At 40.5% G+C, this 115,179-nt stretch overlaps 5 protein-coding genes and 1 pseudogene across 9 annotated transcripts; 5 read left to right on the top strand and 1 right to left on the bottom strand.

The window, feature by feature from the left end:
• Positions 1-4,744: 4,744 nt before the first annotated feature.
• On the top strand, positions 4,745-16,606 carry LOC306859440 (serine/threonine-protein kinase Sgk2-like). 2 transcript variants are annotated; one of them, XM_079400460.1, is made up of 13 exons: positions 4,745-4,951; positions 5,606-5,736; positions 5,827-5,879; positions 6,050-6,107; positions 6,328-6,411; positions 6,831-6,962; positions 12,428-12,540; positions 12,617-12,653; positions 12,746-12,832; positions 14,081-14,176; positions 14,272-14,427; positions 14,518-14,607; positions 15,989-16,606. In XM_079400460.1, exons 2-13 carry the CDS (start codon positions 5,719-5,721, stop codon positions 16,148-16,150), a joined length of 1,086 nt encoding a protein of 361 aa, XP_079256586.1. In that variant the 5' UTR covers positions 4,745-4,951; positions 5,606-5,718; the 3' UTR covers positions 16,151-16,606. The 2 variants fall into 2 exon arrangements, with proteins under 2 accessions (XP_079256586.1, XP_079256585.1); XM_079400459.1 differs by lacking the exon at positions 4,745-4,951 and having other exon boundaries at positions 5,685-5,879.
• A 7,151-nt stretch (positions 16,607-23,757) lies between these two features.
• Positions 23,758-25,350, top strand: LOC306860045 (annotated as a pseudogene). Its single transcript has one exon. The product of its transcript is annotated as an uncharacterized misc_RNA (transcript).
• A 1,754-nt stretch (positions 25,351-27,104) lies between these two features.
• Positions 27,105-31,378, top strand: LOC306859359 (androgen-dependent TFPI-regulating protein-like). Of its 2 annotated transcripts, XM_079400374.1 has the most exons (6): positions 27,105-27,294; positions 27,379-27,504; positions 28,090-28,191; positions 28,266-28,381; positions 28,478-28,638; positions 29,940-31,378. In XM_079400374.1, the coding sequence occupies exons 1-6, from the start codon at positions 27,124-27,126 to the stop codon at positions 29,963-29,965; spliced, it is 702 nt and encodes a 233-aa protein (XP_079256500.1). In that variant the 5' UTR covers positions 27,105-27,123; the 3' UTR covers positions 29,966-31,378. The 2 variants fall into 2 exon arrangements, with proteins under 2 accessions (XP_079256500.1, XP_079256501.1); XM_079400375.1 differs by lacking the exon at positions 28,266-28,381 and having other exon boundaries at positions 29,940-30,127.
• A 2,548-nt stretch (positions 31,379-33,926) lies between these two features.
• On the top strand, positions 33,927-48,336 carry LOC306859437 (protein tyrosine phosphatase domain-containing protein 1-like). The gene is made up of 10 exons (XM_079400455.1): positions 33,927-34,173; positions 34,774-34,808; positions 35,999-36,173; positions 36,917-36,997; positions 37,083-37,201; positions 37,367-37,504; positions 40,246-41,297; positions 47,362-47,544; positions 47,691-47,801; positions 47,875-48,336. Exons 2-10 carry the CDS (start codon positions 34,799-34,801, stop codon positions 47,980-47,982), a joined length of 1,977 nt encoding a protein of 658 aa, XP_079256581.1. The 5' UTR covers positions 33,927-34,173; positions 34,774-34,798; the 3' UTR covers positions 47,983-48,336.
• Positions 45,556-55,498, bottom strand: LOC306859438 (F-box/WD repeat-containing protein 12-like). Of its 2 annotated transcripts, XM_079400457.1 has the most exons (11): positions 55,333-55,498; positions 53,138-53,175; positions 52,840-53,009; positions 52,149-52,270; positions 51,820-52,026; positions 50,777-50,941; positions 49,633-49,843; positions 48,970-49,148; positions 48,758-48,888; positions 48,553-48,668; positions 47,636-48,163 (listed from the first exon to the last, which is right to left on the bottom strand). In XM_079400457.1, exons 1-10 carry the CDS (start codon positions 55,426-55,428, stop codon positions 48,569-48,571), a joined length of 1,419 nt encoding a protein of 472 aa, XP_079256583.1. In that variant the 5' UTR covers positions 55,429-55,498; the 3' UTR covers positions 47,636-48,163; positions 48,553-48,568. The 2 variants fall into 2 exon arrangements, with proteins under 2 accessions (XP_079256582.1, XP_079256583.1); XM_079400456.1 differs by having other exon boundaries at positions 45,556-48,668; positions 55,333-55,484.
• A 2,482-nt stretch (positions 55,499-57,980) lies between these two features.
• Positions 57,981-69,517, top strand: LOC306859441 (protein Wnt-7a-like). The gene is made up of 4 exons (XM_079400461.1): positions 57,981-58,231; positions 59,341-59,567; positions 62,297-62,568; positions 68,199-69,517. The coding sequence occupies exons 1-4, from the start codon at positions 58,161-58,163 to the stop codon at positions 68,679-68,681; spliced, it is 1,053 nt and encodes a 350-aa protein (XP_079256587.1). The 5' UTR covers positions 57,981-58,160; the 3' UTR covers positions 68,682-69,517.
• The last annotated feature ends 45,662 nt before the right edge of the window (positions 69,518-115,179 follow it).

Raw genomic sequence — 115,179 nt, 5'->3', positions numbered from 1 at the left:
ACCCCCTTATGATGGACAACATTCAGAGGACCGTGACGTCGCCCGGTATGGCGCAGCCGGGGCCCCACCCTGGAGCCAGGCCCGGGGTTGGGGCTCGTATGCGAGCGCCTGGTGGCCGGACCTCCCCCCATGGGGTCCGGCCGGGCTCAGCCCGAAGGAGCGACGTGGGGCCGCCTTCCCGTGGGCTCACCACCTACAGGAGGGACCGTAAGGGGCCGGTGCAAAGAGGATCGGGCAGCAGTCGAAGGCGGGGGCCTCGACGACCTGATCCCTGGACACAGAAGCTAGCTCTAGGGACGTGGAATGTCACCTCGCTGGCGGGGAAGGAGCCTGAGATTGTGCGTGAGGTTGAGAGGTTCCGACTAGAGATAGTCGGGATCACCTCTACGCACGGCTTGGGCTCTGGAACCACACTCCTCGAGAGAGGATGGACTCTTCACCACTCTGGAGTTGCCCATGGTGAGAGGCGGCGGGCTGGTGTGGGTTTGCTTATAGCCCCCCAGCTCAGCCGCCATGTGTTGGAGTTCACCCCAGTGAACGAGAGGGTCGTTTCCCTGCGCCTACGGGTAGGGGATAGGTCTCTCACTGTCGTGTGTGCCTACGGGCCGAACGGCAGTGCAGAGTACCCGGCCTTCTTGGGGTCTCTGGGAGGGGTGCTGGAAAGTGCTCCAACCAGGGACTCCGTCGTTCTACTGGGGGACTTCAATGCCCACGTGGGTAGCGACAGTGACACCTGGAGGGGCGTGATTGGGAGGAACGGCCCCCCTGATCTGAACCCGAGTGGTGTTCAGTTATTGGACTTCTGTGCTAGTTACAGTTTGTCCATAACGAACACCATGTTCAAGCATAAGGGTGTCCACCAGTGCACGTGGCACCAGGACACCCTAGGCCGTAGGTCGATGATCGACTTTGTGGTCGTTTCATCTGACCTGCGGCCGTATGTCTTGGACACTCGGGTAAAGAGAGGGGCGGAGCTGTCAACTGATCACCACCTGGTGGTGAGTTGGATCCGATGGCGGGGGAGGAAGCTGGACAGACTTGGCAGACCCAAGCGTACTGTGAGGGTCTGCTGGGAACGTTTGGCCGAGTCTCCTGTCAGAGAGATCTTCAACTCCCACCTCCGGCAGAGCTTCGACCGGATCCCGAGGGAGGCTGGAGATATTGAGTCCGAGTGGACCATGTTCTCCACCTCCATTGTCGAAGCGGCCGCTCGGAGCTGTGGTCGTAAGGTCTCCGGTGCCTGTCGAGGTGGCAATCCCCGAACCAGGTGGTGGACACCGGAAGTAAGGGATGCCATCAAGCTGAAGAAGGAGTCCTATCGGGCCTGGCTGGCTTGTGGGACTCCTGAGGCAGCTGACGGGTACCGACAGGCCAAGCGAACTGCAGCCCGGGTGGTTGTGGGGGCAAAAACTCGGGCCTGGGAGGAGTTCGGTGAGGCCATGGAGAAGGACTATCGGCTGGCCTCGAAGAGATTCTGGCAAACCGTCCGGCGCCTCAGGAGAGGGAAGCAGTGCCCTACCAACGCTGTTTACAGTAGAGGTGGGGAGCTGCTGACCTCGACTGGGGATATCGTTGGACGGTGGAAGGAATACTTTGAGGATCTCCTCAATCCCGCCGTCACGTCTTCCATTGAGGAAGCAGAGGCTGAGGGCTCAGAGGTGGACTCGTCCATCACCCAAGCTGAAGTCACCGAGGTAGTCAAGAAACTCCTCGGTGGCAGGGCACCGGGGGTGGATGAGATCCGCCCTGAGTACCTCAAGTCTCTGGATGTTGTGGGGCTGTCTTGGCTGACACGCCTCTGCAGCATCTCGTGGCGGTCGGGGACAGTGCCTCTGGGATGGCAGACCGGGGTGGTGGTCCCTCTTTTTAAGAAGGGGGACCGGAGGGTGTGTTCCAACTACAGGGGGATCACACTTCTCAGCCTCCCTGGGAAAGTCTATGCCAGGGTACTGGAGAGGAGAATACGGCCGATAGTAGAACCTCGGATTCAGGAGGAACAGTGTGGTTTTCGTCCGGGCCGTGGAACACTGGACCAGCTCTATACCCTCTACAGGGTGCTGGAGGGTTCATGGGAGTTTGCCCAACCAGTCCACATGTGTTTTGTGGATTTGGAGAAGGCATTCGACTGTGTCCCTCGCGGCGGCCTGTGGAGGGTGCTCCGAGAGTATGGGGTCCGGGTCCTTTACTAAGGGCTGTCCGGTCCCTGTATGACCGAAGCAGGAGCTTGGTTCGCATTGCCGGCAGTAAGTCAGACTTGTTCCCGGTGCATGTTGGACTCCGGCAGGGCTGCCCTTTGTCGCCGGTTCTGTTCATAAGTTTTATGGACAGAATTTCTAGGCGCAGCCAGGGGCCGGAGGGTGTCAGGTTTGGTGACCACACGATTTCGTCTCTGCTTTTTGCAGATGACGTTGTCGTGTTGGCTTCATCAAGCCAGGACCTTCAGCAGGCACTGGGACGGTTTGCAGCCGAGTGTGAAGCGGCTGGGATGAGAATCAGCACCTCCAAATCCGAGGCCATGGTCCTCAGTCGGAAAAGGGTGGTTTGCCCACTTCAGGTTGGTGGAGAGTTCCTGCCTCAAGTGGAGGAGTTTAAGTATCTTGGGGTTTTGTTCACGAGTGAGGGAAGGATGGAACGGGAGATTGACAGACGGATCGGTGCATCTTCTGCAGTAATGCGGTCGATGTACCGGTCTGTCGTGGTGAAGAAAGAGCTGAGCCGCAAGGCGAAGCTCTCGATTTACCGGTCAATCTACGTTCCTACTCTCACCTATGGTCATGAGATTTGGGTCATGACCGAAAGGACAAGATCCCGGATACAGGCGGCTGAAATGAGCTTTCTCCGCAGGGTGGCTGGGCGATCCCTTAGAGATAGGGTGAGAAGCTCGGTCACTCGGGAGGAGCTCAGAGTAGAGCCGCTGCTCCTTCACATTGAGAGGGGTCAGCTGAGGTGGCTCGGGCATCTGTTCCGGATGCCTCCTGGACGCCTTCCCGGGAAGGTGTTCCGGGCGCGTCCCACTGGGAGGAGACCCCGGGGAAGACCTAGGACACGCTGGAGAGACTATGTCTCCCGGCTGGCCTGGGAACGCCTCGGTGTCCCCCCGGAAGAGCTGGAGGAAGTGTCTAGGGAGAGAGAAGTCTGGGCATCCCTGCTTAGACTGCTGCCCCCGCGACCCGGCCCCGGATAAGCGGAAGAAGATGGATGGATGGATGGATGTTTACTAAATGTATAGTTTTACATTTACATTTACATTTAGTCATTTGGCAGACGCTTTTATCCAAAGCGACTTACAATTGGGGAATACAAAAAGCGATTCATCTTGAAGAGGCAATCAGACAGAGGAAGTGCTCGTAACATCAAGTCTCAGTCATTGTTCAAATAAGTACAAGCTAGTAGGTGGAGAGAAAGATAGAGGGAAAGGTTTTTTTTTTGTTTTTTTTTTGAGTTTAGGATGAGGTCAAGTACTGCCGAAAGAGATGAGTTTTCAGTTGTTGCTTGAAGATTGCCAGGGATCCGGCGTTCCGGATAGGGGTGGGAAGATTATTCCACCAGCCAGGAATGGTGAACGAGAATGTTCTGGAGAGTGATTTTGAGCCTCTCTGTGATGGTACCACAAGGCGTCTCTCACTAGCAGATCTCAGACTTCTGGAGGGGATGTAGGTTCGTAATAGTGAGTGGAAGTAGGAGGGTGCTGAGCCTGTAGTAGTTCTGTACGCAAGCATCAGTGACTTGAACTGGATGCGAGCTGCCACTGGTAGCCAGTGCAAGGAGATGAAGAGAGGTGTAACATGCGCTCTTTTGGGCTCGTTGAAGATCAGTCGTGCCGCTGCATTCTGAATCATTTGTAGAGGTTTGATTGTGTTTGATGGCAGACCAGCCAGAAGAGCATTGCAGTAGTCCAGTCTAGAAACAACAAGGGCCTGGACAAGAAGTTGTGCAGCATGCTCTGTCAAGTTTTATAAAATTGCTGTAGGCTACAGTAAAATCTGTCAAATACTAACTGCAAGATTTAATTAATTGAATTACCTTTTTCTAACTGGCAGCCTTAAGTAATATAGCTAACACTTGTTGCAGTCCTACTATATTAAATCTGGCGTAAATATAATTATACTAATTATTATTATACTGATTACTAATGTTGCCCAACCCACAAAAACATGAAAACGTGTGTGATGATCATATCCAAAATTAAAAAGGTACAATAGTAAAGATAATTGAATATAGCCTAAGTATTAATCCAGGCATTTATCCACACGCACAATATCACACGTCATCGGTCACGGCAAGGTACGCGACGATCGACACGTTGATTGCTTAGTTTGCAAAGTAAATGCACAAATCACACCCCATACTCTGGCTCTCGCTCTCTCTCTCACACACACACACACTACACAGCGTCTCTCTGGTTCTCACTCACACACACACACACACACACACACACACTACACAGCGTCTCTCTGGTTCTCACTCTCTCACACACACACACACACACACTACACAGCGTCTCTCTGGTTCTCACTCTCACACACACACACACACACACACACACACTACACAGCGTCTCTCTGGTTCTCACTCTCTCACACACACACACACACACACACACACTACACAGCGTCTCTCTGGTTCTCACACACTCTCTCACACACACACACACACACTCTACAGAGTGTCTCTGTCTCTCTCTCTCTCTCTCTCTCACACACACACACACACTACACAGCGTCTCTCTGGTTCTCACACACTCACACTCACACACACACACACACACACACAGACGGAGGCTCTCATATCTCTGGTGCACACATGGGTTGATCATTCACCCGGGCCTGCAGCCAAAGCAGCTGCATAACCAGACGTTTCTGAGACACGCGCAGAAAATGATGCACTTCAACAACACTTTATCAGCAAAACTTCTTCAACTATATATTTAACCCTGACTCCAAACAGACGGGTGAGTTGTTTTTCAGAGAACCCTTTCATTTTCAAATGATTTCAAGTGCGTGTCTTTGCCTGCATCTGTTATAACATCATATTTATGCTTTTTTGTTTGTTTTATTTTTATAAGATCAGAAACTATAATATACAAACTGCTTGACAGTGTACACACTAATCTACTTCCAACTGATATATTATACAAGCTTTTATTAATTATTTGGTAACACTTTATTTTAAGGTGTCCTTGTTACACATGTTGCATGTACTTACTATTATAATAACAATAAATTACACATAATTATGCAAGTAACCCTAAACCAAACCCTAAACCAAACCCTAACCATATAGTAAGTACATGTAGTTAATTAATATTACTCAGTACTTAAATGTAGAATTACACTGTAACAAGGACACCTTAAAATAAACGTGTAACCATTTATTTATTTAGATTCATAATTAACTCGTCCGATGGTGTTTATTAAGATGAATAAAAACATAAGGATTATAATAGTCATCACGATACTGTGAAGCTCACACCAGCAGACACAACCTTTAGGAACAAAGTGTTTATTTGTAGTCCTGATTTGCAGGAGAATTGCAAAGCTGTATTTACCGTGTAAACGTGTTCATGTTGAATTACCAAACGTCCTTCATGGGTCTGTTGTGTCAGGAAAACCTGAAGATCCAGTTTGAGAGCAGCACATCTACAGTCAGACCAGCATAAGAGCTCAGTGCTGCTGGACACTTCAGATCTTCACAGATCTGACCGCTGAGAAACACAAGATGGCTCATTACAATCCAGTAAGAACTTCCACTCTTCTCTGTTACTCTATACATTAGCCAGGCTTTGCTGGGATGCATATGTTTAATGTATTTCACTGTCCTCTTCAGTCCTTATCGTCTCCATCAGACGAGGTCAATCTGGGTGTGTCGGTCAATCCTCAGTAAGATCACACTTTTATTAGTCATTTATCAGAAGAATCCTGTAAACCTTTCATATGGAACACGATGGATTTATGTTCATAGATAGTGACTGTGGTGCAGTGGCTGTTATAGACAGAATATTATAAAGACTGTGCTAGACTGTTCATTTGTGTTGTCTTGTGTGCTTCAGTGCCAAACCCACTGACTTTGACTTTCTGGCTGTGATTGGTAAAGGAACATTTGGGAAGGTGAGGCGCGTCTGATGCCACTATCTGATTAACTGTGTCCCGTATGACTTCAGCAATCATTAACGCTTCAGACGGAAGTCTGCTAAGGTTACCTTGATGAAAGAAATGTTTGTTTTTTTCCTTTGGGATTGTTTTAAAGGCATAAGTAACCAGCACAAAAAAATAATACTGTAATGCTGTTTTATCCAAAACAATATGTGAGATATCATGTCGACTGCAGGTGCTCTTAGCAAAACTGAAAGCTGATGGGAAATTCTATGCCGTCAAAGTTTTGCAAAAGAAAGTTATATTGAAGAAAAAAGAGGTTGGTGTTTATTTATTTATTTTTTTTGCATGCATGCAACCAGCTTGTTTTTCCATATATGAAAGATGAAAACACCTCATTGCTCTGATAATGAATCTAATCTAATCTGACTTTCACTCTGTCCTTTGTACCATGCCAAGCTTGCTGGCCAAAAGACAGGCTTTTGATTTACTACAGTAGTTGTAGCAGTAACTATTATTCACCGCATGTTTTGGCGTTGGAATATAATTGCTGAAAACAATCCCAGTGTGTAATACACAAGCGGTGTGCAAAGAGATGAATTGTTTTATCACTGAAAAGCTCCTCTTGAAGCTGTAGCATTGTCACTTGTCTTATTCTTATGGCCTGTCCTAGTTGGTGTCAGCTCATATCTGTATTCTGTTGTTCACCTCCGTCAATGCTGTGTTTGTGTGCAACAGCAAAAGAATATAATGGCAGAGAGGAACGTGCTGCTCAAGAGTCTGAAGCACCCTTTTCTGGTCGGACTGCACTACTCCTTTCAGACCTCGGAGAAGCTGTATTTTGTCCTGGATTACGTCAACGGTGGAGAGGTATGGCAAGAAAGCATCACTTATGAATACAACAGGCATTTTCAGGAAAAAGTCCAATTGTTTCAAAAACCATTGCACCCAAAAAAATTGAGTGCAGCTGCATACAAATGTGACAGAGTATCAGAAAACAAAGAACACAAATGCACAATACAGTACTTCTGTCTGTCTGTTGCTGATTGGATGTTGAGATGTGGGCGTGGCCAATCAAAACGCAGGCAGATGATAAAGACATGGTTTAAGTGGACTAATGACTGGAGACACCAGAGAGAAGTCACAGTAAGAAAAAAAACATGCGGGTGACTTCGATTTCATGAAGACTTGAAACATTACACTCACCTAAAGGATTATTAGGAACACCTGTTCAATTTCTCATTAATGCAATTATCTAATCAACCAATCACATGGCAGTTGCTTCAATGCATTTAGGGGTGTGGTCCTGGTCAAGACAATCTCCTGAACTCCAAACTGAATGTCAGAATGGGAAAGAAAGGTGATTTAAGCAATTTTGAGCATGGCATGGTTGTTGGTGCCAGACGGGCCGGTCTGAGTATTTCATAATCTGCTCAGTTACTGGGATTTTCACGCACAACCATTTCTAGGGTTTACAAAGAATGGTGTGAAAAGGGAGAAACATCCAGTATGCGGCAGTCCTGTGGGCAAAAATGCCTTCTTGATGCTAGAGGTCAGAGGAGAATGGGCCGACTGATTCAAGCTGATAGAAGAGCAACTTTGACTGAAATAACCACTCGTTACAACCGAGGTATGCAGCAAAGCATTTGTGAAGCCACAACACGCACAACCTTGAGGCGGATGGGCTACAACAGCAGAAGACCCCACCGGGTACCACTCATCTCCACTACAAATAGGAAAAAGAGGCTACAATTTGCACGAGCTCACCAAAATTGGACGGTTGAAGACTGGAAAAATGTTGCCTGGTCTGATGAGTCTCGATTTCTGTTGAGACATTCAGATGGTAGAGTCAGAATTTGGCGTAAACAGAATGAGAACATGGATCCATCATGCCTTGTTACCACTGTGCAGGCTGGTGGTGGTGGTGTAATGGTGTGGGGGATGTTTTCTTGGCACACTTTAGGCCCCTTAGTGCCAATTTGGCATCGTTTAAATGCCACGGCCTACCTGAGCATTGTTTCTGACCATGTACATCCCTTTATGACCACCATGTACCCATCCTCTGATGGCTACTTCCAGCAGGATAATGCACCATGTCACAAAGCTCGAATCATTTCAAATTGGTTTCTTGAACATGACAATGAGTTCACTGTACTAAAATGGCCCCCACAGTCACCAGATCTCAACCCAATAGAGCATCTTTGGGATGTGGTGGAACGGGAGCTTCGTGCCCTGGATGTGCATCCCACAAATCTCCATCAACTGCAAGATGCTATCCTATCAATATGGGCCAACATTTCTAAAGAATGCTTTCAGCACCTTGTTGAATCAATGCCACGTAGAATTAAGGCAGTTCTGAAGGCGAAAGGGGGTCAAACACAGTATTAGTATGGTGTTCCTAATAATCCTTTAGGTGAGTGTGTATATGTATTTATTTATTATACATTTATATATTTCTGCAAGGATGCATTACATTGATGACAAGTGACAGTAAATACATTTGTAATGTTATAAAAGATTTGCATTTCAAATAAATGTTTTTCTTTTGCACTTTTGATTTATTAAAGAGTCCTTTAATCCATAATCCTTGAAGCAAATCAGCATATTAGAATTATTTCTGAAGGATCATGTGACACTGAGTAATGATGTTGAAAATTCAGCTTTACATTACATAAATTATATTTAAAAAATGTAAAAAAACAACAAAAAAAAAACATTTATTTTAAAGTGTTAATAGTATTTCACAACATTGCCGATTTACTGTATTTTTGATCAAATAAATGCAGCCTTGGTGAGCAGAGGAGGCTACTTTAAAGCCAATACACGTACATAAGACTTCATATAATATACAACTCAGACTGAAGCACTGTTCAACATTGGCATTGACTACATCAGATTAATACCAAAGTGCTTTTGGTTAGGAAGTACAAACAGCCACCATTCAGGGTCAAAGAGAGGCAGGATTTGCCACAGCACTATTAATAAACATACTTCTGATTAAAAAATTGTTCCAAAAAGTTGTTTTCAGCTTAAAATAATTTGTTACCCCACTGACTTAAAATGTTTAGTTTAGTCAACTTGAAATGTTAAATTACTCAATGTTAATTTAAGGGCAACTGGAATATTTTAGTTGAATAAACAAAAAATTTTAAGTCAGCGGGGTAACAAATTATTTTAAGTTGAAACAACTTTTTTTTTTTCTTTTTTTTTTTACAGTGCATTTATGTTGGAATATCCTTATATTATTGTATAGTTTGCGGCCCTGAACATTTTCAGAAATGGAGCCATCGCAAGAACACCTCGTGGTGTTTCAAGAATACAATGATTTATTTCAGAGATATAAACAAATATAATCTCAAGTAAGTGTATTTTTCCTTACCTCTCAGGCAGAGTAAGGTAAGGTAGTGTGTTTCCAATACATTCTTGTTCTCTCTCAACAATGCTCTAACATCACATGCAGATGGCAACGCAAACTGTGTCCTATCTGCACCTTTTCAACTGCACCTCTGTCATTTTCTCTGGGTCTCTGGAATTGTCAGTTAGCTGTCAACAAACTTCATTCTGGCCATTGCTTCTCAGTCTACTCTTAGTTTCTTGGGCTTGACTGTGACCTGGATTTGTGATCTGGAGACCCCTTGCACTGCAGACTTCCACTTCCACTCATCGCTTCATTCGACCTCAAATGGCTTGCCACCACAAGCACTAACAAATCAGGCAACCAGCTTGACTTAATTTACACATGCAGTTGTATCGAAGACAACATTTGGTAAAACCTCTAGACATCTCTGCTCATTTCTTTATTATATTTAACCTACATATTACTACCTGTGTGCCACCGATTCATCTACCAGTTACTTTTAGGCAAAGCCTTCGCTTCCTTTCACCCTTTCATCTTTCCTCTGTAGTGTCATCCTCTCTTCCCTCACCCAACTATTTCTCATCTCTGGATGTAAATACAGCAAGTGACACTTTATGATCCACTTTAACTTCATTGAGCAGGTGAGGCAAAGCAAACGCACACCTATAGAGGTGCAAGTTGAAGGAAAACTTGCACCTCTATAGGTGCAAGTTTTATAGGTGCACCTCTATAGGTGCACCTGGATTTGTGCACCTCTATAGGTGCACAAATCCAGGTCACAGTCAACTGCACTCTCACTTAAGCATAGGCTATTTATTATGCTTAAGTGAGTGTGCAGTTGTTCTCTTTCAATTAGTCCACTTTAACTTAATGTCAAGACTATATCTGTCTAGACAGGCCAGTGCATACTACCCCTTCTAACCTACAAAGTTGTTCCATGTATCATCATCTTTACTGAGCAGTCTTTTGGGTGGCTCTCCAATGTAATCGAGTTCTCTAATATAAAAAATTAAGTAGGCTTGACCAAAATATTTTTGGGGAGAAGAATTTATTGAAGATGGTAGTGTAGCAGTTCTTCAATAGCGATGTTAGCATGTCTTCAAACAGTCTTAACCCTTGATTCATCCTAGCTTCTCACAAAGTTCTGACTGTGGGAAAAGGGCTAGAAACGATACTGTTAGGACCTTCCCGCTGGAGATCCTGCAATCTACAAGACATTCCTGAGGAATTCTGTTCCTTTGTTATTCTAATGGAATGGACCATTTGGTTCACAGCTTTATAGACACAGTTACATTATTTCTTTCACAGAATGACCAGCTGAACGTTAACTAATCAGGTTTCAACAGCGGCCGTTCAACTGAGACTGCTCTGAGGTCGGTCACTGTAGCCCTGCGGTTAGAGAAAGCTGATTCCAAGTCATCAGTTCTTATTCTGCTGGATCTATCATCATCAGATTCTCCTATCTACCATCACCGGATCTGCACTCCACTGGCTTGAATATTATCTCACAGGTAGGTCTTTCAGGGTTTCTGGCCACAGGGTTTCCTCGGGGATCAGTTCTTCACCATATACACTACATCACTGGGACCCATTATACAAGCACATGGTTTCTCCTACCAAATTCTACCATTGGTTGAAATGAATGATAGAGCTGTGTGTCATCAGACAATCCAACAGTAGCTGCATGGATTTCGTTCACCTTTCCTGGCTGGTGAAATGATCACCCAACACTTGCAGTAATTAACAGAACACCCGACACGTTATCTGACAGCAACACTAATTTAATCCTATACCCGACCCATTTGACATAAAAACTGGACCCGAACCGCACTTGCATTAAAGCTCCTGCATGAGGTATAAAAAACTCATTTATTAAAACTTTTATTCAAATTGTGAATAGATTAAATACAGAAAGCAAGCAAAGAGTTCTCCCTTTAATATAATCACTAGAGCTGTCAATCAGTGGCAGGGCGATTGGCTACATTGCTCAGTGTGTACTGGGCCGAGTCGAAATAGACTTGGTTATTGCTTGTCACCGTCCAGCCTGCACCCACACCACACCCTACACATAAATATTATTCCACCTGTTACATCAAATATTAGCGATTCACCCGTGTACCCGCCCGCATGTAGGACTCTGGCTTCCCCCTTGTGGACAACATAATAGACAACTCTGGCCCTAGATTAAATTAAATTGACATGAAATATGTTTGAAATTTCATTCTGCATCTTCTGAGATTTCATTGTAATCCTTCTCATAAAGTCACTAAGTTAATCACCTGATTGCGTTGCCGTCTGCGTGTGATGTTAGAGCGTTGTTGAGAGAGAGCAAGAATGTATTGGAAATACACTTACCTGAGATGATTTTTTTTATATATATCTCTGATATATATGATAGTATTCTTGAAAAAAACTTTTAATGTATTATTGAATAAAATATTAGTTACTTATCAAAGAAAAAAAAAATGAATAGCCATAATTTGGACGTTTGTAAATGCTGTGATACTGTGATGCTCATTGCTGATTTCACCATTAACTCTTCACCTGAATAGTTTTGCTGTATATTGTATTATTGTAATCATTGACCATCAAAACATAGGGGTTAGACGTCACCTTTTCTGTGTTGTCATGTTTGGTTCAGGAGATATGACACAAAATACATAAATTGGTTATGGCGGAAAGTAAAATGGTCGCCATGGCAACCACAAGGTGTTTTTGCGATGGCTCCATTTCTGAAAATGTTTAGGGCCACAAACTATACAAGTGTACCAAATTTCATGCCTTTTTTCACATATCACCTGGACTATTATGTTTACCGACATAAACTCAGTATAAGTACTATATCAGCTCACACAACTTAAACCATAGTTTTAAACATTTTTTTTTTGTTTTTTTTTTTACATTTTACATGGTGGAAACAAGCAGCACAATCACTGGAATGTGTTCAAAACGGAGAAAATGTGTTCTTCCCCCGCAGTTATTTTTTCACCTGCAGAGAGAGCGGTGTTTCTCCGAGGCACGAGCTCGCTTCTACTCGGCGGAGGTGGCCAGTGCCATCGGATACCTTCACTCTCTCAATATAGTTTACAGGTCAGTAACTGCAGCGCTTTCCTGTCATATCACAGCTGGCCTGATCTCACTTGCATGTCTTCATGTTCCCATCTAGAGATCTCAAGCCAGAAAACATTCTGTTAGACCACCAGGTAAAACAGCTATTTAGGACTAGTGCATGCAATAGCACTAATACATGCATTGTGATGATTGTGCATATGAGTTTGTTTCTGATCTCTTTCAGGGTCATGTGGTGTTAACAGATTTTGGCTTGTGTAAAGAAGGCATAGAACCAGAAGGAACCACCACAACCTTCTGTGGCACTCCAGAGGTACGAGTCACATTTACTTTTTACAATACACAGTTTCAAAGTAGCATTTTGCAGATTCATTTTGGATGATAATATAGTTTATACAGTATTTTGCGAGAACACAAGCAATCCAGCACTTTTATGAACATTTATGCATTTGGCAGAATCTTTGATCATAAGTGACCTAGGCCTACATTGCATTCGATCAGTTTTTGCTGTCTATGGGAATTAAACCCATGACTTTGGCATTCTAGCGCTATGCTCTATTGTTTCAACTACAGGAAAATATATGTGAATGAAGTTGGACATGTTTACAGTATACATCCAGCTTTATATAAAGAGCCGGGCAATAATATAGTTACATTTTGCAACAAAAAAAAGTTTAGATTTTTAATCTAATTTAATGACTTCACGTTATTGTAATGTATGCAGATAAAGCTAAATGTAATGTTTATCAAACTTTACATAGAGAGCTGTACAATAATACAGTTATAGTCTTTATTGCCCTATGGACCTTATGCGTCAGAGAAACAAGTGCAGCCATTTTTAGAAGGTAGCTCTATAGCATCGCTGTTGAAGAGTAATTAGTAGGTCAAGTGGATTTACTTGTTTTAGAGTTAACCACTGTTATCAAGAGCATCGTCATTTTTAAAGCGGATGTCATAACATATGTCAGAAGACCTGGAAGATTTTAATACAAGTGGTTCATTCATAAATTGGTGGAAATGCAATCCGGAAGACGGAGCACAAAAAGGGGCGGAGCTACATACACTGTAAAAAGAGATATGTTGACTTAACTTAAAATTATTCTGTAAATAAGGATTTAAAAAAAATAAGTTAAGTGAATTGTTCACTTTTTATTTTTTTATTATTATTTACTTAATAATTTTAAGGCAACGAGTTTCCTCAATTATTTTAAGTCAACTTATTCTTCACTTACAGTGAATCCGACTTACTAGTGTACTACTGTGCGTATGTGGATAAAGCTGGACATACTATTATATTCAACTTTATGTAAAGAGCTGGACAATAACATAGCTACATTTTGGTGATGATATAAACTATTATGCAGCTGAGATGTACTGTATGAACGCAGGTAAAGTCGGATGTACCATATGTTCAACTGTTAATATATCACTGGGCTATAACATAGTTTACATTTTTCGATAATATAAACAAATTACAGCAGTGGAGATTTGGTATATAGTACATACTGTTTAATGTGAGTGTATTTTTATGTTTCTTTTATGTATTTTCTCTCACTCTTAGTATCTGGCCCCTGAGATCCTACGGAAAGAGCCGTATGACCGCACTGTGGACTGGTGGTGTCTTGGAGCTGTGCTCTACGAGATGCTTTACAGCTTAGTAAGTTCACCGATTCACTGTCGATATTTTAATCTTCTTGGCCCAAACTTAATGGAACATAATCACATTTAATTTGGGATGACTGTGGCAAACAGCCCCCGTTCTACAGCCGGGACGTGTCTGAGATGTACGACGCGATCCAGCATAAACCTCTGCAGCTGCCGCCGGGGAAGTCGGAGGCCTCGAGTCACCTGCTCTGCGGACTCCTGCAGAAAGACCAGCGTCGCCGGATAGGAGCCATTGCTGATTTTGTGAGTGACCCTCTGGAGGTCTTTGTCATTGTGAAACTGTATATCAGGCCAGGCATCACTGTTAATGTGTCAACTGTTCTGGTTTTGCAGTTGGAGATTAAAAATCATATGTTCTTTGCCCCCATTAACTGGGATGACCTCTACCACAAGCGAATCACTCCTCCATATAACCCAAATGTGGTAGGTTACTACAAACTCCCTACAGGCCTTTGGTGATCAGTGTTTGGGGTAATGCATTACAAGTAACGTGAGTTACACGAGATTGCTTTTTTAAGTATCTAGTAAAGTAACACATTACTTTTTAATTTAGAAGGAAAAACACCAGTTATTTTGTTTCCCATGTATTGTCTGACAGCTCTTGTGTTGCCATGTTGAGAGAAATCAGGAGTAAGTGCAGAGCTTTGTGTGTGAACATGATCTTACTGAAGTGAAGTGAAGTGAAGTGAAGTGACATACAGCCAAGTATGGAATTCCATCCAACGTGCACACACACAGCAGTGAACACACACACACACCGTGAACACACACAGCAGTGAACACACACACACACCGTGAACACACACAGCAGTGAACACACACACACACCGTGAACACACACAGCAGTGAACACACACACACACACACCGTGAACACACACAGCAGTGAACACACACACACACACACACACACACACACCGTGAACACACACCCGGAGCAGTGGGCAGCCATTTGAGAGAGCGCTGGACATTCACTCCCCCCACCTACAATCCCTGCCGGCCCCAGACTCGAACCCACAACCTTTGGATTACGAGTCCGACTCTCTAACCATTAGGCCACGACTTCCCCTGTAGTTCTAGACTAAATATGATCATGTATTTACTCATCTCACCTGCACTAAAACACATTCAGTGTTCCTCAAAATCAATAAAAACAGTCAAAAGCAAACTCAGAGTATTATACAAACCTACAATACTCAAATGTTAGATAAGACAAATATTTATGTATTTCATCCCATTTTATTAACTGTTTTTGCTGCTGACCTTCAATGATCCAATTCAACCATACTAAGCAAAAATGACACATTTGTGGTTGATTTTTGTTATTGCTGAATAGTGTTGAACTTTCTTGTCCTGCGTCATATTCTTCATGCGATTCGTTTGAGCTGCGCCCTCTACTGTACAGACGTGAATCTACATTTCCTTCAGCCTGAGCCGTATTCATTTCTTTTTTGGTGCGAAAGGGCTTTTATATTTGTAAAAGAAGAACTTTTTATGTTAAAAACAAACAATCAAGCACTGCCCAGATTTAAAAAGTAACGCAAAAGTAACGTAACACATTACTTTCCATAACAAGTAACTAAGTAACATAATTAGTACTTTTTTAGGGAGTAACGCAATATTGTAACGCATTACTTTTAAAAAATAACTTTCCCAAACACTGTTGGTGATTATTAGGAAGCAAATACAGATTATTACTGTATGCACCTCTTTACTGCATGCACACATTCATTTCTGGTCCATCTGACAGTGCTAAACCGAAAGCGATTGATTTGTGTAATAAGAGTTCTGCCGTGTTTCTCCAGAGAGGCCCAGCAGACCTTCAGCACATTGACCCAGAGTTCACCAGAGAGATGGTGCCCAACTCTGTGGGCCGCACTCCAGATCCCACCCCCAGCCTCGCCACCAGCAGCTCCAACGCCTTCAACGGCTTCTCATACATCTCTGGAGAAGACGGCTTCCTCTGAGGCGCGCTCTCTCACCTTCAGGTCACTGAGACGTTTCTGGACGCTGCAAAAACACTGGACTGTAATGAGAGTAGAAGCTGTGACACAGGAAACACAACTGTCGGATGACGAGTTTTAAGATGTTGTGCTCAGTTTGCATTCATAATAAGATATTTCATCAGTATGTACTCATGTTGGTTGTGTAAGACTAAAGGACATCGTGGCAGATGGATTTGCTGATTGCACCACTGGCAAAGCAGCTATAGTTGCAAAATCTGTAAAAGTCTAGATTTCTGATCTTGCTGGTCATTTGGGGATTGTGGCTCTGCGTGCCTTACTCTTGGCAACATCCTCATCTAATGTTCTTCATCTGATTACTGAAAAGCATGACAAATTACACCTTTGCTTTGTAACGCTTTGTGCAAAATGTTCTGTAAGAGCATTTCTTCTGTTATTAAAAATGTCACAATCAAATCTATTTTATGTATGATCTGTAAAAGTTAATCTGACTGTGCTTTATGAAATCATGTATTAAATTTCAAAATTCAAATTCAAATTTTATTTGTCACATACATATACATACGTAGTACGACATGTAGTGAAATGTATTGTACGACTGTCCAACAAATTGTCCAACATAATTAGAAAAACCTCAAGTTTACAAAAATACAAATAGAAAAAGTACAGTAACCATATATACAGAATAAACTAGCAATAAAATAAAATAACAAATAGATATAAGAATAAAAAATAGAATATGATTCTATATAGATTCTATAAAAAGTAAAGTGTATGTCAGTGATAAAGTGTCCGTGTGCTGTGCAGTGCAGTAAAGTGTATAAGTGAGTAAAAGGATACTAAAGACAAAGACAAATGGTATGTAAGTCCCACTCATTTATCCTTCCGTACCTTCTACAAATTAGTGCAGATTGTACTTGAAAAATGTGCAAAGTGGAAGTGTGGGGTGATGTGATTAGAGTGGAGAGTGGTTTAGACTCCGAATGGCCTGCGGGAAGAAGCTCCTCCTCATTCTCTCTGTGTTCGCCTTCATGGAGCGGAAGCGTCTCCCTGAACGCAGCAGAGAAAAGAGTCCATTGTTGGGATGGCTGAGGTCCTTCACTATCTTCCTGGCCCTGGTCAGGCACCGCTTGCTGTAGATGTCCTGCAGGTTAGGGAGCTCGGTGTGAATGGTACGTTCCGCTGAACGCACCACCCTCTGGAGGGCTCGTCTGTCCTGCATAGTGCAGTTCCCGAACCAGGAAGTGATGCTGCCCGTCAGGACGCTCTCGATGGTGCAGGTGTAAAAAGTCTTAAGCACCCGAGAGGGGAGTCTAAAGTCCTTTAAGCGTCTCAGATGGTACAGACGCTGCCTGGCCTTCTTCACCAGGGTGTTGGTATGACAGGACCAAGTCAAGTCCTGCGTGATGTGAACACCCAGGTATCTGAAGCTGTCCACTCTCTCCACTGGAGTCCCGCTGATCGTGATCGGCTGGTACGACCGCTCCTGCTTCGTACTGAAGTCCACTATCAGCTCCTTAGTTTTGCTGATGTTCAGGTGTAGACTATTCACCTGGCACCAACTCTCCAGGTTCTTAATCTCCTGTATGTAGGCCGTCTCGTCGTTGTCTGAGATCAGGCCCAACACAACAGTGTCATCAGCAAACTTAATGATGGTGGTGGAGTTGGAAGTGGCCACACAGTCATAAGTGTACAGTGAGTACAGCAGGGGGCTCAGAACACAACCTTGAGGGGCTCCAGTGCTTAGGGTGATGGAGGATGAGGTGTGTTTACCCATCCGTACGGCTTGCTGTCTGTCCTTCAGGAAGCTGGAGATCCATTGGCACAAGGATGTGCTGAGACCAAGGACCTCCAACTTGGAGGTGAGTGTGGAGGGAATTATGGTGTTAAACGCTGAACTGTAGTCCACAAACAGCATTTTTACATAATTCCCTTTTCTGCAGTCCAGGTGACTTGTTGTGGTGTGGAGGAGGTGTGAGATGGCATCCTCCGTGGAGCGGTTATGTCTGTATGCAAACTGTAGTGGATCCAGTGTGTCTGGTAGTGATGCAATGATGAAGTCTCTGACCAGTCTCTCAAAGCACTTCATCACCACTGATGTGAGGGCTACAGGGCGATAGTCGTTTAGGCAGGTGGGCTGCGGTTTCTTGGGGACAGGAACAATGGTGGACTGCTTAAAGCATGAGGGGACTATGGACTGTTCCAGGGAGAGGTTGAAGATCTCGGTGAACACCGGTGCTAGCTGGTCAGCGCAGGCCTTCAGAACCCGACCTGTGATGCCATCTGGTCCTGCTGCCTTCCTGATGTTCACTCTCTTGAATGCCCTCCTCACGTCATGCTCCGTGATGGTGAATACGTTGTCCTCACCGGCTTCCTCAGCGTGCATGCAGTTAGCACTGCTAGCGCCGTTAGCGTGATTAGCTGCAGCCTCGAAGCGAGCATAAAAAGTGTTCAGCTCGTCAGCCAGAGAGGCGTCCGCATTCCCCGATCTGGAGGGTGGTGTTTTATAGTCCGTGATGGTTCTAAGTCCCTGCCACAGGCTCCTAGAGTCGCCATGTTGGAATTGCGACTCTAGTTTCCTCCCGTAGCGCTGCTTCGCCTCCTTCACCGATCTGCGCACGCTGTAAGATGCAGCCTTGTAATCATCCATGTTCCCGGTGATGAGCCCTGTGTTGTAGGCAGCGGAGCGGGATCTCAGGGCGTCGCGGATGGTTTTATCCACCCACGGCTTCTGGTTGGGAAACGTCCTGATGATGGTTTTCTGCACCGTATCATCCATTAGTTTCTCTATAAATCCCACAACCGCTTCCGTAAACAAGCTGACGTCATCAGAGCTGCGCCGGAACATGTCCCAGTCTGCGTCATCTAGCGCGTCCTGCAGAGCGGCCACCGATTGGTCCGTCCAGCGTTGGACCTCCCTCTGCACCGGGGCTTCCTGTTTCAGCCTCTGTTTGTAAACAGGCATGAGGAAGATGGCGGCGTGGTCTGATTTCCCAAACGGTGGTTGTGACTGTGCCTTGTAGCTGTTCTTGTATGGGGTGTAACAGTGATCTAATGTCCTTTCGCCCCTGGTGGGGCAGCTGATGTGCTGATGGAAGTTCGGCAGTGCACGCTTGAGGTTGGCACTGTTGAAATCTCCCAAAACAATGAATGCGGCGTCCCGGTGCTGTGTCTGGTGAAGGTGTAGTGTTTCATGTAAATCCCATATCGCAGTGTCCGTGTCCGCTTGAGGTGGAATATAAACGGCACTGACGATGACCGAGCTAAATTCCCGAGGGAGATAAAAAGGGCGACATTTGATGGTCAGAAGTTCAAGATTCGGTGTGCAGGAGCGTGAGAGGGGAACAATGCTCGCGCCGTCACACCAGTGTTTGTTCACCATCAGACATACTCCACCTCCCCTAGTCTTCCCCGAGTCCAGCGTTCTGTCCATGCGGTAAACCGAGAAGAACTCGGCCGGCTGGATGGCGTGGTCTGGTACCGCTGGGTTCAGCCATGTCTCGGTGAAGCAGAGAAGGTTGCAGTCCCGAATGTCCCTCTGGAACCTGACTCTTGCCCTGAGGTCATCGAGTTTGTTATCCAGCGACTGGACATTGGCGAGCAGGACACTTGGTAAGGGAGCGCGGTGTGCGCGAGCCCTCAGCCTGTTCCTGACGCCGGCTCGTTTCCCTCGAGGACGCCGGTACGTGTCGCGTCCTTTGTTCCTCCTCAGGATCTCGCTTGGCCAGGATGGGTCCGGGTTCAAAATCGGCGAAAGGTTAGTGCATTGTGCACCAATAGAAATAAGAGTGGCCCTGTCGTATGTAAGAATGGCCATCTTACAAAAAGAAACCGGTGTTTATAGTTAACAATACGAAAAAATAACAAAAAAAGACAAAGTTTGGTCGGAGCAGTCGTGACGGCAGCCGATCTCACCGGCGCCATCTTAAGTCCATAATGCTCAGTAACATTTATAACATTAATGCTCAGAAAGTCTTCAGATATGTGAAAAACCATTGATAAATGCATGTTGTTTTTTTCTCATTGAAGCTATACAGATATACTGCTCATAATGTTACATGTTTTGTTTAGGGTGTTGTAAAATCTTTGTTAACGGTTCACTTGATCTGTGTGATATGTCAGAATTCACCTTGGAAAAAAATGTGCTGAAATTTAACTTCATTTTCCTCTGATGTGGCACTTTTTGTTTCCATATGACAAAGCAAAGTAACATTTATAACATTAATGTCAACTTCCATTAAATAAACATAAAAAACTAACCATTTCATGATTTTATAATGAGCCATTTACAAGAGTAGACTGATTTAAAGTGCTGTCCTATAACCATTGAGTTTTATCATCTAACGTTACACATCTATTATATATACACTCTCCTAAAGTATTATTAGGAACACCATACTAATACTGTGTTTGATCCCCTTTCGCCTTCAGAACTGCCTTAATTCTACGTGGCATTGATTCAACAAGGTGCTGAAAGCATTCTTTAGAAATGTTGGCCCATATTGATAGGATAGCATCTTGCAGTTGATGGAGATTTGTGGGATGCACATCCAGGGCACGAAGCTCCCGTTCCACCACATCCCAAAGATGCTCTATTGGGTTGAGATCTGGTGACTGTGGGGGCCATTTTAGTACAGTGAACTCATTGTCATGTTCAAGAAACCAATTTGAAATGATTCGAGCTTTGTGACATGGTGCATTATCCTGCTGGAAGTAGCCATCAGAGGATGGGTACATGGTGGTCATAAAGGGATGGACATGGTCAGAAACAATGCTCAGGTAGGCCGTGGCATTTAAACGATGCCCAATTGGCACTAAGGGGCCTAAAGTGTGCCAAGAAAACATCCCCCACACCATTACACCACCACCACCAGCCTGCACAGTGGTAACAAGGCATGATGGATCCATGTTCTCATTCTGTTTACGCCATATTCTGACTCTACCATCTGAATGTCTCAACAGAAATCGAGACTCATCAGACCAGGCAACATTTTTCCAGTCTTCAACCGTCCGATTTTGGTGAGCTCGTGCAAATTGTAGCCTCTTTTTCCTATTTGTAGTGGAGATGAGTGGTACCCGGTGGGGTCTTCTGCTGTTGTAGCCCATCCGCCTCAAGGTTGTGCGTGTTGTGGCTTCACAAATGCTTTGCTGCATACCTCGGTTGTAACGAGTGGTTATTTCAGTCAAAGTTGCTCTTCTATCAGCTTGAATCAGTCGGCCCATTCTCCTCTGACCTCTAGCATCAACAAGGCATTTTCGCCCACAGGACTGCCGCATACTGGATGTTTTTCCCTTTTCACACCATTCTTTGTAAACCCTAGAAATGGTTGTGCGTGAAAATCCCAGTAACTGAGCAGATTGTGAAATACTCAGACCGGCCCGTCTGGCACCAACAACCATGCCACGCTCAAAATTGCTTAAATCACCTTTCTTTCCCATTCTGACATTCAGTTTGGAGTTCAGGAGATTGTCTTGACCAGGACCACACCCCTAAATGCATTGAAGCAACTGCCATGTGATTGGTTGATTAGATAATTGCATTAATGAGAAATTGAACAGGTGTTCCTAATAATCCTTTAGGTGAGTGTATATATATATATATATATATATATATATATATATATATATATATATATATATATATGTACTCTTTATATAGCCTTCATGACTGCACAGCTCTGATTTAGGATTAGTGATTTCCATCGAAATAAATTGTATCAATTCTCTTGGATTCAGTAATATTGAAATTCTTGTAATGGCTGATCATGTCTTTTGTACAGTTTTGTAAAAACAAATGAAAGCACGCTATAAAGATGTTAAAGGCACAGTACACACTCTGTTTGTGTTTCTTTATTACTGCTGAATACTGAAGTAGATATTTTGGATCTGTGGAAGTCAATGAGGGACCATGGATTGTTTGGTTACCTACACTCTTCAAACTATCTGGTGTTCAGCAGAAGAAAGAAACTCATACAGGTCTGGAACAACTCCAGGTGGACTAAACGATTCATTTTGGGTGACCTTTCCCTTTAACACTGCGACTTTTGCTCAAAGAAGTCACAGATTTTGGTCATTCAGAAAATCATGTAGTGTATATGATGGGCACAGACTTTTTAGCTTCATGCTGTTTAAACATGTTTAAACAAGTTTTATTTTTTAACTAATGTGGGACTTTCAAAATTTTAGGTTCAGTATGCTTATCCAGCGATTTATTTGAGTCATTAAAACATTTCACGGTTTTGGAGCCACAGTTCGGTCCGGTTTGGTTCGGTTTGCTGTGGGGGTAGGGTTCATGTCATCTTACCAGCAATGCTAAGGAACAATAGATTCACTTAACTCAATAATAACAATAACTTGACTTAACTTTTTCTTTATTAACTTTGGCTTCACATTTTTAATGCAGTCAGCATATAAATAAATACCTCCAATGTAGACTAGTCAGAATAAAACATTTGTCTCTTTAGTGCAGCCATACCTGAAGTAAACTAATATGAAATAAACTCCAATGTACTCTAGTCAAAAATAAACACTGGCTTGTCTACTCTAAGAAACATTTGGAAGTTCAATTAAGTTTTAAGTTCTTTTTCAAAAACACCATCATGCAGCACATTCTGACTGAAATGCGGTCGCCTCATTCGTGTGAATCGCGCCACAGGATGTCTAATCGTGTCTTTGCATTGACTTAACATGTAAATCACTCGCGCTTAACGCTTCATTCGCGTCTGGTGTGAACGCACCATGAGACGTGTTTCCTGTCGTATAAGAGATTTTTGTGAAACAGTTACGACAGATTGTGTGCGCTTTGTCTACGACACGAATTCCATTCCTGTACTCCACTGGAAAACCAAGGTATTCCCACACAGGAGACTTAAATGTGTCCGGGATCTGCAGTTTCAGTACTATGTGAAGCAGCCATCCTGCAGATATACTAGACGCTCACTCCCAAGTCACGGGAAATGACATGCACTTGGAAAACAGTAACTTAAGAATATAATATTTAGAACAAAATTTAAAAAGCTCTTATTAGTCGTTACTAATACAATTTAATCAAATGTAAGCAAATAAAAATTTGTTTAAATTAATAGCTAGTTAGAGATAAGTGCCATTGACCTCAACAATGGGCAGCAGCAGGAGAGTACCGCGGTACGCCACGAGAGTTCCTCGATTCGTATCGTGGGTGGTGTATCGCGATCTTTCGGTTCGGTTTGTGATATCGTTACACCCCTACCTACTACTGATTACCTCAAGACTGTGGGGCTAGTTTGTCACAAAGGTTATATCACACATGAACAAAGGTATGTTTCCTCTAGCAGTGGTATAAGTTTTGTTTCAAACACCTAATTTTACACCATAATACAATTTGTACATTCTGTCCCCAAACTAAGATTTAGCATTTGTGTTAAGTTAAAGTAAAATATTGACATCGTTTGAGTCTGTTTGACTTTGAGATTTTAATGCCATTTACACATGATAGTGGAGAGCCTGAGGAGACATGCCTACTTGGGATAATTTAGAAATAAATGTGTTTGCCTACGCTTGTCTTTTTTTTTATATTTAATTTTAATGCACAGTCAAAGAGCACAGCAGAGCCATTAGCCAAGGTGAAGGAGATGAAGAGGACAACTTTAGAAAAAACGCTGGACGCAAACAGTCCTCCCCTGTACCCATGTTCCTCTTCACCCTCCAGCTCCAGAAGTCCTTCTGCTGTGCCGCCGCAGCATAAAGCTTTTGTTAATGATGTTTTGCGAATGCTTGCCGAGGACATGCTGCCCCTGAGCTTCACTGAAGGCTCTGGGTTTCGTAAGTTCATGTCCTCCGTTGGTCCTCAACATCCACAACTCTCACAGCGCACCATAGCTTTAGAGCTTTATAATGCTGTGGAGAAAACCATCAAGCCACGGCTGATCCAGCAGCTCATGAACTGTGTATCTTTGAGTGCAGGCCGTAATGTTGTTGGAACATTAACAGACCGACTGTGGCTTTTCGCCAATTACAGTGTAATCAGTTTAGAGCAAAGATTGGAGGAGAGCTCGAATTCATTCTTCTAAGCTATGGGCTTTTCCCACATAACATTGGTTACAGCATTATCCACGAGGCCAAGAACACTATTGCTACACATGATGTTTTCTGTGACTACAAGATCATGTATTCTGCACAAAAGAACGATGCAGACGAAGAGGAGTTATTGCGTTTTCTTGATGACCAGTTCGCCATAGACGAATACTCTATAGCTGAAATCTCCTGCAGCAAACATCTGGACTGTATTACAACACTACTGCATTGTGTAATGAAGGAGGCACTGAAGAAGTCCAGAGTTGTTGAGCGTATACTTCTCGAGATACAAAGCGTGGTGTCTTTTTTCCGCCGCAGTGCCTACTGGCTTGAGGTTCTTGCACGGAAATGCAAGCTCTCACTGTCTGTTTCTTGCAGCACAAGCAGCTCCGCCTGGAACTCCACCACCACCATCATCCGTGAAATAATGCAGGAGTCGGTATGGGACTTGGTGATGACCCTTCTTAATCAAGCTCGCACCGAGGCAAACAGCTGCCACGTTTGTCCACCGATGGTTCATGTTGCACGCGAACAGGTAGTGGACTTTGTTGGCTTAGTGGAGCCTTTCGAAGAAGTGGTCGACCGATAAAACTCTTGAGACCAAGGCCATGAGCTTCAGCCTTTTCTGCTCAGCCCTGCGCTCTGGTCTCCGATCTTACTTCCAACCTCTGATTTTGCGAAGAGATTTTATACTAGCCACAGTTCTGAATCCACGAATCAAGCTGCAACCCTTTGACGGCGGAAAAGAGAAGTTCAAGAGTACCACACGGTTTACACCCTCCAAACAGCGTGCCTCTTCAGTTGTGGAGTCGGCATTAAGCGAAACTTGTACCGCAGCAGAAATGAGTCGTGATAAAGCAGATATTGATACGCAGAAGCTGATGAACGTGCCTGAGCTGCAGCAGTATTTATCAGAGCCCTTGTCTGAGGGAGAGGTTTCTGTCCAGGCCTTCTGGAAAGAAGCTGCCCGCTTCCCTCGCCTACAGAGCATCTGCCGCAAACTGTTGGCCGTCCCAGCATCTTCAGGGGGGTTTAAAAGACTGTTTCCTCTAGCCTCCTGTATTGTACGGGCCCAGAGAAACAGACTGCCTCAACACACCACAGAGCGACTTCTGCTGTACAGAGAGAATCGGAAAACTAGTAAACACTGAGCTTTTTGCTTTCTTAAAGGAAGCAAGCATAACATGATGACATAAAGTATGTATTTTTGTTATTTTTATTTAATGTTTTTGTTTATTGAGTGACTTCATTAGATTGTACCCTGATAATAAACGTCTTGATAAATATAAAAGACTTGGTATCTTGACTTGATTGTCAAATTGTAGTTTTCACATCATTCTGAATAAGAGAGAACCTGCTTATATGACCTGCCTATCAGACTCGGATGTATCTAACACTTTCACCTGTGCCTCCACGTCTCTCATAGATGCAAACTCATCACCTTTCAGTGTCAACTCTCCTTTTTGAGATCAAAATAGGTCACCTATGAGATTTGCTTTGATCCTATGAGAAAGTGTTTTTATGGGGGTCTTACAAGGGTACTTGTGATCTTACAAAGGTAATTAAAAAACTAGTCGTTTCAATAAATTTTGTATAGTATTTTCTTTTTTTTTCACTTCAAAAACTGTCTGAAAAGGGTAATATTTTATGTCTGAGATGTGGGAATTCCTTCTGGAGCATCAGAGAGCGTTTGAATCTTCTGTAATAGTTGCATATGAGTCCCTCAGTTGTCCTCTGTGGAAAGATGGATCTCTAAATCATACAGTCATTGTTGGAAAGGGTTCAAATACACAAAAATGCTGGAAAACCACAGAATTTGTGGGACCTGAAGGATTTTTCTGAAGAACAGCAGGCAGTTTAACTGTTCAGGACAAACAAGGGACTCATGAACAACTATCACTAAACAAACAAACACAGCTCTGGATCATTCAGCTAACAACACAGTATTAAGAATCAAGGGGATGTAAACTTTTGAACGGGGTCATTTTTATAAATTCAGCTACTATTTTCTCTTGTGGACTATATGTATATATCGTGTGTTTGAACTACTTTAAGTGTGAACTGTTCTCTGCACATGCTTGTGTGCTTCTCCCTTCACTCTGCTCTATGGGTCATCGAGCCTGACCCTTCACATCATCTCACATGTATCTAGGTGTGAGGCTGGCTGGACAGACTGAAGTCCCGTCCTGCATTTTTTACTTGTACAGTAAGACATTTCTTTCACATATACATCACAATAGGGAAGACAATTGGGTCTTGGTTTTCTTTCCATGCCAACTTTAACCACTGAAGGGTGTGTTGTGGTCATTTCAACCAGAATTTGTACTGAGTTCAAAGACAGACAGAACCAGTCGATCTGAACTGGCTGAGCGTTTGTTCACAGTACAATTCTGCACAATCTCACCCACATATCATTCCCAGTGTTGTGTGTAACTAACTAGTTACTAAATAATTAGTTACTGTAATTTAATTACTTTCCCCTTGAAAAAGTGAAGTAAGGGATTACTCTTATTTTTCCTGTAACTTAATAACAGTTATGTAATTGAACCTAATACTGTGTATATAGAACATTTATACACAATACAATAGTGGATTTAACATAAACATTTAAAGTCTAACCTTAAAATGCATGCTTTTTAATGTACCTTTCTGACTTTCAATACTTTGGTAAGTTAATAAGAATACTGGTAACAAATCTCACTATTAACTTGTTTAATCTGTAGTGCAGATCATCTGATATCTTAATGTCATTTTTATAAATTCACACAAAAACAACAAAACTCTCAATTAGTCAATGTTTATGGACGGGACGGTTATTAATGAACTTTGGAGCGTGGTGGTTTAATAATGTTGCTGTATATCCTCCTCCCCTGCTGCAGCCTCCTGGAGAAGTTCTGTTTCCGGTGACGTCAGAGCCGATAAACATGGCTGCCTCCGCGAGACTCGGAGCAAAGATGAGCCTGCTGGTTCACCTGCTGGTGTTTAGCTGGTATGTTTTCACGGTCTGGAGTAACTGCACCCTGCAAACCTCAGACAGACACCCTGGCGTGCAATCATACGGAGGACGCTGGAAATACCTGACGTTCATTAATCTGGTAACAGTCCGTCAGTGTGAGTGCTGTGGGAGAGTTAGGACGTGCTCGTGTGTCTCATGTGTGTGTGTGTGTTTCTCTCCGCAGGTGTCGCATACGCTGTTTTTTGGCCTGTGTGTGCTGGTGGACGCGGTGTCCCTCAAACAGACCCCTCTGATCCTCACTAAAGCGCGGGACTTTTATTTCACCGCTCTGGCGTTTCCGGTCGGCACTGTGAGTGTGCGCGTGACCGCTTATATTCTTCCTGTATGTAAACAATATTTCTGACGTCACCTGTCACCTCCAGCCGAGTATATCAAAACATTATTAAAGCTGAATTTCCCATTTAATTCAGTGTTTAAGTCTTTCTATAGTAAGTGACTGACAGATAACAAGGACATAATTAAAATTCAACAGGTTATGTTCAAATGTATAAGAGAGTGTGTCTGATGCTGTAACTGGTTCAGTTTACCAAACCAACAGTCTTGAATGCATAGGTTTATAAAACAGTGTTTGTGTATCTCTTCATGCAATCTAGCAATCAATACGAGCTCTTAAAGATTGCATTCATAAAAACAATAATAGAAGATTTAGAAAGCGTTGGACTAGTTGTAGTATAATATGAATTATAGCAGGACACGGCTTCAAACCTCTTATTAGCTATTGATAGATTGATATCAGACTCTATAATTAACTCATAACTTCGCCTGTTTGACAAAAGTGGTTTGTTTAATGCCAGTGTTTTTTAAATGTATTTTTACTGGTGAATGTTGATTTAATAGTGTATTGATATTTTGTTCTTGATCTTCTTGCTTGCAGTTTGTGTTCGTTTCTTTCTGGACCCTCTACACGTACGACAGAGAGCTGGTGTTTCCAAAGATGTTAGACGAGATCATTCCCGTCTGGATGAATCATGCAATGGTGAGAGTAATGGCTGTGTGAGGATTGCAGTTGCTCAGGACTGGCTTTCAGTGGCGCTCTGTGTTTGTCTCCAGCACACATTCATCATGCCGCTGCTGCTGCTGCAGATGCTCCTCCAGAATCACAGATATCCCAGTCGCACCAAAGGGATCTTCAGTCTGGCGTTATTTGTTGCCCTGTACCTGTCATGGTAGTCTCGTCTGCTTGCGTCCTTCACATAAATCTAATCAAAGCTCTTGTTTTTCTGTGTTTAATGTCTTTTTCTAATGCGTCTGTCCCTCGTTAGGGTGTTGTGGGTGCGCCATGCGTCAGGGATTTGGGTGTATCCTATCATGGCTCACTTGAGTCCCATGGGATTGTGTATTTTCCTCGGAGGCGCGTCGCTCTCCATGGCTCCTCTTTACCTGTTAGGAGAGAAGCTCAGCCGCATGATGTGGAGCAGCACAGGTGAGGGAAACCTGACAAATGGCCAATCTTTTAAAAAGCTATGAGATTTAACTCTGTGAAGCCTACTTTATTATATTTGCCATGCATATTTCAGTAACACTTCAGTATGTACTAGTTGCTTATTAGCATGCCTATTATTAACATATTGGGTGTTTATTAGTGCTTATAAAGCACATATTAATGCATGAGCATGTTCTACATCCCTAATCCTACCCAACACCTAAACTTAACAACTACCTTACTAACTATTAATAAGCAGCAAATTAGCAGTTTGAGGCAAAAGTGATAGTTAATGGTTTGTTAACAGTGAGAATTGGACCTTAAAGACCTCCTGTTTCAGCACTGGTCTTTCACACCTTTGATCTGAAAAAGTGTACTCTCCAGCCACGGCAGCCAATCGCCTCTCCAAATTAACACATGTACGGCACTTTTCATGACGTTGGTTTGCTTTTTAAACCAGAAGAGCAAAATTGCTCCAAAAAAAAGGTCAAAAGTTTACATCCCCCTTTCAGAATCTGCAAAATGTTCATTATTTTACCAAAATAAGAGGGATAATAACAAATGCATGTTATTGTTTATTTAGTACTGACCTGAATAAGATATTTCACATAAAAGATGTTTACATGTAGTCCACAAGAGAAAATAATAGCTGAATTTATAAAAATGACCCCGTTCAAAAGTTTACATCCCCTTGATTCTTAATACTGTGTTGTTAGCTGAATGATCCAGAGCTGTGTTTGTTTGTTTAGTGATAGTTGATCATGAGTCCCTTGTTTGTCCTGAACAGTTAAACTGCCTGCTGTTCTTCAGAAAAATCCTTCAGCTCCCACAAATTCTGTGGTTTTCCAGCATTTTTGTGTATTTGAACCCTTTCCAACAATGACTGAATGGTTTAGAGATTCATCTTTTCACACTGAGGACAACTGAGGGACTCGTATGCAACTATTACAGAAGATTCAAACGCTCTCTGATGCTCCAGAAGGAAAAACCATGCATTAAAAGAGACAGGGCTTTTTGAAGATCTTATTTTGTATTCTGAGAAACATGTAGCTTCCGAAGGGCAGTACTAAAGGAAAAAATATGATATTTAGGCAAAATAAGAAAGATTTACACATCTCCATTCTGTTCAAAAGCTCAAAAAACATGCAAAATGTTTTACATTTTGTCTAAATGTTCAGTAAACTTAAATTCCGGTTTCATTAAAAAATAAAAAATTATAATAACAAATGTTAATCACGGAGTGTGGTAGGCTTATGTCTTGTTATTATGATCCATACTGACTGATGTTTTTCTTTTATAAGGGAACCAGAAGAGGAAAAAGAAGTAGATGTCTACTGGAATCCACATTAACCGTGTGGAGCTCAAACCGGCCAAGTAGCATTGCTTGTATTTTATACAAGAGGGGCTTAATTCTCCCAAACATACATACAGAAAGAAACTAAACATACCTACTGAACACATGGTATGTGCTTATACTAATCGTGCTGATATTTTACTCTGTTTTTCTTCTTTTTACATAATTTTGTGACGCTAAAGTAAAATAATGTATTTTTAAAATATATATATTTTAATTTTTTTTATTATTTTAGAGTTGTGAAATTCCAGATGCTGTAATATCCCAGAATGCTGTTGTTCAGTGATTTAAGGAACAGAGCACTCTCCTCTTCTCAGATTCATAACTGTCACTTTAAAACACGTCTGAGCTGGTGACCAATCTCCTTTTAATATAAAATGTGACCCTGGACCACAAAACCAGTCTTAAGTGTCAGTTTTACGAAATTAAAGCTGAATAGATAATCTTTCCATTGATGTATGGTTTGTTATGATAGGACAATATTTGTCTGAGATACAACTATTAGAAAATCTGGAATCTGAGGGAGCAAAAAAATCTAAATATTGAGAAAATCACCTTTAAAGTTGTTCAAATGAAGTTCTTAGCAATGCATATTACTAATCAAAAATGAAGTTTTGATATATTTATGGTAGGAAATTTACTAAATATCTTCATGGAACATGATCTTAATATCTAATGATTTTTGGCATAAAAGAGAAATGTATAATTTTGTCTCATACAATGTATTGTTGTCTATTGCTACAAATATACCTGTGTTACTCATGACTGCTTTTGTGCTGCAGGGACACATATAAGAAATCCTCTGTAGCTTGTGACCGTGTCAAGCCGTGTAAATGTGTCACACGATGAGTTTGAGGGCTTTCTCAGTGACACTCTTCACCTGCGTAACTCGGGTAATCTCAGCACTGAAGCTCTTAATGTGATTTTCCAGCTTTGCCCAGAGTTTGATGATGGACTTTATTAGAAACAAGTAAACCCTAGTAATCTGTGTCCTGTAGCACACGTTTAATTCACATCCAGAGAAATGGCTCTGCATTCATTCTTTCAGTATCATTCTCATTGAGAGCTTTCAATGGCTATTTCATGAAAACTGAATGTTTGCTAATTCTATTGTCAACTTGTTATAGAGCAGAATAGAGTGCTGCTTTGTCATTATGGTGAGTTTCCTCTTCATATGAATGTGTGTAAAACAGGTGAACTGAGCTGACCTTTGCTATGAGACCAATGTGATTCCTTCACTGATATGATTATTAAAGCACTTGTGGAGAATATGATGCACTAACATTAAAATATCATCAGTGACGCTTAAGAGGGCCAATCAGGGTTTCTGTTAATGGTTTGCACAATGTAAAGATTATTAATGTCATCTATAAACAATACAATCTCAGAACTGATCTTTTATTCATTTAAACTGTCTTTTGTGTTCTTCAGATATGTCTCGTCTGCCTGTATGTGTTATAGGGCAGCCATCATCTAAACGAGCGTCAGTGCTGATTGGTGCTGATGGAGTAATGGAGCAGCAGTGCGTCAGTAGTGCGTGTTTCTTAACTTCCTACTTAGGAGACTACTTTAATCAGATCGGCTGAAGGGGTGGGAGATATGGGAAAAATATCATATCACGTATTTTTTTTTTTGAAATATCACGATTTTATCACGATTCTTTGTCATGTTAGTTTTACTATTTTGGTTTTACAAGTTGTCTGAGCATTACAGCCAAACTAGAAACACAAAGATGCATGGCAGATATTTAGGCCAAAGTGGGCGAAGATAAAAAAATATTTGTCATCATTCTATCTTTCTTATTAAAAAATAAGAACAAAGATACACATTACAAATACACATAATATACAAATAAAACAAACAATGCTTTATTTCCAGGTACAATAGGTGTATTTAGCAGAGCATTCAATGAAATTGAATGAACAAATATTATAAAACACTAGATAGACTGATTCCTAAAGCAACTGTATTAAAGTTTTTCAGTCAGGAATAGTGAGTGATTTTTCTCTTTGCGTTTTGTTGTTTTGTTAACGTTAAATGAATGGTTCCCCCAAAAATTAATATTCTGTCATCTGTCTGTCAATTCTGTCATAATGTTGTATTTTTATACCATCATTTACTCAAAAGTTGTTTTAAACCTGAATGAGTTTCTTTCTTCTGCTGAACATAAATGTTATTTTGAAGAAGGTGGAAAACCAAACAGTTGCTGGTCCTCAGTGACTTCCATAGGATTGTTCTTTCCTGCTATCAAAGTCAATGTAGACCAGCAGCTGTTTGGTTACCCTCATTCTTCAAAATATCTTCTTTTGGGTTCAGCACAAGAAATTAATAGAGGTTTGGGACAACATGTGAGTGAGTAAATAATGACAGAAATTAAATTTTAGGGTGAACTATCCCTTTAATGACAGTCGACAGTAGGGGTGTGCTCAAAATATCGATTCTTAGATACATACCGATATAATAAAAAAAGATACAGTATCGATATTCTAGCCCTTAGTATCGATACTCCGCCCAGCCATTAGGGGGCGCAGCGGCACCCGCGAGTTTAAAAAAAACTCATGGAAAATGTTAAAGCAAGATGTAGCATTTAAGCGATTTCAAAGTGAAATATGTTATGGCAGTACATGGTGTCACAAAAAAGAATTATAAGAAGATTTAATAAGAAGTTAAGAATAAGAAGAAGAAGATTTTGTGCTTGTGTGAGCTCAGACTGTACCCTTGGAAAGTTAAATGTTGACTTGTGGTAATTTCCAGATTAATACAATTTGTGTACAATTAATCAGAGCACTTAAAGTTGCAAATATTTAAGCAAAATGCACTTTGTTATAATGCACTTTTGTCTTCATTAAATTGAAGAAAAATGCAGAGTTCTGTTTGTTGAGTAAATGTGTTCAGCATTAACTAATTGGCTCTGGCCCATGTATTTTTATTGAATCGTATCGAATCGTGTCACATTGTATCAAATCGTATCGAGACAGCTCTGTATCGAGGTACGTATCGAATCGTGACCTGTGTATCGAGGTATGTATCGTATCGCCAGGTTCTCCAAGGTATACAGCCCTAGTCGACAGCATGTTTAGTGTCCTGTCCCTTTAAGAGCTGCACGCATCTAATATACAGGCACGCATCTGTTTCTCTCTTAACTATTTACTTTCATTTTAGAGATAACCAACTGAGTCTGTATGTAAACCTTGTGTGTTTTGACAGTATTAGCGCAAAAGATAAGTTAGTTGAGTAATCAGGCGCTGTTAGACAGGCTTTTTAGTGCGCGTGCTTCAGGTGTATCCGCTCAGAATAAGCGCACGTCAGACCAGCGCGGGAATTAAACATTTAACCAGCAAGGCTTGTGTGCAAATAATGTACTTTTGCGATCGCGAATAAGTGCAGTGTCCTGTCAGAGTAACTCTACTGCTGTATGTGGTGTTGTACAGTATATAGAGACGGAGACCAGAACTGTATTTGATATAATGTGCGCTGCAGCACAATACTACCATATTTCTTCAAAAGCAGATCGCGTGGAGACATTTTTATCGTCCACGATCAGAAATCGTCATATCGCACACCCCTAAATGGCTGTAAGTCCATCAGTTTGCAAAGCTTTGAGAGCCTCACCTCATTGTCAATTTTTAGTGGCTTTTTGATGGCCTTGAATTTACAGCCATAAACCACAAAAAAAAGACAAAATGTTGGGATTGCTGAATGTTTTTAAGTAGTCCAGTTTAAAAAAAAATAAAATTCTTTTACACTTTTGCTGAAAAGTCAAAGTTTAAAAATAAATAATGAGAGTTTTTTTGTTCTGGTGTAAAACTGAAATGCATATAACCAGAATGCAGCTCTGAGTGATGGTGCTGTCCGTCTGTGAGGTCAGAAGTCAGAGAAACGGGCTATTTCAGGAGTAAGTGGATTAGGTGGTAAATCTCCAGCTGCTTTATTCACTCTTTGGCTTGATGTGAGCACAGAAAAGCAGAATTAACTCGGACGCTTGCAGGATATACAGCCAATCTGGATGGATCCGTAAGCTTTGCACTGTGAAGAAGATTGTGCATCTTAAAGGAAGACAAGATAGATGTTATAGTGTCATTTGCTTTTGATTCTTCCAACGAGCGAGTGTATGATTGAGGGGCAAGTTATCAATTCAGCTGTGGATTCGATGGAAGTAGATTTTCTCTAGCAGTTTTTGGGTGAGTAATAATTCTCATTCTCTAGTCTGAGACAATATCATTGAGCAGCAAATCCAATGTGTGCAGGTGAAATAATGCTGAATTAATTAAAAATGCAATTATGTTTTGTATGAAGACTTTAATATTATTATTATTATTATAGCCTTTATTTGAGAAGCTTTGGATGGCAGGAACATTTCACACCAAAAACAAAACCAAACTCTTGCATAAAGAAAGAAACCTGATTTTTATTTTTGCATTGTGAGAGTTAGACACTGCTATTCCATAATGTAGTTACCGTATTGCATCCAGATGTTTACTTTTTGAGGTTATTTTTAGTAGCAAATATTATTGTATTTTTTATTTAAATAAAAAAAAAAATTAAAGGTAATATTAGTTTTAATTAAACATATTATTTTTACATCAATAAGAACTTGTCATCAAATCAGCAAATTATGATTTCTGAAGGATCTTTTGACTGTGAAAAGTCAGCTTATTGTTTTTACTGTATTCCTGATCAAATAAATGCAGCTGTAATTGAGTATAAGCAACAACTGAAAATAAGTCTTACTGAATCTTTGACATCTGTAGTGCTAATTCATTTATTCTGTGCCCAAACAGATATTGCCATGGAGGAGGGAGTATCATGGACTTTGGTAAGAAATGGCCAAAACTTACAGCCACCTTATGAATAAAATGGTGTAATAGTCAACTAATAATCATCAGTACGATGTTACACTTTGTTTGACTTTGTCCTCTTGCCTTTTACATTTTAAAGACATTTAGAGTTCCTACTGTAATCAGTAAAACAACAAAGATTTCCTATGTCTACTTGTGTATTTGACATCTACAGGTCCTTCTAAAAAAATTAGCATATTGTGATAAAGTTCATTATTTTCTGTAATGTACTGATAAACATTAGACTTTCATATATTTTAGATTCATTACAACACAACTGAAGTAGTTCAAGCCTTTTATTGTTTTAATATTGATGATTTTGGCATACAGCTCATGAAAACCCAAAATTCCTATCTCAAAAAATTAGCATATTTCATCCGACCAATAAAAGAATGGCCATTATGTTCATTTATGCACTCAATACTTGGTCGGGAATCCTTTTGCAGAAATGACTGCTTCAATGCGGCGTGGCATGGAGGCAATCAGCCTGTGGCACTGCTGAGGTGTTATGGAGGCCCAGGATGCTTCGATAGCGGCCTTAAGCTCATCCAGAGTGTTGGGTCTTTCTGCCACACTTTTTCCTTCCCACAGACTTCCCACTGAGGTGCCTTGATACAGCACTCTGGGAACAGCCTATTCGTTCAGAAATGTCTTTCTGTGTCTTACCCTCTTGCTTGAGGGTGTCAATGATGGCCTTCTGGACAGCAGTCAGGTCAGCAGTCTTACCCATGATTGCGGTTTTGAGTAATGAACCAGGCTGGGAGTTTTTAAAAGCCTCAGGAATCTTTTGCAGGTGTTTAGAGTTAATTAGTTGATTCAGATGATTAGATTAATAGCTCGTTCAGAGAACCTTTTCATGATATGCTAATTTTTTGAGATAGGAATTTTGGGTTTTCATGAGCTGTATGCCAAAATCATCAATATTAAAACAATAAAAGGCTTGAACTACTTCAGTTGTGTTGTAATGAATCTAAAATATATGAAAGTCTAATGTTTATCAGTACATTACAGAAAATAATGAACTTTATCACAATATGCTAATTTTTTGAGAAGGACCTGTATATTGCAGAACTCATCAGTTGGGGAATGGTTTTGCTCACCGGAGGAGACTCTTCAGATCAGACTCTCCTTAGTTTCTAAGTAGATCATGTCTGTTTGATTCTTAAAGTGACGGGTTCCAGGGTTCCCAGAGCCAAATACACAATGGTTCGAGAGGCGCTGTGTTACGTGATCCCCTGCCATATGCAGTGCTCCATGGGGTGTGGTGGACCGGCCTGCAAGTACGAGGATCCTTCACACTGGAGTGAAGACGACCAGGCCATCAGAGGAATCTACTCGTCCTGGTACACGGCATGCACTTACACCTGTTTACTTAAACATGGCCTTTACCAAATGTGACCCTGGACCACAAAACCAGGTGTAAGAGTCAGTTTTTCCATATTTAGATGTATCCATGGAAGCTGAATAAACGATCTTTCCATTGATGTATGGTTTGTTATGATCGGACAATATTTGTCTGAGATACAACTATTAGAAAATCTGGAATCTGAGGGAGCAAAAAAATCTAAATATTGAGAAAATCTCCTTTAAAGTTGTTCAAATGAAGTTCTTAGCAATGCATATTACTAATCAAAAATGAAGTTTTGATATATTTACGGTAGGAAATTTACTAAATATCTTCATGGAACATGATCTTTACTTAATATCTAATGATTTTTGTCATAAAAGAGAAATGTATAATTTTGACCCATACAATGTATTGTTGGCTATTGCTACAAATACACCTGTGTTACTGATGACTGCTTTTGTGCTCAGGGTCACAAATAAGGTTAAGCCTCTGGCAGTCTTGTTGAGATCTCACAGCACATTTTTCTTTATGCCAAACAAGAGTTACAAAAAGAACGAGTTTCTTTCCTCCAAAAAGTTTCTTTCCTCTTCAGAAAGTCAAGCGATCATCAAAGGCTTGCTTTTACTTGATTTTACATCCCATGTCAAAATGTCAACTTTTAAGATTTTACTAGTTTTATGCAGTAACAGCATGTATGAATGGATTAGCCCAACTTATGGTTCCTCTTTTTCTTTTTAGGATCACTGAGAATCTGCTGGCCATGGCCCGCCCTTCCACTGAAATCATTAAAAAATTTGACATCATAGACCAGTTTTTGAGGTAAAACTGAAGATTGTAAAAAGAAAACTGGTTCTGTGGTATGTGTTTGGTACACGTTTATAATGACCTGTTTCGTCGTGTTCAGATGTGGTTTGAAGACAGTTATTAACCTCCAGTGCCCTGGCGAACATGCCAGCTGTGGAAACCCGCTGGATCCCGAGAGCGGCTTCACTTACCGGCCGGAGACATTGATGGAGGCTGGCAGTGAGTGACACTTTCTTTTTACACATTGTCTGATCCTGCCAGTTACTTTCAATATGTTTTTCCCCGTGTAATGTAAAGAATCTTCTTGACACATTGAGTAAAACAGTAGCTGCAGTTGTTCTTATGTTTTCAGGTTGTAAAGGTACTCTTGTTGCTCTATTTTAGTATATTTCTACAACTTTAGATGGAATGACTTTGGTGTGGCATCTCTCACATCCATCTTGGATATGGTGAAAGTCATGTCTTTTGCCATCCAAGAAGGAAAGATTGCTGTTCACTGTCATGCAGGGCTTGGCAGAACAGGTACAGTTCTGTTTTACATGTTAAAATATATCTATAATTTAATAAACATAGCTGATTTATAGGTTGCTGGTTTGATCCTAAGTTACAAGCAGCCATGATCTATTATTATTGTGTCCTCAAGCAGCACACTTAACCCGAGGTTACTCCAGAGGGATTTTCTGGATAATAATACTGCCGTAAGTCGCTTTAGTTAAAGGAGTCATGAACTGAGAAACAAAAATGCACTTGATCTTTTGACATACAAGAGGACATTGTACTATAAAATCTTCCTGTAAGATTCAGAACTCAAAGAAGATGCTGTGCGACTATATTGGATCCGACCGTAATATCGCAAGTCTTAAGTGTGAGTTTTTATTGTGGTCACTATTGCTTTCTCTGTTATTACAGATCGTTTGATATGTATTGAGCTATGCATTTTTAACAAATCACAGCAGCGTCCATCGTTGAAGGATGTAGGCTGTCAAACACACAACTAATTGCTAATCCTAGCAGTGGGCATTTAAATCCTAAATCCTAGAATTTACTTCTGAGTCTACAATCCTCCACGCATATTCAAACAGAGCTTCTGATGAGGGAGGTCAAAAACAGGACACAAAATGGCCTATTACTTCTAAATTATGACGTTTTTATAACATTATAAGTGGACCTCAGAGAACAGTACAAAATAAAAATAACAAAGGCAGTTCATGACCCCTTTAAAAGCATCTGCGTAAGCACTAACCATGCAGTGAGCACAAGCTTCTAAAAAAAGTGTTTTAAGATGTCAGGGTTGGTTTGAGCTATAGCATTATGGACAGCACTCCAGGTGACTCGAGTTCAAGCCCCAGCATGTGGTCCTTTTATTAACATACAGTGCCCTGCATAAGTATTGGAACAGTAAAGACAAAATTGCTCTGTTGGCTGTGGAGTCATTTGCAAATATGATTAAAAGATGAATATGAGACAAAACTACAGAATGTCACATTTTATTATTGGGTGATTCAACATAGATGTTTTACCAGCTAAGAAGTTCAGCACTTTTAGAGTTCATCCCTCTATCTGATGAGAGCATAAGTATTGGAGCAGTTGCCTCACAGGTCTTTCTAAGTGATCAGCTGTGTCCTGTTGCATTAATTCTTCAGATATTAAAAGCAGGGAATGTGTCGTATCAGTTATATCCATTACTTCTGTATTCTGAATCTTGCATTTGATGATGACACACAAACCAGGATGAAGATGAGGGAGATGACTTTGAGAGAAAAGCAAGCAATTTGGATGCTAAAAGAAAAGAGGAAGTCAATTAGAGCTCTAGCAAAAACAAAGGGCATGGAGAAATCAAGAGTTTGGAAACCACCAGCAACCAACAACAACCTGATCGGCTGAGAAAACAACAGTAGTTGATGACACACAAATCATAAAAGCTGTGAAAATGAATCCTAAAAGACGTGTCTGTAAAATCACCAACAACTTCCAGAAAGCTGGGTGATGCTCTGACAATCTACTGTCCTCAGGAGACTTTGACACAGAATTACAGATGCTACACAGCAAGATGCAAACCTCTGACCAGCACCAAACATAGAAAGACAAGAGTAGAGTTTGCAGAAAAGCACAAAGGTGAGCCAGAAGAGTTTTAGAACTGTGTTTATGGACCGATGAGACAAAGATGAACCTTTATCTAAGTGATGGGAAAGCACTAATGTGGAGAAAAAAAGGGAACTGCAAACGATCCCAAGCATACAGCCTCATCTGTAAAGCATGGTGGAGGTGGTGTCATGGCATGGGCATGCATGGCTGTCTCTGGAACAGGCCCTCTCATCTTTACTGATGACAGTAGCAGAATGAATTAGGAAGGGTACAAAACCATCTTTCCTACCAACATTCAAGAAAATGCCACCAGATTCATTGGGAAGTGCTTCATATTGCATCAGGACAATGACCCAAAACACCCTGCCAGTTCAGTCAAGGAATTTATAAGGGCAAAGAAATGGAAAGTCTTAGATTGCCCAAGTCAATCTCCAGATTTAAATCTGATTGAACATGAATTTCACCAGCTGGAGAGGAGAGTAAAGGCAGAAACTCACCAAAACAAGCAACAATTGGAATTGGCTTCATTAAAGGCTGGGAAAAGCATTTCAAAGGATGAGAGCAAGAGTCTGGTGATGTCTATGGGTCACAGACTCACTGCTGTGATTGTGTGCAAGGGATCTGCAACTAAATAATAGCTTTTAATCTTTTATATCTGCCTTATGTTCAAGTGTCCCAATACTTATGCTCACATCAATGAGTGGGATGAACTCTAAAAGTGCTGTTCTTTTTATTTGGTAAAACATGTATGTGTTGAAACGGCTAATAATAAAATGTGACATTCTGTTTTGTCTCATATTCATATTTTAATCATATTTGCAAATGTCTTGACTCCACAGCCAACAGAGCAATTTTGTCTTTATTGTTCCAATACTTATGCAGGGCACTGTATATGCATTTAGCAGATGATTTTATTGCATGAAAACATTTTTTTCAATTCATACTTTCTATGGGAATCAAACCCATGACCTTGGCATGCTAGTGCCATACTCTACTGTTCAAGCTACAGGAGTGCTTTCCTGATCCCTGTCTCTCCCTGACTGTCCTCTCAAATAAAGATGAAAAAAAAAACAGTTATCAGTCGTAGTAAACTACACTTAAATTTTTGCATCCAAATTGCAACATTACGATATGTACACTAGCTGGATACTGACTCTTTTTATGCGTTTTTGTCATAGGTGTGTTGCTGGCCTGTTTCTTGTTGTTCACCACACAGATGACAGCAGACCAAGCCATTCTGTTGGTTCGAAGCAAACGACCAAACTCGATCCAGACTAGAGGACAGCTCCAGTGCGTCAGGCAGTTTGCTCAGTTCCTGGTTCCGCTAAGGAACGTGTTTGCTAACGCTGAGCCTAGAGCGCCACCTGTAACCCTTTCACAATACTTAATCCGCCAGAAACATATACAGCACGGATACGAGGCTCGGAAGTTGAGATATGTGCCAAAGCTTGTCCCTCTCATCTGCAGACTATTACTGGACATCGCAGAGAATCGTCAGGTTATCGAGGAGGACGTTGTCGAGGTTCCTGACGCCACATCTATGGAAGAGAAACCTTTTAATGAGAATTCAATGTATCAGTTAAACAGAGAGATTTGGGGAAATGGGATGACTATGATTGGGCCACGTCTTCCAGGTCTACCCAGAGCCAATAGAGACAAAACACAACCTCTTTACTATGTCCGTAAGAGCCTCAGCTACAGCGAGTCTGACCTCCAGAGGTTAGCAGCGTCTTTAAACCTCTCGGATAACCCTCTTGGTGTTTTAGCCAGCATCCACTCAACTGCCTTTGGCAATCAGCTGGAAGCTTTCAGCTGTGTTTCTCAGACCTACGTCACGCCTTCTCTGGGGGCTTGTAAGGACAATCCCATCTACAGCTCAACCAGCAATATATGGGAGCTGAAAACACTTATGGACCAGATTGAAGGATCCCCACTGCTCAAAAACAGGAGGCAGTCTGTCCTGCAGCGAAGCCAATCTCTAGGCGTTTCAGATCATAAAAGCACCACGAGCATCGCTAGAATATTGTCCTTCTGGGGGAGAGACTGTAAGCAAAGTACTGACCCTGACGAGGCTCAACACAATGAAAAAGAGCATTTGGAGGTGCCCTTCATCACTGTCCAGTCCGAGTTGTCTCTGGAGTCGCGTTACCTCCTGGTGGCTCAGTCCCTTGCGGTAGACCTTGAGAAGGATGGAGAGAAGGAGCAAATCCAGAAGATGTCTACTTGGCAAGTAGGTACATGAACTGAATTTAATACTTTAAATACTTTCTTAGTAAATCAATGTTTATTCTTATATCTGTCTTTGGTTTTGGTGTGTTCCTTTTTGTTGGTGTTGCTTCATTTTTTTTTTTACTTTGTCTACTGTCATTTTTCAATTTGTCACATTCTCAATAAAATAAAAAAAACAAGTATTAAAGGATTAGTTCACTTCCAGAATATACATTTCCTGATAATTTACTCACCCCCATTGTCATCCAAGATCATCATGTCTTTCTTTTTTCAGTCAAAAATAAATTTGAGGAAAACATTCCAGGATTTTTCTCCATATAGTGCACCTCAGTGGTGGCCAACGATTTGAAGAAAGTCCAATCTGCAGTTTCAGTGCAGCTTCAAAGGGCTCTACACGATCCCAGCTGAGGAATATGGGCCTTATCTAACGATTGGTCATTTTCTAAAAAAACAAAAATAAACATTTATATTTTTTTAACCACAAATGCTCGTCTTACACTAGCTTGACCTCACGCATTGCGTAAAATCACGTTGGAAAGGTCACGTGTGATGTAGGCAGAAATACCAACCCAGTGTTTACAAAGCGAATGAGCAAAGACTAAATCAAATGCCCTTGACAAAAAAGGTAAAACAACGATGTCGGACGATTTTAAAGTAGGAGGAGAAAATCTGATGGAGTTCGGAACTACATCTGCCTACGTTATGCGTGACCTTTCCAACGTGATTAATTAACGTGAAGTCATCGCAGAGCTAGTGCAAGATGAGCATTTGTGGTTAAAAAGTATATACATTTCTAACTTTTTTTTTTTGTGTGAAAATGACCATTTGGCTAGATTAATACTCTTATTCCTCAGCTGGTATTGTGTAGAGCCCTTTGAAGCTGCATTGAAACCTTGATTTCTTCAACAAAATGTGAGTAAATTATCAGGAAATGTTTATTCTGGAAGTGAACTAATCCTTTAAAGTTATAGCAGGGTTTGGCAGCTCTGGTCCTGGAGGGCCACAGTCCTGCAGGGTTTACTTCAATCCCTAAGAGTTATGTGACGTGTAGCCAAGTATGGTAACCCATACTTGGAATTTGTGCTCTGCATTTATCTCATCCAAGTGCACACACCACGCCATTTTTGCTGCCTTCTGGGGGTTAGGTGTACCAAGGCGCTCTTCCACTGCACTGTACCACTCACTTTTGGGGGGGTTTCCACTGCGTACAGTAGCTTGTACCTTTTTAGTACCACCTCGGTTGCGGTTCCAAGTGAGCCGTACTGATGCTAAAATGTGACTTGTAAACTCTGCAGATCACTGATTGGTCAGAAAGAATAGTCACTACCAGCGTCATTGGATTTGCAACACAAGACACCCAACGCACTATTTAAATACCGTATTGACCCAAATATAAGATGTTTTTTTCTTGGAAATGCATCTGAAAAAACGAGGTCGTCTTATATTCAGGGTCTAGACTTTGACAAGTCAATAATACACCCACAACAATATGTGGCGCCAAATATGCGTAAAACGAGTGTGCCAAGAAATATGTATGTTGTAATGTTAGAACATTGAGAGTGAAAACAAAAGAAAAAGAAAAGATTATAGTGGCATGAGTCGTGACTGTCATGTTAGCCTGATGGGACCAAACTTCGTCTGTAAGGGATTTTAAAACATAAGACTGTACGAATATTTGAAGACTACAATAAGATTTCACTTCTGCTGTTAATGACTTTTTGCTAGGCTACTATGAGATGGATAGCCTAATTGATATGAAATGCAACAACTTGAAAAATGCAACGGCTGTATCGTGGTCTGTAAATCATGTGGCAGCACAACTATAATGATCAGACTATTTCCCACCCACTTTGAAGCGGTGCTAAACTGCAGTGGAAAAGCAAACCAAGCCAGAGTAAAGCAAAGCGAGCCGAGCCCTATTAGTCATGGGTTGGAGGGTGAAAGAGACCAATGTTCATTCACTCCTCCCACCTACAGTTCATGTCAGTACTGAGAATCGAACCAGTGTCCTTCAGGTTACAAGTCCAAAACTTTAACCATTAGGCCACAACTACCCTTGATCAAACACATTTGAAAAGTCCAACCGAACTGCTTGGAAATAACAGGCAGGTGTGTTTGATTAGGGACAGAACTAAACACTGCAGGACAATGGCCCTCCAGGACTGAAGTTGTCCATCCCTGGTCTAGGGTGTGTTTGAGGAGCAGAGTGTCTTCAGGAGCTTCGAGTCAAGTCAAGTCACCTTTATTTATATAGCGCTTTTAACAATACAGATTGTGTCAAAGCAGCTTTACAGTATCAAATAGGACAATAGTGTGTCGGTAATGTAAAAGGACAGTAGTAAACACTCAATTTTCAGTTAAAAGCAGTTCATTATTGAATTCAGTGATGTCATTGTCCAGCTCAGTTCAGATTATATAGTATCTGTGCAATCAAGTCGACGATATCGCTGGAAATGAAGTGTGTCCAACTGAGCAAGCCAGAGGCGACAGTGGCAAGGAACCAAAACTCCCTCTGTGACAGACTGGAGGAAACACCTTGGGAGAAACCAGGCTCAGTCGGGGGGGCAGTTCTCCTCTGGCCAGACGAACCAGCAGTTCAATTCCAACTGCAGCAAAGTCAGATTGTGTAAAGGACTCATCTGGTTCCAGTGGTCTTGTCCCGATGGCCGTCTAGGTGACGAGGTCTTCACTGGGGATCTGTCTCTGGTGCTCATCTCGGTGTCCTGGTCTCCGCTGACATTCAGGGCTGTAGAGGTCATCTCTAGGTGCTGATCCACCATCTGATCTGGATACAGTCTGGATCTGGGTGGCTACGGTGACTTGAATTGAATTGAATTTATTTATTTGATCAGGGACAATGCACAAAAAAACATTAGTCTAAAAAAGAAGAGATGTCATGTGCCAGGTTATAGCAAAAAATGCTAATTTCCACCCGCAGTCCCTGGACAGGTTGATATTATACTTACACAAATTCATAAAATATATACAAAATAATACATGGAAGCATTACTTCACTCACATCATAAAAATACTCTCCACTTCAGGAATCTATCACTCACTTACTCACAATTTACACCATTCATATCACAGACATTCAGTGTGTACAGACTGGAGGAAACACCTTCATTAATTAGGTCAACCACTTTTTGATAAACCATAAAAATAACAAGTGACCTCGGAATAAGAGAGAAACAGACTAATATTAGCGTAGATGCCATTCTTCTAATGTAGTAACAAGTACATCAGGTGTTTTGGGAAGTGTTCCCAGTTCTGGTTGACCTAATTAATGAAGCCTAACAATCTTCTAATGACTTTTAATATTAGAAACGTATTAGTGTGTTATGTGTAAGCCAGGTTAAAGAGATTATAAGGGTTTTTAATCTAGATTTAAACTGACAGAGTGTGTCTGCTTCCCGAACAGTGTTAGGTAGATTGTTCCAGAGTTTGGGCGCTAAATAGGAAAAGGATCTCCCGCCCGCAGTCGATTTTGATATTCTAGGTATTATCAAATGGCCAGAGTTTTGAGAACGCAGCAGACGTGGAGGACTATAGTCAAGTCACCTTTATTTATATAGCGCTTTTAACAATACAGATTGTGTCAAAGCACAATCTGTATTGTTAAAATACTATAATGTGATAAGAGCTTGCTTAAGTACTGAGGAGCTAAACCATTCAGGGCTTTATAAGTAATTAACAAGATTTTAAAATCCATACGATGTTTGATGGGGAGCCAGTGCAGTGTTGACAGAACCGGCTAATATGGTCGTACTTCCTGGTTCTAGTAAGGACTCTAGCTGCTGCATTTTGGACCAACTGTAATTTGTTGATCGAGTGTGCAGAACAACCACCCAATAAAGCATTACAATAGTCTAACCTTGAGGTCATAAACGCATGAATTAGTATTTCTGCATTTGACGTTGAGAGCATAGGTCGCAATTTAGATATGTTTTTGAGATGGAAAAATGCAGTTTTACAAATTTTAGAAACATGTTTTTCGAAGGAGAGATTGCTATCAAACAGCACACCTAGGTTCCTAACTGATGAAGAAGAATTGACAGAGCAGCCGTCAAGTGTTAGATAGTATTCTAGGTTATTACATGTGGGGTTTTTAGGTCCGATAATTAACACCTCTGTTTTTCCAGAATTTAGCAGTTTCTGAAATTATTTAGAGTTTAGTGTTGAATATGAGATGTTAAAATATCCAAAGTTCGTTAAAAAAAAATTTAAACTTGGTGGCGTGTCTGATTAAAATACTGGAAGAAACACCTTTACTCTCTTTTATTCCACTGAAGTGAAGAATCACAAATCTTTAGCAGTTGACATGACATGCAGTTCACAAATTCATATGGAGCAGGACTACCATGATGGACATGATGAACAGGATGGTTTTAGGTCACTACAAACAATATACAAACTCATACAAACAACTCATCAATAAACATCAATATTGTACTCAATACAAATAAGGATTCAATATCTAAACAATTCAAATAAACAAGTTCAAACTATACAATTGGCAAACAAACCAACTTAAACGCATCCTAAGGAAAGGACTCAAAGGACATGGTTGGGTTTCCATTCAAACACCCAAACCTCACCAATGCAAAAGGGACAAAGGAAGGAAGTGAGGTCTATTTATACACCTTAACCAGGGGAATATGGGTAATGCAGTACACCATATATGGAGTTCACCCTAAATGTAGTTTATTACGAATTGTGGGAGATGTAGTGCAAAGAAAAGAAGACAAATTTGAAAAAGGAAATGAGTCAAATTCACAACATTTGGAATTTCAGAATTTAGCAATTTGTTCAGAATTCAGACCTCCCACACCTCCAGACATGAGTGTCCATCATTGCTGCATTGTTTTTGGGATACCTGCTCCATTTTAGAGGGAACTGCTCCACAATTGGCTTCACTTAGTGTCTGTTTACACTAAGTGCAAATAGCCCGCCTTGTTGGCAGAGGCCATTTACTTAACTCCACCCATCAACGTGTGATCGGAGCTCGTCAAAAATACAACAAACAATCGCTTTACCATCAGCTCCAGTGGCATAGATGATAAAACATGTGTCGTAATCATTATTGGCATGATGACCTGGGTCTGAATCGGCCTTTCGCCTTTTTTTCTTCTACCTTTTGAAATTTCATATCGCATCGGAAAGGCATTTATTTTCAATAAAAATTAAGGAAATAATCAAAAAGTTGAAAATAAAGTATCAGGCAGTGTTAGGGAGAGTTTATATTGTCCTTGATAAGGTGGCATCCATTTAATAATTTGAATTAAAATGATAATTTACACTATTATTGCATACTGTTTTATAATGTACTGTAATACTGAGGCGCAGATATAATTGCCACTATTTGCAATTTGTTAAAATATCAGGATTTTCTGCTATTTATACTGTGTAAAAAGCATATCTCTAAAAAAATACTGCTATTTCCACATAGTGTATGCCATTTTCACTTAGTGCAAATAACCGCTGCCTTTACTGTATATCCCATCAGATTTGGAGCGTCGATCTTGGGGTCTTCGTGACCTGAATCTAGGTTTTGGTGTATGGTCTCAGATAAGACTGGTCTTTTCCCACTGTTCTTCAGGAGATGCCACTGGCTCTTCACCATTTTAGAGAGGTTGCATGACTGAATGGCTTCTTAGTTCTGAGATAGGTTCAAATAAACGTTTGGGAGGAACATATTTATTTAATCTGAGCAATCCAGACGAACCACAAGCCAAACCTCCACTTCATTAAAGATTACATGAACATGTGAATTTAGAAAAGGCTGAACTGATAGTGGCATTTAACGTGTTATATAATGCTTAATCTAGTTGGTGAACCAACGGGTCAGGGGTTTATGTGGTCTGCTGTTGGCATCTCTGCATCCCAGTCCTTTCAATGACTTTAGCATGTGACGTTTTAGTCTGTCTACTGAAGACAGGCAGCTCTGCATGAGGGACTTAGTTGTTGTCTTCTCAGGCTAAACAACAATCTCTTCACATCATATAGAAAATCTGACCTAAGCTTTCTGAGTGTAAGATTGGTACATTTGTTCATTCTTCTCGCAGGCCGATCTTAATCGCCAAGGTGCGTGGGAGCGACTGTGTTTGGAGAAAGATCCATTCATTCTGTCTGGAATCATGTGGTCCTGGCTGGAGCAGCTCAAAGAGCCAATCATCTCAGATCATGATGTTCACACACTAAAAGAGACCCATCAGGACCCCCAAACTGTGCTCAATTGCCTAGATAGGGTAAGACTTAAATATCAAATCTGTTCTTTCAAACTTTCCTAACGTTAGATAACTTGGTATGGTTCAATATTACTAACAAGAGACATTTCATGAGTACATTTTAATTTTGTTCCATGATGTGAATGTATTCTTATTACCATCTTCAGGCTTCAAGAGAAACGGTGATGTGCATTCTGGACTGTTTCGCTCATTTATTGACAACACCTGAGGAAATCGAGAGTGCTTTTCTGGAGCGAGCGGCAAAAGCTTTCACAAAGGTACTGTGTGTCATTCTGAGATGTCCTGAAATGGTTAAATTAATACTTTTATTTACCGTGGTGCTCTCTTTAGATGAAAAACACAGACGGGGAGAAGAGCGTCCACAAAATCATGAAAGGGGTCTTGAAGCTTGTTCTGCATCGTCTGAGGTTGGCTGCCATGAACGAGTTTGAGGTCTAACACATGCAACAATCACTAAACTACAGTTCACTACAAAGAGAATGAGTTTATTTCCATCCGTGTCCACCATCAAAGACAAGCTCTACACATCTGCTGCTGCAGTTTCTTTGGTTGCTCGGTTCAGATGAAGAATCCAGCATGGCATTTATTCCACAGATAGACTGAATTATAATGGTCCCATCTGTAGAAGTTGGAAAATGTGTTTTACATGGTAAATTATTTGATGTAAAAGAAATACCATACACTGTATATTATGTGCCATAGTGCTAATACTTGAAAGCATTGCAACTGAAACCGCTCATTTTTGTACCATGTTTGTACAGTTATTTGTAATAAAATAGATTGCACACTACTAGAAATGAAAACTTCACACCTCAATGCTAATGTAAAATGAAGATGAAGGCTAAGGTTTGGTTTTATTGCAAGGAAGAATTAGTTATATTTTTCTGCATAGGTAGGAATATTTGCAAAAAATAATATTAGTTTCTGTTTTCATTGTATCATTAATGTAAGAGCATCTTTGGCACGATCATGCTATACATGGTCAGTAAGTACAAAAGATCTGAATACGTCTGGTGGTTTTAGGTCAGAAATCAAAGGTATAAGCCTTCAGAACATCGTTCCCATCCACTGACTCCACAGAGGCCACAATACTCGAATAATCACAGGCAACGTTGGTGAATCCCCTGGAAAATATATAAAAAGGGTCAATTTACCTGTCAAAACATTGTGCGTGTAAAACTGCACCATGCCAGTGTGGGCGACAACGCTGTACCTGGATCTTGTGAAGGAGCCTCCGAGCAAGTGATACTGGCTCTCGAGTGTAAGCCCATGCTCTGAGTCATTTCTCCAGGTCAGTATTCTCAGAGACAGGTCACGAGAGGCTGTCACCACCCGAAAACTGTCCTGCGAGATCAGCACAATGCATCTTTAGAAGAGAAACCATTCACCGGGAGAGTTTTGATATTGAATGTTCGATCAGCTTACCACACAAAGAGCAGTGATTGGCTGTAAATGGTCTTCAAAACTAGCGACGAGTTCTCCTTTAAATGTGTAGACCTTCAGATGGTTTCCGTCTGTAACTAGAAGAGTGCTGCTCCCTCTCGCCTCGAGAATGACGTCCGAACGATGGCTTAGCGTCACCGGAAAAGAGGCGACTTGCTGAGCTAAAACGAGAAGGTATGACACGCTGTATCAGCAAAGTTTATTGCATCGTTCGGAATACATTTGTAATTTGTAGGTGTGTACAAAAATATAAATAAAAAATTTAGAAATTTAATTTTTTTAAAATTTAGATTTATACATCATCTAAAAGCTGAATAAATAAGCTTTGCATTGATGATATAAGACAATATCTGGCTGAGATGCAACTATTTGAAAATCTGGAATCTTGAGGGTGCAAAAAAATCTCCTTTAAAGTTGTTCAAATGAAGTTCTTAGCAATGCATATTACTAATCAAAAATTAAGTTTTAATTTATTTACCGTAGGAAATTTACAAAATATCTTCATGGAACATGATCTTTAATGTTCTAATGATTTTTGGCATAAAAGAAAAATGAATCATTTTGACCCATGCCCTTGTTGGCTATTGCTACAAATATACCCCAGCGACTTAAGACTTAAGGGAGCAATACATTTTTAAGACCAACCTTGTATTTCCTTCTTGTATTTGGATTCTTTCAAGTTCAGGTCAAAGACTGAGAGTGTTTTGTTGTTGAAGCGTCCGTCAGAATGGATGAGTGCGAGCCGAGCGGGTTGAGACGGGAGAAACACGGCGGCACAACAGCCAGCGACCGGCAGACTCTGACTCAGACTGTCCTCATCTTCAGCAGGGAAACACACTCTCTCACTGCAGAAAACCTCCCCAAACACACACCAGGTGACATTCAGTTCAAAATCAACTAAATCAGGTGTCTGTAATGCTATAGTTATGAATAATGTGATGCAGGGATGACAAATTATTGTAGGCCCAGAGAGGAGTTTTAGCACTTCGACCTGAACTCAGTGGCTTTTTTGAATGACTTTTGAACACAAGCTCATGGTCTTTTCACGTTTTATTCTACAGCATAAAATTCATCAATAAAAACCAGAAATATACTCACTAGTCACTTTCACTTTTGTGTTTAAAATCATGCTCCTGCAAACCATTCAAACTCAAACTTGCAGGAAAAAGGTTTTTATATGTTTATTTTTTTTTAAATAAAGACTGAAAGAGCTGTAAAAGTTTAAAGATGGTGATGTTAAAGTCATGTGACCATGGTGTAGTTTGTTCATAGTCTATATTTGTTTTATATATAGTCTACTTGTTTATATTTCTTTAATTATGGCAACTGTATTTATGCTACAAAATTCATAGAAGTTGTGTTTATGAACAAAATGCTTAAGAAAAATATTGTTGTTGGTCACTTATTAAAGTGGCTATTAAATCCACAGCACTGCAAAATCAAATAAAAATAACAGTACATTTTAATGACTAGAAGTAATTAAATATACGTTTTGGAGGTTATCACTAAATATTTCACACACACATATTCATATCCAAAGTGTCTCAATCACAGTGATTGCGATGAATAGTGTACTTTCTTCCACCGAGTATTTGACTATTAAAATATTATTATTATTTGAGAAATGAAGCTGCAATTACACACAGTACCTGTAGTTTCTGCAGAACTACACATCACATGGCAGCTCTGTTTGAAAGGTTTATATGGTTTTATTTCCTGAACTGCTCTGTTTCACATCTACTCCAACAATGAACTGGACTGAAACCAGTTTTGGGAGCGTTTGCCTTACCTTTGGGCTCAAGTCAAAATTTTCTTTGGAGGCTGCGAGTATCCATTTTTTATCTGGTGATGAGCGGAGGAGGTTTAAACTGAAGGAGTCGCACACCATGTGCCTCGAGACTTCAGACAGCGCAGGGCAAGTCAAGACCACCAGAGACCCTACAGCAGATCCCACCTAGAAATACAAGATTTGCACTTCGGCACATACTACACACTCAGCTAAATCTGTTTAGACACTTCCAGTCAAACAGTAAGATGTGTTATGTTTTTAAAGAAGTCTCTTCTGCTCCCCAAGCCTGCATTTATTTCATCCAAAGTACAGCAAAAACAGTAGCATTGTGAAATATTGTCACTATTTAAAATAACTGCTTTCTATTTGAATATATTCTAAAATGTAATTTATTCCCGTGATTTCAAAGCTGTATTTCCAGCATCATTAGTCCAGTCTTCAGTGTCACATGATCCTTCAGAAATCATTATAATATACTGATTTACTGCTCAAGAAACATTTATTATTATGATGTTAAAAACAGCTGAGTAGAATTTTTTCGGGTTTCTTTGATGAAGAGAAAGTTCAGAAGAACAGCATTTATCTGAAATAGAAATCTTTTGTAATAATTATAAATGTCTTTATCATCAATAAAATATTATACTGACTCCAAGCTTTTGAATGGTGTAGTGTATAATGTTACAAAAGCTTTTTATTTCAGATAAATGCTGATCTTTGGATCTTTCTGTTCATCAAAGAATCCTGAACAAATGTACTCAACTGTTTTAAATATTGATCATCAGCAAATCAGGATATTATTATCATTTCTGAAGATCATGTGACACTGAAGTAATGATACTGAAAATTCAGCTTTGTTCACAGAAATAAATTACATTTTAGAATATATTCAAATATAAAGTAATACAAATATTTCACAATATTACTGCTTTTGCTATATTTTGGATCAAATAAATGCAGGCTTGGGGAGCAGAAGAGACTTCTTTAAAAACATAAAAAATCTTATGATCAAAAACATTTGAGTGTTAGTGTACATGATAGCGTACCATGAGGAACGAGCTGTCTTTGTTGTTGAATGAGAGCAGCGTGGTCTTAGAGAATCCAGACTGGAAGCAGGCCACCTCCTCTCCAGTCGCACCCTTCCAGGTTTTGATTGCTCCTGTGCCGTCAGACGTGACAACAACAGACTGCCTCGGATCAACTGTGATGTCCTGCATGGGGCTCTGAGCAGGGCTTGACCATACATTAACACCCTGCATGGAATATCAAATGACATGATGAATCTTTCCTTGAAATATGTCCCAGACAGGCCTCTCTCGAGATCCAGCACACTTTGCTGAGGTCTCTGCCACATGCAGAAGGAAGCCTGTGGTACCTTGTGAATGTCCCATGCTTTGACTGTGCCGTCTGTAGATGCACTGCAGACCACTGGAGTCTGCTTCCAAACATCTGAGCAGCCGTCATTTCCAACCAGGTATTCAAAACCAACAACCCTGCCTGTGCAATCACAGAAAGACTCCTGATGTTATTTATACCAGCGTTACAGCTACACCGCATGCATCATTAGGCATGTTGATATTCTGATCATATTTTTTTTCCAAGCACATTTTACCAATTCCAAATCACATTAATCTTAATGAGTACTATTCATTTTGTATTTAATAATTTACAAGTGATATATAATTGTCCATGAAGGCTGTGCAGAATCATTATCTTTTACAGATAAAATGAGCCAAAAGTCAAAACATTATTCAATCCCTATGAGAAATATTCAAAGATAATGCAATAAAAGAAATGACACAATACAATTATTTCTTCATTTTTTTGCAGTTAACGTGTCTTTTCTTCTCCACCTGTTTTTTTCTGACCCTGCTGACCCAATGATCATTCCTTAACTTTGCAAATTCTGTATTGCATTAGTTTTGAATATTTCTCATGGGCATTGAATAATTTTTGACTTTTCAGTCTGTGCTTGGAAAAACTATGATCAGAATATCAAGGTGCCTAATAATAATTCTGCACGTGGTGTATATGTTTGCTGAGCTCTTGAGGATGAGGTCTCTTGCCTTTATGGCCTCGGAGGCTTTTGCAGGTGTAGTCCGCACATGACCTGCCTGTTTTCATCTTCATCTCCAGGTGAGAGCGGCGCAGGTAATAAGCCTTCCACGAGTGTGTTCCCGTGTCCGAGAGGAGCTGGGAAACATTGCAGAAACTCCATCTCTGCAGACACATTCTCCTGCACAAGGATTTGTTCTTAAGAGTCTCGTCAGAACAAAATGGTGTAAAGAACAAGGTTTAAAGCGAAATCAGCATCATAAGATAAATGCATTTTGCCTGTACAGATCATTATCTCTAGTGACTTACCTCCACAACCAAGGCGTCTCTGCAGCATGATACCACTCCTAAACAAAAAGTGTATTTTCATGTATTTTGTTAGGGGTCCAAAAGTCTGATCGCTAGTGAAAATGCTTATATTTTTCTCAATATATATATATATATATATATATATATATATATATATATATACACACGTATATATATCATGTGTATATGTGTGTGTATATATATATATCATGTGTATGTGTGTGTATGTGTGTGCTGACGGGCCAGGCTGCCGGGCCGTCGAATCCCCCAGAAGCACCGGGAACCTAGGAGATGGAAGGAGGGGAGCGAGTGCGGCCACCGGACTCCGCCCCTTCCCTGGACCCTTCCCTTCTGAACACTACCCTCCTTCACTAGCCCCGCGGCACAGCGAGGACACCAGGTTCCCCATTCCTTTGGACACTTTATTTTCCCTGGACACTTTATTTTACCTTTTTATTGTTTAATAAAAACCTCTCCGAGGCTTGACGCCACACCCACTGTGTCTGTCGTTTGCTCCTCCCGCCACAATATATATATCATGTGTATGTGTGTGTATATATATATATCATGTGTATGTGTGTGTATATATATCATGTGTATGTGTGTGTATATATATATCATGTGTATGTGTGTATATATATATCATGTGTATGTGTGTATATATATATCATGTGTATGTGTGTATATATATATCATGTGTATGTGTGTGTATATATATATCATGTGTATGTGTGTATATATATATCATGTGTATGTGTGTGTATATATATCATGTGCATGTGTGTGTATATATATATATCATGTGTATGTGTGTATATATATATCATGTGTATGTGTGTGTATATATATATCATGTGTATGTGTGTGTGTATATATATATCATGTGTATGTGTATATATATATATCATGTGTATGTGTGTATATATATATCATGTGTATGTGTGTGTATATATATATCATGTGTATGTGTGTGTATATATATATATATATATATCATGTGTATGTGTGTATATATGTGTATGTGTGTATATATATATATATCATGTGTATGTGTGTATATATGTGTATGTGTGTGTATATATATATCATGTGTATGTGTGTGTATATATATATATCATGTGTATGTGTGTGTGTGTATATATATATATATATATATCGTGTGTATATATGTGTATGTGTGTGTATATATATATCATGTGTATGTGTGTATATATATATATATATATCATGTGTATGTGTGTGTATATATATCATGTGTATGTGTGTGTATATATATATCATGTGTATGTGTGTATATATGTGTATGTGTGTATATATATATATATCATGTGTATGTGTGTGTATATATATCATGTGTATGTGTGTGTGTGCATATATAATGTGTATATGTGTGTGTGTGTGTGTGTGTATATATATATATTATGTGTGTATATATATATACCATGTGTATATGTGTGTATATATATCATGTGTGTGTGTGTGTGTATGTGTGTGTGTGTATATATCATGTGTATATGTGTGTGTATATATATATATATATGTGTATATGTGTGTGTGTGTGTGTATATATCATGTGTATATGTGTGTGTGTGTGTGTGTGTGTGTGTGTGTGTGTGTGTGTGTGTATATGTCATGTGTATATGTGTGTGTATATATATCATGTGTATATGTGTGTGTATATATATCATGTGTGTGTGTGTGTGTGTGTGTGTATATCATGTGTATATGTGTGTGTGTATATATATCATGTGTATATGTGTGTGTATATCATGTGTATATGTGTGTGTGTATATATATCATGTGTATATGTGTGTGTATATATATATATCATGTGTATATGTGTGTGTATATATATATATCATGTGTATATGTGTATATATATATATATATATATGTTCACATGCAAATGGCATGTTTCTTAGTGTCAATATTCCAGTAATCAGGCATCATTATTTATTTATCCAGTAGCAGCATATATATATATATATATATATATATATATATATATATATATATGATATAGGCCTATATTATAACCTTTGCATCACTAATAAGTTCCAATCACTACCCAGTTGTTTAATGTGTAAAGCGATGTGGTTTTATATATGTAGAGAGAGAGAGAGAGCATGCAATCATAATAAATCCTCTCAAGCTTCATCTGAATCAGGAGATCTGCGCTATTCAGTGTCGCTTACCTTACAGACTGTGGATGCTCTGATTAAATCTTCCTCATGAAGAAGAGAGAAAACACCGATCAGACAGTCCAGAGGTAAGCTTTGGCACATCTCCATCGTTTCTCCTCTGAGCTCAGTCAACACCGCCGAGGTACTTCCGGTTTCGCGGTGACGTCATCGCGACGGCATGCCCTCAGGGACACGTGATTACGTAATTTTCTACCGTAAATATATCAAAACTTCATGTTTTATTAGTAATATGCATTGCTAAGAACTTCATTTGGATTTTCTCAATATTTAGATTTTTGTTTGCACCCTCAGATTCCAGATTTTCACACAGTTGTATTTATTCACCTTTCATATGATGTATAAATCTCAATAAAAAAAACACTTATGACTGGTTCAAGGTCACATTTAATCATATCTCACAAATATTAAACCGACTGAAATGTTGTCATTAAAGTCTCTGAAATTAGCCTAGAACGAAACACAGTCTACTGCACATGTTAACAGTATTTAATATGTTATTATTGTCATTATTTTTTCAGCTTTGATCAAACGCTGTTTTTAAAGTAAACACTGTGTACAGTGCAGCGATTAAAGAAAATAAAAGTAAATATGTATTAGCAGAGAATTGGTTTCTATGATGTATAATATGGCCCCGAGTTCTCCTGCATGCGCGCGCGACAGGACAGTGGCGCAGCGGTAGCGTGATGGACACTGAACCCAGAGGGCGATGGATCGAAACCATCCTCTGCTAGCTCAACATTTTGCTGTTACTAATTCAACTGGTTAGAGAGCTGATATACTACCAATCTTTGGAGCATTATCATGCTTAATGCATTTCTTCTCAGTTAAAATGTCATTAAAGTACATCTATCAGACAAAATCAGATAGTATGACACTATAACACCATAAAAGTTCATCTAAAATCGAAAAAAAAAAAAAAAAGTTCATCTAAAATCCAAACATGCTTAATTTGGCACATAATGCAGATTATATGGGTAACTAATATATGGGTGTTATTTTATTTTAGTATCGTTTATGTACTATTATAATTTTGTTAATATTTTTAATTTGATTTAGTTTTTATGTTTTGTTGTTTATTTTAGTTAAAATTGTAGGATGTTGTTCTATTTATTTTTCAGTAGGTATAGGTCTACAATAAGTTTTTATTAAGTTTAAGTTTTTAAATTTGGTTTATTTTTATTTATTTTAACATAAAGTGAAGGAAAATGTTGCCTTGGGAACTAGCTGCAGTAAAATACTTTTTAACATTTTTTTTTCAGTGAATTCAGTAATTTTGCAAGTAATGTTTTCATGCTTTTAGTTTTAATGAACAAAACCCAAAAACAGATTTGGGATAACTTTGCTAATTTATTTAAATAAAACCTGAATAAAGGGGTCTGGGTACTTTCTGAAGGACAGCACATATTTTGTTGATGATGACTTTATATGAAATACTCTCATACCATTTTACAAAAGATGTCAGTATCAGAGAGGTTTTCCATCCCATCTCCACACACTATTACTGCAGTGACCTTCAGGCTAGTGCTGCGCTCGGATGAGCACACTCATGAACAGGCATCTTGTCTTGAACTCGACTGAAGCTGAGCTGAGGAGAACTATTATTATTTTAGGTGACAAGATGTGCTCTGTTGTTGTGAAATTATCAGCAGGAACAATACAAACTTCATCACAGATTTCATCTGACCAGCATTTATCCCGTTTTTTTTTACTGTCTTTTTACAAATTTTGATAAGGATTTTTTTTTTTAACTACAGATGTTACACAATATTTGATCATAATAATGTTACATAATACAGATATTTTTTACTATTTCTCTACAAAAGATTTTAGAACTTTATGATCTTATATTTAGCCATTCTGTGAAAACTAGAGAATTCATCTAAATAAACAGCTCTCTGGGCAAAATGTGAAAGAACTGACCATAACTATGACAATAAACATTTTTAAAGCATTGTGTTTTCTCCTATCTACTGGCACTTGAGAGACTGGTCATGCCAGTAGAGGGAGTGATTGCGAAAGGTTTTGTAGTGTTCATGAACAATACTGCTAAGCAAACTGCTATAAATTAGGATTGCATGCCTTTCTCAAGAGTTTAGAGAATAACGGACAGACATCTGACTCTCAGGCCTTTTCTAAAATCTGCAGTCATTACTGAAGCACCTTCAGACTGCTAAACCACATCAGAATAGCCTGTTTATTCCTGTTAGTTTCTCATCAGTATGACCAGGCCACAACAAAACGCTGCCTTTAGCTGGACCCTTAACTGTAATTTACAGTAGCCATAGTTTTCTGTACTTTAAAGAAAATTAACACAGATTTAACTTTAAACAGGTTTTGATACAGTCCTATTTGCTTAAAGTCAACACTTTGAAAGTGTTTTTTTGTTGTTTTTTTACAATCACTTCCACTTAATTCATATTGATTCACTGAATCCACCTGTTGTGTTGAGACATGTTAAGCAGTGCTTTAGATCATTAAACTGCTGTCTTCTGCATGACGGGATGTGTTTTTATTAATGGATCTGTATAAAAGCAGACCCACGACTTCTGTGATGCATATGAGATTGTATGGGTGGGCTCAGCTCAGCAGCCCTCAGGAACACGCCCAGATATATAAAGTACAGCTGGAGGATGAAGGGCTCAGACCTCAACACGAGCTGGAGACACCTTGACGTGGATGGATCTACATGTGCAGGCAAAAGCGTCCTTGTTGGAATCCAGGCTATTTCAAACGGACTTTATTTCAGTGCTGAAAGACTGACTATTCAACCTGAGAGCTCGGTTTCTCCTTACTTCTGAGCGAAACGAGACAGGACCATCATGAGCAGAAGAACACGACGCTGGATATTCCACATTTTCCTTTGTCTCGGAATAATCTACTTGAAAATGGGGTGAGCTGATTGGAACAAATGTATTGTACAGTATATCATATCATAATGTTGTTATAATAATGTGGTCTAATCTGCTTTAGACAAACTTTTTGTGCTGCTCTTTATGTTTGTCTACTTTTCCAGTTGCAACAGAAGTTGTTTTTATTTCTTACATCAATATATTTTACAACAATACTGCAACAAAGTAAAAGAAGTTTGTGGTAACACTTTACTTAAAGCCTTTGTGTATAATGCATTATGAAAGAAGTTTTGCCTTGCAATGCACCTTATAATGCATTGTACAATCTCATGAATAATTATAACCACAGCTAATACATTATAACACTTATCAGTCCATTGTTACACTATGCATTTTATAATTATTTACGACAAGATATAATGTTTTACAACGCGCATTGTGAATAATTATAATGCATTAATAACCCTCAATAATGCATTATACATAAAAGCTTTAAGTAAACTGTTACCGAAATAGTTTTTATTCAGTGGGAGGGAAAAGCACTTTTTTAAAGTAATGATGCTTTCCAAAGACATTAAGGGTCTGCTGCGCACTTCGCAGGAATCTTTGGATACTCCAGCCACTGGACGCCTTCGGAAATTATCTCTTTATCCAATATGTGACCGTGGACCACAAAACCAGTCATAAGGGTCAGTTTAAAAAGACGAAAAAAGAGAGATGTATGTGCTGAATAAATAATCTTTCCATTGATGTATGGTTTGTTAGGAGAGGAAAATATTAGGCTGAGATACAACTATTTGAAAATCTGGAATCTGAGGGTGCAAAAAAATCTAAATATTGAGAAAATCTCCTTTAAAGTTGTTCAAATGAAGTACTTAGCAATGCATATTACTAATAAAAAATTAAGTTTTGATATATTTACGGAAGGAAATTTACAAAATATCTTCATGGAACATAATCTTTACTTGATGTCGTAATGATTTTTGGCATAAAAGAAAAATCGACAATTGTGACCCATGCCATGTATTGTTGGCTATTGCTACAAATATACCCCAGCGACTGAAGACTGCTTTTGTGCTCCAGGGACACATATTTGTTTGATTAGCAACCAATGTTAAATATGAAGACGGTCTTCTCTGATCAACTTTAGGCGGTTCTCCACCGTGCTGGCGCTGGGAGCGAGCATCATATGTAACAAGATCCCCGGCCTGGCGCCCCGGCAGCGCATCATCTGTCAGAGCCGGCCGGACGCGCTCATCGTGATCGGTCAGGGCGCGCAGATGGGCATCAACGAGTGCCAGTTCCAGTTCAAGCACGGCCGCTGGAACTGCTCCGCGCTCGGCGAGAGGACCGTCTTCGGGAAAGAGCTGAAAGTGGGTATGTTGGAAATCTCCTCTCGTATGTCTAAAACAGCATTTGGATGAGTCTGGTATAAGTGTATAACAGTGTAATCTGGTTACGCATTACACAGTTTGTTTAATTTGGGGTAAAACAGTTACCTCCTTTACTAGTCCCAGTTAGGCTACGTTATAAAGATCGACCTGTTCAAGTTAAGACTTCCGCGCTACATGCCTGAAATGTCTGGCAGATGAGATAAATGAGCGTGTTTCTTACCTTCTTACACGCGCTCCAAAGCATCTCAGACACCAGTCATTAAAGATGGCAATATCAAAACAAGCTCAAATAAAGGTACAGGTTCTACAGAGCCTCCTACCCGATCTCATGAAAGTGCGTATCAATAGCACGAGTTCTGTTATACGCAGAAATGGACTTTGGCGTGCATATGATAAACAATGCTTAGAATTAGGTGTGGGGTAGGTGCGTATTATATATACGCCAAAATTGCGTATTATATGCACGCGAAACACGCGCGTATCACATGCAAGTCAATGTATGCGTATAATAGCACGCCAAATAGAAACAGAAAATCGTGCTATGCATTTTCATTGGAGAAGCATAATCGATTGCTGTATAGTTCATTGAAGATGAAAAGTTCTTGCAGTTTTATTTTATGTAGTTACTTGAGGTGAGTCTTTTTAAGAGTACAGCCCCTCTCTCTGACTGAAAGCCTTCTTGTGAGTTTGGTAGTAACATATTTTATGCATGCATCAGTGTTTGGGTTGGTATTTGCAGCCTGAAGAGTTTTTCCACTGGTGTAAATTACAGAGCATGATAAGATGTCACCTGAGACAAATGCACTTTTACTTTGCCAATCCAACCTGCTTAAAAAATAAGGCACAGCTGCTGTATCAGTTTATAACAGTTCACAAGGTCTGAGTGAAGTCAGTAGAGAAACAATCTGGGGGGGAAATACAAGTCTACTTGTGAATATATGCTCCTAATATTATGCTTAGTGTCTGAGAGACGCTTCAAATGAGTCAGAAGCACAATAAACATAATTCTTGTAACGCACACAGACTGATACATCTTTACTTTTCATAGTCTTAATACTGCATGTCTGGGTGATACAAGAGAGGGTTAAAGGGTGACACTATACAATAAAATCTCATTAATTAACTTTAGTTAATGCATTACCTAACATTAACTAACAAAGGACAATACATGTGTTACCGTATGTATTAAGTTTTCTTAATGCAAGTTAATAGCAGTACAGCTGTTCATTGTTAGTTCATGTTAGTGTTAACAGATACAATATTTAATTTTCATAATACAGTAGTAAATGTTGAAAGTACCAGTTATTAAGATTAATAAAAGCTTTGGAAGTATTTTTCATTGTTAGTTCATGTTTGGTGATTTTTTAATGTTAATGTTAAATGGAAACTTATTATAAAATTGAAATAATTTATAATGTTAAAAATGTTGAAGGAGAAAGAACAGACCGTCTCAACACAACATGAGAGAAATCACATTTTTGAGTATACGTTTGTCTATAGTGTTATCATGGACGACAGCTCTAATGTACTGTATGGGTTAATTGTTATCCATCTGCCGATTATGCAAATACAGCCGTGTCTGTCAGTGATTTATGGAGAAGGAATAAGTGATAAGCTCAGGAAGTTCATGTGTTCAGGAGTTCATCTGTTTCTTGACAACATGAAGTAGATCATTAGTTTTTTTAGTTTGAGCTTATTCATAGAGCATCACTTGTTTGCCCAGGTCTTTTTTGCTTATTCATGTAATTAATATTCTCTGTCTGTAATACTTTTAAAATACAAAGATTAAACACTGTAAAAAAAAAACAGTACAATTTACGGTAAAAACCACTAGCTGTGCTTGACCGGAATTCTACTGTAAAAACTACAGTAACAACATTTTAGGTTTTACGGTTTTAAATACCATCATTTCATTAACTGATATAATGTTAATATACCAACCTATTGAAGTCCTGAAATCTGTTTTGTATCTTTGAAATACACTGATACATGTGAAAGTCACATGATGAACCAAAGCCTATCACAAGCAGCTTTTAATTAATAACATATATAGAACAGTGCACAGTGTCATTCACACAACAACTAAACAGCATCATGGTGAGACTCATTAAACTGAAATATGCAATAAATATTCATTTAACAACATTAGATGTAACATACAACTCTAACATAACCGATAAGAAAAAACTAAGAAGAAACAGTTATTTCAAAGAAAAAAAACATCAAATTCAAACAAAATTTGAAATGCAACGCAGGGAATTCTGGGAATGTCAATTTACGGTTTCCCTGTAAATTTTACAAGAATTTACCGTTAACCATTTAACAGGTTTTTACTGTAGCATTTTCAAAGTTTTTTTTTTTTTTTTTTTTCAATTTTTTACAGTGTACATACACATTTAATATACTGACTATGTAATTGTCTGCACATAATATATGAACTATAGTGGTCTAAGAGATTTGGACATAAATCTGAAGTGTTGCACGTCATCAGTTCATTGATTTAATGTAATTTATTTTTAAATTTGAAAGTAATTTTAAAGTTTTTGAATTTCTAACCACATTAAATCCCACATTAATGCAGATATTTGATGCTTTAGTCAAGGTATTTGATTTTTGGCCATGCAAAGTTGCTACACATTCAATGCTTATCTCTAAAAAACTGTGATTGTTGTAATGCACAGTAATATGATGTCCACACGTCTGTGTTAACAGGCAGTAAAGAGGCAGCGTTCACGTACGCCATCATCGCAGCAGGAGTGGCTCATGCCGTCACAGCCGCCTGCACGCAGGGAAACCTCAGCGACTGCAGCTGCGACAAAGACAAGCAGGGCTTCCACGGTCACGCCGACGGCTGGAAATGGGGCGGCTGCTCAGCGGACATCCACTACGGCCTGGGCTTCTCCAAAGTCTTTATGGATGCTAGAGAGATCAAACACAGCGCCAGGACACTTATGAATCTGCATAACAACGAAGTTGGACGAAAGGTATGTATTTGATTATACAAGCAAATGCTTGGCTTTGCATGTTTCTTGTAAATAAAAACTGTCAGACATGATTCAGTTTCGAGGGCTTCCTTTGAAGGAACAGTTGACTCAACCCGATCTAACTATTTTAGGAGGTGGTGATTTTGAGAAAATTCGTAGGATTCACAATTTTTAGAAAAACAGTTTGCATGGAAGTCCACCCCTAATCCCACATTTAAACATAATGACTTGAATTAATTAGCCACAAATTCACCAAAACATGAAAAAGTTACAAACTGCCATATTGGCTGACCCAAAAATTAAAAATGTACTCACTCTTACTTTCTTCGGTAAAACACGTTCATGCTGTTCTTTTCCATGCACCAAAAGCATGCAGTGACGAGTGACCAAAAAGGGGGGAGGGGGACTATTTGCCTACTTATACCATGCCCTGAAAGTATGCACTGTTTAGGTGAAGAAAAAGTACATACTTTTGAGTGTGTAGCAGAAGAGTAGGCATGCTTTTGGACATACAGTGGTGCCTAAAATTGTTAGAACACTTGGCATATTTAAGAGGTTTTAGTTGTTTTTGTTGAATTGGCCATTACAATACTCATAAAACAAACTATCTACCTGAGACGGAAGGAATCAGAGCAACCATCTGCATGTTTCATGAACATTATGAAATAAAATCATGTTTTGGAGGCATAAAAAGGTGAATACAGATCTGCACCACTGTACTATCATGCCACACAATTGCATCTCTGACGAATAGTTACGCACATCCTGACACCTGTAACCTGGCCTGTCAATCATCTTGTCACAGTTAGCATCCACAACTCAAACCCCTTTATCTAAACCTTTCTACTTAATCAGTCGCTAACATCTGCCATGTTTGTAGTTTTTAAACACTTTTTATTCATGTTTGTAGTTCTGAACTGAATCCTTCGCCAAAGTGGAATGGGTTGTGGGCAATATTAGAGTGTGCACAGATCCACACTTCGAAAATCTACCGGAAATAGGGGACTTTTGGCATACTCTTTTCAACATGCTATGCTTTTAATTCTAATTTCACATACTATTTAGGATGGATATATGCACAATGAGACGCAGGGACAGTTATTTTTACAGCTGACCTTATTCCGACTTATAGACCAATTTCGTTGTTTGCAAACAGAGATGACGTTTTGTTGTGGGCAGAGCCTACCTGGTGGCAGAAAATAACAGTTTTCAAGTAGCAGTCTATGGAAGCCATGGAATTAAAGAGTAAAAAAAGGTACATTTGAGTTTATATTTCAAAATTATGGCTTTATTCTCACAATTGCAAGGTTATATCTCACAATTCTGATAAGGAAAAACAACCTGTCATTCTCTTTTTTTCCCCTCGGCTCAGAATCACGCGTTTATATCCCACAATTCTGGCTTTTTTCCTCTAGGAGATACAAACTTAAGAGAAAAATAGTCCGAATTGTGAGATAAAATAGGTAACTTATGTAAAATGTTATTTCCATGCTATAACTGTAGGGCTACAGTATGTCCCCTATGAACTGCATATGTGAATATTATGTAGTCCTATATTGTTTAAATCAAATTTCTGCTTTAGAAGTAGAGTAATCATAGCAGGATTTGTCCATTTTCTGTCCATTTCAACATCTGCGTTGAGTTTCAAATGGCGTCTTTGCATTCCAATTCTGACGTCCAAAGGCATAATAGTAATTTTTTTTATTTTATTCCATGGATTTTATCCATTTCCCTCCACATGTTATCAGTGTTTTCTGCCACCGTTATGCACGCAGCTGCAAGTGACGTAACTGTGACGTCTACCCTGAACTGGTCTATTATGCATTTAGGAGTTTCCCCCAGGCGCAACATTTATGGCAGGAGAGTATTTAGATGAAGGTGATTTACTAAGGTTTGTGGTTGTCAGTTTACTGGAATTTGAGCTATTATTTACCACCCAAAAAGCATGCCTTAACCCATGTTTTGCCTGTGTTGTTAGTAGATTACACACACCTGATTATCATTGGCTTATTTGCAACTCTACTCTAATTTGCACTGCTCTTGGTAGATTGTGTTGGTCATTATGAAAATGATTTGTGTCTTTAATTTGCACATTGTCAGTAGATCAGATGCAGAACTTTCCAGTCTCATCTGTGCTTTTATGGGATTGTGGCTTAATTTGCCCTGTTTATTAAGTCAGTGAAGTTGTTATTCACTGAAATCGTCCCATCCGCTGCCGTTCAAATCTCGCAGTATATGCATATTCCTGCTTGGTGTGTCATGTTCAGCTATGAGACACGTGACATTTGGCCGTGCCTCGTCATGTTACGTCTGAAAATGAGCATGTGGGTGAGTAAATGACCAAATTTTCATTTTTGGGTGAACTGTTCCTTAAAGAGGTATTATCTATCAGTGAAGTGATGTTTTGGTTACACTGAACGGATCAAGTGAAAGTCAAGTACAGCGAAGGATTCAGTAACTATGGCACTGCGGTTTGCATCCGTCAACAATCCAGCACCGAAGCCAAGACTCGACTGGCACAGCAATAATAGGAAGCTTTTAGGGCTAAGAGCAGAATAAGTGCTAGAGTTTGATTACAAATCAGATGAGCTCCAACACACCGAGCTCTGTGCAAATCCACTCCCATTTTCTGCTCAGTTAAATAGACATTGGCTTACACCAGTATCCCCTATCGCTATCTTTGATGGAAACGTTTCATCTTTGATGCTGTGTTTTTGTCTCAACTTTCAATGCTCAAACCGCCAAAGATCCTAAAAGGCTTTTTCACTTTCACCTGCATTTAGAGGCCATGCATTTTATCTGCATATACATTTGTTGTCTTTGATGTGGAATAAGGGATGCGGTCCTTTGGGAAAAAGAAGTGCGCTGAATGTTTACTTGTACACTGAAAAAAATGATTAATTGAATTTACTACATTTTTTAAGGTAAGTGGTTGCAATCAATTCATTTAAATAAACTAATTTAGTTGACTAACTTTCAACAATTTTTTTTAAAATGTAGATAAAATAAATTGTTTGCAACCACTTACCTTACAAAATGTAGTAAATTCAATTAATCATTTTTTTCAATGTAGTGTACACATACATGAAGTTTCTTGAAAGTCTGATGAGCAAACACCATTAATGTCAAAGCTGTCGAATACAATTTGACAGAAGTTTCATTTTCTAATTTTTGGGTGACCTGATCTTTTAACCAGGGCATGTGTGAAGTAAGAGCCAAAGAGAGAGCAGAATAATCACTCTTGCTCTCTCAGTCGAGTTTAATGAGGGGTAAAGAAGCTTTCATCTGCACGTTTGGCCACAGAGAGCTGATTCATGGCACCAACTCTTCTCCTCGGTCCCCATGCCGTTTGTACCGTCTTATCTGAGCAGCTAAATGGCCTCTTAGTGAACTGACTAGCCTTACAGGATCATTCTAGCGGCAGGTTTTGTCTTGAGCAAACTAAAAGAGTGCTCTGTTTGAACGCTCCCCTCCCATTCGTAATGCATGCCAGCTAATGTAATGACGCTGGCTCACGGTGCCTATCTCTGAAGAGCAGATAGCAGAAGGTCTTGGTGTGAGTTGCTGAGCTGATGTACGATACGCCGAGCCATTTTGATTGGTGTCATTGGTTTTGGTGAAAATAACATTGTGTGCAATGACAATACAGTTATTGTACAGCCATTGTATTGTTTGTTGAATGTGAAGACATGAGCAGATACTCCAGATATCCGTTTGCTTAGTCAAGCCTCATTTTTGTTGTCGCTTATACAGGATTTGTGATATTAAAATAAGTAATATTAAATATTAAACAAAGTAACTTGCCATGTGCTATGAGCATGAAAGAATATTAGTCTATACTTTTTTAACCAATAAAACAGTTTAAAAAAATAATTTAGACATTAAAGAAAGAACCCAAGCCATTTCTAGAGACCAGAAACCCAGAGACTGGTTTAGCAGCAATCTATCCCTAACAACCATCCAGAAAATGCTAACAAACACTTAACATGAAAAGTGTTGAATGTTGGAGACTTCATGCAGTTTTTCTTGCTTAGCCCTCGCAGCTACAAAGTGGTGCAAAAATAATCGGAACACTTCTGGAACCAGATAAAACCCTCGAAAACCACCACCAACAGCACTGTGATTACTTTTTGTAAAATTGATGGTGTACCAACAGCTTCATGTTCGCATAATATTGAGGATTTGTCACCTGCATGAAGGCTGGTATACACTACATGACTCAAATCTGAACAGATTTTTAATTCAACAGTAGGCATCATATAATTACTGACTTGTGAATAGTTACTCAGAAAGAAACTGGGGATCCCACACTAACATTAAAGCCGTTCAGAACACTACAAGCTCACACAGAAACGTATGCCTTGATGCATGATAGAGGAAAACAGCATGTGTTCTGAGATCAGCTCAAAATATACAATATTTATGATATCCTCTGACTAAACGGATTCAGTCTGAGCCAAAAAAAGGGTTACATTTTAATGTGATTGTCCACTTTAGACATTCTTCTGACCCTAACTACATGTCAACTGATTCTCATTCATTTGCAAACACTGTACAGGTCAACTAACTCTCATTAGAGTATTAGTAGACTGTAGGTTAGCAGGTTATGTGTAGGGTTAGTAGAATAAGTTAACATGTATTTGTAAAGTTACTTAAATTCAGGAGAAAGTGTGTTGGTGGATCATCAACATAAAGCGTTAGCAGATATTAAACAGACAGTCTACTAATACTCTAATGGGTTATAGCTGACATGTAGATGCAAAGTTATTTATAGGTCTTAGAACGAACTATCAGAATAAAGTGAAAATTGGTGTCTTGGGCCCATTATAGAATACGCAACTTTCGGTGAAATTGGTTAATTCTGAATGATTGAAATCTGTAGATTGGTCTCTGACTCTGTGTTGGGGAGTAACTAGTTACATGTAACGGAATGATGTCATTTAATTACAATATAAATGTAACAGTAATCTGTTACTGAGAACAAATGTGTAATTAAATTACAGTTACTTATTTTTATATTTTTACACACACATACAGATATGATTGATTTATTTCACAAATTGCATCAGCTTAACCCTAACCCTAATCTGTGTTGAGTGCTACTGTAAGGTTAACCCCACCTGCTTTAAATGTTTCAAAACAGTTGAGAAAAATTTAGAAATTTAAATTTAGAAAAGTAACAAAAAAGTAATCAAATGTAATCAGTTACACTACTTTAATAAAGTAATTGATACATAGTTACACTACTTATTACATTCTAAATAGATTAATTTGTAATCTGTAACCTATTACATTTCCAACGTAACCTTCGGTAACACTTTATTTAAAGGTGACCTTGTTACACATGTTGCATGTACTTACTATTATAATAACAATAAATTATGCATAATTACATGCAAGTAACCCTAAACCAAACCCAAATCATATACTAAGTACATGTAGTTAATTAATATTACCCAGTACCTAAATGTATAATTAAACTGTAACATTAGGACCATACATTTAAAAAAAGCGTTATGACTGATTTTGTGGTCCAGGGTCACATATGTGGTGAGTTCATTGTCAGTAACGAGACATTTGATTGATGCAAGCACTGATTTTTCATGTTGTTGCTGGTGTGCTGGTCTCAGGTCCTGGAGAGGAACATGCGGCTGGAGTGTAAATGTCATGGTGTGTCTGGATCCTGCACCACCAGAACCTGCTGGATGACCCTCCCCAAGTTTCGCGAGCTCGGCTACATCCTCAAAGACAAATACAGCCACGCCATCCACGTGGAGCCGGTCAAAGCCACGCGCCACAAACGGCCCACTTTCCTCAAGATCAAAAAGCCCTATTCGTATCGCAAGCCCATGGACACGGATCTGGTGTACATCGAGAAATCGCCCAACTACTGCGAGGCGGACCCTGTGACGGGCAGCATGGGCACTCAGGGCCGGGTGTGCAATAAGACGCTGGTGCACCATCCCAACGGCTGCGACCTGATGTGCTGCGGCCGTGGATACAACACACACCAGTATTCACGCGTCTGGCAGTGCAACTGCAAGTTCTTCTGGTGCTGCTACGTCAAATGCAACACTTGTAGCGAGAGGACAGAGGTGCACACATGCAAATGAGCGATGCTTATGGACCGCTTGACCTTGTTCTGGAAAGGGTCTTTCATCCTGACATCAAAAGATGACTCAATCAGGTGGCATTTGTTCTTTTGCACAAGACCTTACTTCAGACTCACTTTCATGGAAGATCATCAAGAGTGTCAAAGCTTTACTCTGGAGAAGGAACGTGGAACTAAAAGTGTAAATGACTGTACCTTTGATGCCACACATAGCTTTCCTTGCTTTCTTCGATAAATCCTGAGGCTGTCTGGATTCAAATAAGGCTCTCTGTAAAACCCATAATACCTACCTGCACCTTGATTTTACCAATGGAGCTACTGAGACATGGACGTCTTGCAGGCATGCAGCGAAACGTACAGAGATATTGGCAAATAGAGCAAAACAGCAAGGTTCCAGAAGTAGAGGAGAGTACTTTCTCATCATTTTTTTGCTTCAGCTCAACCAAGGCGAAACAAGTGCACTTCTATAATGTACTAAAAGTGCTGTATTTTCACACACTAATTTTGTACTTAATATTCAGTTACACTTTATTTTAAGGTGTCCTTGTTACAGTGTAATCATACATTTAAGTACTGAGTAATATTAATGAACTATTAATGTACTTTCTATATAGGGTTAGGATTTGGATTTGGGTTACTTGCGTGTAATTATGCATAATTAATTGTTATTATAATAGAAAGTACATGTAACGTGTAACAAGGACACCTTAAAATAAAGTGTTACCAAATATTCTTTAGTACTTCTTAAGATAATCTTAAGAGTATCTAAGTGTACTCAACTGTGCTATTTTGGGACACCATGAATATGAACTAAAATGTGCTTTTAACATACTGTCTCTGTAGAAAAAATAAATAAATTAGATACCACTTGTAGTACACTTGAACCTACTAGTGTATGAAAGATGGTGGGTAACACTTTATTTCGATAGTCCACTTTAGACATTCTACTAACAGTAAGTAACTAGCAGCCATTAGAGTATTAGTAGACTGTCTGCTTAATATCTTCTAACACTTTATTTTGATGGATCCACAACATACAACATACTGAGTATTAGAAACTTTGCAAGTATATGTCAACTTATTCTACTAACCCTAAACCTACCCTAACAGTATAAGCTGAGAGTTAGTAGACATGTAGTTGCAACTTAATGAGAATTAGTTGGCAAGTAGTTGAAATGTAGTTAAAAAGTTACTTATAGTTAGCAGAATGTCTAAAGTAAAAATAAAGTGTAACCAGATGGTGTCCCAAAATAGCACAGATGAGTACACTTAGATGTTGTTAAGATTATCTTAAGAAGTATTAAAGAATCATTTTTAGTATGTTAAGTGCAAAATTAGTGTCAAAATAGAGCACTTTAAGTACATTATGGAAGTGCACTTTTTTTTCTCCTGGGAAAGTTTGGAATGATTCCTCTTGAAACTGGTTGGTTCAATTCACGACTTTAATTGCCTTATTCAAGATTTGTATTTTATTTTTTAAGTAAATTCCTATAGAGAAAATGAATACTTCTGGAACCAAGGTTGCTGATCGCTGTTGTGCTCTGTTGTTAAATTCTTCCAAACAACTGATTTTATTTATTTATTAAAAACAATGCTGTTAACTGTCATTAATGAGACACTGGAAAGAAATTGTGGATCTGCATCTCTGTTCATGAATACACTGAGATTTGTAGCTTCTGAAAGAATAGCTTTTTTAGTTTATAAGACAAGAAGCAATATTTATTTTTTTTCTATGAGAAATGTCCTGTATGCTGCTAGTCTGGAATAATCACATTCGCTGTAATCTTACGAAACTACTGACCACAAGCTTGTTGTAACTGGTATAGTGATGAATCCAGATGTAGAATTTACACTGAAATTGTAAAATATTGGTAAGAGAGTATATTTTGTTAAATAATATTTTTATATGAATGCTTTATTTATACTTTGTCATTTCTGGACACCCAATGCATTTTGTTTGCATTATGCAATAATTTTAATTTGTGGGAGACAAAGTTGGAATGTGGATGTTAATTATTAAAATCAAGTTTAGATCTCATGCAAACATGGTTATGTTGTTATGTTTGCTAGTGCTCTTACTTAGGTTTAGTGAATTGAACAAAGAGATGGTAGGCACAAAAAGAAAAAGAAAAGAAAAGGCCAAAAAATGGGATCTGAATCATATAGAGAGCAGAACATTACAGACAGGACGGTGTTGTGTTTGGGCTCTTTTGAATTGGGCCAGTAAGCATCACTCAACACCTCAGCATCTGCACTGTTCTAGCAAACACAAATCACATAAAACACCACTCACACTTCCTTCAGAATATGTAGTTTCTGTTAGCAGTGTTAGTGTACCTCATGTGTGACACTGCCACAGATTGTCTTTACATTACATAAACATTACACAACAGTAATGCCTACAAATGCTCTGTGTTGGACAGTGACTCCAGCTCCGCGTGTAATTGATGAGCGCAGGGAGTGTTATGGTGATGACTTGCTCAAGTGGGCGGAGCTGGAGCTGTCAGGTGATTGATGACTTTGACATTTCTTTCATTCAGACCTTTGCCACTAGTTGCTAAACAACTCCATTGCCTGCTCCATCCCCAACAGATCGCCTTACACGTGATAACACAGATAGCTTTCTCAAAAACATTAACACACGGAAAGATAAAACATATTAGATTCCTCGCCATCTACATTCCTGCAGCAGAATCCCCTTACTATGATGAGGAATATCTGAACAACATCCACACAGAGATCAGCCGTTTCCAGGCCCAGGGAAACGTGCTGCTGTGTGGAGACTTTAACGCAAGAACTGGATCTGAACCTGATAACATGGATCCAAAGGGCAATGAACATGTCTTTGGCCAAAACCCCCTGAGTCTCACAAAAAACCTCCCATCAAGAAACAATCTTGACCAAACCGTAAATAAAAACGGTAGAGAATTAGTGCAGCTCTGCCGAGCCTCAGGCCTGTACTTAATGGCAGGATCAGAGGGGACTCTTTAGGGAGGTTCACGTGTTGTTCAGGTCTTGGAGCTAGTGTAGTGGACTATACCATCACTGACATGGACCCCTCCTCCTTCAGTGCATTCACTGTCAGACCATAACCAAACTAACATTTATATTAAAACACATCACTCACTAACACAAAACATACCCGAAACCTGTCAAATGTATCAAATCCAGCCAGGATACAGATGGGCTTCAGACAGCACAGACAAATTTATTCAAGCCCTCAATCCTGAAGAAATTAAAAATCTAATCACTACATTTATTAACAAAAAATTTGAAACAACTAAAGATGGTGTTAATTTGGCTATAAATGAAATAAATTACATATATAAAAAAGCAGCTTGCAAAACTGAGTTGAAAAAAAAAAAGAAAATGTTTTAGTAAAAATACATCAAAAGATGAAAAATGGTTTGACTCAGACTGCAAAACATTAAGAAAACAACTTAGAAAATGATCAAATCTGAAACAACGCTGACATAAGAACTGAATACTGTTCAAGATTAAAACAATACAAAGACACAATCAGAGCAAAAAACAAACACCATCTGACCAAACGTTTACAAGAAATAGAACATTCAATAAATCATAATCAGTTCTGGGATATGAGGAATAATCTGAGCACAACAAAACCACAAGACTTGCCAATACAAGACGGAAACATTTGGACAAACATTTAGAAAATGTATATAAAGAAATCCCTCCAAAACAACTCATTAACAATTCTGATCAGATCAAACAAAGTCTACAAACTTATGAAAACATAATTAAAAATCATCAAAACCCTCTCGACTTCCCAATTACACATGAAGAATTGATGAAAAAACTCAAAAGCCAAAAATGTCAGAGATCTTGTGGCCCTGACAGCATTCTGGGTGAAATGCTGAAACACAGCACACCTGAGCTTCAGACAGCTGCGCTCAAATTATTCAACCTTGCACTTAGTTCAGGCTGTTCTCCTGACATCTGGAGCCAGGGACTTATTACCCCTATTCACAAGAGTGGAGACCCTAATAATTTCAGAGGCATTTGTGTGAGCAGTAATCTGGGGAAGTTATTTAGCAGTATTTTAAACAATAGAATAGTAAACTTCCTTAACGAACACAGTGTCCTGAGCCCTAGCCAGATTGGCTTTCTTCCTAATTATAGAACTACAGACTAAACATGGAAAAATATTTGCATGCTTTGTCAATTTAAAAAAAGCATTTATCTATTTGGCATGACGGATTATATTACAAACTTTTACAAAGCGGTGTAGGGGGTAAAGTTTATGACATTATTAAATCAATGTATTCAAGCAACAAATGTGCAATACGAACTGGCAACAAACATACAGAACTCTTCTCCCAGAAGAGAGGAGTACGGCAGGGCTGTAGCCTGAGTCCAACACTGTTCAACATCTACATTAATGAATTAGCGGTGCAGCTGGAACAGTCTACAGCCCCTGGACTCACTCTACAAGACAAACATATCAAGCTTTTGCTGTACGCAGATGATCTAGTGCTGCTGTCACCCACCCCACAGGGACTACAGCAACACCTAGACCTGCTGGAGAACTACTGCCAGAACTGGGCCCTGGCAGTAAACCTCAAAAAGACCAGCATTATGGTCTTTCAGAAAAAGCCCAGATGTCAGGAACACAGATACCAGTTCAGTCTAGAACACACGATGCAGTACACTTACCTCGGCCTGATCATCACTGCATCGGGGAGTTTCAGTACGGCAGTGAATGCTCTCAAAGATAAAGCTCCAAGAGCTCTATATGCAATCAAGAAAACATGCCAAAATATTGAAATCAATATTTCCAATTTGGTGTAAAATCTTTGATAGTGTAATTCAGCCCATAGCGCTGTATGGAAGTGAGGTTTGGGGTCCACTCAGTGATCAGAGCTACACTAGATGGGACAGACATCCAACAGAAGCCCTACACACAGAATTCTGCAAAGTGATCCTAAAATTACAAAGGAGAACACCCAATAATGCATGTAGGGCAGAATTAGGCCGTTTCCCATTGATTATAAATATACAAAAAAGATCGCTCAAATTCTGGATGCATCTAAAATCAAGTCCCAGAGAATCGCTACATTTTAAAGCACTACAAACCCAAGAACTGGGCCCTGAAAAGAGTCCACTCAGTCAGCTGGTTCTGAGACTTACTAACCTGACTAACTCTACTAACACTAACCAGTCTCAGACCAGCACTGCTTCTCACCCAAACATCAAAATAAATCAGATTATCAAACAATCTAAACATATATATCTGGAACATTGGGATCAAGAAACCAAAACACAAAGTAAATTACAACGCTATCGAACTATAAAATTAAAATATGAATCAGAAGAATATCTCCAGAGTGTCAAAGATACAAAACAGAGCCAGATCCTGAGCAAGTACAGGCTCAGTGAGCACAGACTAGCCATCGAGACCGGCAGACACCGAAAGAGCTGGTTACCCAGAGAGCAAAGAGTGTGTGTTCACTGTGAGACAGGAGAGATCCAGACAGAGACACACTTCCTACTTCACTGTTACCAGTTTAAATCAATCAGAGACATATACATCAACAAATTCACAAACATCATAAAGAACTTTACAGCCATGACTGAAGAGGAACAAATAAAGATAATACTAGGAGAGGGACAGACAGCAGCACTGACTGCGAGATACGTGTGTGTGTCACAGCCTGAGAGACAGCAGGTGAACATGTGTGTGTGTGTGTGTGTGTGTGCTACAGCCTGAGAGACAGCAGGTGAACGTGTGTGTGTGTGTGTGTGTGTGTGTGTGTGTGTGTGCTACAGTCTGAGAGACAGCAGGTGAACATGTGTGTGTGTGTGTGTGTGTGTGTGTGAGCTACAGTCTGAGAGACAGCAGGTGAACGTGTGTGTGTGTGTGTCTGTGTGTGTGTGTGTGTGTGTGTGTGTGCTACAGTCTGAGAGACAGCAGGTGAACATGTGTGTGTGTCTGTGTGTGTGTGTGTGTGTGTGTGTGTGTGCTACAGTCTGAGAGACAGCAGGTGAACATGTGTGTGTGTGTGTGTGTGTGTGTGTGAGCTACAGTCTGAGAGACAGCAGGTGAACGTGTGTGTGTGTCTGTGTGTGTGTGTGTGTGTGTGTGTGTGTGTGCTACAGTCTGAGAGACAGCAGGTGAACATGTGTGTGTGTCTGTGTGTGTGTGTGTGTGCTACAGTCTGAGAGACAGCAGGTGAACATGTGTGTGTGTGTGTGTGTGTGTGTGTGTGTGTGTGTGCTACAGTCTGAGAGACAGCAGGTGAACATGTGTGTGTGTGTGTGTGTGTGTGTGTGTGCTACAGTCTGAGAGACAGCAGGTGAACATGTGTGTGTGTGTGTGTGTGTGTGTGTGTGTGCTACAGTCTGAGAGACAGCAGGTGAACATGTGTGTGTGTGTGTGTGTGTCACAGCCTGAGAGACAGCAGGTGAACATGTGTGTGTGTGTGTGTGTGTGTGTGTGTGTGTGTGTGTGTGTTACAGTCTGAGAGACAGCAGGTGAACGTGTGTAATGTGTATAATAGGAGTATTATGTCTGACCTCAGTGTGTTTCCCTACTGTCCACCACAGTGACCCTCAGCCTGTGTGTGTTTATATGTTACAGTTTTTCTCAGTCCCTTTGGTACATTTCTCAGATCAGAATTGAAATTCTCAAAACTACCTGTTCAATCTTCACATCATTGTGTCACTTGTGCACATCAAAAAGGCAGTTTCTCATTTCTTTAAACAAGTTGCAAATGTTTTGGTACATCCATGCAAATGATTATGTACAATTCTCTGCTGTTTCCTACATTATCAATTGCTTATGTCATGTTGCTCAAAATGTATTATATAGATCTTTATATAGATCTCTGTGCTATTGTCTTACCGCTCAAAACATCTAGTCATTAGTTCATCGTATAAGTCATTAAATGCAAAATGGTTGATCTAGTTGTCATAAACTGTCAAGCATATTTTCTACACATCTCTATTAGACTTTTTGTAAATTTGCCATGAATTGTTCAAGTGAATCTTGACTCTCACTAATGAAGAGAATATAGATCAACCAATTATAAACCAATTCTCTGAAATAGCTCAAAGGTGCATTTCATGACCCTTCATTTGGAAAGCATATATAGACAGAGGACAACACAAAAGTTACAAATTCTGACGATGGATGAACATCCAGAAAACGATCAGGGTCAACAGCCGAGAGGAAGAAGAGGATTAAGGATGCGACTGAGAAAAACTGTAAACACTGTGGTATGAAATGTTCACACAAGTTCTTATTTTTTACACTGTTTATTTAAGTTTATATTGTTATAATATTTTTTATTATATTATTTTGATATTTTCATTGTTATAATACACTCACCTAAAGGATTATTAGGAACACCTGTTCAATTTCTCATTAATGCAATTATCTAATCAACCAATCACATGGCAGTTGCTTCAATGCATTTAGGGGTGTGGTCCTGGTCAAGACAATCTCCTGAACTCCAAACTGAATGTCAGAATGGGAAAGAAAGGGGATTTAAGCAATTTTGAGCGTGGCATGGTTGTTGGTGCCAGACGGGCCGGTCTGAGTATTTCACAATCTGCTCAGTTACTGGGATTTTCACGCACAACCATTTCTAGGGTTTACAAAGAATGGTGTGAAAAGGGAGAAACATCCAGTATGCGGCAGTCCTGTGGGCAAAAATGCCTTCTTGATGCTAGAGGTCAGAGGAGAATGGGCCGACTGATTCAAGCTGATAGAAGAGCAACTTTGACTGAAATAACCACTCGTTACAACCGAGGTATGCAGCAAAGCATTTGTGAAGCCACAACACACACAACCTTGAGGCTGATGGGCTACAACAGCAGAAGACCCCACCGGGTACCACTCATCTCCACTACAAATAGGAAAAAGAGGCTACAATTTGCACGAGCTCACCAAAATTGGACGGTTGAAGACTGGAAAAATGTTGCCTGGTCTGATGAGTCTCGATTTCTGTTGAGACATTCAGATGGTAGAGTCAGAATTTGGCGTAAACAGAATGAGAACATGGATCCATCATGCCTTGTTACCACTGTGCAGGCTGGTGGTGGTGGTGTAATGGTGTGGGGGATGTTTTCTTGGCACACTTTAGGCCCCTTAGTGCCAATTGGGCATTGTTTAAATGCCACGGCCTACCTGAGCATTGTTTCTGACCATGTCCATCCCTTTATGACCACCATGTACCCATCCTCTGATGGCTACTTCCAGCAGGATAATGCACCATGTCACAAAGCTCGAATCATTTCAAATTGGTTTCTTGAACATGACAATGAGTTCACTGTACTAAAATGGCCCCCACAGTCACCAGATCTCAACCCAATAGAGCATCTTTGGGATGTGGTGGAACGGGAGCTTCGTGCCCTGGATGTGCATCCCACAAATCTCCATCAACTGCAAGATGCTATCCTATCAATATGGGCCAACATTTCTAAAGAATGCTTTCAGCACCTTGTTGAATCAATGCCACGTAGAATTAAGGCAGTTCTGAAGGCGAAAGGGGGTCAAACACAGTATTAGTATGGTGTTCCTAATAATCCTTTAGGTGAGTGTATATATAAAGCTTTAGCAATATTGTATTTTTTACAGTCATGCCAATAAAGCAATATTGAATTGGATAGATAGATAGATAGATAGATAGATAGATAGATAGATAGATAGATAGATAGATAGATAGATAGATAGATAGATAGATAGATAGATAGATAGATAGATAGATAGATTAATTTTTTCACTGTCAAAGCAGACACTGACTATGCTTGTGTGATGCTCATAACATAAGGCCATTTTTATATTATACTTCAGTATTTGTATATTTTATACTACATTTTCTAACAGAAGAGCATTTGGGTTTTCTGGAAGTCAGTTGTCGGTATCCAGTGTGATCAGAGTTATCATATGAATAGCATAGCTCAGAACTCATAGATCATTGATTCTGGGTGAATCTGATGAGAAACTCTGAGAAATCTCGAGCTGCAAGTCCAGTCAGCTTTATTTCTATAGTGCTTTATATACAGACGAAGCAGCTTCACAGTGATAAACAGGGCAATAATGTTCCAGTGATGCAGACCAAATTCAGTTACGCTGTAAAGCAGCTCTGAAAAGAGGACAATAGTAATTGGTTGATTTGGTTTTTAAGTTTTAAAGTGAACTGTTAAAGTCAGTTCATGTTGATTCAGTTTGGTTTAATAACTGGAGTTTTGCCAACTCTAAGGATGCTGACACACATTGAGACATCGGTTTGAGACATTACTTTAATAGGTCACATATTCTCGAGCGTTCTCTGAGATTGATGCGGTACATTCTCCGATCATTGGACCACAGGGACAGACGTCAGAGCTGAACTTTCAACAGATTTATGCTTTTCCACAGCACTTGATCTCACTTTACGCAGCCCTTGCTGATTATAATGAACAGTAAATGTTGATCGGACCATTTTTCACTCAAATTGAGGGTAAAAACCACAAACTATCAGTATTCCAAAGATAATAATAACAGCAGTAATTGCATGTAGTGCAGAGGGGGAAGAAAAGTGTGTTTTGCACCCGCTGCCTGTCTATAAATCACCCAACACATAATTCCATCAGTCATACGTTTGTTTTTCATCTGGTTGAGACATGCACATGCACCTTAAGGAGCGCTGCGAATCACAAGCCAGTCTCGCTCTCGTCTTCTTCATACATGTGTTTGTTGAATCTGTGTGCGTTTGACTTCTGAAGGAAATCATTCTTCTGAAGAATAGTTCACCAGCAACACTTCTGCATCCTCTGTGTTATAGAATATGATTTGTTATGGGATATGAAATGTTGTTTTTGACAGCTCCTCTTTGCCTGTAACCTTTCCAAAAGGTTCAAAGCTTCAGAAACCCCACGGGGAACATTACTAGACGCTTAGATTAGACTTGTAAAGTTGCAGCTCTCAGGCAAGCAAAGCCGATATTGTTGAGAAAAAACAAAGCTTCCTCTTTAGGTGTGTATTTCGCAACACTGTTTGAGATATGGGGAGATGGATTTATGAGTGAACTTAAGTAACAATTGCCTTTGAAGATCATGCATGAATTCTTGTTCTGGGATTCGTATAATCGTAGAGTCCCATATGATACTTTTCATCTTTCGCTGTGTGGTTGGGTGTGGGGTATGGTGGTCCCTCATGTGCCCCTCCACCTTTAATGTTATCTGAGAAATGATTACTGCAAACCTTACATGTCTGAAGTATCTCCATGTGCAAATCTCAGATTTTCAGGAATTATCCCATTTTCTCTTTGGGTGTGAATTCCTGACACAAACCTCATGTTACCTTTGAAAAAGCCATGCTGCTTATTGCATCCAGCAGACAAAGTTTCCAAATTTGTTCATATTTGATTGAGTACACTGAGGTTCCATGATCTAAAATGTGCTTCATGTAAAAGCATCTAAATTAAATATAAATGGTTTTATGCAGGGCAAAAATATTATGTAATATGACTGAATCAACCTGCTACATATGGTTCCCTGGTAAAAAAAAAAAAAAGTAATATATTTAAAATGCATTTATTTCATACTGAGTATAATTAAAATCTATAAACATATTTATTGACAGATAACTAGAGACTTACTCATATAAACATTATAATTAAACTGTATTTTGAGTACTTGTCCACAATGCACATTTCTCAACACTAAGCCTAAAATGTGTTTTAATGTCACTACTGGTGAGGATTGTATGATCTTTGAATAATATCAATATTTAAATGCAAGATATTTAAAGTGTACCTGAAGTATACTTGCAATAGTTCCACTTTAGCACAACCAGATTTACTTCAATATATCTTTAGTTGGACTTCAGCACAATTAAAGTGCATTAAGCACAAAATTAGTTTTTAAGATTTTAAGTATACCAGTTTAGTATATAAAAGTACAATTCCAGGATACTTTTATTAAGCACATACTTAAATGTATTTATAGTATACTTATCATGAAATAAATGTATTTCAAATACATGTATATTTATTTTTCACTAGGGTTACACTAATAAAAGTCTTTTATTAAGGATCTGATGCAGCAGAAAAGCTGCAAATCACCACTTTTTACAGTGTATGCAAGCCGATCAGGTCAAGTTGTTTTCCATATCTTTTAGATATCTTTATGATGCAGATGACTGCTGATCTCCAGGCTGGCGTATTAGTGCTGGCAAATGGTGATGAATCTTCCTCTTTGAAGCTGCTGTATGTCTTTCATGTCCTCTGGCTTAATGACCACATGTGCAGATCAACAGTGTTGTCACAACAGCACCACGTCTTAGTCCAGATCACTGTTGTTGAATTAAAGACATGTTTACTGTGTCAACAGTGCTTTAATATACACGAAAAAATGGGTTACACTTTATTTCGATAGTCCACTTTAGACATTCTACTAACTATAAGTAACTTTGTAACTACATATAAACTAATTCTCATTAATTTGCAATTACATGTCTACTAACTCTCAGTAGGGTAGGTTTAGGGTTAGTAGAATAAGTTGACATATACTTGCAAAGTTTCTAATACTCAGTATGTTGTATGTTGTGGACCCATCAAAATAAAGTGTTAGAAGATATTAAGCAGACAGTCTACTAATACTCTAATGGCTGCTAGATGACATGGCGTTGCAAAGTTACTTACTGTTAGTAGAATGTCTAAAGTGGACTATCGAAATAAAGTGTTACCAAAAAATGGACTGTCTTGTTTGACTGACTCAATACATTTGGTAGCACTGATTGCACTTAAAGCTATGCTTAAAAATATGAATGAATGAATACTATTTTTAAAAATAATTTCTACTCTGAACTACTCTGAAAATCTCATGTTTTAAATTTGCCCTGCATACTGCATTGCTAATGGGATTTCTGGCATAAATTGGAACTAATCCTAAAGGACCTGTAAGGACTCAAACGAGATCCTATGGCAGGGCTCTTTTTAGCTCCAATCCTGAACAACCTCAGAAAGGTCTTCAGATTCATAGATACTAATAGTCGCATTTGGCTTCATATAGTAGCACTACTCATTTCCATAGTCTGTCCTTCAACAATGAATGCTGTAAAACTCAGAAAGCATTTCAAATATATGATTCAGAAATACATAGGAAAAATCACTATGTAAATGATTGCTGCTGTATACCAAGATTTGATTTAAAAAAAAAAACTGATTTAAATATACATGGATGTTTTTGAATTAGACCATTAGATGGTTTTTATTTGCATATATGATCTCTATAAAAATTACCTGATGGTAAATATTATTTAAAAAGTGTTTTACCGATTCTTCATTCTGGGGATATTATATACTGTGACAAACTAAATGACAACCTAAATTGAGTAAAAATCAGCTGATTTGGAATGAAACTCTTCAACACAACTCTGAAAAATGGCAATTCTGGAAATAAAATACAATTACAATTCATAAGATGTTATTTGATTCTTGGCATAATTTTAGAGTATTCTTTTTTAATCTTGTGAAATCCTGGAGGAATGGTTCCAAATTATGATTATGAAATCCCATTAGAAATCCTGCATATTCCATGTGTGCAAAACATGATACATTGGTAGATGATCATTTCAAAGAAAACCCATCATCCTCACTTATGAATTTAATTATTAGTCATGCTATGATATTTATGTAACAGTATATTTTTATAGACAAACCGTGTTTGTTAGTTTTCAGTATAAACTGAATGTTTACAGATTCCCTCCCCGATTATTCTTTCTCTCTCTTTTTGTTTGAAGTAAATGCACATGTGAGTTGGAGGAAAGATTGATGTCATAATGAGTGTGATGGCATGCTTTAGTCATTTAAACTGGCAGTATCATCTCAAATTATTTCATGGCTTTCTGCAATGATACATTGAGAGCAGGTCCAGACAGGAGCGGAGATGTAAGAGTGAAGGCTGAGTGTTACAGTGCCTGGAGGATATGAGGAGCTCACTCTGTGTTCACGCTGGAAAAACTGTGCATGTATGATCTCTGCTTTAACTCTTTTCAGTTGCACTGAGTTGAGTTTTGAATGCACTCTATAAATATGTGATGGTGAGGTCTCAGTGTTTGCAGCGTAAACTTGTTGAGTAGTTGCTCATAGTTTCCTTTTTATCATGTTTAAAGATGCAATGAAGCGGAAGTAGCAGCACATATTGTGATATACATCCGAGTGCAATGGAAATTATTGAAAATTATTGGTTCTATGTATCTGTTGCTGGCTGGATGTTGAGATGTGGATGCTGCATTAAAAAAATGAATGTGAGTTTGCAGTTTGTTGTAGAAGGCTGGGTTTAAGTGGACTGAATGACTGGAGAAGTCCTGCATACATCACCAGAGACAAGTCTGTTGCTTTCCCCCTGAAGATCTAGTCATGACATTTAAAAAAAAAACTAACATATGCATGGATGAATCGTCCACTATAACATGCATTTTGAAAGTAAATAGGATAAATTTTCATTTCATGCCAATTTTAAACTATTTGGTAACACTTTAGTTTAGGGACCAATTCTCATTATTAACTATTAGCATGCATATTACTAACATTTTGGCTGTTTATTAAAGCCCATTAATGCCTTATTCTGCATGACTGTAACGAGGAGTCAGTGACGTTAGGATCCATGTGCAGCTTTATTAAAACAGAATGCAAGTCAAACAGGCAGAGTTCAATCACGGGCTTCAAACACAACGTAGGTAAGACAGAATCAAAGTCAGAGTTCAGGCTGAAGATCAGGGCAGGCGGCAAATACACAGGATAATCAAATGACAAGGCAGATTGAATCAGAGTAGGCAGGCGGCAGAGAATCAGAGTCCAGTAAACAGTCCAGGTCATACACGGGGAATCACACACGGAATAAACGCTCGGAAATGTTTGCATGGCAAGACAAGACTTCGCAATGAGGAAGCTGGGAGAACAGTTTAAATAGTTCAGAGTCAATGGGAAACACCTGTGAGTGTAATCAGCCACAGGTACGGGGTATATGGGAAATTAAGTCCAATGATAGTTAGTACTCAGTTGACGGTGCCCTCTGGTGGTGAGCGGAGGGAGCCACAGAGGCTGAATTCGTGACAGAGCCCCTCCTATGTGAGCGGCTCCTGACACGAGGAGGCAAACAAAAAACGGTCTTCCTCGAGGTCTTGGGGCAGGTCTGTCCGGATGGTCTCTGTGGAAATCAGTAGTGAGTGAAGGGTCTAGAATATCATCAGCATTGATCCAGGACCGCTCCTCAAGACCGTATCCCTCCCAGTCCACAAGATACTGGAGGAACCTGCCCCGACGACGAGAGTCCAGGATTTCATGGACCCGGTAAGCCTCCTGGCCGTCGATGATGATGGGAGGAGCTCTCTGGTCACCAGCCTCATCTAGGACCTCCTCTCCTCTCGGACCACCAGCAGGCTTGACCAAGGAGACATGAAAAGTGGGTGAGATACGATAATGGGCAAGCAAAGCTAATCTAAATGAAACTGGAGTGATTTGTCTAATGATTTTGAAAGGACCCACGTACCTGGGACTGAGATTCTTGCAGGGTAACCGGAGCCGTATGTCATGGGTGGACAACCATTGCCCTGGTTGGTAGTTGGGATTGGCTCGCCGATGACGATTGGCCTGTTCTCTGGTGCGACTAACTGCTCTTTGTAGACAGACGTGAGCATTGTTCCACATCTCCTCACTGCATTGTAACCATGAGTTAACCGCAGGTAAGTCCGAGGGTTCTCCAGACCACGGAAACAATGGGGGTTGGAAGCCTAGGATGCATTGGAAGGCGGTGAGACCTGTAGATGGCTTGCAAAGTGAATTTTGAGCATACTCGGCCCATAGCAGCTTTTGAGAAACGATCAATTACTGTGAGAATGGTAGTGTGGCCCTGAGAGGATGGTAGGTCAGTCACGAAGTCAATGGCGATGTGTGACCATGGTATTTGTGGGATGGGTAATGGCTCAAGGAGGCCGGCAGGTAATTGACGTGGAGATTTGGAAGTATTGCAGATGGTGCAGTTCTGGATGAACGTGATGTGTCAGTTCGTAGAGAGGGCCACCAGAACTTATTGTTGAGGAGTTGTACTGTAGCCGCTATACCTGGATGGCCGGAACTAGGGTTAGTGTGTACCAGTTACATTACTCTCTGTCTTAGGGCCTGTGGAATGTACGTGAGGTTGGGTGGAGTTTCAGCCGGTGGTGGCTCGGTGACCTGGGCTTTCGGCGATTTCGGTTATTATGTCCCACTGCACAGGTGCGAGAATGATAGTGGATGGAATGATGGGTTCTTGATCTGGGGATAGGAGGTCAGACTCATGAAGTCGAGAGAGAGCATCTGCCTTGGTATTTTGAGAGCCTGGACGATAAGTAACTCTGAAATCGAATCTGGTGAAGAAGAGTGACCATCTGGCTTGTCGATGGTTGAGTCATTTGGCTGATTTCAGATACTCTAGGTTACGGTGATCAGTGAGAACAGTGAACGGATGCTTAGCCCCCTCCAGCCAGTGACGCCACTCCTCGAATGCTGCCTTCATTGCGAGGAGTTCACGGTTGCCAACGTCATAATTCTGTTCTGTAGAGTTCAATTTACGGGAGAAGAACGCACAGGGGAAAAGTTTGGGAGGTTCACCCTGGCGTTATGAAAGCACTGCCCCATTGCCTGTGCTGGAAGCATCTACTTCTACTATGAATTCACGTTCGGGATCGGGATGGTGCAGGATGGGAGCGGTCGTGAATTTCTCTCTTAGTGAACGGAACGCTGCTATAGCCGTCGAAGACCAGGTGAGACGTTGGGTTCCCTTTTTGATCATGGACGTCATGGGGGCAGCGATTGTGCTGAAGTTACGGATGAACCGTCGATAGAAGTTGGCAAATCCTAAGAAGCGTTGTAGTTCCTTGAGAGTGGTAGGCTGGGGCCAGTGAACCACCGCCTTTACCTTTTTCTCATCCATGGCGACCCCTCCAGAGCTGATCACATACCCGAGGAAAGAGATGGTCTCTTGGTGGAACCCGCATTTCTCTGCCTTGGCGTGTTGTATGAGACGTTTCAGGACTGCTCTGACGTGTTTAACATGTTCCTCATAAGTTTCGGAGTAAATCAGTATGTCATCAATGTAAACAATTACCCATTGGTTCAGCATGTCTCTGAAAACGTCATTAATGAAAGCCTGAAACACTGAAGGACTGTTGGACAGGCCAAATGGCATAACAAGATATTCGTAGTGCCCCGTCGTGGTGGAGAATGCAGTCTTCCTTGCGAATGCGAATGAGATTGTAGGCACAACGAAGGTCCAGTTTGGTGAAATATCTTGCTTGTCTGAGTTGTTCGAGAGCAGCTTTCACCTTGCTGAAGGCCTCGGCTAGATCCTGATAGACACTGGGAAGTGGGTCTTTTAAGGAAGTCTCGCTCCTCCTCTTGACGGGCATGCTGTGAAGACAGTTATGAAGACAGAAGTCTGACCATTGAATGATTTGTCTCTTAGTCCATGAGATAGAGGGGTTATGCTGCTCCAGCCATGGAAGGCCGAGGATGACGGGATTTTTTGGTGATTGGAAGACAAACAGGCGGATGGTTTCAGTATGGAGGACTCCGGTGCTCAACTGCAGATCTTCAGTGGTGAATTTGATGCAACCGGAGCCCAGAGGTCAGCCATCTAGCGCTGCGACTGCCAAGTGAGAGTCATAGGGAACAAGGGGAATATTATTTTCCTTAGCGAATGATACATCGATGAAGTTTCCTCCAGCCCTTGAGTCGATCAATGCTACTGTCTCAATGATCCTCCCATTGACCTCCAGAGTGACTGCAATCTCTAAACTGGTAGTAGATTTGGAAATTGAGCTCACCGCAGCGGGATTGCCAGATGGACGAGTGAGACAGGCTGCACGTAGATGTCCCGGTAATCCGCAGTACAAATATAAACTCTGTCGAATGCGTCTCTCTCTCTCTTCCTTGCTGATGTGTGTTAAGCCAATTTGCCGGAGTTCTACGTCTGAGTTAGCTGCTGAAAGTGTCATGGGAGAAGTGGGCAGACGGTTGGTGCGACGAGATCGAAGGAGATTGTCGATCTTGATGGACAGCTCGATGAATTGTTACAGTGATTTTCCCTCGTCACGACAGGTGAGTTCGGACTGCAACACATATATACATATACATATATACAACTTTATATAAAGAGCTTATCAATAGCATAGTTACATTTTGTGACAAAATAAAAAATCAGGCAGTTGAGATTTGCTAGATAGTATATGTCACTATATGTACTGACAAAGATAAATAAAAAATAAATGAGTGTAAAAGAGTTTAAAACATGATTTATATGAGGTATAAGAGTTCAGAACCTCTGTTCAGTGACTATATATGACCTCTATTAGCAAGGGTTCAGAGAAAGGTCAAAGGTCATGCTCAGTGTCAGAGCAGCGCTGCTGAAGAATAGGAATGTTAATGAGTCAAATTTGATGTGACAAAAGACATAATGGAAAGAAGAGAAAAGCCTTTGTGTCTCACCAAAAAGACAGAAAGCCTGGTGATACAGCGCTGATGAATATTAACCTGAACTCACAGACACTAACTAACTCCCTAAATGCTCCAGTTAGTGTACAACAGCGTCCAAAGGCAGAGACAGACAGAGACGGATGTGCTTGGAGAGGGTATTGTCTTCTCCTGTGCTCTCTCAGGGTTTCTCTGGGCTTACAGAAGCAGATCTGTCAGTGGTTTTGTCCAGTCTCTGAATGTGGGAAGGTGTCAAAAGAGTCTTTTCAAGGCTGCGTCTCAGAGGGGAAAGTGAACACCGGCTCTGCTATCTTCCATTGTTGAAGGTATCTTGGGAAAAGAAAGTAGCACACTGGCATTCTGTGCTGTAACTGGTGTCATAACCCGCCTTTGTAAATGAGAGACTTTCTAAAGACTCAATCTCCCGTTACATTAAAGACAGAAGAAGCCAGAAAGCCGCTGAGGACAGGGAGGAGTCCAGCAGCATCTGAATGGAGCTGCTGCAAAGAGATGTTTGGTGCCATAAAGACATTAATTAAGCACAGGTGCCTCCTATAGAGGATCTCTGTGAAACATTAGCAGACCATTGTCTTGTTCTGGCCTTTGTCTCAAGGTACACCAGACACTAATGCAGGACTTTATAGTCTTATTCAGCTTTCAACTGAATGCAGTTCTTTAATGACTTACTTCTGTTTTCCTTGAATACATGCAAATGAAAATACATTTAGAAAAGCACAGTGGAAGATCAGTGTATTTTTTAAACATTTATGACATTAAGTAATTTTTAAGATCGATTCATAAACATTTTTAACATTCTGTATTATGTTGTAAAATAAAACAATATGTCTTTATATATGGTTATAGTTTACTTAAAAACTTGATGTACCTCATATTGTTTTTACTTCATATTTTATCTGCATACATGTCCAATAGTTTCTTAAATGCTTATATTGTTACTTTAAAACATTTATATTTAAAATGTATTTTAATGTTGGAAACATATTTATCTACTATTTATTTATTTATTTTTTAAATAGACTTTGTTTGTACTTACAATACTGTGTGTTTCAAATACATTAATATTATATATAATTATATACTATAAAATATCTTAGCCAGGAAAAATAGGGAGGGGAAGTTTAGAGTCAGCTCCTGAAATGTGCGTTCTCAGTGGCTTTTAACGTTTGAACACTGAAAAAAAATTAATTCTGTCATCTGAATTAAAACAAAACTATAAAATCACTGGCATTCCCCTCACACATGTGCCTACTATATGATGAAGGTAGATTGAAACTTTTTCTCAGGACAAAGTTGTCTTATATTTTTTATGTAAATTATGTTTTTTGTCAATTAAATTCATACAGTTTGTTATTTATAATATTTGTTGGCCAAAATAATGTTCTAATATTTTCCATGTTGCTGTTTACATTTTAATGTTTTATGAATTTTGTAGTGTTTCATAATTGTTTTAGATTTTTGCTAAGCCGGGCTTTTTAATGGCAGGTTCCATTGTGACAACTTACCCCATATAGTGCAACAACATGCTGGAATCATGTATTGGGATCGCAAAAAGTCAGTGTTTTCCAGTGAACTGTATCGATTCTTTCTGGGCACTAATAGTTCAAGTTTAAGTCCAACAGCATTTTTGTTATGTGTGTGTGCTTGTGTAAAAATGTACTTTGCAAGATTAAAACATCCTGAGAAAACCCTGAGAAATCTTCTCTGACATGAGTTTGCTCTGGCAATTCGAATTTCAGTCTTCACGTACACTGTTTTTACAGCAGATGCTGAGAAAAGTAATCTGTAAATATACTTTCCAAATGCTTCATTAAATGGTGAATGTTTTGTTGATTGATCTGAGTGAAATGAACAGGTAGCTTCACGCCTCTATTACCTGCAGCTTTGAGGCCTGTCAGATAATCACTCCCAATATAACAACTGCAGCTCTCATTAATAAATATGACCCTTGTTAGCTGTCCTGAAAGACCGTTTTTGTTTTCAGAGATATGTTTGGCCAAGACTGAGACGCTTTCAATGCAAATCATACTTGTTATGACAAATCATTTTTGATGGCTAGACAATATAAAATATAAATTGGCAAGACAATATAAATTTTTTGCAAGAAGAAGCCTGAGAATATTTTCCAGGTAAAGTAAAGCTTTCTTGTCGGGACCGAACAGGTGAAGTCTTGCTGCAGGTGACAGTCGTTCAGAATCCTGAAAGAGAAACAAGTTTGCACACAATAAAAGCACAGCATGCAGGATGTTACATAGACAGCTTTTGGATTCAGGCCATTAACCCATTCACACTACAATTATAAAGCTATCTATTTTTAGAATAGCTTGTAAAAAGCAAACCAACTGCACGTTGTCTCATCTCTGCAACTGAAAGCACACAAGTTTTCAAGGCGATGTGTTGCCAGTGTCATGTCCTTGATGGTTTTTATTCAAAATGACTTGCAGTACATCTATTATATGTAAATGGATGTTAACTCCATCCACTGGCGGTTTAACAGATGTGGCGTCCAGGAACTCATATAGCAGTCGTTCTAAATGCTTAATGTCTTCAGGTTGCTGATTGGCTGGTATCCAGAAGTCATTGTCTCACTCCGTCCCCAGCTGTTGCAGAATAGATGCGTCATTTTCTCACAAAAGACACAGTCACATGACATAGCTCTTGACTATGCCACTTTTGCTCTGAACGTGTGTCAGCTTACATAGTCATATTGCATAGTGATATACAGAAAATAATTAGATATTTAAATCTGTGCTGTCAAAATCCATCTTTGATTATGTGAATGTGGTTTAAATTATCCAATCACAGCACATCATTGTCAGACACAGTCTAAAAGTGGGCCTAAAAGAATATTTTCATTTTAATTCAGAAAGTAACAACAGGCAGTATGATTTGACGTATCTTGTTTGAAGAAACAGTCACATTTTATATATTTGGCAGATGCTTTTATCCAAAGTATTTTTCCGGTAGCACTTTATTCCATGTGGTAACATTAACTGCATTAGTTAATATGAGCTAACAGTAAAATATACTTCTAAAGCATTTGTTACTCTTAATATTATTACCATCAATAGTTGTGCAGTATCTGTTAGTATTATTTAATGGACCCGAGCCAAAATGAACTAACAATGAACGGTTGTATTTTTATAACTAAATGCTATAACAAATGTATTGATAATGCTTTGTTAATGTTAATTAATGTATTATTAACTAATGGGACTTATGAACTACTTATCAAGTAATTATCAACTAATGGGATCTTTTTGTAATGTGTTATTGATATCTTATTTCAGATTCTCATGTTTGAGGTCTCTCACCCTCATACCCATTACAAAAAAATAAAATAAAAATGCACTATATTGTCACGGTTTATGGGCTCACGGTGTCATCCTCGCTCTGTTTGTGTGTGTATGTGGGTGTGGCTGATTGAGGCTGATTCGCTACAGCTGCGAATCATTATCAGCGCTACATAAGACGCTCTCACGCTGTCCTGTGTTGTCAGATCCTTGGATTGCCTGCCATGTCATGGTCACTGAGTTCCACTCGTTCCTGTTTCCGGATTCTTCGTTTCCAGATCTCAGTCGTCCCCTGGACTCCGCCACCGGACACTTGGCCGCACCTTGCATCCCTGCGTTACCGAGCCAGACAGACACGTTGCCTTCTAGTTTTCTGACTGTTGCTATTCTGACGTGTTTTTCCAATAAACCGTTATTGTTTCCGCAGCTTGAATCCTCCAGTCTCTCATTAAGACAGAAGGATCTGACCAGAAGATGGATTCAGCGGAGACTTTCAGTTTTCAGGAACTGTTAAGAAGCAACAGCACTCGGTATTGATCAACAGGAGGAGCACATGTTGAACACTGGACGAGCTGTACAGGCATTGGTAACGCAGGTGTCGGAGCTCACCACCCAGCTACAATTTTTAAGATCACCCTCTGCGCCACCCCCTTGGGGCTCACAACACCACGCAGCGCCTGCGGGATCGTTTTCACTGGCCTGGCCTGGAGGCCGAAGTCAAGCGCTTCTGTCAGGCATGCGCCGTCTGCCAAAAGACGTCACCCAAGACACCCCCCCTTCGCCCCTCATTCCGCTTCCCATCATAGAGGCGCCCTTCGAGCGCATCGGGATGGATCTAGTGGGGCCGTTGTCAAAATCGGCCCGGGGCCACGAACACATCTTGGTGATCGTCGATTATGCCACCCGCTACCCTGAGGCTGTCCCCCTGAGAAAGGCAACAGCGAAGAACATCGCGCAGGATCTCTTCCTCCTCTTTAGCCGGGTTGGTCTACCAGCTGAAATCCTGACCGATCAGGGAACTCCATTTATGACCTCTGCCGCCTGCTCCGGGTAAAGCAGCTGCGGACTTCCGTGTACCACCCTCAGACGGACGGCCTCGTTGAACGCTTTAATCAGACCCTAAAACAGATGTTGCGGAGAGTAGCGGCCGAGGACCGGCGAGACTGGGATCTACTGCTGCCATATGTCCTCTTCGGTATACGTGAAGTTCCGCAGGCTTCCACCGGCTTTACCCCCTTTGAGCTCCTTTTCGGGAGGCAGCCCCGAGGCCTGTTAGACGTGGCCAAGGAAGCTTGGGAACACCAACAGCCCACACCACATCGGTCCCTCGTTGAGCACGTCACCGAAATGCGGCAACGCATAGACCGGGTCATGCCATTAGTCCGGGAGCATATGGCCAAAGCCCAGCAGGCCCAACGACGGCATTACAACCGACCAGCTCAGCCCCAAGAGTTCCAAGCAGGCGACCGGGTGATGTTGCTGGTTCCCACGTCCGCCTGCAAGTTCCTGGCTACTTGGCAGGGGCCCTACACGGTGGTGGAGCGTGTGGGGCCCGTCACGTATAAGGTGCGTCAGCCCGGAAGACGCAACCCCAAGCAGTTATATCACGTCAACCTCCTGAAGAAATGGGTGGGGGCCCCGGCGCCAACCGTTGCCCTGGCCACCGTGGAACCAGTAACTGTGGACATCAACCCGGAACTCTCGGCACCACAGAAGGCTGAGCTGCGGCACCTGGTCGGTCAGTTCCCAGATGTGTTCTCCCCGGTGCCAGGACATACCAACCTCCTGCAACATGACATCAGGACGCCCCCAGGACTTGTGGTAAAGCAACGGCCCTACCGGATCCCTGAGGCTCGTCGGCGGGCTATTGAGGAAGAGGTCCAACATATGCTGAAGTTGGGGGTGATTGAGCCATCCCATAGCCCATGGTCCAGTCCCATCGTCCTGGTACCAAAGCCGGACTGTACCCTCCGCTTTTGTAACGACTTCCACCGCCTCAACGAAACCTCCGAATTTGACGGATACCAATGCCCCGGGTGGATGAGCTCCTGGACCGCCTCGGGAGGGCCCGGTATATCTCTACCCTGGACCTCACCAAAGGCTATTGGCAGGTGCCATTGACCGAATCCGCCAAACCCAAGACCGCCTTCTCCACCCCCAGCGGCCACTGGCAATATCGGGTCCTTCCCTTCGGCCTACACGGAGCTCCGGCCACGTTCCAGAGGCTGATGGATGTCCTCCTGCGGCCGCACCAGCAGTATGCGGCCGCCTACATCGACGACGTGGTCATCCACTCGGAGCGTTGGGAGGACCATCTGGATCGTCTGCTGAGGGTGCTGACGGACCTTCGACGGGCTGGGCTCACCACCAACCCTGCCAAGTGTCATCTGGCGCTCTATGAGGCGAAGTACCTGGGCTTTCAGGTGGGACGGGGCCTCATCCGGCCGCAAGACAAGAAAGTGGAAGCCGTCCGCGCCGCTCCGAGGCCCAACACAAAGACCCAGGTACGAGCATTCTTAGGGTTGGCGGGATACTATAGATGCTTCATCCCTAACTTCTCCTCTCTAGCCGCCCCCTTGACAGACCTAACCAGGAAGGGGCAGCCTGAGCGCGTCACATGGGGACCAGAGGAGGAGAAGGCGTTCAGACGAATCCAACGGGCGCTAACGGAGAAACCCGTCTTGTGCGCCCCGGACTTCGGCTGCCCCTTTCTGCTACAAACAGATGCGTCCGAGATGGGGTTGGGAGCCGTCCTGTCACAAGTCCAGGAAGGTGAGGAACATCCCGTCTTGTTTATCAGCAGGAAGCTGACGCCAGCCGAGAGGAACTACGCCACGGTAGAGAGAGAGGCTCTGGCCGTCAAGTGGGCAGTCCTGGAGCTGTGGTATTACCTGCTGGGACGGAGATTCACCCTCTTCACGGACCACGCGCCGCTCCAGTGGATGGCGAAAGCCAAAGATACCAACGCTCGTGTGACACGGTGGTTCCTCGCGCTCCAGGACTTCTGCTTTGACGTCCGCCATCGAGCCGGAGCCTCCAACGCAAATGCGGATGGGATTTCTCGGATCTGCTCAGCTTATGCAGGTCTGTCAGGGGTCACTCCCCACCCACCCCCAATTTCCCCCTTACTGTTACCTTGTCTCTCTGCCAGGCCCAGGACAACGCTTAGGGGGGGGGGGGGGGGGGGGGGGGGGGTGACAAGCGTCCCGATCTCTCATCAGCGTTGCCCTGGAAACGCACCAGGAACACCTGTCACCGCTCATCAAGGCTAAAGCGGACGCAGCTGATCCCGGAGACACGGAGAGTACCCCGAGCACCTCAGCACGCACCTTCACCGATCACCGCCTGTTTTCTTAATAAAACCACCCTCCGGGGTATTTATCTGAGCTCTCCTTGTCGCGTGATCCTTCCACCCTGCCAAAGCTGTAGGTGATGTTCTTTCATCCATGCCGAGATGTCCGCCAGGCAGCCTGAGATCCGTGCAGCTACCGTTGGGTCATCTGGTTGAAAAGAGAGATAGAGCTGCGTGTCATCGGCGTAGCAGTGATAGGAGAAGCCATGTGCATGTATGATGGGACCCAGCGATGTAGTGTATGTGGAGAAGAGGAGGGGTCCAAGAACCGATCCCTGAGGAACTCCAGTGACCAGTTGATGTGGTTTGGATACCTCCCCTCCCCAGGAGGTGTTGCTACAGTTTATGGTAATATTTAGTACTGATATTTCTCAGAGGTCTGGTTTCAAGTATGATTCGTTTGAAGTAATTGTGCTTTGTATAACATTATCTAGAGTAATAAGTGTAAAATAATAAATCCCTATTGACATTTGTACTGCCTATTGTATACAGGCCACCAGGACATCATATAGATTGTATCAAAGAATTTGCTGATTTTCTATCAGAGTTAGTGCTGGCTACAGATAAAGTCTTAATTGTTGGTGATTTTAATATCCATGTAGATAATGAAAAAGGTGCATTAGGATCAGCATTCATAGACATTCTGAACTGAACTTTACTGGGGTTAGACAATACATGTCAAAATCTTACTTTATATTTAATACTGTCGCATGGAATTGATGTCAATGGCATTGAAATTCTGCAGCAGAGAGATGATATCTCAGATCATTATTTAGTCTCATGTGTACTCCATATAGCTAAAGCTGTAAATTCAACTCCTTGTTACAAATATGGTAGAACCATCACTTCTACCACAAAAGACTGCTTTGTAATTAATCTTCCTAACTTGTCTTCTTAATTCCTCAGCATATCCAATAGCTCAGAACAACTTGATGATGTAACAGAAACTTTGGACTCCCTTCTTTACATCACCTTACACTTATAATGTTGCTCCTTTATGCTTTATGCTTTATGAAGATAAAGGAAAACAAACACAACCCAGTCAGTACCAAGTCAGTACAGTGGCTAAATTAATTAAAAAACAAAGCATTAACAGGCACAGATATTCCCCAACAGCACAGCAGTAATGACTTTTTAAACTTCTTTTCTTCCAAGATAAATTCTATTAGAGATAAAATTATAATCATGTAGCCGTCTGCTACAGTATCGCATATGATTATAGATCCCCTGAGGAACAATTCCACTCATTCTCTACTAAAGGAGAGGAAGAATTATATAAACTTGTTAAATCATCTAAACCAACTACATGTATGTTAGACCCTATTCCATATAAACTAATAAAAGCGGTGCTTCCGGAAGTCATAGGTTCTATTCTGGACATTACCAAATTGTCATTGTCATTAGGATATGTTATTAAGCCTCTCATTAAAAAAACACAACTTGATCCTATACAGACTGATCTCAAATCTCCCTTTTCTGCCAATAAATACTAGAAAAGGCTACTGCCTTTTTCCCCTTTTTTATTTTTTTTCTCACAAATATGTTCCTTCTTAGAAAGAAATGGTATCTATGAGGATTTCCAGTCAGGACTGTGTCATAGACCATATCAAAGTGCTGAGACTGCTCTCATCAGTTACAAATGACCTGCTCTCATCATCCGATTGCAGTTGTATCTCTTTATTAGTGCTACTGGATCTTAGCTCTGCGTTTGACACTATCGACCACAACATTCTTTTGAATAGACTAGAAAATGATTTTGACATTTGACGAAGTGCATTGACATAGTTCAAATTATACTTCATTAATTCATAGAATGACCATCATTAATTCATAGCAGTGAATGAAGAGGTATCATATCGATCACAAGTGCAGTATGGAGTTCCACAAAGCTCAGTACTAGGGCAGCTGCTTATCACGCTTTACATGTTACCCTTGGGAGATATCATCAGGAAACATGGTGTTAGATTTCACTGTTATGCTGATGATACTCAGCTCTGAATTTCTTTGTGGCCTGACAAAACATACCATAACAATTTGATCAATTCTGCATAGTTGAGTTAAAAAAAAAAAAAACACTGAATGACTAGTAATTCCCTATTGCTAAACAAAAAAACAGAGGTGTTAATTATTGGACCAAAAACCTCCGCATGTGATAACCTAGAATACTGTCTTATACTTGATGGCTGCTCTGTCCAGTAATCATCATATGTGGGAACCTAGGTGTGCTATTTGATATGCAATCTTTCATTTGAAAGCCATTTTTATAACATTTGTAAAACCTAATTTTTCCATCTTAAAAATGTTACAACATATGCTCTCAATGTCAAATGCAAAAACGTTAATTCATGTGTTCATGACCTCAAGGTTAGATTGTAATGCTTTATTGGGTGGTTGCTCTGTGCGCTTAATATACAAACTTCAGTTGGTCCAAAATGCAGCAGCTAGAGTTCTTACTAGAACCAGAAAGTATGACCATATTAGCCCGGTTCTGTCAACACTGCACTGGCTCCCTATTAAACATCATATACATTTTAAAATCCTGCTAATTACCTATAAAGCCCTGAATGGTTCAGCTCCTCAGTATTTGAGCGAGCTCTTATCACATTATAAGGTTTTTATACAAGGTTTTTTTCTCCATTTCTGTCACCGATGGAGCTCTGGTTTCTTTCCACTGTCGCCTTTGGCTTGCTTAGTTGGGGATATTTCATATTTGGCAATATTGTCGGCTTGATTGCACAGACACTATTTGAAGGGAACTGAACTGAGCTGGACGAAGATATCACTGAATCAATGATGAACTAAATATAACTGAAAAACTGACTTTACTGTGGTCATCTTTTTAGAGCTGCTTTATAGCAGAACTGAATACTGTTTGCATTGGTAACACACAATTTTCATGTTTAACAATCTGTATAAAGCGCTATATATATAAAGGTGACTTGACTTAGACTGTTAGTACTGATGATTACCACATTTAAATGGTACACTATGCCCAAAAGCATGCTAATACTATGTTATTTTAAATTAAAAAAATTATATTATAATAATATACTACTGTAGTCAGAGACAGTAAGCTAACTATTCATAAACTCAGTCTTGAGTTGGTTCTCTCTCATACACTTAAGAGAAACTCAAAGCGGTGTATTTGAGCTCAGAGAGCTCGTCAGGCAGGTTTGCTGTAATTATGTGAAAAATTGCCTGAGTCCCTGGAGGCTTTGAGCCCAACGCAAGCAGGAACTATGTGAACCGGCATGTACTTCCACTGTCACTGCTCATTTTACAGCCTCTCTCCTATCACATAAACAACTGTGCTGTATAATTAAAATCTTTAATGAAGATCATTTGTTTTTGCTGAAAACATATCTATGCACAAGTTACATTGAATAGTTTTGCTGAAACATAAACTTTTTTTTAAACATTTGGACAAAGCACAACAAGTCTAATTTCCCACACTAGATAGATGGCAGTGTTTTCTTTGTTCTAGCTCTTGCCTTACGGGTGTGATGAATGCATGATTGATTTCACATTGCATGTTTATTTGGCTGTAATCAAGGATTAATCCACTTCTTTTTACATGCATATATTTTATGTTTTTAAGCAAAACCTGCAGCTGTGACTGAATTTCACATCTGTCAAGTTTGCATGATTGCATATTCATTTTGTAACTTGATCACAGGAGTTTCTTTACACCCTAATGTGATCTCATTCCCTCACATGAGAAAGAAAGAGATTCTCTCTCTCATTGAGCTTCCAATGAAATAAAGAAAAACGGCAAGATGAAGATCCTGTAATTTTGACACTAGCATCTGTTGTTGGAAGTTTTTTTTTTGCCATTTTAAGCTTCAGATACCATAAAATTTGAATATACCAACAATATTCAGTGTAGCACTATTCTCTTCATATCTCATCTCTCTCTGTTTCATATTTCATGAGTAAAATCCCGCTTGGCTCATGTCATGTTTAGATGACGTCATGGATTACGCAGTTAGCCATGTTACTCGGTTTGAATGTCTCAGTAGTTGCTTGCTTCTTACCATGCTTGTTTTATAATGTTTGAGTTCTTTGGTCCTGTGGAGACAAGTTTGGAGATCGCCCATAAAGGAAGCCCATATTCTGCTCAATGAGGCAAAGGAGAAAAACATGGCCCTGCAGGTAGCCATTATCCCGCAGGGAAGCCTGGCGCTGAACATCCAACATGGAGAAGAAGAACTGATCCTGAAGAATTCATGTTGCGAATATGAATGCATTCACATTCAACTGATATTTTGAGCAGACAAAGACTTCAAACCCGCCTCTGGTGTTTGTTTCTGAAAACTATGTTTTGGTTGCATCTGATCATAATATCAAACAGTCCCATTAAATGTTCCATTAACATTCAACAAACTGTGAATTTGTAGTTTGATGACACCAACGATTTTTATGGCAAACTTCCCAAACAAGTTGTGATTATATGTGCACTGATCGTAGTTTTGGAGACTTTTGAAGTCTCAACTAGTGTCTGTATTTCTCCAACTGTTCTACTTTAACTGATTGTCTGGTCACTCAAACCATCCATGCTTTCTATAGTGATGGATGACTATAGGAATTTGTCTTGTGTGTCACCTTAGATTTAGAGCCTAATGAAACAGGAAGACATGGCGTTCCTAATCACTGATGTGAAACATATAGTGTCAATCAGATCATACTTCATTTTAATTTTTACTCATCAGAATTTGTAAGGGTGCCAATAATTTTGGCACAGATATTTTGTAAAAACAAAAAACTAAATGTAATTTATTAATTAAAAGTTGTTGTTTTTTAAATATATTTTTCACAGTTCAATTTGTTCACATTGACCAAGGGTGTCAATAAAAAAAAATAAAAAAAAAGATACATGAAATAGGACATAAAGTACACTGGAGAAAATAAAGAATGACTTATTTAATTACTTTAGACTTTAGACTAATTTAATTTAATTTAATTTAATTTAATTTAATTTAATTTAATTTAATTTAATTTAATTTAATTTAATTTGTTATAGTTTTTCCTCAAATTATATTCATGGCTTGGTTCAAACCTTCAATTTTAATTTAATATTAATCTAAAATAAAATAAAAATTCCCAAAGACAAAAACATTTATATGAAGTAAAAAGATTATTCATTATAAAGACCTACTTAATCAATATATTTTCTTTAGACGTAAGCCTACTAATGCAGGCTTAATGTAGGTCAATATAATATTTGTGTTTTTTTTTTTTTTTTCTTAACTTACAACCTGAATTCCTGAAATGTTAGGACGTTTTTTAAATTTGAATAAAATGAAAATTAAAAGACTTTCAAATCACACAAGCCACTATTTTATTCACAATAGAACATAGATAACATGACAAATGTTTAAACTGTGATTTTTTCAAATTTTATGCACAAAATGAGCTCATTTCAAATGTGATGCCTGCTACAGGTCTCAAAATAGTTGGGACGGGGGCATGTTTACCATGGTGTAACATCTCTTCTTCTTTTCAAAACAGTTTGAAGATGTCTGGGCATCGAGGTTATGAGTTTCTGGAGTTTTGGTGTTGGAATTTGGTCCCATTTTTGCCTGATATAGGTTTCCAGCTGCTGAAGAGTTTGTGGTCGGCTGTGACGTATTTTTTGTTTAATGATGCACCAAATGTTCTCTATAGGTGAAAGATCTGGACTGCAGGCCAATTCAGCACCTACTCTTCTACTATGAAGCCATGCTGTTGTAATAGCTGCAGTATGTGGTTTTGCATTGTCCTGCTGAAATAGACATCGTCTGGAGGGGAGCATATGTTGCTCTAAAACCTTTATATACCTTTCAGCATTCATAGTGCCTTCCATAACATGCAAGCTGCCCATACCGTATGCACTTATGCACCCCCATACCATCAGAGATGCTGGCTTTTGAACTGAACGCTGATAACATGCTGGAAGGTCTCCCTCCTCTTTAACCCAGAGGACACGGCATCCATGATTTCCAACAAGAATGTCAGATTTGTACTTGTCTGACCATAGAACACTTTTCCAATTTGAAACCGTCCATTTTAAATGAGCCTTGGCCCACAGGACATGACGGCGCTTCTGGACCATGTTCACATATGGCTTCCTTTTTGCATGATAGAGCTTTAGTTGGCATCTGCAGATGGCACGGTGGATTGCTTTTACCGACAGTGGTTTCTGGAAGTATTCCTGGGCCCATTTAGTAATTCAATGACAGAAAAAAAGTATAAAAAAAATAAAAGTGTAAAATTTCTCCTTTTAAACATTTATGTTTTCTATGTTCTATTGTGAATAAAATATTGGTTCATGTGATTTGAAAGTCTTTTAGTTTTCATTTTATTCAAATTTAAAAATCGTTCCAATATCAAAGTAGATAAACTCACTTATAAAACTACAACATTTTATTAGTCAGTGTTCAGTTTAGTTTACTTACTATACATAAAGAAGACCTTAATGTTTGTTGTGATGTATTTTTAAAATATACCTCACTTCTATTATATACTTAAACAGAAATAGTTTCTTTTACATTTTTTTCTATGGGGAGTGTTATTTTGATTTAGACAAACTAAACGAAACATGTTTAAACTGAAAACCATGATTAGACTAATAGAAAAAATGCTCTTGAAATGACAAGGTTGTTTCGTGTTCTTCAGTGTAGGACATTTCATAGTGTGTTTGTTCTGTCTTTCTCTTCTGCATTTACATGCATTCATTGAGGAATTTGTCTTGTAAATACCATGTCATCAGAATATTTATCAAAATCCGAACTCAGGTATCACTTTCTTGTCTTTAGGTATCAGTTGGCTTGTCATGGTCCAGGAAATTCCCATCTTCAAGTAGTTTTGTTGAAATGCCTGGGACCAAATGTGATGAGTAATGAGCCTTCACACCTGAAACACCGCAGAGTAAACTCACATGAAAGATTTGACCAAAATTAAGCGTCTCTATTGAGGTTTCCAAATTAAAAGGAGAGGAAATTCCCTTGCAAAAATCACCAGTGAGGAAAGCCTGGCCTCTAAATGCATGTTTATGGATGTGGCAATTATCAGGATGAAACTTGTGTCTTTAAGATTTTTTCATGCATTTTACAGCGTCTCTCTACACTCACTTGCAGTTGTGTAAATAATTATCAGCAGGAAATGGCATAATGTGAAGGATTGCCCACAAAATCTCTTGATGGCATCTTTTTGAATTTGCAGTGTGTAATTTCTGTGCCGATAGCGACACCAAATGGTATTGCACCATAATGAGGGCATCAAACAGGTTTCCCAGCACACATTTCTGCCTTTGTTCCGTCTGTATTAGCTGGAGAGAGCAAACTGTTAGCATTTAACTCAATGGCTGTCGTTCAAAAGTTTGGGATCAGTAAGATTTTTAATGTTTTTAATGGATTTTCAAGACTGTATTTAATTGATGACAAATACAGAAAAAAATAGTAATATTGTGAAATGTTATTGCAATTTCTAATATTGGTTTACTATTTCAATATACTTTTAAAAAATTATTTCTGTGACGCAGCGCTAAATTTCCAGCATCATTACTCCAGTCTTCAGTGTCACATGATCTTCAGAAATCATAATAATATACTGATTTACTATCAGTGTTGAAACTCTTGTGCTGCTTAATATTTTTTGGAACCTGTGATACTTTTTTCTTTAATTCTTTGATGAATAAAGAAAAAGTTAAAAATAATAAAAATAACTTTATTCAAAATAATTTCTGAAGGATCACATGACACTGAAGACTGTAGAATGATGCTGAAAATTTAGCTTTACTTCACAGGAATAAATTATATTTTAAAGTATATCAAAGGTGTCATATGATGCAATTTCAAGTTTTCCTTTCTCTTTGGAGTGTTACAAGCTGTTTGTGCATAGATAAGATTCCTAAAGTAGCAAAGACTTAAGTCTCAAAACCAAAGAGATATTCTTTATCAAAGTTAAGACTCTGGCACGCCCCCCTAAAATGCCTCATTCAAACATGCCCCCACATGTCTACGTCACGATGTGGGGAGATTTGGAAAACACCGCCCAAATGTTTACGCAAAGAAAGAAGTGATTTTTATTCTGGCTGTAGTGTTGTTGCTGCCGCCGGTGCCTTGTCTTGGAGACGCTGTGTTTCGTTGTGAGAGTGAAAGTACTTTGTTTGGGCTTCCAAAAGAGGACACAACTAGAAATCAGTGGTTAAGTTGTATTTACAACACTGTTCCAGAACAGTACAACCCAAATATTGGAGTGTGTGCAGCGCATTTTACAGAGGACTATTTCCAGAACCTGGGAGAGTAGTCTACAATGCTGGCTTACACAAAGACTGTTTCTATAAAGTGGGGCAATTTCAACTTTGCAAGAATAGACTGGCGCTTCTGACTCACAGCCTGTAAGTACGTAGAGCAGAGCTTTTTATTTGTCGTTTCTCCAATCACAAATGCAGACATGGTAATGTTTACGTGGCGCGATGCATAAAAAGACATTATGACTCATTATAATCAGTATATATATATATATATATATACCATATATAATCAAATGTAATACTGTGAAATATTATTACAATTTAAAAAAATTAAATAGCTGTTTTATATTTAAACTTTTTTAAAACTTAATTTATTCCTGTGATCAAGGCAGAATTTTCAGCATCATTTCTCCAGTGTCACATGATCCTTCAGAAATCATTCTAAAATGATGATTTGCTACTCTTTTCTTGTTATTATCAGCATTTAGTTGTGCCGCTTCATGTTTTTGTGGAAACACACACACGCAAACTCAAACTTACCCCAAACTTTTGAATGGTAGTGTATTTAAAAATTGGGTCTTTAAAATAAAATAAAATGAATTAAATAAAATTAAATAATTAAATACATACATTTTTCATTATATGGGGTAATGCTAAGTGGCAAACAGAACAATGTTTTGAACACATTTTGATGCTTTGAAGGCTCTCTACACATAAACTGGGATTGGAGAGTATTTTCAATAAATCTCAACCTGGTTACCTGTAAATTCCATAATCTGTTTGGAGGAAAATATCTTCAGGTATCACACATACACACTGCAGATAGTTGAGGAGCAGCAGTCACTGAGTTTCCTTCTACACGGAGACCAACATCTCAGAAGTCTCTGCTGTGATGATTAAGAAAGGTGAGTGTCAAACGACTCTTATACTGTTGACACAAGGCCGGTGACTGTGAAAGACACGCATGTGGGACTCGCGGGTTTCTTATCAGCGTTTGAGCGCAATCTCATGCCTAACAGAAGCAGTGAAGATGAACTCAGATCCTGAACAGAAAGCTAGCGGCGCACAGGGCAGATGCTGATCTGAGTGAATGGAGATCTGCTCTGAGATCAGCACACAGTGTGAGCGAATGAGCTAACAGCTACTGAGCTACATTCCATGAGCGTTATGATGTGAAACAGCAAAGCACGGGGAAACAATGATCACATTCATCCGTCATTTTCCTCTCCTTTTATCTCACGCTTTCTCCCTCCCCTTTCATAAGATTTTTACCTGCACCTCAACCAAAAGTGGGCCTTTGAAGAAGCAGCGCTGACATCTGACCTCAGTTTGAGCGGCCAAACCTCCCAGCCTGTAATGTCATGTCGTTTGAACACTTACAGTGGCCTCAAAAAATCACACTTACAAAAATCTGAATATCACTGTATTAGATAACAAAATATCTGTGATTTATTTTCAAGAAACAAAAATGTCATGCAAAAACATCTGGCAAAAACATATTGGGTCATTCAGTGTCAAATCAACCAAATTTCAGAAAAATTTGGTTTCATAAGCTCAAATTTTTGATTTCGCTAAGATTTGTTTTTCCGAAGAAAGATAAACATGTATAGTGATGAAAGCCAAAATATTAAATGTCATGGATGAATATTTACTGAGTAATCCGCTATTTTAGTGGAGGGTCAAAATGGCCATTTTCACCTGAGATTCAGAGTCAAATAACAGGGGGGTAAAAGTGACTTCAGAAAGATGGCAGCTTCACAATGCTATTTTTACACAGAGATTGGTAGGTCTGTTAGTAAAATCTGTTGACTTTAGCAATCTTTGATGCTTTATGTGCCAATGGTGACCGTTCAAAAATGGAGAAACAGTACTTTTCAAGTTTTTTTTCTCCAAAGTTTGCATGCCTATAAATCAAGAAGTATTAAAGATATCTTAATGCCCTTTTAGATATTGGGTCTTAACAAACTTTCCTTTTGGCATCTTCATTTTTAAGGCCCTATATTATTCAGTTTCAGAGACATTGGAATTTCAATATGGCTCCAGGAATAAACGTTAAATTTTACACATTTTCAATGGTCAAAAACCAATCAAAAACCAAATGTGGGTCACTTTGCAAAAATATAATGCTTTTAAAACATTTTTTTAAGAGAAATGTCTGAAGAATAAATAATGTTGAAACTAGATGTATCTCATTTCCTTCTGTCAAAACAACTTGATTGAACACCAGTCTGAGTGCCATAAATATGATTTCTCCAATGTCTGTGTGCCTATAAGTAGATATTGCAATATGATTTTATATTTGGAGTCTTCATTTTCAAAGCCCTACATCGTTCAGTCCCAGAGATATGAGGGACTCATTTAGGCTCCATATTCAGATATATTACTCATTTTCAGTGCTTGAAAACCAAATGTTGGTCACTTTGTATACAGCTGACACTTGCTGTATTTAAAGCAGAATATCTGAGGAATAAGTAATACTGAAACTAGAAATGTATCTTGTTATCAAAACAATTTAATATTTTGGCTGTCATCACTATACATGTTAATCTTTCTTCAGAAAAAATATGAGCAAAATCTAAAATTTGTGCTCAGTTAAGCTGACACGGAATGACCCTGTTGGGTTTTAAATGATAATACAATATTGAAATGAAGACAAAAAACGTGTCAAATGTCACTGGAATAAGTTCATAGTTAAGGCTGTGAACTACACCAGTGGTTGTTCTGTTGGGACGCCTGAGTGAAAATGGCCTGGAAGAGCACAACTAGTTCTCACCAAAGCACAAGCAGCATTTGATTTATAAAATGATTCTTGGTTTGATGTTGTATGTGAAGTACAAGATAATCAAATTATGAAATCCACATTTATCATAAAGCGGTGTTCCACGGGTGAAGCAGTATGTTTCAGGTCTTCTGTAGAGCCTGCAGATCTAGATATAAATGACCCAGACATGAAAACTAATCTTGTAAATAATCTTCACATGTAAGACAAGGCTGATTTTTACAGCTTTACTGCTCCACCTGCTGGTTTCTGAGCACATGTGCTGTACATGCAGCTTTGTGGAAGCTGTTACTGGGTTTTCAGTCCCAGGACAAAACAGACTGAAAAGCTGAAAACATAAAAGTTTATGTACAATCTGTTCAACATATTCATCTATATTTGGATGTAACCACCAGCTTTGGGGTAATGCAATACAAGTAACGCAAGTTATGTAATCAAATTACTTTTTTCAAGTAACTAGTAAAATAACGCACTACTTTTAAATGTACAACAAAATATCGGAGTATACTTTTTCAAATAATGGCAGTTACTTTGTTTTTTCATTTTCTTTCTTTTTTTCTTTTTGTTGACAGCTCTCCTGTTTTAGTGTTGATCTTCAGCCTGAGGCCTAATTGTGTCAGCACAGACTGATAGTAATAAAATAATGTTAAAAAACATCATTTAAAATCTAAATATTGGAAACATGGCCTAAAATTATTAGACTTGTTTTAGTGTTGCTAGATATAGTATAGATATAGTATATAGGATATGATGGAAAATTTAGGAAAGTATTCCAAAAAATTCAATCCAAGCTATTTTTGTGATAGTATTGACATATTATAAACAGGCAATAAAACTCCAGCCTCTGTGTGACTATATTAAACTCAAAGCAGTTAAATATGAAAATGTATTTTCAACCCATAGTATGTTTCTATTTCAAATTTTTTCAAGGTTTATAAATATAATAATACGAAGTATGGAGTAGAGAGTGAAAAGGTCATGGTTGAAAGACAATGAAAAGACATGGTAAATTTGTGTTAAGATCATTCTAGTGATCATCTTATTTTTTCTTAATTTTACAAAATAAATTTTACAATAGAATTACAGTTATGTTGTCCTATGTCTCAAGAACTTGAGAGGGATAAAATCACAAGCGTATAATTCAAGCCTCATCAAGTGAATTTTTGCTCTGTAGTTGACTTCTTGAAAAGGGAGACTCTTTATGCAGCTGCTTTAGGGAAAACACTGACATTTCTGTGTATCCTGCAGAAGCTGAGATCTTTCTGGAAGGAGTACACAGGATATTGTCACCTAACCTGTAGGGGGAAAGATGAAGAAAATAATAGTTAGAATGTGGTTTCTGTGGTATGCAGCCATGAAAGATCGGCCTGTTGTGTCTTGCAAAAGTCAGTTTCTGAAATATGACAGTTTGACTAATATATTTCTGCCTAATATATGTCTGCCTCTGCCTGCATGTGAATACATCCAGAGAATAAAGACTTCGCCACAATCAGGAGTCAAATTCTGTGATAGTAATCTATAGGGGAAAGAATTATTGAAAATGACTTTTTTTTAAACCCCATTCTTCTACTGAATGTCACTGACGACAACAGGAACTCAAAGGTGGTAATACACACACACACACACAGTCAACTGAGAGTAACTAAGAGTGCTCTTTGTTTTTCAACTAATGTAGATAACGTCTCGGTTACGTATGTAACCCTCGTTCCCTGAAGAAGGGAACGGAGACGTCACGTCGGTGACCGACGAATTGGGATCTCGCTTAGAGAGACCAATCCCCTACGAGAGTATCTAAACAAGCCAATGGATATTGGCATGTGATTATTGCATCCAGCTGCCGCTAATCACAGCGTGATTATAAGTAGGCAGCGGGTGCAGCGCATATTCAGGTTTTCGCTGAGGAGCCGAGCCGGTGACCCGGCCGCTCAGCGGTGGTACAGCAGCCGTGGCGACGGGACATGACGTCTCCGTTCCCTTCTTCAGGGAACGAGGGTTATATACGTAACCGAGACGTTCCCTATCAGTCGGTCACTCCGAGTCACGTCGGTGACCGACGAATTGGGATCCCTACCAAAGGGCCACGGGTACTGCCCCTTCCAGTGTCCTGTGGAAGCCTCCTGAGCCCCTATTTTTTGGCGCAGGTCAGGGCTACCACAGAAGATCAACTACTGTTGCCATGGCACTACCCACTCAGTAAGACTGGATAACACTGGGAAAACGTACCCGTTCCAGTTGGAACCGGACGCTACGGAAGCTCGCCCTTCCCGCAGGAGGTTCGGAGCAATTACGCATATGATCTCGCATATGGAATTTTAGAGGAATTTGTACCTCATGGAGATTGGCAGAAGACCTGCCGGGGAAACACGGGCTCTCAGGCTATACCGTGGACTATACACATATGGGATCCAACTAGGCCTTTCATATGGAACCCAGCCCTCTACCGGTTCTCATGGATTCAGCGAGTGAGGGCCTGGCGTCAGATGCTCCGCCACATCTGACTGCCTAGGGGATGGAGGAACTCGACAGGGTCTACAGTACGGACTCTCTGGAGCAGTTTTAGCAAGCCGACCCGAAAACGGAACCTCTCAGTGCTTCTACCCGTTTGAGGTGAGAACACAGGAGGAAACCGGTTCCACACGAAGGCTATAGAACCTAGCGAACGTGTTAGGGGTCGCCCAGCCCGCAGCTCTACAAATATCTGCCAGCGAGGCGCCACGAGCCAATGCCCAGGAGGATGCAACAGCTCTAGTAGAGTGAGCTCTCAACCTGAACGGGCAGGGCACACCCTGTACCTGATAAGCCAGGGTGATGGCGTCCACTATCCAGTGGGCCATCCTCTGCTGGGAGACGGCCTTCCCCTTCTGCCGGCCTCCGTGACAGACAAAGAGCTGGTCTGAGGTCCTGAAGCTTTGTGTCCTGTCAACGTAGCATCTTAGCGCTCGGACGGGACAAAGCAAAGCAAGGGCTGGGTCTGCCTCCTCCGAGGGCAGCGCTTGCAGGCTCACCACCTGGTCCCTGAAGGGAGTAGTGGGAACCTTGGGCACGTAGCCAGGCCGGGGCCTCAGGATTACCTGGGAGTCAGCCAGCCCGAACTCTAGGCACGAATCGTCGACCGAAAATGCGTGCAGGTCCCCTACCCTCTTGATGGAGGCCAATGCAAGCAGGAGCAGAGTCTTCATTGAAAGAAACTGCAGCTCAACTGACTGCAAAGGCTCAAATGGGGCCTGCTGTAGTGCTTTGAGCACTAGAGACAGGTCCCAAGAGGGTATAGAGGGGGGCCGTGGAGGATTTAACCTTCTTGCCCCCCTAAGGAACCTGATGACCAAGTCATGCTTACCCACCGACTTCCCTTCCACGGGGTCATGGTTGGCAGCAATCGCAGCCACATAGACTTTAAGGGTGGAGGGAGACAGCCTTCGCTCCAACCCCTGCTGCAAAAAGGAAAGCACGACTCTGATCGGGCACTTTCGGGGGTTTTCTCGGTAAGAAGAACACCACTCGACGAACAGGTTCCATTTCAAGGCGTAGGCCTGTCTCGTGGACGGCGCTCTAGCCGAAGTGATGGTGTCAACTACCCCTTGGGGTAGGTCACCTAGAACCTCCGCGTCCCGCTCCAGGGACCAGACATGAAGTTTCCAGCTTCTTAGGTCTGGACGCGGGTGCCATAAGGTGCCCTGTCTCTGAGTCAGTAGATCCTTCCTCAGAGGAATCTACCAAGGAGGGGCTGTCACGAGGAGCATCAGTCCTGAGAACCAAGTCCGAGTGGGCCAGTACGGCGCCACGAGCAGGACCTGCTGCTCGTCCTCCCTGATCTTGCGAGAAGGCTCACTGGGGGAGACGCATACTTGCGAAGGCCCCGCGGCCAGCTGAGCTGGACCGTCTGGGGATGGAGTCTCCATTCTCCGGGGAGCGCAGCTCGTGACAGCTCGTCGGCTGTCCGGTTGAGCAAGCCCGGAATATGAATGGCACGAAGCGACCTCAGATGCTTCTGACTCCAGAGGAGGAGGTGGCGAGCGAGTTGCGACATGCGACGGGAGCGTAGACCACCGTGTCGATTGATGTACACAACGCTTGCAGTGTTGTCCATGCGGACGAGTACGTGCTTGCCTCGGGAGCGCCTTTTGAGACGGATGAAGGCCAGACGTACTGCTAGCAACTCTAGGCAATTGATGTGCCAGTGCAGTAGGAGGCCCGTCCAAACCCCCGACACTGCAAGCCCGTTGAACGTGGCGCCCCAGCCGGTGGTGGAGGCATCTGTGTAAATCACAGCAAGCCTGGAGACCTGTTCCAGGGGCACTCCTGCCCGCAGAAACGAGAGGTCTGACCACGGGGTGAGGGTTTGGCGGCAGGCCGGTGTAACTTGGACCCGGTGAGTGCCGCGCTGCCACGCCCACCTCAGGACTTGGCCATGGAGCCAGTGTTGAAGCGGTCTCATATGAAGCAGCCCCAGCGGCGTGACTGCCGCTGGAGCTGCCATATGCCCCAGGAGCCTCTGAAATTGTTTCAGTGGGACCGCTGACCTACTCTTGAACCTATTCAGGCAGTTCAACACCGACAGAGCACGTTCCTGCATGAGGAACACATGGAAGTACACGTCCTTCAGGTCGACCGCTGCAAACCAATCTCGGGGACGGATGCACCCAAAGATGCGTTTCTGCGTGAGTGTCTTGAACGAAAGCCTGTGAAGGGCCCAGTTCCAGACACGCAGATCCAAGATTGGTCGTAACCCACCGCTTTCTTGGGTACAATGAAGTAAGGGTTGCAAGCCCTGTCTTCATATCGGCTGGAGGGACCGGCTCCATCGCGTCCTCCGCCAGTAGGACAGCGATCTCTCCACACGAGACATGAGCATCAGCTGCCTTCACTGCTGTGAGGTGGATGCCCCTGAACTTGGGAGGAAACTGAGCCGCATAGCCGAGTCAGATGGTCCACTGGAGCCAGCAAGACAGGCTGGGTAGACGCAGGCACCCAAACACCGTACAAGCGGACCAGCGGGACCACCGACGTACCCGCGGTGGGGCAGCGAGGTGGAACACAGGAACACGGCCCGTGGCGGCCCAAGGGGTCCGAGTGTGCGGTGCGCGCTTACCTGGTTCCGAGGTTTGGCAGAGGGTGCGTGAGTAGGGCCTTTGATGACGCTCTCGAACCGCCCACTGCTGCCAGCTGGCGAAGAGGAGGATGAGCGCGGTCCGGAGTTGGTCCGTCCGTGACTCTCCATGCCCTCTTGGGACCCAGAGGCAGAGACAACCGCTTCTTGTCGAGATTTTTGAAATAGAAGAAACTCCACCTGGCCCTCCTCCAGGTGAGGGGGAGGTGCATCCGCCACCTCCCAAAGCAGTCCTCTCTCTCTCTCTGGGTCGCCCATCCTGTGCCTCTTGCTCTTCCGCTCACCGCCAGGTTTGACGGGGGCCAGGACGGGCGGGGCGGCCTGCCTACGCCCAGCTCAACGGCACCGCTTCTGGAAGCTGCTGCGGATGCGGTGCGGAAGCAGGACGGACGCAGGGGCTGCCCTCGGCGACAAGCAGGTTGGGGCGCTGCAGCCGGCGGACGGGTGGAGGCAGCAGCTGCCCGCCGGGGCAGGAGGTGTTGGATCGCCTCAGCCTGCTCGTGAGCAGCCGAGAACTGCTGGGCCATGTTCTTGACTGCGTCGCCGAAGAGGCCAGTCTGGGACACAGGGCCCTTAAGGAACCGATACTTTGTCGGCGTCCCCATGTCGACCAGACACAGCCAGGGGTGAACGTCCTGGACCACAAGTGTGGACATCGCACGACCCAGAGACCGCGTCACCTTCATCACTCGTAGCGCGAGGCCCGAGGTACAAGCTCTCAGAGCTTCCAGATCGTAACCACCCCCGTGCATGTCCTCAGTGCTTTTCGCCTGAGGACCCTGCAGTAACGCCATAGCGTAAGGTGGAGGCAGCTTCCCCACAGGCCATATAAGCACCGCCGGACAGACCAGACGAGTACATACAGGCCCGGAAGGGGAGGCACGGTTCGCCCCGCCGAGTAGAGACGGTATTAGGACACAACTGCATCGCAACCGACCGCTCCACCGGGGGGACCCCCGTATACCCCCTAGCTGTGCCACCACCGAGGGTGGTGAGGGGGAGGAGTTAACAGGGCGGTTTCTGGCAGTAAAAGGTGCCGTCCACGACCTGGTAAGCTCCCCATGCACCTCCGGGAAGAGAGGCACTGGGGCAGGGCGCTGAGAACCAGCGCAAGCTACCCCGAGAAACCAGTCGTCCAACCTCGAGGGCTCGGGACACGGTGGGATCTCCACTCGAGCCCTACCCTCTCAGTGGCCCGGGAAAGCATAGCCGTGATTTCTAGATCCGACTCAGGCACTGCTACTGCCGGAGCAGCAGCAGCCGAATCTTCTTGCCCAGAAATCTCCAGCTCACCCTCCAATGCAGCAGTCGACGTCTGGTCATCGGGAGGAGCGCCAGGGTAACTGCTGGTGCTCCCCTTGTAGAGGGCCCAGCACGTTCCACTGACAGCTCAACTGGTTTTGGAGCGCAAGAGGGGCGATGGTCCCTCGAGGGTTTGTTCCCTGGAGGGTTTGCCACCATGCCACCGCCTGAAATGGTCCCCGTCTGTCAGCAGCCAGAACGAGAGCCAAATCAAGGCGGAGGTAACAGAGCTCCGTCCCTTTGTCGAGGTATCAGAGCTTGGCCCGCAACTCCAAGATGATCATCTTCCCACCATGAGAAGATGCCTCATCCACGAGCGCCACCTCAGCATGCTTACTGCCCAGGCATGTGAGGCAGCGATCATGACCATCACCCGGCACCAGGTAACGACCGCATCCAGAAACGCACGGGTGACACGTTGTCTGAAGCAAGACCCAACTCGTCTTTACAAAGACGTAACGTCGAGTGTGCCAGATGCAACGTCGTCTTTAAAAAGACGCACCCGTGAATGCTCTTTTAGAGAAATCACTCTTTCAGTGTGCTGAAGCACACAGGGAAGATGGCCGTTTGCAACACAATCAGTGGGTAGTGCAACCTGATGTGTGCAATCCACTCGACACAGGAAGAACCACTGCCGCTGACGCGCCGTACCACCAGCACAAGAATGCCTCGAAGAGCGCACTGACTTTTAGACACTGTAGGTTGGTCAGCAGCAGAACGATGAACGCTCGGCTCCGAAGCGAAAAGCTGAATATGCGCTGCACCCGCTGCCTACTTATAATCACGCTGTGATTAGCGGCAGCTGGATGCAATAATCGCATGCCAATATCCATTGGCTTGTTTAGATACTCTCGTAGGGGATTGGTCTCTCTAAGCGAGATCCCAATTCGTCGGTCACCGACGTGACTCGGAGTGACCGACTGATAGGGAACCTACACTGTTAGACATTTCAAAGGGTTTTTACAGTCACTTACAGTAACACTGTTGCCAGTGAGTTACTGTAATTAAGATTTACAGTAGCAAACTGTATTTGATTTACAGTTGCAAACAGTAAATTACTGTAAAAAAAATCTAATTATTATACTATTGTAATTCATTCAATTTAATATAGATTTCATTAGTTTTTATAATTTTCTTTATATAGAATTAATTTTATTTGAACTCTACATAGGTACTACTGGCATTTAATTAAAAAAGACACAATAATTACAAAATATCAAATTCTTTATTTAAAACATTGCATGTATAACACTTAAAAATACAGTCTTCCAATGCTGGAACAGTGCATCTTCACCATTTCTCCTGTCTTAGGATGTTTTGCAATACATTGTGTTGTCTCCTCTGGATTTATCCTCACAAAGAATCTTTAGGCAACAGAAACATAATGGGGAAAAAAGACAAGCAGCCAAATAATACATAGCCATCTGCTAAACCCAGGTGTTGCTCCAAAACGTGACCACCACCTTTGCTCATCATCCACTTTGTTAGTGACAGAAATGTCTTCTCTGAAAAACAAGAAGTAGAGATGAAACTCATTTAAAAGGCAAACCCATATAGACTGCACAAACCTCTAAAAACCATAGTTGTTCTCTTACCATGAATTATCAATCTCAGGGTGGCTGGCATGCTCATGTCTTTCTTGATCCTTCATTGCAGTTGTCTTTAAACACAAATACATAAAAATGCAGTAAATCCTAAATTCCATTAAAAACTATAACAACTAATTCTAAAATTAGAAAGGCAGCTAGCCATAAAACTTGTTTAACTTAGATAACATACGATTTTATTTTCTCAAAGGCTACTGGCCAACATTAACTACTAACACCTGAACAAAATTTCACATTAGTTAACCTAATGTTAATTTAAGATAAGCGTTGCGCATTAAAAATAATTTTAATTCGGTAATTTAATTCAATAAGCTGACAAAAGTCGCTTGTAACGACAGCGCAGTTTACCATGGTAAAGTTTGTTACGGCCATGTTGACGCTTAAATGTTTCTAGGTTAAACTGGTGTGCAAAAATCTGACACAAACAAACAGACAAACGTACATATATTTATACCTAGCTTGCTGGTCTTATTCTCTCGTAAGGTGCATCGACACACAAGTCAAGTCAAGTCAGCTTTATTTATATAGCGCTTTTAACAATACAGATTGTGTCAAAGCACTTAACAGTATCAGATTGGAGGATAGAGTGTCAGTAATGTATAATAATAAGATTAAACACTCAATTTTCAGTTAAAGGCATTTCATTATTGTCCATTGTTCAGTCATTGTCTAGCTCAGTTTAGTTAAATATTATCTGTGAAATAAAATTGATGATAATCGCTAGAAATTAAGTGTCCCCAACTGAGCAATCCAGAGGCGACAGCGGCAAGGAACCAAAACTCCCTCTGTGACAGAATGGAGAAAACAATTTTTGTGAGAAACCAGGCTCAGTCGGGGGGCCAGTTCTCCTCTGGCCAGGATATAATTGTTTATTTATTGTTTCCTTATTGTTTTAATAAATTTTAAAAAATTTAAATGTATAAATGAATTAAACATTATACAATTATATATTTCTATTTTATATAGTTACAATTTCTAACAATAATAGTATTATGTAGTTAGATATTTTATTATATTTTTAGTTATTTTCTTTTCTTTTTAGTTTTATTGTATTCATTGTTGAGGTCTTCACTGGGGTTATGTCCCCGGGGCTCATCCAGGTGTCCGGCCTCCACCGACGATCAGGGCCGCAGACATCATCTTCCGACGCTGATCTACCATCTGATCCAGACACGGACTGAGAAACAGAATAAGAAAGAAACAGACAAATATTAGCGTAGATGCCATTCTTCTTACGATGTAACGAGTACATCATGTGTTATGGGGAGTGTTCCCGGTTCCGGTGGATCTAATTAATGCAGCCTAACAATTTTTTAACGGATTTGAATAATAGAAGCGTATTAGTGTGTTATGTGTAAGCCAGGTTAAAGAAATCTGTTTTTAATCTAGATTTAAACTGACAGAGTGTGTCTGCCTCCCGAACAGTGTTAGGTAGATTGTTCCAGAGTTTGGGCGCTAAATAGGAAAAGGATCTGCCGCCCGCTGTCGATTTTGATATTCTAGGTATTATCAAATGTCCAGAGTTTTGAGAACGCAGCAGACGTGGAGGACTATAATGTGATAAGAGCTCGCTCAAGTACTGAGGGGCTAAGCCATTCTGGGCTTTATAAGTAATTAACAAGATTTTAAAATCTATCCGATGTTTGATAGGGAGCCAGTGCAGTGTTGACAGAACCGGGCTAATATGGTTATATATCCTGGTTCTAGTAGGGACTCTAGATGCTGCATCTTGGACCAGCTGTAGTTTGTTCGTGCAGAACAATCACCCAATAAAGCATTACAATAGTCTAACCTTGAGGTCATGAACGCATGAATTAGCATTTCAGCATTTGATGAGCATGGGTCGCAATTTAGATATGTTTTTGAGATGGAAAAATGCAGTTTTAGAGATGCTAGAAACATGGCTTTTAAATTAAATATTGCTATCAAACAGCACACCTAGGTTCCTAACTGATGAAGAAGAATTGACAGAGCAGCTGTCAAGTGTTAGACAGTGTTCTAGGTTATTACATGTGGTGTTTTTTGGTCCGATAATTAACACCTCAGTTTTTTCAGAATTTAGCAGTAAGAAGTTACTCGTCATCCAGTTTTTTATATCTACCATGCATTCTGTTAGTTTCTCAGTTTGGTGTGTTTCACCGGGCCCCGAAGAAATATAGAGCTGAGTATCATCAGCATAACAGTGAAAGCTAACACCATGTCTCCTGATAATATCTCCCAAGGGTAACATGTAAAGCATGTAACGGCCCTAGTACTGAGCCTTGAGGTACTCCATACTGCACTTGTGATAGATATGATACCTCTTCATTCACTGCTACGAACTGATGGCGGTCAGATAAGTATGATTTGAACCATGCTAAGGCACTTCCACTAATGCCAACAAAGTGTTCTAGTCTATTTAAAAGAATGTTGTGGTTGATAGTGTCGAACGAAGCGCTAAGATCCAGTAGAACTAATAAAGAGATACAACCACGATCAGATGATAAGAGAAGGTCATTTGTAACTCTAATGGCAGTCTCAGTACTATGATACGGTCTAAATCCTGACTGGAATTCCTCGCAGATACCATTTTTCTCTAAGAAGGACTATAATTGTGAGGATACTACTTTTTCTAGTATCTTTGACAGAAAAGGGAGATTTGAGATAGGTCTGTAATTAACTAGATCTGTGGGGTCAAGTTGTGTTTTTTTTTAGTGAGAGGCTTAATTACAGCCAATTTGAAGGTTTTGAGGACATATCCTAATGACAATGATGAATTAATAATAGCCAAAAGAGGATCTATGACTTCTGGAAGCAGCTCTTTTAGTAGTTTAGATGGAATAGGGTCTAACATACATGTTGTTGGTTTAGATGATTTAACAAGTTTATACAATTCTTCCTCTCCTATAGTAGAGAATGAGTTAAATTGTTCCTCAGGGGATCTATAGTGCACTATCTGATGCGATATTGTAGCTGACGGCTGCATGGTTACAATTTTATCTCTGATAGTATCGATCTTGGAAGTAAAGTAGTTCATAAAGTCATTACTGCTGTGCTCTTGGGGAATGCCAACACCTGTTGATGCTTTATTTTTCGTTAATTTAGTGACTGTATTGAATAAATACCGGGGGTTATGTTTGTTTTCTTCTAGAAGAGATGAAAAGTAATCAGATCTAGCAGTTTTTAATGCTTTTCTGTAGGATAGGGTATTTTCCCACCAAGCTATACGAAATACCTCTAGTTTTGTTTTCCTCCATGTGCGATCCATTTTCCGGGCTGCTCTCTTTAGGGTGCGAGTGTGCTCATTATACCACGGAGTCAGACTGTTTTCTTTGATCTTCCTTAAGCGTAAAGGAGCAACTGTATC

The sequence above is a fragment of the Barbus barbus genome (genome assembly GCF_936440315.1).
Source record: "Barbus barbus genome assembly, chromosome: 40".
Lineage (NCBI taxonomy): Eukaryota > Metazoa > Chordata > Actinopteri > Cypriniformes > Cyprinidae > Barbus > Barbus barbus.
The sequence above is the reverse complement of the archived record's forward strand: the minus strand, read 5'-3'. Positions and strand labels throughout refer to the sequence as shown.

What these genes read in the sequence shown, in the direction of transcription:
- LOC306859440 (XM_079400459.1), top strand. Translation starts at nt 5,791, where the DNA reads ATGCATATGTTTAATGTATTTCACTGTCCTCTTCAGTCCTTATCGTCT. An exon ending in TCTCTCAATATAGTTTACAG is followed by an intron (nt 12,541 to 12,616) that starts GTCAGTAACTGC and finishes GTTCCCATCTAG; the next exon opens with AGATCTCAAGCCAGAAAACA. An exon ending in CCTTCTGTGGCACTCCAGAG is followed by an intron (nt 12,833 to 14,080) that starts GTACGAGTCACA and finishes TCTCACTCTTAG; the next exon opens with TATCTGGCCCCTGAGATCCT.
- LOC306859359 (XM_079400374.1), top strand. Translation starts at nt 27,124, where the DNA reads ATGGCTGCCTCCGCGAGACTCGGAGCAAAGATGAGCCTGCTGGTTCAC. An exon ending in TGGCGTTTCCGGTCGGCACT is followed by an intron (nt 27,505 to 28,089) that starts GTGAGTGTGCGC and finishes TCTTGCTTGCAG; the next exon opens with TTTGTGTTCGTTTCTTTCTG. An exon ending in GTTGCCCTGTACCTGTCATG is followed by an intron (nt 28,382 to 28,477) that starts GTAGTCTCGTCT and finishes GTCCCTCGTTAG; the next exon opens with GGTGTTGTGGGTGCGCCATG.
- LOC306859437 (XM_079400455.1), top strand. An exon ending in GACATTGATGGAGGCTGGCA is followed by an intron (nt 37,202 to 37,366) that starts GTGAGTGACACT and finishes GCTCTATTTTAG; the next exon opens with TATATTTCTACAACTTTAGA. An exon ending in CGGCAAAAGCTTTCACAAAG is followed by an intron (nt 47,802 to 47,874) that starts GTACTGTGTGTC and finishes TGCTCTCTTTAG; the next exon opens with ATGAAAAACACAGACGGGGA.
- LOC306859438 (XM_079400457.1), bottom strand. Translation starts at nt 55,428, where the DNA reads ATGGAGATGTGCCAAAGCTTACCTCTGGACTGTCTGATCGGTGTTTTC. An exon ending in GAGACGCCTTGGTTGTGGAG is followed by an intron (nt 53,010 to 53,137) that starts GTAAGTCACTAG and finishes ATCCTTGTGCAG; the next exon opens with GAGAATGTGTCTGCAGAGAT. An exon ending in AAGCATGGGACATTCACAAG is followed by an intron (nt 52,027 to 52,148) that starts GTACCACAGGCT and finishes TATTCCATGCAG; the next exon opens with GGTGTTAATGTATGGTCAAG.
- LOC306859441 (XM_079400461.1), top strand. Translation starts at nt 58,161, where the DNA reads ATGAGCAGAAGAACACGACGCTGGATATTCCACATTTTCCTTTGTCTC. An exon ending in ATAATCTACTTGAAAATGGG is followed by an intron (nt 58,232 to 59,340) that starts GTGAGCTGATTG and finishes GATCAACTTTAG; the next exon opens with GCGGTTCTCCACCGTGCTGG. An exon ending in ACAACGAAGTTGGACGAAAG is followed by an intron (nt 62,569 to 68,198) that starts GTATGTATTTGA and finishes TGCTGGTCTCAG; the next exon opens with GTCCTGGAGAGGAACATGCG.